Source organism: Triticum urartu, chromosome 5A, assembly GCF_056163025.1.
Source record: "Triticum urartu cultivar PI428250 chromosome 5A, HENAU_Tu73, whole genome shotgun sequence".
Classification (NCBI taxonomy): domain Eukaryota; kingdom Viridiplantae; phylum Streptophyta; class Magnoliopsida; order Poales; family Poaceae; genus Triticum; species Triticum urartu.
Window position 1 is genome coordinate 500,719,030 of NC_141877.1, and position 123,116 is coordinate 500,842,145.

The following is a 123,116-nucleotide window of genomic DNA, read 5'->3' on the forward strand; positions in this document are numbered from 1 at the left end:
GGGAATCGAAGAGGAGCTCACGGTGGCGTCGACGGTTGTCTCAGTGGGCTCAAGGACGGCTTGGTGACGACGAAACGACGTCGGTGATCCCGGGCGGCTGACGATGAAGACGACGGTGGTGGCGACGTTCCAGGCTCTCCCGGCTCGCGTGGCTCGTCGAGGACGAAGAAGACAACATGGCGGAGCTCTCCAACACGACGGGCGGTCGAGGGGACGGCGGGGAGCGCGTGGCTAGCGAACGACGGCGATGGTGACGTTCGGTTTCGGAAGAGAGAGGCGACAGAGGCGGGGATGAGGATGGAAGAGAGTGAGCGAGGGGATCAGGGGGTGCGTGGCATCTCCAGGGCATGCCGGGGAAGCGGCAAGCAGGAGCTGGCGGAGAGCGGGTGCGCGCGGGGCGACCACACGCCCAGTCCTTCTGGCAGAGGAGGAAGATGACAAGGGGGCGCTGGTGCGCTGGGCTGACCACTTAGGCGGCAGGTAAGCGCCAGGTAGGTCTTCTGCCTCTTTTTTTAAAATTGTTACTGTTTTCTATTTTTGTTCTGTTTTTTTTTGATTTAGTAGGCATACTAAACAAATTTATTTGCTTCTGTAAATTATTCTATGGACTAGAGATATTATTCTAGAGCCCCATAATAATTTCCAACATTATTGGGCATGTATTTCTTTTATAACAGAAATAAAGCCAATTCAAATATGTCATTGATTTAATTTAAAGGCCCCAAATAAATATTTCTGTGATTCCAAAAATATTGGTTTGAATTTTACCTCTTACCAATATTTTCACAGAGTAATAGGAACATTTCCTTGGACTTCTTTGAAGAGATTTTATTGTTGATTATTTCTGCAGTGATTTGTGAGGGTTTCAACTATACTCAATTCAACTTTCAGAAATTTAAACATGATGCAAGAAAGATGCAAACACTAGGCAGCACCAGAAGCTAGGGATGTGACAGGGGGAGTTTTGTTTTGCAATTATTTTTGATTTAGTTTGTATAAAGCATGGGACTGGGCATCCCGATGACCAGCCATTTTCTCGTGAGTGAGGAGCGGAGTCCACTCCTCTTGAGAATAACCTGCCTAGCATGGAAGATACAGACAGCCCTAGTTGGTACATGAGCTATTCGAACATACAAAACAGGATGATTATTTGAAGGTTTAGAGTTTGGCACATACAAATTTACTTGGAACGGCAGGTAGATACCGTATATAGGGAGGTATAGTGGACTCATCTAGAATAACTTTGGTGTTTAAGGGATTGGATGCACAATCAGTATTCCCGCTTAGTACAAGTGAAGGCTAGCAAAAGACTGGGAAGCGACCAACTAGAGAGCGACAACAGCCATGTACATGCATTAAAATTAATAAACATTGGATGCAAGCATGAGTAGTATATAATCCACCATGAACATAAATATCGTGAAGGCTATGCTGATTTGTTTCAACTACATGCGTGAACATGTGCCAAGTCCAGTCACTTAAATCATTCAAAGAAGGATACCACCCCATCATACCACATCATAACCATCTCAATAGCATGTTGGCACGCAAGGTAAACCATTATAACTCATAGCTAATCAAGCATGGCACAAGCAACTATGATCTCTAATTGTCACTGCAAACATGTTTATTCATAACAAGCTGAATCAAGAACGATGAACTCATCATATTTACAAAAACAAAAGAGGTCGAGTTCATACCAGCTTTTCTCATCTCAGTCAGTCCATCATACATCATCATAATTCCATTTCACTTGCACGACCGAATGATGTGAATAATAATAAGAGTGCACGTGCATTGGACTAAGCTGGAATCTGCAAGCATTCAATAAACAGGAGAAGACAAAGCAATATGGGCTCTTTTGTTAGATAAACAATATTGCATATAAGAGCCACTTCAACAATTTAATTATGGTCTTCTCCTATCGACCCCCAAAGAAAGAAAAGAAATAAAACTATTTACATGGGAAAGCTCCCAACAAGCAAAAGAAGAACGGAAAATATTTTTGGGTTTTCATTTTCATTATTACTACAGCTAGAAAAGTAAACTACTACTAAATTTTTTTGGTTTTTCTTAAGGTTTATTAAACACACAAGAAGACAGCATAAAAGGAAATAAACTAGCATGGATGATACAATGAAAAAGCATGAATACCGACATCTAGCAATGAGTGTGTGTGAACATAAATGTAATTTCGGTGAGAAATGCGTACTCCCCCAAGCTTAGGCTTTTTGGCCTAAGTTGGTCTATGGCCATGGCTGGCCTGGCTGATATCCATAATAATAGTTGTTGGGGTCGTACTATGATGCAGCGGCTATCGCCTCTTAAGCTGCAGTGTGGCGACGAGCGGCCTCCGCCCTCCTTTCGTACTCATCTGCCTCCTCTCTGGTAATAGTATATCCTCCTTTTGTCTGATATATAATCAAAGAAAGAAGGAGCAGGGAGAGTAATACGGACAGCACGACGTCTGTCAAAGATTAGTCGGTACTGGAGAGGTGATTCGTTCCTCTTGACATAATGGTGGTGAACCATAGCATTAAAATCTAGATAGGCAGGAGGTAATTCAATATCATCTTCGCGTACATCTATACCAAGAAAATTAGCTACGCGAGTTGCATAAATTCCACCAAAGAAATCTCCATTAAGTCTATTAAGATGCAACCTACGTGCAACAATGGCTCCCAAATTATATGATTTGTCTCCTAACACAGCACTCCTAAGAATACTGAGGTCAGGGACACAAACGTGACATGCCTCATCTTTACCATTTATGCATCTACCTATGAAGAGAGCAAAATAATGTATAGCAGGAAAGTGGATGCTCCCTATGGTAGCTTGTGTAATATCTCTAGATTCTCCCACAGTTATAATAGCAAGAAAATCTCTAAATTCAGATTTGCAAGGATCCCTTATACTAACCCATTGTGGAAGTTTGCATTAAGTGGTAAAATCATAAAGATCAAACAGGACAGTTGGAGAATTACGTGAAGTGGAAAATTCAAACCTCCTCACAAAGGAACTAGTGAGGTTATGATACTGACTGCACTTCTCTTCCTCGAAGCTCACAAGATCAACATTACGCAAATATGCGTTGAATTCTTCTTTTATTCCCGCTCGATCAATAAAATTTTCAGAAGGCCACTCACAAGGACGCACTGGAGCGTCTCTTGGTGAATCTTCGTCAGCATCACGCATTGCAAGCCTGGGTCCTTGCTTCTTTGAAGAACCACCTTGGAACATCTTCCTAAGCATTTTTTCTTCCTCTGAAAAATACTGAAATTTTTTAGTAACTTCAAAATAAAAGAAAACCAAACTCAATAATATTGATAGCAACCACTCCTACAAGTGCCTAGAGCCTATATCATCCATCAAAACTACTTTTGACCATATAAATTTGACATGCAAGCTCAAGAATAGGGTCACCTAAGAAGCAAAAATTTGCAATGAATAAAGCACTAGAACAAAACCTAATTGGACCAATGGAGGAGTCACATACCAAGGAACAATCTCCCCAAGCAGTTTTGTGAGAGGTGCTTTGAGCAAGGAGGTCGAAAATGGCAGCAAAGAGGGCTGGAAGTCGTGGTTGAGTTGGTTTTTCGTGTTTGTGGGAGGAAGAAGAAGAGGATGGGTGCAGGAAAAAGTGGAGGTGGGCCACCATGGGCCCACGAGGCAGGGGGCGTGCCCTCCACCCTCGTGGCAAGGTTGTTGGCCCCCCTGGTGTGTTCTTTGTTCCATAAATCCTCAAATATTCTAGAAAAAATCATATTTAATTTTTAGGGCATTTGGAGAACTTTTATTTTCGAGGTATTTTTGTATTGCACGGATAATCAGAAAACAGACAGAAAAATACTATTTTTACTTTATTTCAACTAAATAACAGAAAGTATAAAGAGGGTACAGAAGGTTGTGCTTCTAGTTTCATCCATCTCATGCTCGTCAAAAGGAATCCACTAACAAGGTTGATCAAGTCTTGTTAACCAACTCACTCCGATTAACATGAAACCGGAGAAATTTCGAATAACACTAAGTTACCTCAACGGGGATATGCACAGCCCCAATAATAAGTATATCATATTTCTTCTTGATAGTAGGAAGAGGAAATTCAAAACCTCCAAATATAATCGATGGATTTTTTCTGATAGAATTGATACTATGAACTTGAGGTTGTTTCCATGGAAAGTGTACAATATGCTCATTACCATTAACATGAAAAGTGACATTGCCTTTGTTGCAATCAATAACATCCCCTACAGTATTAAGAAAAGGTTTTCCAAGAATAATAGACATACTATCGTCCTCGGGAATATCAAGAATAGCAAAGTCCGTTAAAATAGTAACGTTTGCAACCACAACATGCACATCCTCACAAATGCCGACATGTATAGCAGTTGATTTATCAGCCATTTGAAAAGATATTTTAGAAGGTGTCAACTTATTCAAGTCAAGTCTACGATATAAAGAGAGAGGCATAACACTAACACCGGCTCTAAGATCACATAAAGTAGTTTTTAACATAGTTTCTTTTAATGGAGCATGGTATAGTAGGTACTCCTGGATCGCCAAGTTTCTTTGGTATTCCACCCTTAAAAGTATAATTAGCAAGCATGGTGGAAATTTCAGCTTCTGGTATCTTTCTTTTATTTGTAACAATATCTTTCATGTACATAGCATAAGGATTCATTTTGAGCATATCAGTCAATCGCATACGCAAAAAGATAGGTCTAATCATTTCAGCAAAGCGCTCAAAATCCTCATCATCCTTTTTCTTGGATGGTTTGGGAGGAAAAGGCATGGGTTTCTGAACCCAAGGTTCTCTTTCTTTACCATGTTTCCTAGCAACAAAGTCTTTCTTATCATAATGTTGATTCTTTGATTGTGTGTTATCAAGATCAACAACAGATTCAATTTCTACATCATTATCATTACTAGGTTGAGCATTATTATGAACATCATCATTAACATTTTCATTAGGTTCATGTTCATTGCCAGATTGTGTTTCAGCATCAGACATAGAGATATCATTTGGATTATCAAGTGGTTCAGCAATAGGTTCACTAGAAGTTTGCACACTTCTATCATTTTTCTTTTTCTTCCTTTTAGAAGAACTAGGTGCATCAATATTATTTCTCTGAGAATCTTGCTCAATTCTCTTAGGGTGGCCTTCAGGATACAAAGGTTCCCGAGTCATTTACCAGTTCTAGTAGCCACTTTAACAGCATAATTATTTTTCTAACTATTCATCTCATTGAGAAATTCCTTTTGAGCTTTAAGTACTTGTTCTACTTGAGTGGTAACCATAGAAGCATGTTTGCTAACAAGTTTAAGTTCACCTCTAATATTAGCCATATAATCACCCAAGTATTTAATCATATTAGCATCTTGTTTTAATAGTCTACCAAAATAAGCATTGAAGTGTTCTTGCTTAAACATAAAATTATCAAACTCATCCAAGCACTGACTAGCAATTTTAGTAGGAGGGATTTCAGCTCTATCATATCTATAGAGAGAATTTACCTTTACTACCTGTGTCGGGTTATCGAGGTCTGGAGGTTCTTCAATAGGCGGTAAATTAAGACCATGTATTTCTTCAATAGGAGGTAAATTCTTAACATCTTCAGCTTTAATACCTTTTTCTTTCATAGATTTCTTTGCCTCTTACATGTCTTCGAGATTGAGAAATAGAACATCTCTCTTCTTCGGAGTTGGTTTAGGAATAAGATCATTAATTGGAGCAGGATATGGCTCAGGAGCTGGCTCAGGAGGTGCCCAATTATTTTCATTTGTCTACATATTATTCAATAAGATTTCAACTTCATCTGGTGTTCTTTCCCTGAAAAGAGATCCAACACAATTATCCAGGTAATCTCTGGAAGCATCGGTTAGTCCATTATAAAAGATATCAAGTATTTCATTTTTCTTAAGAGGATGATCAGGCAAAGCATTAAGTAACTTGAGAAGCCTCCCCCAAGCTTGTGGGAGACTCTCTTCTTTAATTTGCACAAAGTTGTATATTTCCTTTAAAGCAGCTTGTTTCTGATGAGCAGGGAAATATTTAGCAGAGAAGTAATAAATCATATCCTGGGGACTACGCACACAACCAGGATCAAGAGAATTAAACCATATCTTAGCATCACCCTTTAATGAGAACGGAAATATTTTGAGGATATAAAAGTAGCGAGATCTCTCATCATTAGTGAATAGGGTGGCTATATCATTTAATTTAGTAAGATGTGCCACAACAGTTTTAGATTCATAGCCATGAAAAGGATCAGATTCAACTAAAGTAATTATATCAGGATCAACAGAGAATTCATAATCCTTATCAGTAACACATATAGGTGAAGTAGCAAAACCAGGGTCAGGTTTCATCCTAGCATTTAGAGATTGCTTATTCCATTTAGCTAATAACCTTTTGAGTTCATATCTATCTTTGCAAGCTAAAATAGCTAAAGAAGCTTCTTGATCAAATAAATAACCCTCAGGAATAACAAGTGATTCTTCATCATCACTTTCATCATCATAATCAGATTCATTATTTTCAATCTCTCTAGCCCTAGCAAGTCGTTCCTCAAGAAAATCACCAAGTGGCACAGTAGTATAAAAGCATAGAAGTAGTTTCATCATAAGTATCATGTATAGAAGAAGTAGCATCGTCAATAACATGCGAGATATCAGAACGAGTAGCAGAAGCAGGTTTAGGTGTAGCAAGCTTACTCATAACAGAAGGTGAATCAAGTGCAGAGCTAGATGGCAGTTCCTTACCTCCCCTCGTAGTAGAGGGATAAATTGTTGTCTTAGCGTCTTTCAAGTTCTTCATAGTGTCTAGTAGATATAAATCCCAAGTGACTCAAAGAATAGAGATATGCTCCCCGGCAACGGCGCCAGAAATTAGTCTTGATAACCCACAAGTATAGGGGATCGCAACAGCTTTCGAGGGTAGAGTATTCAACCCAAATTTATTGATTCGACACAAGGGGAGCCAAAGAATATTCTCAAGTATTAGCAGTTGAGTTGTCAATTCAACCACACCTGGAAACTTAGTATCTATAGCAAAGTGTTTAGTAGCAAAGTAATATGATAGTGATGGTAACGGTAACAAAATAGTAACGAAAGCAAAGTAATGTTTTTGGTATTTTGTAATGATTGTAACAATAGCAATGGGAAAGTAAATAAGCGCAAACCAATATATGGAAAGCTCGTAGGCATCGGATCAATGATGGATAATTATGCCGGATGCGGTTCATCATGTAACAGTCATAATATAGGGTGACACAGAACTAGCTCCAATTCGTCAATGTAATGTAGGCATTTATTCCGAATATAGTCATACGTGCTTATGGAAAAGAACTTGCATGACATCTTTTGTCCTACCCTCCCGTGGCAGCGGGGTCCTAATGGAAACTAAGGGATATTAAGGCCTCCTTTTAATAGAGAACCGTAACAAAGCATTAGCACATAGTGAATACATGAACTCCTCAAACTACGGTCATCACCGATAAGTATCCCGATTATTGTCACTTCGGGGTTAACGGATCATAACACATAGTAGGTGACTATAATGTTGCAAGATAGTATCAAGAACTCTCATATATTGATGAAAACACAATAGGTTCAGATCTGAAATCATGGTACTCGGGCCCTAGTGACAAGCATTCAGCATAGCAAAGTCATAGCAACCTCAATTTCAGAACATAGTGGATACTAGGGATCAAACCCTAACAAAACTAACTCGATTAGATGATAAATCTCATCCAACCCATCACCGTCCAGCAAGCCTACGATGGAAATACTCACGCACGACGGTGAGCATCATGAAATTGGTGATCAAGGATGGTTGATGATGACGACGGCGACGAATCCCCCTCTCCGGAGCCCCAAACGGACTCCAGATCAGTCCTCCCGAGAGGTTTTAGGGCTTGGCGGCGGCTCCGTATCGTAAAATGCGATGAAATATTCTCCCCGAAAGCAAATATATATAGTTGGAGTTGGTGTCGGGAGGTCTCCAGGGGCCCCACGAGGTAGGGGGGTGCGCCCTAGGGGGGGCGCCCCCACGCTCGTGGAAAGGGTGTGGGCCCCTGGTCTTCATATTTGGCGCGGATTTTTTATTATTTATTGTAAGACATTCCGTGGAGTTTCAGGTCATTCCGAGAACTTTTGTTTTCTGCACATAAAACAACATCATGGCAGTTCTGTTGAAAACAGCATCAGTCCGGGTTAGTTCCATTCAAATCATACAAGTTAGAGTCCAAAACAAGGGCAAACGTGTTTGGAAAAGTAGATACGACGGAGACGTATCATCTCCCGGCTCTACCCAAAGCAAGAACACCAGCAAAGGAAACAACAATCAACCATGGTGCAATGCGCAAGCAAAACGATGCAAAACATGGCATGATATGCGAGATGTGATATGCAATGCATATGCGTGCTTCGGATGGGAAATATTGAACCAGGCATCAACTTGGCAAACCAAGTGTGCCGCTGGAAAGATGAGATGATTTCGGTCGAAATCGATATGAAGATCACCGGAATCTGATGCACGGTTTGCAAATGGCAAGCAAAAGAAGAATGGCGCAATTCTGCGATTAACAGCACGATGCCATCTAGAATGCAACAAGAAACTAAGCTACTGCGCTCCAACATAGCAACAAAGCATATGACAATGATCTATTCAAGATGCTTGACAAAAGATGAACACTAAGATACGGCTAAATAACAAAAGAGCAGGTTCAAACAAGCATGGCAAAAGTGCAAAAGATATCAGCTTCACAGACTTGGTAAAAATACTAACATGCCAGGAATAACATCAGGAAGCCATGTTTAGAGCAAGCAAACAACATGCTACAGGAGCATATCCTAGCAAACAAACGAATGGCTTGAAACTACTAAATGCATACAACAAAAGTCCCTTACTAACCATGAGCCAAAAAGGCACAGAAGATATGATGGCACCCATGTAAACATAGCAAGTTTTATTAACAGTTTCAGACTTAGCAGAAAACAGAGCATGGCATAAACAGAATTATGAAGGCATCTTTGCAAGCTCGATTCACTCACCACAAGGCATTTCATGACAAGATAAGCATATCATCAGCAAGAAGACATGTTCAAGAAGCTAAACATGGCAAGAACAAGTTTATAGCATGCATGGATCAACTACAACAACCATGGTAAAATTGATTAACACGTAAACAATCTGCCAGGAACATTTTATAGCAAATGTAGAGCAAGATTAAAACATGCTAGGGCACTCCATAATTGCAAACAGGTGCATGGATGGATAGAGCACAACCATATGTCCAAATCATCTTTAATGAAGATGCTCAAAGCAAGCATGGCTCTCTGTAGCATCATGTTTACATAGCATCAAAATAACAGCAGAACATGGACTTAGCAAAATCCTAAGTCCCTGAAATTAGCAATATCACGAAGGCTACTTTGCATGCTTTTGCTAGTCACCACATAGATCACAAAAATACATAGCAAGCACCCCTGTAAAGATGGCATGACATAGACCAAAATACATGTAGAGCTCATGCCCATATGCAGCACACAACAAATGTGACAAAAATAAGAAATCCTCATAATCTGCTAAGTAACAGGAGCTCACATTGTAAACCACTCTTGCATCAATGATTTGGGCATCAAGATGGACTCAAAACAAGCATGTCACAGTGGAATTAAATGAAGAACACATCATGTTGAACATTTTGATATATTATGCGCATGAAACGGAGCTACGGTGATGAAGTTGTGCTGTAATGAGCAGGGCCACAAAATAATGCAGAGAAGGAATTAGGGGAAAACGAGGTCAACATCTATGGATCTAGGGTTTCCAGCACGGGTCTCGAGGCGGCGGCGGATCTCGCCGGAGAGCTTGCGATGGCCGGATTTCGTCGGGGACGGCGGAGACGAGGCCGGAGAGGAGGGACGGTGAGGTGGAGGCCGTATCTTCAGGGACGGCAAGGTCCGCGGCGGGCGAGGCGACCGGAGAGGCGGCCGGCGACGGTGGTGCGGTGGCGCGCCGGCGAGGCGATGGCGCCAGCGCGCCCGCGATGGAGAAGCGGCGAGGGCTTGCGAGGCGGCGGCGCTCGGGCGCGGGGATGAGCGGGGGAGGTGCGGGGGCGCAGCGGTAGCAGAGAGGACAGCAGCTGGACACGTGGCAGGCGGAGATTGGCTGGGTGACGACGGGCGGACGTGTCCAGCCGTCGCGGATGCGTCCGGTGGCGGCGGGGGTGTTTTGGACCCGGAATTTGGACGAGGATCACATATTTATAGGTGGGAGGAGGTAGGATTGTCCAAATGGGGTGTAGTTTTAGACCACTCGATCGTGATCCGACGGCGGAGTACATGGAGAGGGTTTGGAAGGGTTATTGGGCCATTTTGGAGGGTGTTGGGCTGCAACACAAAACAGGCCTTCGTGGTACCCCGGTTAACCGTTGGAGTATCAAACGGACTCCAAATGGCACAAAATTTGACAGGTGGTCTACCAGTGGTGTACCAAGGCCGCTTGGCAAATTTCGGTCCATTCCGAGAACGTTTAACAACCGCTCATGAAAAGAGGCTTGAGGGGTGAGCCGGAGGACGTAGGAGCGTCAGATTGCAAAACGGACAACGGGGAAAATGCTCGGATGCATGAGAAGAACACGTATGCAAATGATATGCACATGATGACATGATATGAAATGCATGACAAGAACAAAATGCAAAACGAAGACAAAACCCAACCACGAAGGAAATCTCATAACTTAAAGCCAAAAATGGCAGAGTCGGAGTTACAATTTATGGCAAGATACATCCGGGGTGTTACAACAGCGCATGTTTGAGGATCACAAGAAATTGTTGTACCCAAATTGCGAAGCTGACAAGAAAAAGCTGGGCACCACACTAGAATTGTTGCAATGGAAGGTAGAGAATGGTGTATCTGACAAGGGATTTGGAAACTTGCTGATCATGTTAAAGAACATGCTTCCAAAGGACAACGAATTGCCCGTGATTACGTATGAAGCAAAGAAGGCTATCTTCCCTCTAGGATTAGAGGTGCAGAAGATATATGCATGCCCTAATGACTGCATCCTCTACCAAAGTGAGTACGAGGATTTGAACGCGTGCCCGGTATGCGGTGCATTGCGCTATAAAATCAGCTGCGGTGACCCAGGTGATGTCGAGGGCGAGCGCCCCAGGAAGAAGATTCCTGCCAAGGTGATGTGGTATGCTCCTATAATACCACGGTTGAAACTTTTGTTCCAAAACAAAAAGCATGCCAAGTTGACGCGATGGCACAGAGAGGACCGTAAGAAAGACGGGAAGTTGAGAGTACCCGCTGATGGGTCGAAGTGGAGAAAAATCAAGAGGAAGTGGGGGACTTTGCAGGTGACACAAGGAACATATGGTTTGGTCTAAGCATAGATGGCATTAATCCTTTTGGGGAGCAGAGCAGCAATCATAGCACCTAGCTTGTGACTCTATGTATGTATAACCTTCCTCCCTGGTTGTGCATGAAGCGGACATTCATTATGATGCCAGTGCTCATCCAAGGCCCTAAGGAACCTGGCAACGACATTGATGTGTACCTAAGGACATTAGTTGAAGAACTCTTACAACTGTGGAATGGAAAAGGTGTACATGCATGGGATGAGCTCTATCAGGAAGAATTTGACCTACATGTGTTGCTGTTTGTGACCATCACTGATTGGCCAACTCTCAGTAACCTTTCAAGACAAACAAAGACGGGATACCGCGCATGCACGCACTGTTTGGATGATACAGACAGTATATATTTGGATAATTGTAAGAAGAATGTGTACCTGGGACATCGTCGATTTCTTCCAAGCAGGCATCCCGTAAGAAAGAAAGGCACGCATTTCAAAGGTGAGGCAGATCACCGGACGAAGCCTCGCCACCGTACTGGTGATGATGTACCTGATATGGTCAAGAATTTGGAGGTAATCTTTGGAAATGGTCCTGGCGGACAATCTGATCCGAATGACACTGACGGACGCGCAACCACGTGGAAGAAGAAATCTATAATTTGGGACCTACCCTGTTGGAAATACCAAGAGGTCTACTCTGCCATCAACGTGATGCACGTGATGAAGATTCTTTGCGTGACCCTTCTTGGCTTCTTACGAAAGATACACCAGAGGCACGCGAGGACCAGCAACGTATGCATGGAAAAGACAACATACATCAGGGTCATGCCAGCTATGCTCTTACCAAAGAAGAGAAGGAAATCTTCATTGAATGCCTGCATAGTATGAAGGTCCCGTCTCACTTCTCGTCGAATGTAAAGGGAATAATAAATATGGAAAAGAAAAAGTTCCAGAACCTAAAGTCTCATGACTGCCACGTGATTATGACGCAACTGCTTTCGGTTGCATTAAGGGGGCTTCTAAAGGAAAATGTTCGATTAGCCATTGTGAAGCTATGTGCATTCCTCAATGCAATCTCTCAGAAGGTAATCGATCCAGAAATCATACCAAGGTTAGGGAATGATTTGGTGCAATGTCTTGTTAGTTTCGAGTTGGTGTTCCCACCATCCTTCTTCAACATCATGACACATGTCCTAATTCACCTATGCGAAGAGATTAACATTTTGGGTCCTGTATTTCTACTCAATATATTCCCCTTTGAGAGGTTCATGGGAGTCTTAAAGAAATATGTTCATAACCATGCTAGGCCAGAAGGAAGCATCTCCAAGGGGTATGAAAATGAGGAGGTCATTGAGTTTTGTATTTACTTTATTCCTGACTTTAAGGTGATTGGTGTTCCTGAATCGCGGCATAAGGGAAGACTTGGTGGAAATGGCACGCTAGGACCGGAACAAATAATATTTATGGACGGGCATTCTATCACTCAAGAACACTACATAGTTCTACAAAATTCCGCCTTCATGGCTCCGTATATGGAGGAAGACAAGAATATTCTACGCTCCAAATACCCGGAGCAGTCTGACGACTGGACTACACGTGAACAAATGGGGACTTTCTACAGTTGGTTGCAGACACGTGTCGTGCATGACGATGCTGTTGAAGATGACCTATACTTGTTGTCTCTGTTACCATCTTCAAATATAATGACTTTCAATGGGTACGAGATAAATGGGAATACATTTTACACGATCGCCCAAGATCAACAGAGCACCAACCAAAACAATGGTGTCCGCTTTGATGTAGAAACCAAGAGGGGAAAGGACACATATTATGGTTACATAGAGGAGATATGGGAACATGAGAATAGACGTGGTTTGAAGGTCCCTTTGTTTCGGTGCAAATGGGTTAATATGACACGAGGCGGGGTAACGAAAGACCTGTAGTACGGAATGACAACAGTGGATCTCAACAATCTTGCGTGCGCAGACAAACCATTCGTCTTGCACTACTCTAGGATGCTGCTAACGCGACACTACAATCAGAGACCCTTCGAGAAACTGTGTGCGATGCCATAATCGCAAACGATGGTGTATGAAAACCGTCAGAAATGTATAAAACGTTTGTGATGGAGGACGCATCAAACACGGTTTAGATGTTAGTTGTGTGTGCGATGAAGGGCATACGGTTCAGTTCAATTAACTGTTTGCGGTGAGGAGGAACAAAAGAAACAGGCAGCCAGATGAAGGCGTGTGCGATACATAGCATACGGTTCACTCAGATGATTTGTTTGTGATTAGGCAACACAAAAGAAATGGGCAGCCAGATGAAGGTGTGTGCGATATACAACATACGGTTCACTCATATGAACTCTTTTTGATTAGGCAACACAAAAGAAACGGTCAACCAGATCAAGGTGTGTGCGATATACGGCATGCGGTTCATTCGGATGAACTGTTTGCGTTGACACAAGAGAACAGAAACGGTTCAACTTAACAAGACGTGTGTGTTGTGCGATGGGATTGCATGCAGTTCACTCGGCCCTTATCGACAGTGTGTGACCTCTGTGGCAATCGTTCGCTCCCTAGGCGCCTCTTCATGTACCGTGGCAACCATCCACCGACTCTTTTCCTTTCCCTCTTGATTTGGAACTGCTATCGCATGCTAGCTCTTCCTCCCTCCTCCATTTGCCTTCACCCTTCCTTCTGCCATTGTTTGATCGTCTTCTCCATGGAGATAACAAGCCGGAAATGACCCTGTTATTGTTGCCCCAACTGAACGATGATGCGGTGGAGGAACTCACCGATCGGTGCGACGTCATCACCTCGGCTAGCATGGCAGGTTCGTTCAAGACCATTGCCGACTCAATTAATAACATCATTACAAGGAACCCAAGGGTCCATGAGCGGCTTGATCTCCCTTATCTTCTTCACCGTGACCCTGCTGACTGGCTTGGGGACGAGGGAAGCCTCGAGTTGATGCCGCTTGATAATGATACGTATGATGTTAAGATGCCATCACTTGAGGGCAAGGCTTGGGTGGGCGCAAATGGATATTGGGTTGTTTATATTGGGTACAACTATGAGTGGGAACTTGTGAATGTGTACACTCGTCATTGGGTTCCACTTCGAAAAATCTTAGACGACTGCCGAGAGGTTGAGTACACCAGTATTCTACGTGAGTTCAAATACGATCATGCTGACTGCCGTCTACGGAAGATAGCAATTTGTCGAGTTCCCAACCGCTCTTGTGGTTATAGGAATGCTTATGTTGTCGCTATCTTCGACAAGCTTGTTGCCGTCCTTCATGGTACGACTCAATGGATATTGCTCAAAAATTAGTTTGTATACACGGATGAGTACTGTGATGCAATTCAATACGAGGGTCTTATGTTTGTTGCCACCACTTGTGGCACTATTTTTTCATGGAATCCTCATTATTTCGGCACATTTGTCTTCCACCATAATTATAATTGTTTCATCCACATGCATGCGGGTTAGCTAGTTTCCCTTTACTAATTAACCTTCTTGTGTTTCCAAGGTCCTGTGAACATTCCACCACCTATACTTCAAAATTTTATTCACGAGCATGAGGAGGAGTAGGACCCATATACTCAGTGGCGCCTGGCAACTTATTCCGATGGATCACCTCTTCTTGTCTGTATATGGGGCATTGCTGATGTTACTAAGGAAAAGGTGTTGTCTCGTATGGTCGCACCCTCCGGACCTATTCCAACATCTGTTGCAGGGTATTCGGGATGCATACTAGCCCCAACACCTTCTCCCTGGTTCAGTATTCAAAGTCTTGGAGGAAACTCGCTCTTCCTTGGACAAAACTATCCAATATGGTGGAAGTCGATCCAGCTGCTGTAGACACAACGTTAGTACCATTTATGAGAAGCAACTGTATCTATACCTCCGACATTACTATGCTTCTCTACCGTCCCAATATAGGTATTGAAATAGGCCGCTTCAGCCTGGATGACCAGTCCTGCGTTGGTCTCGAGATTGATAGTAGCTGGCACTTCCCAGAGAATCACTTCTGGTTCAAAGCAAGCGTTTCCAACGCCAATGAGGGGTTGAGCTGTAGTTCACTTCATCTCTTTGTTATTTGTTGTGTGAGAAAGACTTTACTAGAATGTTTTGCTGGAAATGATATATAATCCAACGTGTATCCTCGTTGTCGTTGTGGGTTGATGACTTGTTGTATGTAATCAATGGTACATTTGCATATGCGTCCATGAACTCACGCCTGCTAGTGGTGTCCATATGAACAGTGCTAGTGATTTTAGTAGCAAAAATTAGATAGTGCTAGTGATTTGTAGCTCCATATTTTGACAAATCGCAGTGTTACAAGGTTGACAAATGGCAATGTTACTTAGATAAACAAATGTCAATCTTTCCAGTTTGAGAAACGACAACATACCCAAAATGACAGATATGCAAATCTTACCCAATTGTTTATATGTGGTTGCACACGGGTCATGTAAAATAACCGTTTACGTTGAATGGATGCAGAAATCCTGCTCGGCACATTTTCCCTTGGCTTCCTGGGGAAGCTGTCGGTTTGCATACGGGTGTTCTAACTAAAACGTTTGAGATGAGTGTTTTATATTTAAAAACCGTTGATGTTTTTTTAAAAAGAAAATCAGTTGATAAGTCTGTACAATAAGAGAGAAAAACACAAGTTTGCTCAAACCATTCCTTTCATTCAGTCACACTGTGAATTTATATTCATATGATCGAGAATTCGAGATAAAGTATTAAACCGCAAAAAAACTATTTCCGGTGGCGGAGGAGGCGGCGTGCCGCGCCGTCATTGTCGTTGTCGTCCTCTAGGACGCCGTTGTTAAAGTCTTCAGGCAGCACAAAAAGTTCTTCACTTGTAAATCATACATCATGTCGTCGCGCGTTCGATGGGCGGGGCATGGGAGGACGACAACTGGCGCCGCTGTGAGGTAGCGGTCGACGGCAGCATCCCATGCTGCTGACGGGGGGACGCACGAGGACGGGCGCGACGGGTGCCGCCAAACGCACGGGGGCCGGTGCCACGGTGGGTGGACGGGCACGCATGGGCGCGGGCACGGGCGCTGGCCTGGCATGTACATGAGCTCACGCAGGTTCGCGGAGACCTCGCTGACGCCCGCGACTTCCAGCTCTGCGATAGTGCTCTCCGACCAGCCCATCAATGCTACGGGGATGGTCGCTGGCGCGGGTGCGGGGATGGAGCGGGGGCAGCAACCGGCGCGGCCAGCTCGTTCTGGGCCATGTCCATGAGGCCCCATTCCTCCTTATTTTCTATCTCCTCCGGCTCGGAGTCGACTTCACCAAACTTGAAGACTAGTGGCAGATTATCATTCTGTGCCATGGCGGTGGAGCTCTATAGGGGGTGGGGAATGGGAGGCGAACAGTAAGGCCACCCGTATTAAACAGCGGCTCGGGCGCCATTAATGGAGAGGAAGGCGGGCAACCATGTAAGTCAAAGGGCTTGCTTCCCAGTGAGCCTGCGTAGCCTACAACTCACATGCTTCCCGGTGAGCCTGCGCATTGGAGGATAACTTGCACGCCTCTCGATCAGCCTGTGCATCGGACTGCGCTCGCAACCCTCCCGTTCAGTCAAGTTCAAGCAATTGTCCGCACGACACCTCCTACAACCATTAAAACCAAGACACGTGGCATCACATGAATGGTTAACGGAATGCACATGGTTTGAATTATACAAACGTTTGAGATATTAAAGTGGAAGCTATTTTTTCAAAATGCCTTTGTTGGCTGTCATTAGTCAAGTGCGCCTTCTCTCAAAATGGACACGAAAAATACCACATCATGTCGGGTGCCATTCCAGGATAGCATGCCAAGTTTCTTGAATTTCATACGAGTTTTGGATTTACTATAATTTAAAAACCAGGGATCTCAATGTTTTGTCGGCAATCAACGGTGCCCCGGTGTTTGAAATTCATTTCCATTTCTTGCATGGGACCTAAGCATGCACCCAAGGAGACAAATTTGATTTTTAACCAATTTATATGCATTGGAGCATGTGCATGTAGTTCAAATTTTAATTATGCACATAAATGCATTGAAAACTCAGTTAATGCATAAAAATGTCCAAAAGAACCCCCAAAAATTTACAAAAATTGACACAACACTCATGTTGTTCTATGTTGACACAAGAATTTTTTTGAAGCAATAAGAGGCAGTGGATATCGTTTCGTCCCCAAAGGTGGGACGTTCCCTACCGAAAACATGATGCTTGTTGTGAGAAGCTCTGGTTTGTGAGAAGCATATACCCAAAGCTGCCCTAAATTTGATTTTTGAACCAATTTATATGCATTGGAGCATGTGCATGTAGTTCAAATTTGAATTATGCACATAAATGCATTGAAAAGCCAGTTAATGCATAAAAATGTCCAAAAGAACCCCAAAAAATTACAAAAATTGACACAACGCTCCTGTTGTTCTATGTTGATACGAGAAATTTTTCGGAAGCATGTAGCGACCCGACCTCAGGCGGTCAAGTCTCTGTGTTCAGTGTCATCCCTGGATCGGTAATGCTGGCACACAGTACTCAAAGGATGTATAACAGAGTAGCAATCACACACTTATTACAACGAATGTCTCAAAAGAGAACTTATTACAATAACTATGGCTTAGGGCCATCTAAAAGCGATAACAGCGGAAGGCTTGGAAGATAAGTGAGTCCATCAACTCCGAAAACATAGATGAGTGCATGACAAACGACCTATCGCATCTTACTCGTCTGAAAAGTCTGCAACAAAATATGTTGTAGCCCAAAAATGGGTCAACACATGGAATATGCTGGCAATATAACACGGTAGAGCAATAAAAAGTTAAATGCTATCACTACATGCATATTTGGCTGGTGGAGGCTCTATGGTTATAATATTTTTGCGAAAAGCCATTTTCCCCCTACAACAACGGAATATACTTTATTTAGGTATCATAATGGTTGAAACATTGCGAATGGTACCCCCATCTCAGTCCCAATTAAAAGTAATTATCAACCCAACAATAAATTCAGAGTAATGAGATCCATATGATAATCTAAGAATCAGATACTCAAGTTGTCCATAACCGGGGACACGGCTAACCATGATTAGTGTGTACACTCTGCAGAGGTTTGTGCACTTTTCCCCACAAGACTCGATCTCCTCCGTTGGCACTAGTGCAGAACCGAACAATAGCACCGGTTTGTAAGGCCCTTTAGTGCCGGTTTGGTAACCGGCGCTAAAGTGTAGGCACTAAAGCCACCCCCCCTTTAGTACCAGTTCAGCACGAACCGGTGCTAAAGGGCAACCACGTGGCACGAGCCAGCTTCGGGGGCAGGGAGCCCTTTAGTACCGGTTGGTGTCACCAACCGGTATTAAAAGATTGGGGGGGTTTGGGTTTATTATTTGTTTTTCATTTAATTTTGTGTTTTCCATTTAATTCTTTTTCGTTTGCTGGTATTTTACGATACTACATATTGTACACGTTATGCACATATATGTAAATAGAATTTCTAGTAGAACCGATCATAATATATATATATATCATCGAATGTCTCACAACCACCATTAATTAATTCACACATATATACACACATGTATATATAGATATATACAATTTCTCCTAATTGGTGCCTTCGGAGCCAGTGGCATTAGCCTAATTGGTGCCTTCAGAGCACGATAACAATTGGAAGTGGTTCATGGGGGCGGTAGCGGGTAATAGTATTCTCCTTTGGGATCTATGACCTGGTCGAGCAAAAATCCTGCTATTTACTCTTGAATTGCTTGTATGCGCTCCGTTGGTAGGAGCTGCTCCCGCACCTCTTTGAACTGTTAAGAAGGAGATCAATATGCATGTGTATTAGTTGTGTGACTAGATATCGATAATGGTGTATAAATTGTGAATAGTGTTCTTACAAACGTACCCACTCCTGTCTTTGAGATTTGCTCCTTTCGGACGCCATCATGCGAATGTTCTCGCAAACGTAGTACTATGCACACAGATTATTCCCCGGCGCCTGCTTCAGGACCTTTACGAGAATGGAATTTGATCAGATAATAATTAATCAAGCATGATAATTGAAGAGATGGCAGCTAGATAGTTCTACTGAATTACTTACCTAGGGTCAATACCATTTCCTATCTTGTTTCCATGGGCCTGGAGTGGCCCTGATGAACTTTGCCCAACCCCTGCCCGCCGACAAAGAAAATGAATAAATGGGTTATTAAATATTTGTTATCAGGAAATGATGAACTAATTAAATAGGCCGAGATATAGTTAATAATGATTGAAATTACCTGTTGACTATCCCCTTCATGATGGTGTAGTCACTTGCTTTCTTAAGTAGTGAGTCTAGTACTTCAACTGTTCCTTCATCAACTTTAATGATTAACAAGATCTAGTGAAATCTGCATGCACACACGTTTTCATGTCTTAATTAAGCGGGCATGTGTAAGCAAAAACATGTAGCTAGCTAGTAGGCAAAAACAGAATTTGTACTACAAGACAGTGTGACTCACTCGAAGTTGTAAGGAAGTAGTATATCTTCATTGTATTTGAGGCGCTTGAAGAACTCTAGCATGCTTTCCTCTACACTTTTTTCGTAATATGGATCTAATTTCCATGTGTATTCATTAATGGTATTTGGGTCAACGAACCCAATGCCATAGCGTCCACCTTTTTTCATTTCTTAAATCTTCATCCTGCATAATACCACAGAAAAGAATATAGTGAGGATAATTACAGGTAATGATTGATCAAAATGATCACTACAGCTAGCTTGACACTTAAATTATAGAAAGAAATCACTTACAGACAATAGCAACTGATGATAGATTTGTCGAGTGCGTCTTGATTGTATAACTGAAACAGTTCTGAATACTCAACGGCCAGAGCTTTCTCATGGTAGTAATGCTCCTCCTTGACATTCACCATGAGGGACTCTCGATTGGAAATCTTGGTAATGTCCATGTACCACCGATGCAATTCATACATTCTCGTTGGGAGGTTCTTGACCTTGTCTGGCTTGACCAAAGGTTGGCCCCAGACATATTTCCGTTTTATTTCCTCCTCTCTAGTCAGAGACATGGGCTCGATATCGAGGAGTTGTCCAATAGTGATCCCGATCGTTTCGGCCTACGCAATATGCTCCTCGGTTATTACCACATCGCCCACCCCGGGAACGTTAACGGTTTGCCCACAATAATATTGGGCGCGCCTACTCTCATGTGTTGTTGGCACAACAAGCGGGGGGATTGATTGCGTCGCCTGTTCTCCCAGTTGGGGAACGGTTTTACCGCTCCTTTTGCCAGCTGATTTGCTCGAGCTCGAGCTCGCCTCTTTCTGTAGACGTGCTCGATTTAACTTCTTGATGTGGCGCTCATAGTCTGTGTCAACAGGCTTGGGAGCTGGTGCTCTAGCCATACGAATGAAGTGGTCAATCTTTTCCACAGGCACTTTCTCCCTTGGCGGCGATGGCAATTTCGATGCAAAATGGGCTTCCACCTCGGCCTTCGATATGGCTACGTTTTCCTCCTCGGACTTGTCGTAAGGCCTCTACGGAAGAGGCGTGAGGCTTGGACCATATTGAAATCGCTTGCCTCCGCCTGTACCTCCAGTACTACCTCGACTTGTACCGCTACGCACCATAGCTGAGGCGGCTCTCTTCCGTGATTGCTGAGGCGGCGAAGACGGCTGATGTGGCTGAGTTGGAGGAGGAGGAGTGGCCTGAAGCTGTGCCGAACCTGGAGGAGGAGTGGCCTGACGCTTTGCCGGACTTGGAGGAGGAGGAGTGGCCTGATGCTGTGCCGGACTTGGAGGAGTGGCCTGACGCGTTGGTGGACTTCGACGAGGAGTCGGATGACGCGGTGTCGGTGGCCTTCGAAAGATGATGCAATCCTTTCTCCATAGGATGATACGATGGTTGGCCTCTCCCAGTGTGTGCTCATCGTCACCTCCAGGAATGTCAAGCTCTAGCCCCGAATATATGTCCACCACCTCATCAACCAAGACACAAGCATAGCCCGATGGAATCGGGTTGCAATGGAAGGTTGCCTCGGGGGTATTTGTAAAAGCAAGGGCGTCCACCACCTTCATGGATATGTTCTTCATTTTGAAGTGTAGCTCGCAGTTAGTGTTCTCCATGATGTCATCCACTAGGTAGCTATCCAGCAATGCGTCGCCCGGGGCGGAACCCATGCTGCTTCTCGGCATGGATGGGACAGTGCTATCCAATGGTGGATCATCTGCTAGCTGCTGAGACCCCCTTTGCTGGCTATGTGAGTCGATCTGCTCCTGCTACCGCTGGAAATTGACTGCCAAGTCCGCGTGCGCTGATTCTAGGCCTTGAAGGCGTTCATAGTCTAGCTTCCTCTGCTCCTCCTCCATCTTACTCTTCTTCTCCTCCGCAATCTTCTTTCTCACACGGGTTCTGTAGTCGGCGTTCCAGTCCGAAAACCCCTCATACCACGGCATAGCGCCCATGCCTCGTGTTCTTCCCGGGTGTTCAGGATTTCCCAGGGCACGCGTAAGCTCGTCGTTCTCTCTGTTGGGCTCGAACACCCCCGATCGAGCCTCTTCTATTGCAACAAGTAGCTTATCTTCGGCTCCGTCCAAACATGCCTTCTTCGAAACTTTGCCTGTCTTCGGGTCCAACTCCCCCCATGCGCATAGAACCATGCCCTGCACCTGGGGGGCCAGCTCAATGTTTCTGGAGTGACACCTGCATCCTGCATCTCTTTCTCAGACTTATCCCACTTAGGCATTCCCACCGCATAGCCACCTGGCCCCAGCTTATGCAACTTATCCTTTTTTGCGGCATTGGCCTTGTTTATTCTCGACCATTCCTTAGATAATTCCGAATCCTTGAATTTCACGAAATCTTCCCAATGAGCACTTTGCTTCTCTAGTTTTCCCTCGAATACTGGAGTCTTCCTTCCTCCCTTGACGTACTTGGCCCATTCACGAATCTTGTGGTTCTTGAATGCAACCGCCATCTTCCTAAGAGTAGCGTCCTTGACTTTCTCCACATCTACATCTGTAAAATGATCTGGTAGGGCGAAATGTTCCATGAGTATTTCCCAAAGCAGAAGTTTTTGTCTATCGTCGACAAAAGTAACTCCTAGACATGGCTTTGCTGGCTCTCTCCATTCTTGAAGGGAGATTGGGAGTTGGTCCTTCACAAGAACTCCGCACTGACGAATGAACTTGTCCGCAATCTTCTTAGGAGCTAATGGTTCGCCATTAGGTTTGATGGCCTCGATATTGTACTTTACGCCCTCCTTCAACTTTTTGTCCGGGCCTCGTTTCCTGTTGCCTGAAGATTTGCTCGATCCGGATGGATGAAAGAAGAAAGATCGATTCGTTAATATATCTTCAAGTCATTTAAAACATGTGATGATCACCAGATGCCTGCTTATATAAATATATATACCTCGGCGGTCTTTGTTGTTTCAAGATCAACATTTTCTTCGTCATGTTCATAGTTCATGACTTCATCAATTTGGTCGTCGTGATCGAATATCATATCACCCTCCCCGGTGTTGTTTAGATATTCGGAGCCGTCATAATCTTCTTCATTCTGATCATCATCTGGCCCGCAAAAATTGCGTATGATATTGAACAGGGCCTCTTCTCCCTCTCTACCAGTATTGTCCGCCATAGGTTTTGTTTAACTAATCCAAAAGAAATATATTCAAATTACAATGCGTGGATGCAATCAATTAATAAGGAAAAATTGAATCAATCATAGTAGATAATAAACATCATCGAATATAATCTCGAATACGTCGTCTCGAATAATAGATACAATCTCGAATACATCATCTCGAATAATAGATATAATCTCGAATACATCGTCTCGAATAATAGATAAAATATCGAATACATCACTAGCTAGATAGCTAGCAAGCTAATAAAGATCGAATACTACAGAGTAATCTAGGCCACTCGCGGTTCCTAAGGTGTGGGCGGTGGACACCCAAAGAGAAGGAACCATCACTGGATCATAGCTCGGGTGATCTCCCAAAAGAACCTACCAGGTATTGGAGAACCTGACGTCCATAGCAGCCATGTAGAGATGAACGTGCTTGTCCTCCTCCCTGACACGGCGACGTACCACCTCCTGCGGGGCCGGCTCCCTCCGCACCGAAAGTGGCCCACGCGAACGCGACCAAAGGAGATGAGTGTCGACGACGGGACCCGAGGCCGGGTTCCTCACCAGGTGTCGCGCCCCTGAAGGTAGCACCTCCCAGTGCCAGCCCGGCGGAGCCCAGTCCCCGACATGGGTCCTCTGAAGCAGGACGTCCTCGCGAACGGGTCGACGGCGAGGATGCGAGCCAGGCATCGTCGACAACCAATACTATATGCCGCAAAAGTATATGCAAATTCTAAATTTTATAACTAAACTAACATTTCTAATATTTCTATAACTAAAACTAACATTTCTAATATTTCTATAACCAAAAAACATTTCTATATAACTAACATTTCTATATAACTAACATTTCTAATATAACTAACATTTCTATATAACTAACATTTCTAATATTTCTATATAACTAACATTTCTATATAACTAACATTTCTATATAACTAAAACTAACATTTCTAATAATTCATTTGTGTGTGTGTGTGGTTGGCGGCCGGGGCAGGAGCTCACCGGCGAGGCGCGACGATGGTGGGCGGCGACGGGGACGGAGATGGAGACGGGGCGGTGACGACGGGGACGGGGCTGCGACGACGGGGACGGGGACGGGCCGGGCGGGGACGACGGGAGGACGGGGCGGCGCGCGGCGACGGGGACGATGGGGACGGGGACGGGGACGCCGACGGCGACGGACAGCGACGGGGACGGCGACGGACGGGGGCGGCGACGAGGGGCGGCGGCGTCGGGGCAGAGGAGAAAGAAGCAGGGAGAGATGAGAAACTGACAATTTTTTTGAAGTGTTTTCTTATATAGAACCCACCTTTAGTACCGGTTGCATCCACCAACCGGTACTAAAGGTCTGTTTTGGCCAGGCGAAGTGGCGGGAACCGCACCCCCTTTAGTACCGGGTCGTGGCACCAACCGGTAGTAAAGGCCCCCCTTTAGTACCAGTTGGAGCCACGACCTGGTACTAAAAATTTGAATAGTTTCTGTTAGTACCGGTACTAAAAATTCAAACTTTCTGTTAGTACCCGGTACTAAAAATTCAAAGGGTGTGAATATTTTTGCTTTAGGTACAAAAAATTACAAACTTTCTGTTAGTACCGGTAGTTTACAAATTTGAATAGTTTAAATTTTGAATTACTTGAAATTTGTGTGAATCACTACTTTGTGAATAACTTAACTTTGAAAATAGATTTTTCAGTGATTCTTTTTTCTAATGTTTTAATATTAGTGTGTTTTATCATTATATTCAATTTGGTAATGCTTAGGTTATTTAAAAAAATGAAATGCCTTTGTAACGGATGAGTTTTTGTCCAAAACCCTGATATTTCAAAAGATATTGTCCATTTTGTACACGAAGTGCATCCAGTTTTTGCGGTAACCCTCTCCACTTTTCTGCACATGCTATGTGGGTGAAATTATGATACCATGCCAACTTTCAACCTTTTCTGAGTTCATTTGACATGCTTTTCAATTTCAGGGTCATTTAGCTGAAAAAATCAGTAAATGCATGAAAGAATTTGCTTGCACATAAAATTTCTTCGCGTTTCAAATGCCAAAACACATTACTAGCTACCCTAACTATTACAGAGATTCCCTCCTGGGTGTGAAACACAGAAGAAAGTGATGATAGTGAAGCCGATCACATCCCAGACCTTTGGGTGTGAAACTTTTTCTTCGCGTGTGTCCCTTTGCGCCGTAGCCATGGAAAATCTTCATCATTTAACTGGATGCTCGGGTCAATATTCACTGTGAATGGAGCAATTTCATCAAACTTTTCATAATCTTCTGACGTGTCTGTCTTGTCATCCACTCCCACGATGTTTCTCTTCCCAGAAAGAACTATGTGCCGCTTTGGCTCATCGTACGATGCATTCGCTTCCTTATCTTTTCTTTTTCTCGGCTTGGTAGACATGTCCTTCACATAGAAAACCTGTGCCACATCATTGGCTAGGACGAATGGTTCGTCTGCATACGCAAGATTGTTGAGATCCACTATTGTCATTCCGTACTGCGGGGTTTCCGTTACCCCGCCTCGTGTCATATTGACCCATTTGCACCGAAACAAAGGGACCTTCAAACCACGTCGATAGTCAAGTTCCCATATGTCCTGTATATAACCATAATATGTTTCCTTTCCCGTCTTGGTTTCTGCATCAAAGCGGACACCACTGTTTTGGTTGGTGCTCTTCTTATCTTGGGCGATCGTGTAAAATGTATTACCATTTATCTCGTACCCTTTGAAAGTCATTATATTCGAAGATGGTAACTAGGACAGCAAGTAAAGGTCATCTTCAATAGAGGCGTCATGCATGGTACGTGTCTGCAACCAGCTGGCGAAACTCCTAGTTTGTTCACGTGTAATCCAGTCATCAGACCGCTCCGGGTGTTTGGAGCGTAGCAAATTCTTGTGTTCATCCATATATGGAGCCACCAAGGCGGAATTCTGTAGAACTGTGTAGTGTGCTTCAGTGAGAGAATGTCCGTCTATACATATTATTTGTTCCCATCCTAGCGTGCCTTTTCCATCCAGTCTGCCCTTATGCCGTGATTCAGGAACACCAATCGGCTTAAAGTCAGGAATAAAGTCAAAACAAAACTCAATGACCTCCTCATTTTCATGGCCCTTGAAGATGCTTCCTTCTGGCCTAGCACGGTTATGACATATTTCTTTAAGACTCCCATGAACCTCTCAAAGGGGAACATATTGTGTAGAAATACAGGACCCAAAACGTTAATCTCTTCACATAGATGAACTATGACGTGCGTCATGATGTTGAAGAAGGATGGTGGGAACACCAACTCGAAACTGGAAAGACATTGCACCAAATCATTCTCTAACCTTGGTATGATTTCTGGATCGATTACCTTCTGAGAGATTGCATTGAGGAATGCACATAGCTTCACAATGGCTAATCGAACGTTTTCCTGTAGAAGCCCCCTCAATGCAACCGGAAGCAGTTGCATCATAATCACATGGCAGTCATGTGACTTTAGGTTCTGGAACTTTTTCTCTGCCATGTTTGTTGTTCCCTTTATATTCGACGAGAAGCCAGATGGTACCTTAATACTGAGCAGGCATTCAAAGAAGATTTCCTTCTCTTCTTTGGTAAGAGCATAGCTTGCATGACCCTGATGTATGCCGTATTTTCCATGCATACGTTGCTGGTCCTCCCGTGCCTCAGGTGTATCTTTTGTCTTCCCATACACGCCCAAGAAGCCAAGCAGGGTCACACAAAGATTCTTCGTCACGTGCATCACATCGATTGCGGAGCGGACCTTTAGGTCTTTCCAATAGGGAAGGTCCCAAAATATAGATTTCTTCTTCCACATGGGTGCGCGTCCGTCAGCGTCATTCGGAACACATTGTCCACCAGGACCCTTTCCAAAGACCACCTTCAAATCCTTGAGCATATCATGTACATCAGCACTAGTACGGTGGCGAGGCTTCGTCCGGTGATCCGCCTCACCTTTGAAATGCTTGCCTTTCTTTCTTACGGGATGCCTGCTCGGAAGAAATCGATGATGTCCCAGGTACACATTCTTCTTACAATTATCCAAATATATACTGTCGGTATCGTCCAAATAGTGCGTGCATGCACGGTATGCCTTGTTTGTCTGCCCTAAAAGGCTAATGAGAACAGACCAATCATTGATGGTCACGAACAGCAATGCATTTAGGTCAAATTCTTCCCCCATGTGCTCATCCCACACACGTACACCTGTTCCATTCCACAGTTGTAAGAGTTCTTCAACTAATGGCCTTAGGTACACATCAATGTCGTTGCCGGGTTGCTTAGGGACTTGGATGAGCACTGGCATCATAATGAGCTTCCGCTTCATGGACAACCAAGGAGGAAGGTTATACAAACATAGAGTCACGGGCCAGGTGCTATGGTTGCTGCTCTGCTCCCCAAAAGGATTAATGCCATCTGCGCTTAGACCAAACCATACGTTCCTTGTGTCATCTGCAAACTCCTTCCTGTACTTTCTTTCGATTCTTCTCCACTGCGACCCGTCAGCGGATACTCTCAACTTTCCGTCTTTCTTATGGTCTTTTTTGTGCCATCACATCGCCTTGGCATGCTCTTTGGTTTGGAACAAACGTTTCAACCGTTGTATTATAGGACCATACCACATCACCTTGGCAGGAATCTTCTTCCTGGGGCGCTCGCGCTCGACATCACCAGGGTCATCGCGGCTGATCTTATAGCGCAATGCACCGCATACTGGGCAAGCGTTCAAATCCTCGTACTCATCGCGGTAGAGGATGCAATCATTAGGGCATGCATGTATCTTCTGCACCTCTAACCCTAAAGGGCAGACAACCTTCTTTGCTTCGTACGTACTCTCGGGAAATTCGTTGTCCTTTGGAAGCAACATTCCAAATCTCTTGTCAGATACACCATTCTATGCCTTCCATTGTAGCAATTCCAGTGTGGTGCCCTGCTTTTTATTGTCACCTACGCAAATTGGGTACAACAATTTTTTGTGATCCTCTAACATGCGCTGCAACTTCTTCTTCTCCAAATCACTTGCGCAGTTTCTCTTTGCATCGGCAATGGCCCGACCTAGATCATCAACGGGCTCATCCGATGCCTCTTCTTCAGCTTCTTCCCGCATTGCCGGCTCAGCTTCTTCCCGCATTACCGGCTCAACTTCTTCCCTCATTGTTGTATCATAGTATTCAGGGAACCAATGGCCAGGATAGCTATCGCCGTCCTCTTCTTCTTCATTGTCTTCCATCATAACCCCTCTTTCTCCATGCTTGGTCCAAACATTATAGTGGGGCAGGAAACCGGACTCAAACAGGTGGACGTGAATGGTTCTTGACGTAGAGTAATTGTGACCATTCTTACAGCCAGCACATGGACAAGGCATAAAACCATCCGCCCGCTTGTTTGCCTCAGCCGCAAGCAGAAAAGTACGAACACCATTAATGAACTAGGGAGAGCATCGGTCATCGTACATCCATTGCCGGCTCATCTTCAATACACAGCACCGAAAACACCAAATTGATACAATACATAAAGTTCATACATAAAGATCATACAACTCTTAAATGCAACAAACAAATAACTCTCTAGCTAAAGAATTTAAATGCAACAACAAATGCGATCAAGATCGCAACGAAGGTAACAATTGATCCAACAACATAATGATACCAAGCCTCACTATGAATGGGATATTTTCTAATCTTTCTAATCTTCAAGCGCATTTTCTCCATCTTAATCTTGTGATCATCGACGACATCGGCGACATGCAACTCCAATTCCATCTTCTCCCCCTCAATTCTTTTTAATTTTTCCTTCAAATCCTCGTTTTCTCTTTCAACTAAATTTAACCTCTCGACAATAGGGTCGGTTGGAATTTCCGGTTCAACTACCTCCTACATACAAATATCTATGTCAACTTGATGGGCATAATTTGTCATAAACACGAAATGCGATGAATAGTTTTAAAAGAGAATATACCACATCCGAATCATAACCCGGACAAGGGCCGAGGGGGACGGATATCAAAACCATGGCACTATGTATAACAAACAACGTATGGGTAAGATAATTATACGAGTAACTATATATCCAAATCACACAAACATCAATTTTTTATATAAAACTTCATGAACAAGAGGCTCACCACAAGGTGGTGCCAGCGACCGGAACGGATATCAAAACCATGGCACTATGTATAACAAACAACGTATGGGTAAGATAATTATACGAGTAACTATATATCCAAATCACACAAACATCAATTTTTTATATAAAACTTCATGAAGAAGAGGCTCACCACAAGGTGGTGCCGGCGACAGGACGTTGCGAGCGATCGGTTACGACGGAGATTTAGAAGGTACTAAGTAAACCACGCCTACATATGCAAACTAAGTGTTATTTTTGACCTCAAATTGCATATAAATCAAATACTAACACATATATATAATTCCTCCCAAATTACTAAACTCAAAAATCAATCACTATATAAAGCATTGCACGAGCTAATGTAGCAAGGAGAGATGAAAGGACAAAGTTGCTAACCTTTGTGATCATTTGAATGGATGGGGGACTTCAAATCTTGACAAATTTTGGGCAAAATGTGTGATGAGCTTGAGAGGAAGAGGGAAAAGAATAGAGAGGAGAGGGGAAAGGGGAAGAACAGAGCGTGCTCGGGTGGACGAAGGGTCTATGTAGGATGACCTTTAGTACCGGTTCGTGATACGACCCGGTACTAAAGGTGCTGGAGGGGCCCCGGACTGACAACATCCTTCCACCACTCACTTTAGTACCAGTTCGTGGCACGAACCAGTGCTAAAGGTTCGCCATGAACTGGTACTAATGAGAGCGGCCGGCTAGCCGTTGGAACCGGCACTAATGCACACATTAGTGCCGGCTCAAATTCAAACCGGCACTAATGTGCTTCACGTTTGACCCTTTTTCTACTATGGATTTCTCGCACTACATGGTGTTTGAGAAACGAATGACCGAGATGCAGTCTTTCAGAAGCATTATCTCTAACCCCGGGTAGACAGTACCAACCGACATCCCCTACATCTGCTAGCCTACCACTTGAAGAGGTCATGCAACCTACTAAACAATGCTAGAGCCCATAATAGCTTGTGGCTGCACACGGAAGTTTCTAGCATGAATAATCTTATGATCCCTTTCTTCCTGGGTGGCGGACCATAGGAGGATCACACAGTATAACCCCGGAATCTCCTAGGACAACACTGGTGTAACCACAGGTGCCCAAAACCAACAATCCACCCAGATGTGTATTAAAGTTGACACCTTAGAAATGAACCATTAATTAACAAACTCACATCTGTCATGGATACACTCAAACCCATTCCACGTCTACTAGCATAGCATAACAATATAAGCATAACGTAGAAGTAACTCCCAAGGGTTTGATAATGAAACAGGTAATAGGTTCTACCTCATCAACTACTTCCCAATACTCACATGTTAAGCACATCGTAATCATGCAGTGTTTGAGGATTGTAACTAATGCATAAAAACTGGGTATGAAAGAGTATGATCAATGTGTTACTTGCCTTGCTGACGATCTGCAAAACCTAGTGACTTGTAGTAGCACGCTTCGCACTCCAGGTGTTCTACCGCAAACAAACAATAGCATACATAAGCAATCAAGCAAAGATGCACGGGGAAAACTCAAATAAGAAGATCTAACCAGAAAGTTCAACTAAAGAACTCCGGTTTGCAAAAAGAATAACGATCTAGGCACTTGTTTCACCTGATTTGGATAAACGAGCGAAATATATACTAGATCGAAGATTAGGGCAGAAATCGTGATCAGAAATAATCGCGGAAAAACTCTGGAAAAAGAAAGCTGACAAACAGGCTAACAAATGAACGTTCGTTGTCTGCTACTAACCGACGAACAACGTTCGTTAAAACGAACGTACGGATGAACGTCCGCTAAATAAATAAACTGACGGAAAACCGAATGAACCTATCTATTTAAAAAAACTAGATCTAGGGTTTTCTAAAAAAACCAACGGTTTTCCCGAGAAAATAGGATGGCAGCGGTGGCTACCTCGAGGTCGGCGGGATCGGCGGCTCCGATGGCGGGCGGGGTTGACGGCGGCGGGAGGCGGCGCAGCGGGAAGCGGTGCGGCGGGCGGCGGTGTCGCGGCGAGAGGCGCTGGCGGTGGGAGGCAGCACGGCGGGAAGCGGCGTGGTAGGCGGCGGCTTCACGGTGCAGGGGCGTCGGTGTGGGAGGTGCTGGTGGCAGGAGGCGGCGCTAGGGTTCAGGCGGGGCGGGCGGCGTCGCGGGCCTTGGGCCTCACCTTAAAAAGCCGGTCGGGCGATGTCCTAGTCGGTTAGGTCGGTGCTCTTTTTTTTTAAACCTGAATGTCGGTGGGAACGACACCTATGGGATCACTGGGATCCCATCTACGGTCGGCGGGCGCGGGGTCGTGAGGAGAGCAGGTTTAGGAGCTAGCACACAGATCGTTTACCCAGGTTCGGGCCGCGAGGATGCGTAAAACCCTAGTCCTGCTTTGGTGGTTGTATTGAGTGTTCTTGAGCTTTTTGAACTAGCTACGGTGGTTGTGTCATTCCAAAAAGCCGAATCCCTCTCCTGGTCGCCTCAGACCTCCTTTTATAAGAAAAAGGGGTTGCCACAGTGGCACACAGGAGGTGGAAAGGCCTATAGTGTGCGAGCTTATCGCACGACATTATGAGACAAAGTGCATTAAATGCGCTACGTAGGTGTCCATTAGCTTTATCGGGGGCGGGAACGAGGGGCGTCCTGTCCGTCGCTGCTCCGCCTCGCTTCGACACGCGCCCAGGCTAGCGATGCTGTCAGGACCACGATTCCAAGTCACATCGATCTAGCCAGTAACACCTCTAATCACATTGCGGCCTCACGCACGGTATTCCCCGGGTGTTGCCTTACCATGGCCCGGGACCGTTTGCGCCTTTTGGCTCACTTATATGATAGTGTCGCTAGCATCCATATGACAGAGAACCCGGGCCGACATGGCTAGTCGTGAACCCAAAGCGGCACAGACCTATGGAGACAGGCATACATGAATCACATCGAACATGTCGGTCATCAGCGAGTGAATCCGGGTTGTAGCACTGGGCTAACAGGACTCCGGATGTCACCGCGTGACATTTCCCCGAAAGGACAGACATAGGAACGAAGTGAAACATATGCCGGCCAGTCAAGTGTCCAAAGCAGTAGTGCTGGGCTAGCAGGACTCCGGTGAACAGGGCTGTAGTGGACTACTATCGCTCAGGAAGCACTAGACTACATTTCCCCATATGAGAGGCTGCCAAGGATAAGCCACTAGATTGTCGGATCCCGCTCATACCGAGCATTTCAATCATACACACAATATGCCCGATATGAGTCATACAACAGGGCATCACAACAAAACTCTACAACTCAAGTACTTTAATTAAAAGCTCCAGAGAGCCATACATAACATGTTCATACAGGTAGGGGTCACATGACCCGACACTCAAGTCATACTAGCATACAAGCACATTCAGAAGCAAATAGTCTGAGTACAGACACTAGAAAGCAAGAAGGCTTCTCAAAGCCTGTCTATCTACATAGGGCCCTTCATGGCCAGGATTACCACCTGGGTGGCTAGTCACTCGTCGACATCAAGGTCTACGTAGAACCCATCGGAGGGGGCGGCGTTGTCGTCTAAAAACAGTAATTAAGCAATCATGAGTACAGAGGTACTCAGCAAGTCTTACAACAGAACCTACTATACATGCTCATTCTCAAGAAGGTGGTGGGGTTATTGCAACAAGCCAGCTTTGACTCTTGGCTAAGCTACCCTATGAGACTCCACTAGTAAAATAGTTTCCGCACACGATTCCACTACTCACCAACACAATACCCCACCGGGGATCCTCCCTCGTCATCCTACGAGAGGGCCATCCTCGGTACTCACACATATCTTGAGTCTTTTAGTAGTAACCATTAACTTGTCTATGAACTGTATAGGCAACCAAGTAGTCCTTTACCGCGGGCGTGACTATTCGAATAGTTTTATACCCTGCAGGGGTGTACTTCGTCATACACGCTGTCACCACTTACCGCCGTTTACACGACATGTACTCGGCAACCTTCAAGCGGAAGCCCAACGAGGGTGTCGGCCGCGGCCTACCTAAACACTCAAGTCTCTAGTCCAGGTTTATCGCCTATCTAGGTTCCATCCGCAGGGAGTCCGGCCGAGGTATCCACATACGGCCCCGAACGATGTGAACAGGGTTCTCGAGACACCAAACAGGTGACTCGGTACACCGTGCCACGGTGTATCTACCGCAACATAGCCCACCCCTAGGGTCAGCGCTACGCACGGCCTCCAACACATAACCTACAAACACCAGAAACTAAGTGCAACTCCTGGACAGAGTACTATGGTGATTAACAAGCCGAGAGGGTCAATTAAGGATCACAATGCATGGTAGTAGCTTATTCTTAAAATCACACATACAGATCTTAGTTCTAAAGGATGGCCTCAATGAAACAACCCACCATGTACTCCTACATGGCCTCTCATCGATACCTTTACCAAATCATGTTCAACACATCCCTCGCATTAATGACATAATCATTTCACTCTAGCCCATCGCCCAGATGAACCAGGCCTGACACAACTCTAAGCATAGCAGGCATAGCAAGGTAGCAAACACATACATGCCTCAATCAACTCCTACACATGATAGTGGGTTTCATCTAGTTACTGTGGCAATGACAGGTCATGCAGAGGATAAGGGTTCAACTACCGTAGCATACAGCAGTTTGAATCGCGTTGTCTTAATGCAGTAAACAAGAGCAGAAGCGAGAACATGGGTTTGTATTGGAATGATCAATGGGTTGCTTGCCTGATATAGTGGTAGTAGGGTACTGCCCTTCAAACGGTTACTCGGGGTTATCCTCGGAGGCAGAACCTACCACGAAAGACACACAGAAACATAATCAACACATGACAATATGCAACAATATGATGCATGCTATGACATGGCAAAATGAATGTGTCTTGGCCTAATGCAAGCTAAAACAGGAAGGAATGAACTCATTTGAATCAAAGATTCAAATGTTAGCTCATTTAACATAGCCTTATTAGTGCATTATCTTATTTTGCTTAAACAGCAAGGTTAACTTGTTTTGTCATGCATGAAACAATTACAGATGGATAGATTGAATTTTTCTGATCATTTCTCATATATAAATTGTTTGATTTGGAGCTATGGTTGATTTTCTATGATTTTTAGAAGTTTTGGCAATTTTCTGGAATTTCCTATATAAGAATAATTCCAGTAATTGAATTAATGCATCAGCATGACATAGGTGTGACGTCAGCGGTCAACTGGGTCGGCCAGGTCAAACCGTGGCGAGCTCAGGCATGCCGGCGTGACCTCCCTACCTGCCTGGCGGGGAAGAAGCAGCTGGCTGGCGCGGGCCAGCATAGTGTTAGGCCGCCAGGTGGGCCGGCTGGTGGGCTAGGTGGGCTGCGCCAGGTAAGTTCCTCTCTCTCTCTCTTTCTTTCTTTCTGTTCTTATCAGGTGGGCCGACCTGGGTGGGCCCTGTCTATAAGTGACTCAGCTAACTAATAGGATTTAATTAACACTAATTAACTGTCAGTGAGGCCTGGGCCCACATGTCAGAGACTAAACTAATTAGAATTAGTTAGTATTAATCCTAAACTAATTAACAGGCCGGCCCCACCTGTCATAGGCTCAGGGGGAGGTCAACCTGGGCCCCCACGGCATCAAACAGGATCAACTCGCCGGTGTTTAGCCGCCGGCGAGCCAGACGCGGCGGAGCAGCGCGGGTTTTGCACTCTGGCAACCAAATTACGGCGGAGACCATCTATGTGATGCAGGGAGGGAGCCGCGTCGAGTGGTGGCAGTGGGTGGAGCTGGGGCTGCCGGAAACGTCACCGGCGACGAGTTTGGCGGCGGCCGGAGCTCGGGTAAGGTTGAACTAGTCACTAGGGTGCACGGGGAGGCGTGTGGTTTGGTGCATTGAGCTCCTGGGGTGCGGTACGGCTAGTGGACAGGGTGGCACGACCATTGGGTGGCCGGAGCCTCGTCGGCGACGAGCTCTGCGGCGGTGCGTGCGGGTGAGCTACGTGCGGTCGCTACGGGGCTCGAGAGAGGGAACGGAGAGGGTGGGGAGGTGGCTGAGCTCACGGGGGTCACGTCAAGGTAGTCGGCGAGGTCGGGGATGAGCTGATGCGGCGGGGATGGCGAAGGGGATCTCCGTAGCCGGAGTTGAAGATGAGCTCGGTGCAGCGTCTCCGGGGCGAGCGAGCGCTCGGAGCTCGGCCTACTCAATGTAATCGACAAAGGCGGAGCTCGTGGACACGATGGCGAGGCGCGAGGACGATGGAGGGCGCGGCTACGACGACGGTGCGGCGACAGGGGTGTCGGCCATGGTGGGGGAACGACGAGGGAGAGAGACAGGGGGGAATGGCGTGTCCAGGGGCTTCGGTGCGCGACGTGGAGGCGTCCAGACGTCCAGGGGAGCGGGCGGCAAGCAGGTGGCGCCGTGGCGAGCTCAGGCACGCCGGCGTCACCTCCCTGCCTTCCTGGCGGGGAAGAAGCAGCTGGTTGGCGCGGGCCAGCACAGTGCTAGGCCGCCAGGTGGGCTGGCTGGTGGGCTAGGTGGGCTGCGCGAGGTAAGTTCCTCTCTCTCTCTCTCTCTTTCTTTCTTTTTTTTATATTTATTCTATTATTTCAGTAACTTCAGGGCTTTATTAAGAATGCCATGGCATTTCCAAAAATCATAAAATTAATCATGGCTACTGCTTAGAATATATCCAATAGCAAACATTTTAGTTTATGATTATTTGAGCATTTAAAATATTTTATAGCATTTAAATGCCCAAATGCAAATACTATAAGAATTAATCCAATGACCTTAAAATGTCCTAGAAAAATGTGCACCATTTTTGTCAAAGGTTTTAACCCAAAACAAAAAGGGTGGGCTTTTTAGAAGGGCATTTCAGGTTCATTAAAAAAGTTTTTAGTAAACCCTAGTTGTTCCAGGGGGGTGCTGGGGGTTCTGTCATCCCCATTTTAGTTTTCTGGGAATTTAATCATGATGCACATGTTCAACCAATCCTAATGCATGAGTAACACAGGGATGTGACAGATGCATGCAGCGCCATGTAGGTAGGCAGGCAGCTGAGGTGGTGTGGTGGTAGGGCCTTCATGAAGACCTGCATGCTGCCAAGCAGGTGCTTGCTGATTTGGCCTGGAAGCTGTACGTTGCCACACAAGTGCCTTCCTAGCTGGTTGGGCTGGCAGTTGCATGCGAACAGCGGCGCAGTCTTGGCTGGTGCGGGCCTGGCAGTGGCCCTGCTGGTGTCCTCGGCAATGGCCTTGCCTGGGGCCCGGCAAGGGTCTTGCCGTGGTGTCGTAGTTGTCCCCGCACTACTAGAAAAAGGGTTGCTAGTGGCGCACCTGTTTTCGCAACAGGTGCGCCACTAGCACCACGCCATTAGATTTTTTTACTAATGGCGCACCACCGGTGAGCCATTAGTATACGGTATACTAATGGGGCACCACAGGTGCGCCATTAGTATAGCCCACGGTGCGCCATTAGTTTGTGGTATACTAATGGCGCACCACGTAGGAGTGCACCATTAGTAGCAATTTTTTTCAAATTTATTTCGAAAAAAATCAATTTTTTTATTTTTTTCTTAATCTCGGGTCAGTATGGCTTAATCTCGGGTCAATATGCTTAATCTCAGGTCAAATCACACTTTGTTGTCAAACTTCTCGAAAGGTCACCCATCCTCACACTACTCCAGCCCGAGCACGCTTAACTTCATAGTTCTATCCAACCCAGCACCACCTCACTTCACAGGCACTTGTTGATATATCTACCATATCAATCCTATTAAACCTTGCTGATGTCTAGGAGTTAGTTCATGAGTATGATGAAATTTTGAAAAAATATTTCAAACTTCCCGGTCATATTACGTATCATATTTTGAAAAATATTTCAAACTTCCCGGTCATATTACTTATCATATTACGTAGCATACGGTGCGCCACTAGTAAGTTTGAATTTTTTTGAATTTTTTTGCCTCTGTATCTTAAAAGCCCTGTAACTTTTTTCTGTTAGGTTTTTGGGGATTTTGAAAATGTTCAATGTGGTTCCCCGAATTAAATTTGGATGTAACTTTTCGAGTAGATGATTTTTCATATAGAAAACTTTCTAATACGAGTTCGTATGCAAAAGTTATGCCCACTTTACAAATTCCACAGAGATTTTGCAAATAAAGTCAAAATTCATATTTGTAAATTTTCCCAACAACTAGACCACATATCACATGGGAAACTTATTTTCTTTTATTTTTTTTGACATTTCCATCAATTTTTTTATTTTTTTAAACTAAAAAGGCGGTCCACGTGGGGGGGGGTGCATTCGGTGGAAGTTTTGGGCCAAGTTAGTAATGGCGCACCGTGGGAGTGGTGCGCCATTACTAGTTTTGAAAAAAAAACAAATCCTGAATTTTTTTTTGAAAAAAACTTAGTAATGGCGCACCAGTTGACAGTGCGCCATTACTAGTTTTAACTAGTAATGGCGCACTGTCCACTGGTGCGCCATTACTAGTTTTGAAAAAAAAATTGAAAAAAAAATTGCTAGTGGCGCACCGTGGATGTGGTGCGCCATTACTAGTTTAAATAGTAATGGCGCACTATCCACTGGTGCGCCATTACTAGTTTTGAAAAAAATGAAAAAAAATTGTTACTAATGGCGCACCATGGATGTGATGCGCCATTAGTATTTGGACACTAATGGCGCACCTACACATGGTGCGCCATTAGTATATACTAATGGCGCACCACATGTCTGGTGCGCCATTAGTGGCCATATCATCTATATCCCTTTTCCTAGTAGTGTCGGCAAGACCCTTGCCGGGGGTCATGTGGATTCCCTTGGCGAGGATCCCGCCGAGGGTCGTCGTCTTCTAATCCTCATCTGATCTTATGTGTTTATGATGTTCACAAAGATCTGCATGCCACAACGGAGGTGCCTCCCGAGCCCTGGTCCCGATGTAGTTGATTGGGTCGGAGCCTGTGCGCTCAAGGGTGGCTCGCTCTGCTGGTGTTGAGCTATTTGCCCCACCAAGGCTCTTGCCGGGGCTGCGGGGGGTCGCCTTGGCAAGGATCTTGCCGAGGGAGTCCACCTCGCCCTCTTGCCCTCCTGCGCTTCTGGTCTTTAGCGTCGCCTTGGTTGTCTTGTGCTTCGGCTTCTCTCCGGCTTCCCTCCTCTGCCCTGCTAAGTGTGGCCGTGGCGCGTGGCTCTGACTGCCCGTGTACAAGTAAAGGGGTCAAAAGGAGAGCCCCTACTTTTGTACACCGACAGGATCCCCCAGGCCTGGGCCACACATAAGCGTGACGGGTTGTTGGGCTAGGCCCAGAACGGTGCGCAGGCAGGTGGGGCAAATTTTACCGTAGTAACTTCTCGTCCACTGCGCTTCCCCACGACCCACGTTGAACGCGCAACATGGAGGGTCGTGTGTGACGTGGGGGTCATGCATGGGGCGGTTCCCGCATGCACGCATCACATCGTGGTAAAGAGGAGGCTCGCGCCTTCCCCATAAAAGGAGGGAGGCATAGAGGCACGGCCCATTTACTTGGGTGGACTCGGTTCATGGTCTTCAAGGCGCCCGCTCCCCACGATCACGGGGTGGGGAGCGGCTTCTTCGCCCATCCCTTTAATGCTGCTCACTCGCCACGTGTCCCTCATGTAGGTGGCAGGAGGTGGAGGCTGGAAACCGGGCCGTCGCTTATTGGGGCAGCGAGCCGGTCCTGATTCCCTGCGCCCCCGATTACCGGATTGGTCGAGTGGGGCGGTCGAGCCCTGACTCCGCCCCTTTATAAGAAGGGGAGGGGGAGGCATTCCACATTCTTCCATCATCCATCTCCTGCCACCTCCGCTTCTTTATTCCATCCGCCATGGCGAGAGGAAGCGTTGGCCCTTCGACGGTGGCGGTGAGGGTTGCTGCTCGTCGGCGCGTTCCTCCTCCCCAAGATCTCATGGCAGCGGAACCGACCACGAGAGGAAGGGGGAGGGGGCGAGGCCGAGGTCCTCGCGGTGCTTGGGAGAGAGGAGGACGGGGCGGCGCACCGGCCTCGCCTCTACCACTGACGCCTCCCCCGACGGAGCGCCACGTCGGGGACCAGGCCCGCGAGTTCTTCATCAGGCTGCGCCGGCCACCGCGTCGCCGCCTCCGTCTCCCCACTGTATTTTCTCGGGAGATGGAGCTCGATCCACCCCAGACCCTCTGGTTGCACATGAGGGGCTGCGGGAACGGCGGCACGCAGGTCGACATCGACTTCCCCGCTCCTCACGTCATGTACCTCCACCACGGATGGAATACGTTCACACGCAACCACAGCTTGACGGCGGGGCTTGTCCTCTACTTCAAGTTAATGGAGGGCGGCCTGCTTTCCACCAAGGTCTTTCGAGACCTCGGGACTCGCTTGAAGTGCTGCGTGGAGAGCTCCTCCGGCGATGAAGATTCCTCCTCAAGCGGGAGTGACGAGGAGGACAACGACAGCGACGACGACGGAGTCGAGCGGCAGGATGCCGACTTCGACTGACCGCGCCGCCCCTCCCTCGTCCATGCACCCTGCCGAGGGCCATCCTCGCCAAGCTCTCCATCAGGGTGCTCCTCGTCGTCTCCTTGGGCGGCTGGTGTAGGAGGGTCGGAGAAGGTGAAGAAGGTGGGTGGCGGCCGTAAAATTGGAGTACGTGGGCACCGACGCCTTCGTCGCGTATTGCCGGCCCGCTGCCTCGTCTTCCAGCTCCTTTCCCGGCACCAAGATGTTCTCTTGGTGCCTTCTACTCCTAGTACCTAGCCTAGGCGCTCTTTTCGCCCTCCCTCTGCCTGGTTCCACCTTCTGTGGAGAGGGGCAAGAAAGGGATTACGGGAACCTTATCTCTTTTTAGTTTGTAAGCCTGCGGGCACTTATTAATTCTAAGACTTGTATTCCCCTTGCTCATGTTTTTAATTCCGTATGAACTGTACCTGTATGGGATGTTTTTAATGAAAAAGGGTGCTTGCGGGTTCTTTGTGCGTGAGCGAGGCCCATGCCAAAGATGAATCCTTGTTATTTCTAAGATAAACATTATCGCGCGGCAACAGGCCTTGCCGTCTCCCCACTTTGATCGACCATTCTCGCGCTCTTGGCGGAGGCAGGGGCGAAGTTGAGTTAGGCCCCTCGTTCATCTACTCGCCACCGCGACTACTACCAAATTCCGACCCAGGAGGTAGCTCTTGGGTACAGGAAAGGGGGAGCACAGTGATTTTAAGGACATAAACGAGGTTTCACACATCCCAGTTCTATACGGAAACGCATAACATGGGGATGAAAGACTTATCTGAATCCGCAGCCCCCATAAACCTTGGCTTGCCGTGGTTGGATCCTTGTACCTTCAGCCCCCAGCATACTTGGCCTGTTGGGGCCGGAGCGCCGGTTCGTCCTCTTTTTCCCAAGCGGCTCAGCATAAGTTTCCGCGTGCCCTGCGAACCAAAGAGAATAGAAAGATGCACACTCGACCTCTAGGCTAGGGGTTAGTCGCCGTTAAGAAATATCAACCCTAACCGAGGGAGAGACTTAACCTAGCATGCATGCTATAACTTAGGGCACCAGCGCTTTGTTTATTTATGCTCAGGGTCTGCGCCTGGCTTTGTACAGAGGGTTATATGCCTTGCCGGCAAGGCTTGTACAAAAGGTGGTTTGCCGGGAGGCCCAGCAACCGCGCCCTATTGGTAAAACATGCGAAGAAGTTCAATGTTCCAGGAATTGCTCACTGGGCCAGCATCTTCGGTCTCTAGGCGGACTGCGCCGGGCCTGGTGACTCATATTACCCGATAAGGGCCTTCCCACTTTGGCGTCAACTTGTTGGAATTCTTGGCCGACTGAACGCGCCGAAGAACAAGGTTGCCTTCCTCAAAGCTTCAGGCATGAACCTTGCGGCTATGATAGCGGCGCAACGCTTGCTGGTAGCGTGCTGCTCTCACAGCGGCGTGAAGACGATCTTCCTCAAGGAGCGTTGTGTCATCTTGGTGCAATTGCTCTTGCTCAAGCTCGTCATTAGCGAGCACTCGAGGTGACCCGTATATGAGTTCCATGGGGAGAACTGCTTCTGCCCCATATACTAGGGCAAAGGGTGTCTGGCCGGTGTCTCGATTTGGCGTCGTCCTGGTCAGCCAAAGAACCGTCGGCAACTCATCAATCGATTGCCTTCAGCTTTTGTGCAGCTTGTCAAAGTCTTTGTTCTCAGGCCTTGCAGTACTTCAGCATTTGCACTCTCCGCCTGGCCATTGCTCCGTGGGTGTGCCACGGAAGCGAAACAGACCTTGCTGCCGAGGTCCTGGGTGTACTGCATGAAGGTGTGGCTTCTAAACTGAATGCCGTTGTCGGTGATGACTTTGTTTGGCACACCAAAACGGCAGACTAGTCCCTTGAAGAACTCGACGGCTGACTGTGTTGTCACCTTCCTCACTGCTTCCACCTCTGGCCACTTTGTGAACTTGTCGATTATAACGTACAAGTACTCAAAGCCCCTGACAGCGTGATGGAAAGGGCCCAGTATGTCGAGTCCCCAGACCAAAAACGGATAGGAGAGAGGGATTCTTTAAAGGGCTTGAGCTGGTTGATGAAGCTTCTTCGAATGGAACTGGAACGCTTCACACCTGGTTACTAATTCCGTCGCATCCTGGAGGGTGGTGGGCCATAAGAAGCCTTGCCGGAATGCCTTGTCGGCAAGGGCCCTCGACCCTATGTGGGAGCCACATATGCCTCCATGTATCTCTGCCAACAGCTCCAGTCCTTCCTCCCAGGGGATGCACTTCAAGTTCACACCGTTCGGTCTTTTTCTATACAGGACATCATCGACGAACAGGTACAAGGCAGACCGACGGGCTACTTTCTTCGCTTCTTCCTTCTCCTCAGGAAGTTCCCCTGTCCGGAGGAAACGGATGGTATGTTGTGCCCATGCCGGAGCCTGGGGCTCAACAGCAAGGACCAAAGGCATCTCTTCCGCCACGGGGGCAGCCGTCTCTACGGCCAGGTCTTGGCGCCCTGCCGGAGCCAGCTGCCCCTTAGCAGGCTCGGAATCCGCAATAACACCCTTGCTGGCGGCCCCTGGGGGCTTGGCGGGGAAATACTTGCCAGAGCCCGATTTCCTTCGCTTGTTCTGCTCCGTTGATGGTTCGACGGATGGTTGAGTTAACTGAATCAAAAAGGTACTTGGTTCCACATGTAGCTTTAATGCAGCGCGCTTTGACAAGTAGTCAGCGATGTCGTTCTCCGCTCGGGGAACGTGCTCCACTTGTATACCGTTGAAGCGCTCCTCCAGCTTCCTCACCTCATCTACGTAGGCCTCCAACAACAGACTCTGATAATATTTGTTGACTTGTCTGATGACAAGCTGTGAATCGCCCCTGACGATGAGCTTCTTCACCTCGAGGTCTTCCGCGATCCTGAGACCGGCAAGTAGCCCCTCGTACTCAACAGTGTTGTTCGTGGACATATCACTAGGAAAGTGCATCTGGATCACAAACTTGAGGTGCTCTCCGGTGCGTGCGACAAGTAGCACACTGGCACCGACACATTGCAGCGAGAAAGCCCCATCAAAGTACATGATCCAGCCACGACTTGCTTCCTTGCCAGGGAGAGCGGTCTCCTGGATTTCTTCGTCAGGCGTTCAGGTCCATTCTACAATGAACTCCGCCAAGACTCTGCTTTGGATTGTCGAAGTACTTTGAAACTTCAACCCAAAGCTTGACAACTCCAAGGCCCACTCCACAATCCTTCCGGTTACATCTCGGTTCTGAAGTATCCGTTGCAATGGGAGGTGGGTGACGACAGTGATCTCGTGGTTTGGAAGTAATGATGCAGCTTCCTCGAGGCCATAAGGAGGTCGAAGAGCAATTTCTGCACACTGGAGTACCTAGACCTGCCCCCCTGCAAGAGGGAGCTGACAAAGTAAATCGGGTGCTGCATCATCTTCTTCTTCTGCACCACTTCACTTGGCTACGATGGCGTTAGACTCTGCCAATGGCCTCGCCTTGCTGGCACCTGTCCCGATGGCGTTAGACTCTACCGGGGGCCTCGCCTTGCTAGCACCAGGCCATGCCAGGGGAATCTCTTACTTGCCATCCGCCGGTCCTGCTGTTGCCACTACCTCTTCGTCGACCTCCCTCTGTGCCACTAGTGCGACGCTGACCACTTGATTCGTTGCCGCCAGATACACCAGCAACGACTCTTGTGGTTTAGGCGCAACCAATATTGGCGTAGAGGAAAGGTATTTCTTCAGATCTTGCAATGCTTTCTCAGCCTCTGGGCCCACTCCATTGGGCCTACCTTCTTCAAGATTTTCAAAAAGGGAAGGGCACGCTCAGCGGACTTGGAGATGAATCTGCTCATGGCGGCAACGCTGCCAGTGAGCCAGCGCACATCCTTGATCCACTTGGGTGCCTCAATCTGCTCAATAGCCTTGATCTTGTCTGGGTTTGCCTCGATCCCACGCTGCGACACAAAGAACCCGAGAAGTTTTCCTGACGGGACGCCAAAGACAAACTTCTCAGGGTTCAGCTTGAGGTTGATCTTGTGTAGGTTGGAAAACTTCTCTTCTAAGTCTTGTACAAGGGTCGCCTTGTCCTTGGTTTTGACCACTATGCCATCCATATAAGCTTCCATATTTCTATGTAGCTGGGGCTGTCGAGCCAGCACTCTTCAACCCGAAAGGCATCCGTAAAAAGCAATATGTACCACATGGCGTGATAAATGTTGTCTTCTCTTCATCTTCTCTTGTCATGAAGATCTGGTGGTAGCCCGAGTAGGCGTTGAGGAATGACAACAGATCACACCCGACCGGGGAGTCAACAATCTGGTCGATGCGTGGCAACGGGAAGGGGTCCTTAGGACAAGCCTTATTGACATGTGTTGTCACAGCCCTAGCTTAGCCTTTGCTTGTCCTTGCATGATCATCATATCATCATGTTTAATTTTCTCAGAAACTTGAAATGGCGATGACAAAACCCCCCAGCACCACTCAAACCAACTAGGGTTACTAAAATACTTTTTCAATGAATCTTAAATGCCCTTCTAAAATGTTCATCATCTTTGTCTTGGTCTAGAACCTCTGACAAAAATGGTGCACACTTTTCTAGGACAACAGAGGGTCACTGAATTAAATCATATAGTATTTGCATTTAGGCATTTAAATACTATAAAATATTTTAAATGTTCAAATAATCATAAATTAAATGTTTACTGCTGGATACATTTTAAACAGTAGCCATGATTAGTTTCATGATTTTTGGAAATGCCTGGCATTTTTAATAAAGCCCTGAAGTTACAGAAAATAAAAAATAGAAAAAAATAGGAAAATAGAGAAACTTACCTGGTCTCACCTGTGCAGCCCACCAGAGAGCTTAGCCATCCGCTGTAGCACTCGGCCCAGCCCACCAGGGCCCTCCCTGTCGTCTACCTCCTCGAGACAGTAGGACAGGGGTGTGTGCTCGCCGCGCACCGGCACGCGCCGGCCACCTCCTGCCTCCCTGCCTATCTCCCCATCGCCCTGAGGATGCCACGCGACCCCATGGCGCCCACTCCCTCCCTCCCGTGTCTCTCCCTCATCTGCCCCTCTCCTCCGAGCACCACCGAGCGGAGCTCGTCACCACAGACACCGTTCGCCGCTGCCACCGACCCTCCCTCGCCAATCCAGTGTGTCCAAGAGCTCCGGGTCGTCTTCCTCATCCTCTCCACCGAGCCTTGGAACGAAGGACGCACCACAACGTCGCCAGCATTGTCGTTTCCATCGCCGGCCACTGTGGATCCTCGCCGTCGATTCGGGAGCTACCGGGCGTCCCCGACCTCGCCCTCGCGCTTGTTGGACTCGCTATGAGCCTCCGCACCGAACCTCCCTCTTCCGGATGCCGATTTCTTCCTCTAACTGCGGGCTCCGTCGAGCCCGAGATCTCATCGCCGCTGGCCACGAGATCACCGTGGCTAGAGCCCACACACGTATCATCCAAGCACGCTGTCGTCCTCAGCACGTTCCCAGGAACCCAGAGCACCTACCCACTCTTCCTCCCCTGCACCGTAGCGCTCTGTCCATATTCACCGAATTTCGGCCACTGCCGTGAGCTCCGTTCCGGCAAGCTCCGGTGCCCCCGCAGCCACCCACCTGCACCTCTGGATGTGGGAGAGCGCGGGCTACCCTCTGGTGGTCTTCGTGCGTCGAGCCGCCGTCCGTAGTGCGTCCCGAGTGTCGCTGCCGCATTCGCATGCTCGACGGCGTTCCACTCCGGCGTGCTGATGTGGCAACGTCATTAGTGGCTAATGACCCACTAACTAACCTGCTGGCTCGCTGACAGCAGGGCCCCACTAACTAATTAAACTTAGATTAGTTTCTGCTTAGTATTAACTAATCACAGTGGCCCCACGCATCAGAATTGACCATGCTGAGTGGCCTTTGACTGGGTCCACATGTCAGTGACCCTAACTAGCACCGTGACACTGACCAGTGGGCCCCACTGGTCAGGTTTGACCTGGACCGGCCTGTTGACCCTGCTGACGTCACCTAGACGCAATGCTGATGCAGTAATTGATTTTCTGGATTTAAAATAAATCAGGAAATTCCAAAAATTACCCAAAACTTCTAAAATTCATAGAAAATCAATCGTAACTCCAAATGCAAAGATTTATATATGAAAATTTTTCAGAAAAATCCAATCTATCCATCTGTACCATTTTCATGCATGTTTGAGCAAGTTAACCTCACTGTTTAGGATGAAACATGATTAGGGCAACTTTCATAATAGGTTTGGAGTTGGAATTTGATGTTGTTTTGAATTCCACTTCAATTAAGATGACTTTCTGTTGCATTAGCCCAAACACCAGCATGTTGCCATGTCATGATCATACATCATATTGTTGCATTGCATTGATTGTGCTCTCCTTCTCTGTTGCCGGTGTTTGTCCCCTCTCGATAGACGTGGTTCCGATGATGAGATCGATGACACCGATGAAGAACTATATTATCTTTAGAAGTGCCAGGCAAGCAAAACCCCCTTGGTCATTCCGATACAATCCCACTCTCTCGCTCTTGCTCTCTTTTAGTGCATTAGGACAACAACGTTTCAACTGTTACATGCTGCGGTAGCTGAACCCCTTTCCTCTGCATGACCTGTCATTGCCATAGTAAATAGATGAAACCCACTAGCATGAGTAGGAATTGTTTGAGCCCTGATGTGCCTACTCAATCATGCTTGTTGTCATGCCTGCTACTGCTTAGAGTTGAGTCAGGTCTGATTCATCGGGAATGAATTGGAACGTGGTGAACATGTCCTACCGTTGAGAGCTAAGTGTGTGAACACGATTTGGTAAAGGTAGCGGTGAGAGGCCATGTAGGAGTACATGGTGGTTTGTCTCATTGCAGCCATTCTCAGGAACTGAGTTATGTGTTTGTGATCCATGAACAGTTACTACCACACATTGGGTTCCGGTAACTCGGCCCCTCTCGGCTTATTAATCAACTCGATCTCTGTCCAGGTGTGGCAACTAGTTTCTGGTGTTTGTAGGTAGTGTTAGTAGTCTACCAAGTGGCACCCGGTACAGGTGGGCTTGGGACAGACTAGGCATAGTGGCACGGTGTACCAAGTGGCACCCGGATGGTGGGCTTGGGAACCTTGCACACATCATTTGGGGCCGTGAGAGACACCCTGGCCGGATCTCCTTGCGGATGGAACCCGAATAGGCGATAAACCTGGACGAGAGAATTGTGTTGTTATTCAGGTCGTGGCCGACACCCTCGCCCGGCTTCCGCTTGAAGGTTGCCGAGGTACATGACGTGTACAGGGCAATAAGTGGCGAGAGCGTGTGGGAAGAAGTACACACCTGGAGGGTTATCATTATCTATTAGAATATCCGGATTCCTCGGATATGGAAACTTGGACCCTGAGGGAGTCCTGGATTAGGGGGTGTCCGGATGGCTGGACTATACCTTCAGTCGGACTCCTGGAATATGAAGATACAAGAATGAAGACTTCGTCCCATGTCCGGAAGGGACTTTCCTTGGCATGGAAGGCAAGCTTGGCGATACGGATATGTAGATCTCCTACCATTGTAACCGACTTTGTGTAACCCTAACCCTCTCCGGTGTCTATATAAACCGGAGGGTTTAGTCCGTAGGACGACATACAGAACAACAATGATACCATAGGCTAGCTTCTAGGGTTTAGCCTCTCTGATCTCGTGGAAGATCTACTCTTGTACTACCCATATCCTCAATATTAATCAAGCAGGACGTAGGGTTTTACCTCCATCAAGAGGGCCCGAACCTGGGTAAAACTTCGTGTCCCTTGCCTCCTGTTACCATCCGGCCTAGACGCACAGTTCGGGACCCCCTACCCGAGATCCGCCGGTTTTGACACCGACATTGGTGCTTTCATTGAGAGTTCCTCTGTGTCATCGCCGCTAGGCTTGATGGCTCCTACGATCATCAATAGCGATGCAGTCCAGGGTGAGACCTTCCTCCCTGGACAGATCTTCGTCTTCGGTGGCTTCGCACTGCGGGCGAATTCACTTGGCCATCTGGAGCATATCGAAAGCTATGCCCTTGGACGTCAGGTCAAATTTCGAAGTTTAAACTACACGGCTGACATCCACGGGGACTTGATCCTCGACGGATTTGAGCCACCGCCAAGCGCGCCGCACTGCCACGACGAGCGTGATCTAGCTGTGCCACCGAACAGTGTCCTAGAGGCCGCACCCGCATCGGCTTCGACCCTTAATTCGGAGCCAGCTGTGCAGATCGAGGATGGGTGGCTGGACGCCGCCTCGGGGGCTGCGATCCCAACGGCGATGGAGCCAAACACCAGCCGCGCACTCCGTGAGACTCGTGACTCCAAGGAGCCGGACTCCTCTCCGGACTCCGAACCCTCCGCGCCCCTGCCGATCGAATGCGATGGGGCGCCGATCATGAAGTTTACTGCCGCGGACGTCTTTCATCACTCGCCTTTCGGCGATATTCTGAAGACACTAAAGTGTCTCTCTTTATCAGGAGAGCCCTGGCCGGACTACGGTCAGCAAGGTTGAAATACGGACGATGAAGAAATTCAAAGCCCACCCACCACCCACTTTGTAGCCACTGTCGATGATTTAACCGACATGCTCGACTTCGACTCCGAAGACATCGACGGTATGGACGCTAATGAAAGTGACAATGAAGAACCAGCGCCTATTGGGCCCGGGAAAGCCACCTCATCATATGACGTATACATGGTGGACGCACCAAAAGATGACAACGAGGAGCGGAAGGACGCACCGAAGGCTTGTTCCCTCAAGAAGCAGTCAAAGCAGCGACGCAAGCGCCGCCCCAAATCCCGCCTCGACAGAAATAACGATCACACAGACCCAGCTCTGGAGCAGGGCGAACCGCTGCCGGACAACGGCAATCCGGATAATCAAGCCGAACAAACAAATTCTATCAAGGATAATAGTCCGGACGACATAACGCCGGACAGGCGCCCGGAGCAGCAGAATGCCCGTAAAAGGCTTGTTGCCACCGCGAGGAGTCTTAAAAAGCAGAAGCAAAGGCTCAAGGCTGCGCAAGACACACTCCAAATCAGATGGAGTAAAATACTCAACACAACAGCGAGGTACGGCGACAATCGCCCCTCCAAGAGCTACCCAAAGCGGAAGCTGCTACCTGAATTCGATGAGGAGGCCTCAGACCCCCCACAACCAAATATCAAAGCAGCCACCTGGCCGGATAGACGACCCCTCTACCAACATAGAGCGGCATACAACTCCACTCAAAATACAACACGCGACCCATGTGAGGGCTCGCACCCAAAGGACGACGCAACAAGATCCATCTATGGACCACGCAAGCGCGCCCTAGCATACAATGCAACACAACAAACATCCGAACAACGCGGTACACCCAGCTACAGGGGTGCAGCACACCCCCTATGTTTCACCGATGAGGTGCTGGACCATGAATTTCCAGAGGGATTCAAACCCGTAAACATAGAGGCATACGACGGAACAACAGACCCTGGGGTCTGGATTGAGGACTACATCCTTCATATCCATATGGCTCGAGGAGATGATCTCCATGCCATCAAGTACTTACCCCTCAAACTCAAAGGGCCAGCTCGTGACTGGCTTAAAGGCCTCCCCGAAAGCTCCATTGGAAGTTGGGAAGAGCTCGAAGACGCCTTTCGGGCAAATTTTCAAGGGACTTACGTCCGACCTCCGGATGCGGACGATTTGAGTCATATAACTCAACAGTCCGGAGAGTCAGCCCGAAAGCTTTGGAACAGGTTTCTTACTAAAAAGAACCAGATTGTCGACTGTCCGGACGCCGAAGCTTTGGCAGGTTTTAAGCATAGCGTCCGTGACGAATGGCTCGCCAGACACCTCGGCCAAAATAAGCCGAGAACGATGGCCGCATTAACAAACCTCATGACCCGCTTTTGCACGGGTGAGGATAGCTGGCTAGCCAGATGCAGCACCAATGACCCCAGTACATCGGAAGTTAGAGATGGAAATGGGAAATCACGGTGCAATAGCAATAACAAACGCCGGAATAAAGAAGACAGCATGAAGGGCACGACAGTAAACGCCGGATTCAAAAGCTCTCGGCCAGGTCAGTAGAAGCCACCCTCTGAAGGCACCAGGGATGAATTGTCCAGCCTCAACAAAATTCTGGACCAAGTATGTCAGATCCATAGTACCCCTGGTAAACCGGCTAATCATACCCACAGAGAATGTTGGGTCTTCAAGCAGTCCGGCAAGCTCAACGCCGTACACAAGGGGGAGGATACACCAAGTGAAGACGAGGACGAGCCTCCCAAGCAAGACACTGGGGAACAAAAGTAATTTCCACCAGAAGTTAAAACAGTAAACGTGTTACACGTGATCAAGGGAAAAAACAACGCGGCACTCCCAGGAAAATATACCCAAGTGCCTGTCACCGCGAAGTCCTGCCACTGGTCGTCTCAACCGATCACTTTCGACCATCGCGATTACTCAGCAAGCATCCGACATGCAGGATGGGCTGCCCTGGTATTAGACCTAGTAATTGGCGGATATCACTTCACACGAGTCTTGATGGATGGTGGCAGCAGTCTAAACCTAATATATCAGGATACAATCCGTGGGATGGGGTTAGACCCAACAAAAATTCGCCATAACAATACTACCTTTAAAGGAGTAATGCCAGGCCCAGGGGCTCGTTGTACGGGCTGCCTCCTACTACAAGTTATATTCGGCTCCCCCGATAACTTCCGTCGCGGGCATTTAATCTTCCACATCGCTCCCTTCCAAAGTGGCTATCAAGCACTGCTCGGACGCGAAGCTTTCTCTCGCATTAATGCAATACCACACTACGCCTCCCTCACACTCAAGATGCCCGGTCCACGTGGCATCATTTCAGTGAAGGGAAATATCATGCGATCTCTGCGCGCCGAAGAGAGTGCGGCTGCCTTGGCAGCCGCACACTAAAGGCGCCCGGACCAGCGAAAGCATCCAATAGGTCGTTATGACCTCAGACACAACTAATCGAGTCCGGCGCCGCTATTTATACCGAATACATGGTCACACCCCTATTTGTCAATACAAGGGGCTCAATGCACGCAGATGAGTGGCAATTTCTTCTCATCTTGAATTATACATGGTTTCTTTAAAAACTATCCTTTTTGCACGACAACTTTTTCACCTAAATTCCTCTCTTTTACAGACGATCATCGTGCTACACTCGTCCAGGATACGACACAATGGAGACACAGGCGCAGACGTGCAGCAGGGACCCGCCCCAAGGATTCTTTTTAGATTAAGACCCTGCGTAAACTTTTTTTACTGTCTCTTGTTAATACATATCCACTGTTGAGAAGGATGCTGGAGCCTTGGCATGTGGCCACGCCAGAACAATGCACGTACCTGGACACAAGGGGCTTCTTACAAAGGCCATTATTTAGGCCAGGTTTATACCACAAAGACCGAATACCTTAGGGAGTGTTCGGCGTCGCGAGTTTGGCCCTATATGCATCAGCTCCGAATCATTGTCTTTGGTCAAATGTTGGGTTTGCCCGGCTCCTGTGTTTTGGTGCTTTACGTTCCGCTTTACCGGCTAAGGTAGCACCAGGAGAACTACTGTGATTGTGCCCTAGTTCATCCAGACGAGCACCTCAGTAGAGAAAGCCGAAAACTGACTGTCATGATATAGCGTGAGACTGGTCAACCACTCGATGACCTGTTGGAATGTTAGAATTCCTCTGCCTTAACGAAGGGCCATTTTCCGGCCAGGCATGTACGCACCCCGGGATCGGGAGAGTGCGGAGCCACCAGGGGCTATCTAGTAGCCCCACTGTCAAACTCCTATGGCTAAGTGAATGTGTTAAAGCATTATAGTCCGGTTGCCTCGCTCGCTCCGCTATCACCTCCTTAATAGGACCAAGACGTTGGGTTAAGTGTGAATGCCTGTTTTTTGCGAGCACCTCCACATTATATGCGTGGGGGTCGAAGCCGACGGCTGCAATCTTTCAAGTTTTACACAAGTATACATAAACGGCCGCCCAGGAGGCATCATATTACTTTCAGGCAAAAGTGTAAAAATAGCCTTATAAAAATTTATAAAAGCATTTTTCTTACAATGAGATTACATATCACTCACACATAATATTTTTTGAGCACTTGGTCTCTATCAAACGAGCACCCTCAAGAACTTCTTCAAAGTAGTGCTCAGCAGCCATTCGACCTATGGCCGAATCCCGCGTTGCAACAGTGGTAGCATCCATCTCCGCCCAGTATGCTTTAACACGGGCAAAGGCCATCCGTCAGCCCTCTATGCACGCCGACCTCTTCACCACATTAATGCACGACACCACGTCAAGGAGCTGCTGCACCAAGCTGAAAAAGCTGTTCGGTTTTGGCCTTTCCGGCCATAGCTGATCCATAACAGACATCATGGCGAGTCCGGACAACCTATTCAGTTCGGCCCATTCGGCTAATTGGTCAGTCAATGAAAGCGGACGCTCGGGAGAATGGAATTGTGTCCAAAACAGCTGGTCCACTTCACAGTCCCTCTGACCCTGGAAGTACTTGGCCGCATCGGCAGCGCTCGCCGCCAAATCCATATACACATCCACTGAACTCCACAGCCGATCCAGAGAGGCATACCGTGGATCTCCGAACTTCCTCCGCAACATCAAGGATTTCCCAACTACAATATCCCCGGCTTCCCGCAGCTCCTCCTTCTTCGCCCTCATAGCAGAGCGGATGTCTTTTCTCGTCGCAGCAGCCTTCTCAAGGTCCGATGCCTTGGCTAGGTTTTCCTTTTCAAGAACCCGGCAACAGTCGGCGGTGGCTTTTAATTCTATGGCCATCTTGGCCATCTTATCTCGGCTCTCGCCATGCGCGGACTTCTTGGTTTTCAACTCTTCCGCCGCCTTCAAAGTAGCCGCATTACTAAACATCGCTTGTTCCTTGGCTCGGGCAAGTTCTGCCCGCAAGGCTTCAACAGTGGCAGCTCCATCTGCAGTCACAACATATTAAAGATACTAGCATCATGCTGCTCTTACTATGTGGCATTTACCAGATAATGACACTTACCCTGTGCCTCGTCAAGCCTTTGGTTAACAAGCTCGATGTCGGCGTCAGCCGCATCCAACTGCCGTTTTAAATGGGCAAATTCTCTAGTCCGGCTAGCCACCGGAGCTTCCATCACCTGCACATAGAGGCAGTATGGCTATTACCTAGGAATATGATCCTCTGTTCGTCGTCATTTCCGACGACAACCAGAGTCTTAGGGGCAACTATCTACATAGGGCACACCTAGCATGTGCAAGACTATCATACATTATTTTACATACCTCAAAGCCTGTCGGTAGACTCATAAAAGCTTCATGCAATCCGCTTTTGGCGGACGAGATTCTCTCCATCACCGTATTCATCAGCACACGGTGTTCATCTGAGATAACCGCTCGCCCCACCAACTCCCTCAGAACATCCGTTCGCACACCAGACAGTGCTGGACTCTTTTTTCCGCTCTCTTCGGGAGCCGGACACTGGGAGCTTCGGGGGTCAATGGGATTATCTTCTGGCCTCACCGGACCCGGAGAGGCCCTCCGCGACGACACTTCGGGGTCGCCCGCTTCCGGAGTGGAGGAGTCCGGAGGGGGCGTTTCGCTCTCCATCATCTCTGGAAGAAGATCCCCCGAAGACGAGCTCATTTGAGAGGGGCTAAGACCCGAACAGTAAAGATATATGCGGTGGTTATTTTCTCAGAAGAAAAAGATGGTGTACCTGTACTATTAAAGTATTTCGGGTCACTTAGGACTCGCTGGAGGATTGATCCCCCCGCGGACTTTGTGCGACAAAAGCACCCCCTGAGGTAGGACCCTCTGTGGCAGACTTCTTCTCCCGTTTGGAAGCTTCGGCTTTCGAAGCCCCGGGCGCAGTCCTTTTCCTCCTCCGGTCGTCTTCCTTCATGGAGACGCTTGCTTCCTCGGTTAGAATGGGCAGCGTTGGGGGCCCGCGTCCGCCCGTATTATCCTCCCCAGTATCTTCCTTCAAGGGCTCCGGGCAAGGTGCGACCTAGAGCATCTTTTCCAATACCGGATTCTCCAAACCCTCAGGGAGGGGGGCCGAACACCGAATCAACTTCGCCTTTGTCAGCCAGTCCTAGTCAAAAAGCGAACTCTCAGAAATAACTTCGTAACAAGTAAGAGATAGTATGTTCGGCCGGAAGATTCCTTACCTGTTCGGTGGCACGGTTACTGCTCAGGCCCACGTCCTCGGTAATTTCCAGACACTCTACCCGAGGTCCGAAGAATGACTTGTACATCTCCTCGTGCGTCAGGCCGGGGAAATTTTGAATGACACGCGGCCCCTGGGGATTGAACTCCCACAAGCGAAGGGGCCGGTGTTTGCAAGGCTAGACTTGACAAACCAACATAACTTGTATTACCACAACCAAACTAAAATATCCATTGAAGATATCTCGAATGCGGCTTTGAAGTATAGGCACGTCCTTGGCTGGACCCCAGCTCAGACCTCTGCTGATCCATGACATCAGTTGCGGTGGAGGGCCCGAGCGGAAAACTAGGGCGGCCGCCCACTTGGCACTTCTAGGAGCCGTCATGTAGAACCACTCCTGTTGCCACAATTCAGACACCTCTGGAATGGAACCTTTGGGCCATGGAGCTCCCGTCATCTTGCATGTTGAGGAACCTCCACACGCTGCATGTTGCCCCTTGATCATCTCCGGCTTTACTTCAAAGGTCTTGAGCCATAGGCCAAAGTGAGGGGTAACCCAGAGGAAGGCCCCACACACGACAATAAATGTCGTGATATGAAGAAAGGAGTCCGGAGCTAGATCATGGAAATCTAGCCCGTAATAAAACATGAAACCCCTGACGAAAGGATCCAGAGCAAGGCCTAGACCTCGGAGGAAATGGGAGACGAACACGACATTGTCGTTGGGTTCGGGGGAGGGGACGGCCTGCCCTCGGGCGGGCAGCCGATGCACAGCCTCGGCGGTCAGATATCTGGCCTCCCTCAACTTTTTGATGTCTTCTTCCGTGACGGAGGAAGGCACCCATCGGCCTTGAAGGCTAGATTCGGACATGATTGAAGGTTCGGAGCACCTGACCTGAACCTTGGGTGTTTGAGCTTGAGGTGGGGGAAGGATTCGATTGAGAACGTGAGGGAAAAAAGTAAGAGCATTGTCCCTTTATAAAGAGGGTGAATATCAAGCGTCCTCTCCGTGGCCGTTTGGACTTGCCTATAGTCTAGGAGTCCTAGAAGCGGTTGGGTTACCCACGCCCGTATTGATGAGAATCCCGGAATAAGGGGACACGATCTATGCTTTAGCAAGACATGCCAAGGAAACCGATTCGAATAAAGGCTTGTCCCTTTATGACGCGCTGAGGTGGGATAATAAAACGATTTGAATAAAGGCTTGGCCGTGGTGCAATGTCGCACTACGGAATACGTTAGCGGATTAGATCTGTGTAAATATTATTCTCTCTATGGCCATATGTGGAAACTTATTTTGCAGAGCCGGACACTATCTTTGTGTTCAAAATCTTCTACGAAGTACTTGGAGGAGGAACCCGCCTTGCAATGCCGAAGACAACCTGCGCGCCGGACTCGTCGTCATTGAAGCCTGGTTCAGGGGCTGCTGAGGGAGTCCTGGAATAGGGGGTGTCCAGATGGCCGGACTATACTTTCAGTCGGACTCCTGGACTATGAAGATACAAGATTGAAGACTTCATCCTGTGTCCGAAAGGGACTTTCCTTGGCGTGGAAGGCAAGCTTGGCGGTACGGATATGTAGATCTCCTACCATTGTAACCGACTTTGTGTAACCCTAACCCTCTCCGGCGTCTATATAAACCGGAGGGTTTTAGTTCGTACGACGACATACAGAACAAGAATCATACCATAGGCTAGCTTCTCGGGTTTAGCCTCTCCGATCTCACGGTTGATCTACTCTTGTACTACCCATATCATCAATATTAATCAAGCAGGAAGTAGGGTTTTACCTCCATCAAGAGGGCCCGAACCTGGGTAAAACTTCGTGTCCCTTGCCTCCTGTTACCATCCGGCCTAGACGCACAGTTCGGGACCCCCTACCCGAGATCCGCCGGTTTTGACACCGACAAACCCCTTGCATAGTTCATAGACAAGTGAAAGTGGATACTTTAGAATGCGCAAGATAAGCGTGAGTGCTATGGATGGCGTTCTCGTAGGGAGACGGGAGCGGATCCATAGTGGTGTATTGGTATGGTGAATATGTGGACTCGTGTGCGCCACCTCAAAAGAGTTACTTGTAGTCGCAGTTCAGGATAGCCACCGAGTCAAAGCTGGCTTGCTGCAGTTAAACTCCACCACCCCTTTGTTGATACTGATGCATGTGTAGATAGTTCTGATGTATGTCTTGATGGGTACATTTGTACTCACGTTTGCTTAATTTATGTTTTGCAAAGAGACTTTAGTCTCGCTATGATGAGGACATCAATACCATTGTTACACCCACAGCCCCTACTGTTACATATACTGGACCAATTACTAGAGCTCGCGCACGCCAATTAAATTACCAGGTTCTTTCGTTTCTTGGTAATGATTCTAATGTTCATGAGATTATGATGCTGCCTAAATTGGATACATTTGTTTTGCTTTCAAATGAAGGGCCTAGCTTGGAGAAGGATGAACATTGGAGCAAGAACACGCATGGAGTTGATGGCATGCGCAAGGGGATCAAGAACGGAGTTACAAGTGATGATTTCAGGACATTGAAGCCGCCATAAGGAGTGCATGAAGTTGGGGACTAAGCTGCTTTTTAGTACTACTTGTCACCCCCAAACTCATGGACAAACTGAAGTAGTCAATAGAACATTGTCTACTATGCTTAGGGCTGTTTTGAAGAATAACAAGAAAATGTGGGAAGAATGCTTGCCTCATATTGAATTTGCTTATAATCGTTCATTGCATTCTACTACTAAGATGTGCCCTTTTGAAATTGTGTATGGTTTCCTACCTCGTGCACCTATTGATTTGTTGTCTCTTCCATCTTCGGAGAAGGTTAATTTTGATGCTAAAGAACGTTCTGAATTGATTTTAAAAATGCATGAGTTAACTAAGGAAAACATTGAGCGTATGAATGCTAAATATAAACTTGCTGGAGATAAGGGTAGAAAACATGTTGTGTTTGCACCTGGAGATCTTGTTTGGTTACATTTGCGTAAAGATAGATTTCCTAATCTGTGCAAATCAAAGCTAATGCCACGTGCTGATGGTCCTTTTAAGGTTTTAGAGAAAATAAATGATAATGCATATAAACTTGAGCTACCTGCAGATTTTGGGGTTAGTCCCACTTCTAACATTGCAGATTTGAAGCCTTATTTGGGTGAGGAAGATGAGCTTCCGTCGAGGACGACTTCATTTCAAGAAGGGGAGGATGATGAGGACATCAATACCATTGTTACACCCACAGCCCCTACTGTTACATATACTGGACCAATTACTAGAGCTCGTGCACGCCAATTAAATTACCAGGTACTTTCGTTTCTTGGTAATGATTCTAATGTTCATGAGATTATGATGCTGCCTAAATTGGATACATTTGTTTTGCTTTCAAATGAAGGGCCTAGCTTGGAGAAGGATGAACATTGGAGCAAGAACACGCATGGAGTTGATGGCATGCGCAAGGGGATCAAGAACGGAGTTACAAGTGATGATTTCAGGACTTTGAAGCCGCCATAAGGAGTGCATGAAGCCATGGACGAAATATACAAGATGCCACTTCATAATATTCGTCCATAGGCTATTCTAGGTGCTGCGTCACCTTATTAATGGGCCAGGCCCATGTAATTTCGAAATACTTAAGTATAGGCTATTTTTAGAGTCCGTATGTGTGGGGAAACAAGAGTTAGGGTTGGTTTCGGACCCCACCCTCAAGGGCCACGAAATTCCCCTCTCTTCCTCCATATATACAGCCCTTAGGGCGTCGTTTAGACTTCGGGTTTTGTTTAGATTAAAAGTTCGCCATAGCTGCAACTTCTCGTACTTCGTTTGTGTCCAACGACCAGACCAAGACGTCACAGAACCCCACCTTGATCAATAAAGCTTTCATCTTATATTCGCAATATCCAGATTGCAATCTCAGTTTCTTGCTTGTTCTTCGTTTGCTCGCAGGAAACAGGCCCTCGTGGTCAGGTTGATCGTGCTCCGGCGTGGTCAATAACCCCTCGGAAGTTGGTTTAGCGATTTCTACGGCGCGACGTCTCGCACGTTCGTAGTCGGATCGTCAAGGTCGACTCCCACAGAAAACGATAGCCACCATCTCATCGAAACATCGGGACACCTTTGCCTCTATCAAGCTAGTAGTTCCACGTGGACTTCGACATTTAGCTTGATACCTCAGCTACGATCTTGTGCCCTCGGCAGGATATGCTAGATAGTCAAGCTTCTCAGCCTTTTTCATTTGTAGATGTCTGTACTCAGACATGTTAGGCTTCCGCATGTGCTTTGACTTGTATGCTCTGAATGTTGGGTCATGAGACCCATGTTTGATATATCTTGCTCCTTGGAGCCAAATGAATAAATACTCTGAGTCGTAGAGTCTTGTTGTGATGCCATGTTGTATTGCACATATTGAGCATATTGTGTGTATGATTGAAATGCTTGGTATGTGTCGGATCCGACAACCTAGTTGTTTATCCTTGGTAGCCTCTCTTATGGGGAAATGTAGTCTTGTGCTTCCATGAGCCATAGTAGTCAGCTACAGACCAGTTCACCGGAGTCCTGCTAGCCCAGCACTACTGCTCTGGAACACTTGACTGGCCGGCATGTGATTCACTTCGTTCATGTTCTGTCACTTCAGGGAAATGTCACGCGGTGACATCCGGAGTCCTGCCTAGCCTGCTACAGCCCGGTTCACCGGAGTCCAGCCTAGCCTGCTACAGCCTGGTTGACCTGGACCGGCCTGTTGAACCTGCTGACGTCACCTAGACGCAATGCTGATGCAGTAATTGATTTTCTGGATTTAAAATAATTCAGGAAATTCCAAAAATTACCCAAAACTACTAAAATTCATAGAAAATCAACCGTAACTCCAAATGCAAAGATTTATATATGAAAAATGATCAGAAAAATCCAATCTATCCATCTATACCATTTTCATGCATGTTTGAGCAAGTTAACCTCACTGTTTAGGATGAAACATGATTAGGGCAAATTTCATAATAGGTTTGGAGTTGGAATTTGATGTTGTTTTGAATTGCACTTCAATTAAGATGACTTTCTGTTGCATTAGCCCAAACACTAGCATGTTGCCATGTCATGATCATACATCATATTGTTGCATTGCATTGATTGTGCTCTCCTTCTCTGTCACCAGTGTTTGTCCCCTCTGGATAGACGTGGTTCCGATGATGAGATCGATGACACCGATGAAGAACTATATTATCTTTAGAAGTGCTAGGCAAGCAAAACCCCCATGGTCATTCCGATACAATCCCACTCTCTCGCTCCTGCTCTCTTTTAGTGCATTAGGACAACAATGTTTCAACTGTTACATGCTGCGGTAGCTGAACCCCTTTCCTCTGCATGACCTGTCATTGCCATAGTAAATAGACGAAACCCACTAGCATGAGTAGGAATTGTTTGAGCCCTGATGTGCCTACTCAATCATGCTTGTTGTCATGCCTGCTACTGCTTAGAGTTGAGTCAGGTCTGATTCATCGGGAATGAATTGGAACGTGGTGAACATGTCCTACCGTTGAGAGCTAATTGTGTGAACATGATTTGGTAAAGGTAGCGGTGAGAGGCCATGTAGGAGTACATGGTGGGTTGTCTTATTGCAGCCATTCTCAGGAACTGAGTTATGTGTTTGTGATCCATGAACAGTTACTACCACACATTGGGTTCCGGTAACTCGGCCCCTCTCGGCTTATTAATCAACTCGATCTCTGTCCAGGAGTGGCAACTAGTGTCTAGTGTTTGTAGGTAGTGTTAGTAGTCTACCAAGTGGCACCCGGTACAGGTGGGCTTGGGACAGACTAGGCACAGTGGCACGGTGTACCAAGTGGCACCCGGACGGTGGGCTTGGGAACCATACACACATCGTTTGGGGCCTTGAGCGACACCCTGGCCGGATCTCCTTGTGGATGGAACCCGAATAGGCGATAAACCTGGACTAGAGACTAATGTGGTTAGTCAGTTCGTGGCCGACACCCTCGCCCGGCTTCCGCTGGAAGGTTGCCGAGGTACATGACCAGTACATGGCGATAAGTGGCGAGAGCGTGTGTGAGGAAGTACACCCCTGCAGGGTTATCATTATCTATTCGAATAGCCGGATTCCTCGGATATGGAAACTTGAACCCCTTGCATAGTTCATAGACAAGTGAAAGTGGATACTCTAAAATGCACAAGATAAGCGTGAGTGCTATGGATGGCGTTCTCGTAGGGAGACGGGAGCGGATCCATAGTGGTGTATTGGTATGGTGAATATGTGGACTCGTGTGCGCCACCTCAAAAGAGTTACTTGTAGTCATAGTTCAGGATAGCCACCGAGTCAAAGCTGGCTTGTTGCAGTTAAACTCCACAACCCCTTTGTTGATACTCATACATATGTAGATAGTTCTGATGTAAGTCTTGCTGGGTACATTTATACTCACGTTTTCTTAATTTATGTTTTGCAGAGAGACTTCAGTCTCGCTAGTAGTTCCACATGGACTTCGACATTTAGCTTGATACCTCAGCTACGATCTTGTGCCCTCGGCAGGATCTGGTAGATAGTCAAGCTTCTTAGCCTTTTTCATTTGTAGATGTCTGCACTCAGACATGTTAGGCTTCCGCATGTGCTTTGACTTGTATGCTCTGAATGTTGGGTCATGAGACCCATGTTTGATATATCTCGCTCCTCGGAGCCAAATGAATAAATACACTGAGTCGTAGAGTCTTGTTGTGATGCCATGTTGTATTGCACATATTGAGCATATTGTGTGTATGATTGAAATGCTTGGTATATGTCAGATCCGACAACCTAGTTGTTTATCCTTGGTAGCCTCTCTTATGGGGAAATGTAGTCTTGTGCTTCCATGAGCCATAGTAGTCAGCTACAGCCCAGTTCACCGGAGTCCTCCTAGCCTAGCACTACTGCTCCGAAACACTTGACTGGCCGGCATGTGATTCACTTCGTTCCTGTGTCTGTCCCTTCGGGGAAATGTCACGCGGTGACATCCGGAGTCCTGCCTAGCCTGCTACAGCCCGATTCACCGGAGTCCTGCCTAGCCTGCTACAGCCCGGTTGACCTGGACCGGCCTGTTGACCCTGGTGATGTCACCTAGATGCAATGCTGATGCAGTAATTGATTTTCTGGATTTAAAATAAATCAGGAAATTCAAAAAATTACCCAAAACTTCTAAAATTCATAGAAAATCAACCGTAACTCCAAATGTAAAGATTTATGTATGAAAAATGATCAGAAAAATCCAATCTATCCATCTGTACCATTTCCATGCATGTTTGAGCAAGTTAACCTCACTATTTAGGATGAAACATGATTAGGGCAAATTTCATAATAGGTTTGGAGTTGGAATTTGATGTTGTTTTGAATTCCACTTCAATTAAGATGACTTTCTGTTGCATTAGCCCAAACACCAGCATGTTGCCATGTCATGATCATACATCATATTGTTGCATTGCATTGATTGTGCTCTCCTTCTTTGTTGCCGGTGTTTGTCCCCTCTTTATAGACGTGGTTCCGATGATGAGATCGATGACACCGATGAAGAACTATATTATCTTTAGAAGTGCCAGGCAAGCAAAACCCCCTTGGTCATTCTGGTACAATCCCACTCTCTCGCTCCTGCTCTCTTTTACTGCATTAGGACAACAACGTTTCAACTGTTACATGCTGCGGTAGCTGAACCCCTTTCCTCTGCATGACATGTCATTGCCACAGTAAATAGATGAAACCCACTAGCATGAGTAGTAATTGTTTGAGCCCTGATGTGCCTACTCATTCATGCTTGTTGTCATGCCTTCTACTGCTTAGAGTTGAGTTAGGTCTGATTCATCGGGAATGAATTGGAACATGGTGAACATGTCCTACCGTTGAGAGCTAAGTGTATGAACACGATTTGGTAAAGGTAGCGGTGAGAGGCCATGTAGGAGTACATGGTGGGTTGTCACAATGCAGCCGTTCTCAGGAACTGAGTTATGTGTTTGTGATCCATGAACAGTTACTAACACATATTGGGTTCCGGTAACTCGGCCCCTCCGCTTATTAATCAACTCGATCTCTGTCCAGGAGTTGCAACTAGTTTCTGGTGTTTGTAGGTAGTGTTAGTAGTCTACCAAGTGGTACCCGGTACAGGTGGGCTTGGGACAGACTAGGCATAGTGGCAAGGTGTACCAAGTGGCACCTGGATGGTGGGCTTGGGAACCCTACACACATCATTTGGGGCCTTGAGCGACACCCCGGCTGGATCTCCTTGTGGATGGAACCCGAATAGGCGATAAACCTGGACGAGAGACTTGTGTGGTTAGTCAGTTCGTGGCCGACACCCTCGCCCGGCTTCCGCTGGAAGGTTGCCGAGGTACATGACGTGTACATGGCGATAAGTGGCGAGAGCGTGTGTGAGGAAGTACACCCCTGCAGGGTTATCATTATCTATTCGAATAGCTGGATTCCTCGGATATGGAAACTTGGACCCCTTGCATAGGTCATAGGCAAGTGAAAGTGGATACTCTAAAATGCACAAGATAAGCGTGAGTGCTATGGATGGCGTTCTCGTAGGCAGACGGGAGCGGATCCATAGTGGTGTATTGGTATGGTGAATATGTGGACTTGTGTGCGCCACCTCAAAAGAGTTACTTGTAGTCGTAGTTCAGGATAGGCACCGAGTCAAAGCTGGCTTGCTGCAGTTAAACTCAACCACCCCTATATTGATACTGATGCATATGTAGATAGTTCTTATGTAAGTCTTGCTGGGTACATTTATACTCACGTTTGCTCAATTTATGTTTTGCAGAGAGACTTCAGTGTCGCTAGTAGTTCCATGGACTTCGACGTTTAGCTTGATACCTCAGCTACGATCTAGTGCCCTCGGCAGGATCTGGTAGATAGTCAAGCTTCTCAGCCTTTTTCATTTGTAGATGTCTGTACTCAGACATGTTAGGCTTCCGCATGTGCTTTGACTTGTATGCTCTGAATGTTGGGTCATGAGACCCATGTTTGATATATCTCGCTCCTCGGAGCCAAATGAATAAATACTCTGAGTCATAGAGTCTTGTTGTGATGCCATGTTGTATTGCACATATTGAGCATATTGTGTGTATGATTGAAATGCTTGGTATGTGTCGGATCCGACAACCTAGTTGTTTATCCTTGGTAGCCTCACTTATGGGGAAATGTAGTCTTGTGCTTCCATGAGCCATAGTAGTCCGCTACAGCCCGGGTCAGCGGAGTCCTGCTAGCCCAGCACTACTGCTCCGGAATACTTGACTGGCCGGCATGTGATTCACTTTGTTCCTGTGTCTGTCCCTTTGGGGAAATGTCATGCGGTGACATCCGGAGTCCTGCCTAGCCTGCTACAGCCCGGTTCACCGGAGTCTTGTTAGCCTAGTGCTACAGCCCGGATTCGCACGCTCCTGACCGACATGCTCGATGTTGATTCATGTATGCCTGTCCCCGTAAGTTAGTGCCACTTTGGGTTCATGACTAGTCATGTCGGTCCGGGTTCTCTGTCATATGGATGCTAGCGACACTATCATATACGTGAGCCAAAAGGCGCAAACGGTCCCGGGCCATGGTAAGGCGACACCCGTGGGAATACCGTGCATGAGGCCGCAGAGTGATATGACATGTTACCAGCTAGATCAATGTGAGTTGGAATCGGGGTCCTGACATGGGGGTAGTCAATACACAACCTCCACTTCCCATTTGCCTTGCGCACCACCACCAGATTGGCCAACCACGTCGGATGGAGCACTCCTCTCACCAAACCTGCCGCTTCCAATTTCCTAATCTCCTCTATGATGAACTCTTGTCATTCCAAAGCTTGCTTCCTGACCTTCTTCTTGACGGGTCTCTCATGGGGACAGACAGCAAAGCGGTGCTCAATCACTTCCCTGGGAACGCCGGGGATGTCGGATGCTTGCCACGCAAACACATCGGGATTCGCCCGCAGGAAAGTGACGCGAGCGCGCTTTCCTATTTGCTGTCGAGGGTGGAGCTGACGGTGAAAGCCCCTCCCGTGCCATCCTCCTTGACGGACACCCTCTTGGTCTCTGGTGGTGCAGCTCTGGATTTCTTGCTCTTGCTGGTAGAGCTCTCGGGCACGTCCTCGACGGTAGCACAGCACTCCGAAGAAGTACGCTTGCCGGAGTGGGTGCGAGAGGTCTTGCCAGTCTTGTTCTTCCCTCCCGGGGCTTCAACGGCAGGAGCAAGTGCCTTGGCGGCAGCTGCTACAACTGCTTCTCGATAGAGTTGGTCGGCGCAGTTTAGCGCGTCCTTCTTGTCAGAGGGGACAGTGATGATGGTCATCGGCCCAGGAATCTTCAGCGTGTTGTAGGAATAGTGCGCCGCCGCCATGAACTTGGCTAGTGCCGGGCGGCCGAGGATCCCGTTGTAGGGCAAGGTGATCTCGGCCACATCGAAGACGATCCTTTCCATCCTGTAGTTCAACTCACCTCCAAACGTCACGGGCAATGTCACCTTCCCCTTCGGCTGGCTCCTTCCCGGATTGACCCCTTGAAACGTACCCGTTTCCTCGAGGTCTTCATCAGGAATTTGCAGCCTTTTGATCACGCCGGGTGAGATCAAGTTTAGGCCGGCCCCGCCGTCAACCAGCATCATGTTCACCTTGAGGTTGTGTATCGTTGGCGAGACCAACAACGGAAAACACCCGACCGGAGTTGTGCGGTCAGGGTGGTACTCAGCGTCAAAGATGAGGGGCATGCTGGACCAGTTCAGTGGCTTCTGAGCGTCGAACGATGGCTCTGCTGCTATAATCTCACGCGCCACTGCTTGAGCTGGCGGTGCGAAGTGTGCAGCGAGGCACCACCATCGACGCACATGGCCTGCATAGCCTTCTAAAACTCCTGCTCGTCGGACTCGTTGTCCTCGACATGATCATCGTCTTCCTATTTCTTGTCGCGGCCCCGAGCGGGCCTCTCCCGCTGGTTATCCTTGCTGCGGCGGCCTCCTTGCCCGCCACGCTTCTTGCTGCATCCTTCGGCACCATCCTGACCCTTCTCCTTGTCCTGCCTCTCATACTCGGCCTTTTGCTTTTCGGCAAGCAGCTCGACCTGTCGGCAGTTCTGGAGGTCGTGGCCCTTGGTGCGGTGGATCTTGCAATATTGCTTGTCGGAGCCTCCTGGCTTGTCGACGGCCGCCAAGGCCCGGCAAGCGGCGCACTCGGCAATCTCCTTGCCGGGGTCGTCTGCCTTCGCCTTCTTGGCGGCGCTGCTGTCGCCGGATCCCTCGATGGCAAGCACGGTCTTGTCCTTGCGTTTCCTGTTGCAACGCCAGCCCTTCTTCGTCGGGTCGACGGTCTCTTCGTCACTAGAGTTGGTTTCCGCACCGGCTTCTTCGTCAGGGTACTTCCTTCCCTCTTCAGCCTGGGCGCATCTATCGGCCAGTATGTAAAGTTCGGCCACGTCCTTGACCTTGTTCATTGCCAGCTCTTCATGCATCTTGCGGTTACGCACATTCTGATGGAATGCGCTGATCACGATGGTAGGATGAACATCTGGGATGTTGTATTGCACTCGGTTGAACCTCTGTATGTACTTGCGCAGGTTTTCACCTTCATTCTGGGGAATGATATGCAAATCACTCGCCTGGCCATGAGCTTGGTGGCCTCCAGTGAAGGCACCAACGAACTCGTGGCACAGATCTGACCAAGAAGAAATGGAATCCACCGTCAAGTGCATCAACCAAGACATGACATTGTGTTTCAGGGCCAACGGGAAGTAATTGGCAAGCACCTTGTCGTCACGAGCTCCAGCGGCCTGCATCACGATGGTGTAGATGCTGAGGAACTCTGACGGGTGGGTCTTGCCGTTGTAATTCTCACCGACGTCGAGCTTGAATGTGTGGTGGGACGGCCACTTGAACTGCCGTAGCCCACGGGTAAAGGCTGGGCAACCCACCTCGTATGGTGGGCCTCCGGAGCCTCCCGGTGCTGGGTGGTCCATAGCGGGCCCCGCCCGCTTGTCTGACTGGTGGCGCGTATCACGCCGGTGCTCGATGGTGGTTCGAGCGTCTTCATGGGCTCGCTTCCGAAGAACCTGGAGTTGGTCGCGGTGGGTTCGTGGGTCGGATGACGCTACGAAAATGTCATCACAAGCGTCATCACGACGGACCAATATCCACGGTGGTTGGCATGGAGGAGGAGATTGCACCATGGCCGCGGCGCCTCCGGCCCCTCCACCGCCAGTATGAAGTGGCTCGATGGAGTGCCGGCCTGAGGCCCCGCCGGCCGTGGCTCATCTTTGTTGGCGACACCGACGAGGCTCCGGATACTGGCTCTCCACTCGTCGAGCTTCTCCGCGGCGGGAGGGAAGTTGAGGGGCAGCTGTGCGCGTGCCAAGGCTTAAAATCCAAATAAAATTTATCATTTGATTTTAATATTTTTCCTCCAATATTTCACTTATTTTTGGAGAAGTCATATTATCTCCTCTCATATATTTTAATATGAAATATTTTCGGAGAGAGAAAATATTAAAACCAAAATGATCCTTGCCTCAATATTTGATAAAATTCAAATATGAAGAACGTGAAATCCCCAACTCTCTCCGCGGGTCCTTGAGTTGTTTAGGATTTTCGAGGATCACGAACCGAAATGCAATAAAATATGATATGCATGAATGACCTATGTATAACATCCCAAATTGAAAATTTGGGATGTTACACACCTACCCCCCTTAAGATGAATCTCGTCCTCCGGATTCGGGTTGCTAGAAAATAGGTGTGGGTGGTCCTTGCGTAGATCATCCTCTCTTTCCCAGGTGGCTTACACCTCGGTATGGTGGCTCCACTAAACTTTGGAAAACTTGATAACCTTGATGTGAGTAACTCGGCTAGCAAAATCAAAAATTTTGATAGGTTTCTCCTTATATGTCAAATTACTATCCAACTGAATTGCTTCCAGGGGCACTGTATCTCTCAGGGTAATATCGGCCATCTCTGTATGGCACTTCTTCAACTGGGAAACGTTAAACACATCATGAACTCCTGACAGTCCTTCGGGTAACTCCAACTTGTTGGCAACCTCTCCGATGCATTCCAAAACACGGTACAGTTCTACAAATCTTGGGTCTAACTTTCCCTTGACTCCAAAACGTTTAACTCCTCGCAGAGGTGACACTCGCAGATATGCTCTGTCTCCGATTTCATAGGCTACCTCCTTGCGTTTCGAGTCTGCGTAACTCTTCTGTCGGGACTGAGCTACCTTCAGTCTATCTCGAATCAGCTTAACCTTCTCTTCAGACTCCTTAATCAAATCCGGTCCAAACAACTGGCGTTCTCCAACTTCATCCCACATCAACGGTGTTCGGCATGTTCTTCCACATAGGGCTTCGAACGGTGCGATCTTCAAACTGTCCTGGTAGCTTTTGTTGTATGAGAACTCCGCGTAGGGCAGGTTTTCTTCCCAACTAGATCCATAATCTAGCGCACAAGCCCTCAACATGTCCTCCAGAATCTGATTGACTCTCTCAGTCTGTCCATTTGTCTGCGAATGCAAAGCTGTACTGAACTCTAGCCTGGTACCCAAAGTTTGGTGCAGCCGGTGCCAAAACTTTGAAGTAAACTGTGTTCCTCTAGCTGATACGATGGTCCTCGGAACTCCATGCAGACATACGATCCTGGTCATGTGTATCATGGCCGACTTCGCACTTCTATAGGTGGTCTTCACTGCGATAAAGTGAGCGACTTTGGTCAAACGATCCACTACTACCCAGATAGAATCATATCCCGATCGGGTCCTGGGTAATCCGGTGATAAAATCCAAGCCAAGTTTGTCCCACTTCCATTCAGGTATCAGCATAGGCTGCGGTAGTCTTGCTGGCTTCTGATGTTCTTCCTTCACTCTTTGACATACATCATATACGGCTACATACTTGGCAATATCCTTCTTCATTCCAGTCCACCAGAAACGCTCCTTCAAATCCAAATACATCTTGGTGTTTCCGGGGTGTATCGAGTATGGCGAGTCATGGGCCTCCTGAAGTATCAACTTCCTGACCTCTTCATTATTGGGCACATAAAGACGGTCCTCGAACCACAAGGTGTCGTGCTCATCCTCACAAAAACCTTTGGCTTTTCCTTCACTCATCTTCTCCTTTATTTCAGCAATTTCTTTGTCATCCTTCTGAGCTTCTCTAATCTTTTCCAACAATGTTGACTGAACTTCCAATGCTGCAACAAAAACTCTAGGAACTATCTCCAATCGTACCTCCCGGAGATCTTCTTCTAACTCCCTTGGCAGTCCTCCTGTTACTACGGTATTGGCATAACCCTTCCGACTCAAAGCGTCTGCTACAACATTGGCCTTGCCTGGATGATAGTGCAACTTCATATCATAATCCTTTATGAGCTCCAACCATCTCATTTTCCTGAGGTTCAGCTCCTTCTAGGTAAAATGTACTTCAAACTCTTGTGATCCGTGTACACATCACAACGGTTTCCAATAAGAAAATGTCTCTAGGTCTTGAGCGCATGCACTATGACTGCTAACTCCAAATTATGCATAGCATAGTTTAAGTAATGTGGCCGATATTGAGTTGAAGCATATGAAACAACTCTTCCGTCTTCCATAAGTACCCCTCCAAGTCATAAGCGTGAGGCGTCGCAATAAACTTGGAAATCTTTGCGTATATCTGGCAAGATTAGCACTGGGCTGTAGTCAAACGTTTCTTCAACTCCTGGAAACTTTCTTCACATTCCTCTGTCCAATGGAACTTGGTATCTTTCTTCAACAATGCCGTCATAGGCTTCGCAATCTTGGAGAAATTCTCAATGAGTCCAAGAAAACTGTGGATCTCTCCAACTGATGTGGGTGCCAACCACTCGGTGACTGACTGAACCTTGGTAGGACCCACTGCTATACCTTCTCCTGATATAACATGTCCAAGAAATCCAACTTCCTTCAAACAGAACTCACATTTGCTGAACTTAGTATATAGCCGATGTTCCATAAGCTTCTCGAGAACCAAACGCAAATGCTCCTTGTGTTCCTCTTCATTCTTCGAGTATACTAAAATATCATCAATAAACACCATGAAAAACTTATACAAGAAATTCATGAACACCTTGTTCATCATACTCATGAAATAGGTAGGGGCGTTAGTCAGTCCAAATCACATAACTGTATACTCATATAACCCGTACCTTGTGGTGAATGTTGTTTTTGGTATATGCTTTTCTCGAATCTTCAGCTGGTGATATCCTGATCGCAAATCCATCTTCGAAAACACTTTAGCTCCTTGCAGCCGGTCAAACAAATCACTGATCATCAGTAGTGGGTACTTGTTCTTGATCGTCACTTCATTCAATGCACGATAATCAACAACCATTCTCAATGATCCATCCTTCTTCTCAACCAAGAGCACTGGTGCTCCCCATGGTGATGAACTTCGTCGGATGTAACCTTTCTCCAACAACTCATTAATCTGCTTCTTGATCTCTTCCAGATCATTTGCGGGCATCTGGTATGGTCTCTTCGATATAGGTCCGGTGCCTGGCAACAGCTCTATCAAAAACTCCATATCTTGATCTGGCGGCATGTCTGGTAACTCCTCTGGAAATACATCGGGGTAATCCTTCACTACCGGCACTTCCTCCTGAATAACTCCCGAGAGGGAATTTACTCGAGTCTTCCTAGGCGCATGCCTATATACATACTTGATCCTTTTTCCCTCCGGGGTGGTGAGTTTGAATTGGTCTGCTAGCACAGTCAATGTTCCCTCCATTCTTTTATAACAAATGCATTCATATTATCACGTCCAATCCTTGTGTCTCCAAAATTACTAGGTCTGAGGGGAAAACATGGCTACCAATGGCTAAGGGTATCTGATCGCACCATCGGCTGGCCATATACTCTGCACCGGGTGAGCTCACTAGCAATTGTGTCCTAAGGGCTAAGGTGGGTAACTTAAACTTGTCCACAAATCCCCTTGAAATGTATGAATATGATGCACCAGTATCAAATAAAACAAGGGCGGTAAATGACTTAACCAAAAACTTACGGATAACTGCATCAGGCTGCTCTTCAACCTCCTCCACGTTCACATGTTTCACTTGTTGAGGGAGTCCTGGGCTAAGGGGTCCTCGGGCGTCCGGCCTATTATCTATGGGCCGGACTGATGGGTTGTGAAGATATGAAGACCGAAGACTGTACCCGTGTCCGGATAAGACTCTCCTTGGCATGGAAGGCAAGCTTGCCGAACAACTATGAATATTCCATCTTATGTAGCCGACTCTATGTAACCCTAGATCCCCCCGGTGTCTATACAAATCGGAGGGTGTAGTCCGGAAAGGAGATACTCAATACCGTAGTCATACATGCTAGACATCTAGGGTTTATCCATTATGATCTCATGGTAGATCAACTCTTGTAATACTCATATTCATCAAGATCAATCAAGCAGGAAGTATGGTATTACCTCCATAGAGAGGGCCCAAACCTGGGTAAACATCGTGTCCCTGTCTCCTGTTACCATCAACCTTAGACGCACAGTTCGGGACCCCCTACCCGAGATCCGCCGGTTTTGACGCTGGCATTGGTGCTTTCATTGAGAGATCCTATGTGCTGTCGCTGAAAGGTTCAATGGCCCCCTTAATCCTAAATAATGACGCTATCTGCGGAGAAACTTTCCTCACTGGCCGGATCTTCGTGTTCGGTGGCTTCGCACTACGGGCCAACTCATTTGGACATCTGTAGCAGATCGAAAGCTACGCCCCTGGCCATTAGGTCAGATTCAGGAGGTTGAACTACGTTGTAGACATCCGTGGAGACTTGATCTTCGCCGCATTCGATACCGAGCGGCCGCTCCCGGTCACCCAGATGACCATAACCTAAATATGTCATCGGGCCGTGTCGGTGTCAAAACCGGCGGATCTCTGGTAGGGGGTCCCGAACTGTGCGTCTAGGCGGATGGTAATAGGAGGCAGGGGGCACGAAGTTTTACCCAGGTTCGGGCCTTCTTGATGGAGGTAAAACCCTACGTCCTGTTTGATTAATATTGATGATATGGGTAGTACAAGAGTAGATCTACCACGAGATCAGAGAGGCTAAACCCTATAAGCTAGCCTATGGTATGATTGTCTGTCGTCCAATGGACTAAAACCCTCCGGTTTATATAGACACCAGAGAGGGCTAGGGTTACACAAGGTCGGTTACAAAGGAGGAGATATACATATCCGTATTGCCAAGCTTGCCTTCCACGCCAAGGAGAGTCCCATCCGGACATGGGACAAAGTCTTCAATCTTGTATCTTCATAGTCCAACAGTCCGGCCAAAGGATATAGTCCGGCTGTCCGGAGACCCCCTAATCCAGGATTCCCACATTAGCCCCTGAACCAGGCTTCAATGACGATGAGTCCGGCGCGTAGTATTGTCTTCGGCATTGCGAGGCGGGGTCTTCCTCCGAATACACCACGGAAGAATTTGAATACAAGGATAGTGTCCGGCCCTGCAAAGTAAGTTCCACATACCACCGTAGAGCGAATAATATTTCCACAAATATAATCTACTGACACATTTTGGCAACACGACATTGTGCCACGGCCCGGTAATTATTCGAACCGTTTCCTTTAACTAGCCCCGCACATAATGCGAGGCGGTTCTTTGACACGTCTTATCAAAGCAGAGATCGTGTTCCCCTAATTACGGGATTATCATCAATACAGTTGTGGGTAACCAAACCGTGTCTAGGACTCCTAGATTATAGGCAAGTCCCAAACGGCTATGGAGAGGACGCTTGATATTCACCCTCTTTATAAAGGGACAAGGCTTTTACTTTTTTTCCTCCCGTGCTCAATCGAATCCTTCCCCTGCCTCGAGTTCTAACTCCCAAAGCCCAGGTCAGGTGGACCGGACCTTCAATCATGTCTGGATCTAGCCTTCAAGGCCGGTGGATGCCCTCCTCCGTTACGGAAGAAGACATCAAGAAGTTGAGGGAAGCCAGATACCTGACCGCCGAGGTTTCGCATCGGCTGCCTGCCCGAGGGCAAGTCGTCCCTACTCCTGAACCCAACGAAGACGTCATGTTCATCTCCCACTTCCTCCAAGGTCTTGGCCTCACTCTGGATCCCTTCGTTAGGGGGTTGATGTTTTATTATGGGCTATATTTCCATGATCTAGCCCCGGACACCTTTCTCCATATCTCGGCATTTATTGTCGTATGTCAGGCCTTCCGCCGCATTACCCCTCACTTCGGCCTGTGGCTCAAGACCTTTGATGTGAAGCCGAAGATGGTCGAGGGGCAGCATGTAGCATGCGGAGGCGCATTAATAAGCAAGATCACTGGAGCTCCATGGCCAAAGGATTCCATTCCAGAGGTGTCCAGATTATGGCAATGGGAGTGGTTTTACATCACAGCTCCCAGAAGTGCCAAGTGGGCGGCTGCCCCTGCTTTCCGCTCAGGCCCTCCACCACAACTGATGTCATGGATTAGCAAAGGGTTGAGCTGGGGTCCAGCCAAGGACGTGCCTGTACTGCAGAGCCGCATTCGAGATCTCTTCGAAGGACATTTTAGTTTGATTATGGTAATGCAAGTCATGTTGGTTCGATGAATCCAGCCATGCAAACGCCGGCCCGTCCGCATGTGGGAGTTCAACCCATAAGGACCGCGCGCTGTTCGGAATTTCCTCGGCCTGACAAATGGGGAGATGTATAAATCATTCTTTGGACCATAGATAGAGTGTTCGGACACTACCGAGGACGTGGGCCTAACCAGCAACCGCAGCGCCGACCAAGTAAGTTATCCTCTAGCCGAACACACCGTCTTTCATTTTTCATGACTTCATTATGAGAAATCGCTCTTTGACCAGGACTAGATAACAAAGGCGAAGATGATCTTGTGTTCGGCCCCCTTCCGGAAGGCTTGGAGAATCCGGTGCTGGAAAATATGCTCAAGCTAGCACCTTGCCCGGATCCCTCACAGGAAGATAAAGGGGGAATAAAGGGGGCGATAGCGGGCCTCCGCCGCTACCCATTCCGACCGAGGGAATGGGCGCCTCCGTGAGGGAGGATAACCTAGGGGAGGAATCTAGCATCCTCTCACCCCGGGGAAGGAAGAGGACTACCCCTGAAGATCTGAAAACCAAGGTTTCCAAACGGGAGAAGAAGTCTCCACTAGAGGGTCCTGCCTCGGGGGGTGCTCTTACCGCACAAAGTCCGCGCAGGGATCTGCCCTCTAACGAGCTGTAAGTAATCAAAAAGTACTTTAATAGTGAAGATATACTACTTTACTTCTGAGGAAAATAACCGAAGCATTTATCTTGTAGTTCGGATCTTAGCCCTTCTCAACAGAGCTTGTCTTCGGGGGATCTTCTTCCGGAAATGATGGAGAGCGAAACGCCTCCCCCGGACTCCCCCGCTCAAGAAGCGGGCGACCTTGAAGTGTCATCACGGAGGGCCTCTCCGGATACGGTGAGGCCAGAAGATAATCCTATAGTCACCTGAAGTCCTCAGCGTCCGGCTCTTGAAGAGAGCAAACAAAAGAGTCTGGCACCGTTTGGTATGTGGTCAGACGTACTGAGGGAGCTGTTGGAGCGAGCGGCCATCTCAGAAGAACACTGTACGTTAATGGGTATGGTGATGGAAAGAATTTCGTCTGCCGAAAGCGGATTGCATGAAGCCTTTATGAGTCTACTGACAGGCTTAAGCTTTGAGGTACGTGATACTTTTTGATAGTACCGCACATTTTTAGGTGTGCCCTGTGTAGATAGTAGCCCCTGAGACTCTGGTTGTCGTCGAGAACGGCGGCGAACAGAGGATCGTAGTCCTAGGTAGTAACCAAACCGCCTTTATGTGCAGGTGGTGGAAGCTCCGGTGGCTAGCCGGACTAATGAGTTTGCCGAACTAGAGCGGCAACTGGATGCGGAAAATGCCGACATCGAGCTTGTTAACAAGCGGCCTTACGAGGCACAGGGTAAGTGATGCTTTTTGGTGAATGTCACATAGTAAGAGCGGTATGATGCTAGTATCTTTAATATGTTGTGACTGCAGATGGAGCTGCTGTTGGGGAACGTTGCAGAAAACAAAAATTTTCCTACGGTTTCACCAAGATCCATCTATGAGTTCATCTAGCAACGAGTGATCGATTCATCTACATACCTTTGTAGATCTCAAGCGGAAGCTTTCAAAGAACAGGGATGATGCAGTCGAACACGACGTGATCCAAATCACCGGAGATCCTAGCACCGAACGGACGGCACCTCCGCGTTCAACACACGTACGGTCAGTGTAACGTCTCCTTCTTCTTGATCCAGCAAGGGGAAAGGAGAGGTTGAGGAAGATGGCTCCAGCAGCAGCACGACGGTGTGGTGGTGATGGAGCTGCAGTACTCCGTCAGGGCTTCGCCAAGCACTATGGAGGAGGAGGAGGTGTTGGAGAGGAAGAAGGAGGCAACCAAAGGCGTGTCTCAAGAGCTCTCCTTCCCCCACTATGTACAGGAGGGCCTAGGGGGGGGGGCGCCGGCCTAGGAGATCCAATCTCCTAGGGGGCGGCGGCCAAGGGGAGGTTTCCCTCCCCCCCAAGGCACCTAGGGGTGCCTTCCACTAGTGGGAGTCCTCCCCTATGGAAACCCTAGGCGCATGGGCCTATTGGGGCTGGTGCCCTTGGCCCATGTAGGCCAAGGCGCACCCCCTATAGCCCATGTGGCCCCTGGGCTGGTGGCCCCACCCGGTGGGCCCCCGGGACCCTTCCGGTGGTCCCGTTACAATACCGGTAACCCCGAAACTTGTCCCGATGGACGAAACAGCACTTCCTATATATAATTCTTTACCTCCAGACCATTCTGGAACTCCTCGTGACGTCCGGGATCTCATCCGGGACTCCGAACAACATTCGGGTTACTGCATATACATATCCCTACAACCCTGGCGTCTCCTAACCTTAAGTGTGTAGACCCTACGGGTTCGGGAGACAGGCAGACATGACCGAGACGACTCTCCGGTCAATAACCAAGAGCGGGATCTAGATACCCATGTTGGCTCCCACATGCTCCACGATGATCTCACTAGTAGAAAAAGGGTCAAACGTGAAGCACATTAGTGCCGGTTTGTATTTGAGCCGGTACTAATGTTACCATTAGTGCCGGTTCGAACGGATTTGCATTAATGCCGGTTCGTGTTGAACCTTTAGTACCGGTTCGTGGCACGAACCGGCACTAAAGGGGTGGTGGCAGGCTGGCGTCAGGCCGGGGCCCGACGATCACCTTTAGTACCGGTTCATGCCACGAACCGGTACTAAAGGGGTCTAACCTATAGTACCAGTTCGTGCCACGAACCGGTACTAAAGGTCCCATTTTCAAACTCTACCCCCCCCCCCTCGTGGATCGCCTTTTCAGTTTTAAAAAAAATAAAAGAAAATAATGGAAATGTCAAAAAATAAAAGAAAATAAGTTTCTCATGTGATATGTGGTCTAGTTGTTGGGAAAATTTGCAAATGTGAATTTTGACTTTATTTGCAAAATCTCTCTGAAATTTGTAAAAATGGGCATAACTTTTGCATACTAACTCGGATGAAAAAGTTTTTTATATGAAAAATCATCTACTCGAATTTAACAGGGGGATCCCCGTTAAACATTTGCAAAATCCTCAAAAACCTAATAGAAAAAAAGTTACGGGGCTTTTAAGATCTAGAGTGGAAAAAATTGAAAAATATTCAAACAGTGGGCAAACTGTGGTCAAACAATGGTCAAACTAATTATTCTAGAATATTAGTGTTACTAAATAATTATTTTAGTTATTTCAATTTTGGTCAAATCTGGTCAAACTGTGGTCAAAATGTGGTCAAACAATGGTCAAACTAATTATTCAAGAAATATTTTTGTTACTAAATAATTATTGTTTTTAAAACAATAGTTTCAAACTCAAACAGTGAAATGTGTCACTTCATGCTCAAGCAAAATTCCTGAAGGTTAATAGGATTGACATCTTACTATTGTCAGGAAAACAACAAGTGCACTCGAAAACGAAGGAGAATAGAACCTGAAAGTTAAGCGTGCTCGGGCTGGAGTAGTGAGAGGGATGGGTGACCGGTCGGGAAGTTAGATGATTTGGAATGAGTGATCCACACTTGAGCAGTTAAGAGAGGTGATTAGAGACTAAATCATCAAATAATTCAGAAAAATTAATAATTAAAAAAAATCAAAAAAAAATTCCAAAATTTAAAAAAAAAATTCAAAAAAAAAACCTTTAGTACCGGTTGGTAACACCAACCGGTACTAAAGGTCCCCCGTACCAGGGCGCGAGCTCACGCCATGTGGTGGCACTTTAGCGCTGGTTCGTGCCGAACCGGTACTAAAGGGGGGGCCTTTAGTGCCGAAATGTTAGTGCCGGTTGCATAACCGGCACTAAAGGCCCTTAAAAACCGGTACTAATGGTCCGTTTTCTAATAGTGTCTCATTGGATGAACCACGATGTCGAGGATTCAATCATCCCCGTATACAATTCCCTTTGTCAATCGGTATGTTACTTGCCCGAGATTCGATCGTCGGTATCCCAATACCTCGTTCAATCTCGTTACCGGCAAGTCACTTTACTCGTACCGCAATGCATGATCCCGTGACCAGACACTTGGTCACTTTGAGCTCATTTTGATGATGCATTACCGAGTGGGCCCAGTGATACCTCTCCATCATACGGAGTGACAAATCCCAGTCTTGATCCGTGTCAACCCAACAGACACTTTCGGAGATACCTGTAGTGCACCTTTATAGTCACCCAGTTACGTTGTGACGTTTGGTACACCCAAAGCACTCCTACGGTATCAGGGAGTTACACGATCTCATGGTTAAAGGAAAAGATACTTGACATTGGAAAAGCTCTAGCAAACAAACTACACGATCTTGTGCTATGCTTAGGATTGGGTCTTGTCCATCACATCATTCTCCTAATGATGTGATCCCGTTATCAATGACATCCCATGTCCATAGCTAGGAAACCATGACTATCTGTTGATCAACGAGCTAGTCAACTAGAGGCTTACTAGGGACATATTATGGTCTATGTATTCACACGTGTATTACGATTTCCGGATAATACAGGTATAGCATGAATAAAGACAATTACATTAACACAGAAATATAATAATAATACTTTATTATTGCCTCTAGGGCATATTTCCAACAGTCTCCCACTTGCACTAGAGTCAATAATCTAGTTACATTGTGATGAATCGAACACCCATGGAATTCTGGTGTTCATCATGTTTTGCCCTAGGGAGAGGTTTAGTCAACGGATCTGCTACATTCAGGTCCGTATGTACTTTACAAATATCTATGTCTCCATCTTGAACATTTTCATGAATGGAGTTGAAGCGACGCTTGATGTGCCTTGTCTTCTTGTGAAACCTGGGCTCCTTGGCAAGTGCAATAGCTCTAGTGTTATCACAGAAGAGTTTGATTGGCCCCGACGCATTGGGTATGACTCCTAGGTTGGTGATGAACTCCTTCACCCATATTGCTTCATGTGCTGCCTCCGAGGCTGCCATGTACTCCGCTTCACATGTAGATCCCACCATGATGCTCTGCTTGGAGCTGCACCAGCTCACTGCTCCACCATTCAACATATACACGTATCCGGTTTGTGACTTAGAGTCATCCAAATCTGTGTTGAAGCTAGCGTCGACGTAACCCTTTACGACGAGCTCTTCGTCACCTCCATAAACGAGAAACATGTCCTTTGTCCTTTTCAGGTACTTCAGGATATTCTTGACCGCTGTCCAGTGTTCCTTGCAGGGATTACTTTGGTACCTTCCTACCAAACTTACGACAAGGTTTATATCAGGTCTGGTACACAGCATGGCATACATAATAGATCCTATGGCTGAAGCATCGGGGATGACACTCATCTCTTCTTTATCTTTTGCCGTGGTCGGGCATTGAGCCGAGCTCAATCTCACACCTTGCAAAACAGGCAAGAACCCTTTCTTGGACTGATCCATTTTGAACTTCTTCAAAATCTTATCAAGGTATGTGCTTTGTGAAAGACCTATGAGGCGTCTCGATCTATCCCTATAGATCTTGATGCCTAATATATAAGCAGCTTCTCCAAGGTCCTTCATTGAAAAACTCTTACTCAAGTAGGCCTTGATGCTGTCCAAGAGTTCTATATCATTTCCCATGAAAAGTATGTCATCTACATATAATATGAGAAATGCTACAGAGCTCCCACACACTTTCTTGTAAACGCAGGCTTCTCCATAAGTCTGCGTAAACCCAAACGCTTTGATCATCTCATCAAAGCGAATGTTCCAACTCCGAGATGCCTGCACCAGCCCATAAATCGAGCGTTGGAGCTTGCACACCTTGTTAGCATTCTTAGGATCGACAAAACCTTCCGGCTATATCATATACAATTCTTCCTTAAGGAAACCATTAAGGAATGCCGTTTTGACGTCCATTTGCCATATCTCATAATCGTAGAATGCGGCAATTGCTAACATGATTGGGACGGACATTAGCTTCGCTACTGGTGAGAAAGTCTCATCGTAGTCAACCCCTTGAACTTGTCGATAAGCCTTAGCGACAAGTCGAGCTTTATAGATGGTTACATTACCATCCACGTCTGTCTTCTTCTTAAAGATCCATTTATTTTCTATGGCTCGCCGATCATCGGGCAAGTAAGTCAAAGTCCATACTTCGTTTTCATACATGGATCCTATCTCGGATTTCATGGCTTCTAGCCAGTTGTCGGAATCTGGGCCTGCCATCGCTTCTTCATAGTTCGAAGGTTCACCGTTGTCTAACAACATGATTTCCAAGACAGGGTTGCCGTACCACTCTGGTGCGGAACGTGTCCTTGTGGACCTTCGAATTTCAGTAGGAGCTTGATCAGAAGTATCTTGATCATCATCAATAACTTCCTCTCTAGTCGGTGCAGGCACCTCAGGAATATTTTCTTGAGTTGCGCCATTTTCTGGTTCAAGAGGTAATACTTCATCAAGTTCTACTTTCCTCCCACTTACTTCTTTCGAGAGAAACTCCTTCTCTAGAAAGAATCCATTCTTGGCAACAAAGATCTTGCCTTCGGATCTGAGGTAGAAGGTATACCCAACAGTTTCTTTAGGGTATCCTATGGAGACGCATTTTTCCGACTTGGGTTCGAGCTTTTCAGGTTGAAGTTTCTTGACATAAGCATCGCATCCCCAAACTTTTAGAAATGACAGCTTAGGTTTCTTCCCAAACCATAATTCATACGGTGTCGTCTCAACGGATTTCGATGGAGCCCTATTTAAAGTGAATGCGGCAGTCTCTAAAGCATAGCCCCAAAAAGATAGCGGTAAATCGGTAAGAGACATCATAGATCGCACCATATCTAATAGAGTGCGATTATGACGTTCGGACACACCATTACGCTGAGGTGTTCCAGGCGGCGTGAGTTGTGAAACGATTCCACATTTCCTTAAGTGTGTACCAAATTCGTGACTTAAGTATTCTCCCCACGATCTGATCGCAGGAACTTTATCTTTCGGTCACGTTGATTCTCTACCTCATTCTGAAATTCCTTGAACTTTTCAAAGGTCTCAGACTTGTGTTTCATTAAGTAGACATACCCATATCTACTCAAGTCATCAGTGAGAGTGAGAACATAACGATATCCTCCGCGAGGCTCAACGCTCATTGGACCGCACACATCAGTATGTATGATTTCCAACAAGTTGGTCGCTCGCTCCATTGTTCCGGAGAATGGAGTCTTGGTCATCTTGCCCATGAGGCATGGCTCGCATGTGTCAAACGATTCATAATCTAGAGACTCTAAAAGTCCATCAACATGGAGCTTCTTCATGCGCTTGACACCAATGTGACCAAGGCGGCAGTGCCACAAGTATGTGGGACTATCATTATCAACTTTACATCTTTTGGTATTCACACTATGAATATGTGTAATATTACGTTCGAGATTCATTAAGAATAAACCATTGACCACCGGAGCATGACCATAAAACATATCTCTCATATAAATAGAATAACCATTTTTCTCGGATTTAAATGAGTGCCATCTCGTATTAAACGAGATCCTGATACAATGTTCATGCTCAAACTTGGCACTAAATAACAATTATTGAGGTTGATAACTAATCCCGTAGGTAAACGTAGAGGTAGCGTGCCGATGGCGATCACATCGACCTTGGAACCGCTCCCGACGCGCATCGTCACCTCGTCCTTCGCCAGTCTCCGTTTATTCCGCAGCTCCTGCTGTGAGTTACAAATATGAGCAACGGCACCGGTATCAAATACCCAGGAGTTACTACGAGTACTGGTAAGGTACACATCAATTACATGTATATCAAATATACCTTTGGTGTTGCCGGCCTTCTTGTTCACTAAGTATTTGGGGCAATTCCGTTTCCAGTGACCCTTCCCTTTGCAATAAAAGCACTCCGTCTCAGGCTTGGGTCCATTCTTTGACTTCTTCCCGGCAGCTTGCTTGCCGGGCGTGGCAACTTCCTTGCCATCCTTCTTGAAGTTCTTTTTACCCTTGCCCTTCTTGAACTTAGTGGTTTTATTCACCATCAACACTTGATGTTCCTTCTTGACTTCTACCTCTGCTGATTTCAGCATAGCAAATACCTCAGGAAAGGTCTTTTCCATCCCCTGCATATTGAATTTCATCACAATGCTCTTGTAGCTTGGTGGAAGCGACTGGAGGATTCTGTCAATGACCGCGTCATCCGGGAGATTAACTCCCAGCTCAGTCAAGCGGTTATGTAACCCAGACATAGTGAGTATGTGCTCACTGACAGAACTATTTTCCTCCATCTTACAGCTGAAGAATTTGTCGGAGAATTCATATCTCTCGATCCGGGCATGAGCTTGAAAAACCATTTTCAGCTCTTCGAACATCTCATATGCTCCATGTCTCTCAAAACGCTTTTGGAGCCCCGGCTCTAAGCTGTAAAGCATGCCGCACTGAACGAGGGAGTAGTCATCAGCACGTGTCTGCCAAGCGTTCATAACGTCTTGGTTCTGTGGGACGGGTGGATCACCTAGCGGTGCTTGTAGGACATAATCTTTCTTGGCAGCTATGAGGATGATCCTCAGGTTCCGGACCCAGTCCGTATAGTTGCTGACATCGTCTTTCAGCTTGGTTTTCTCTAGGAACGCGTTGAAATTGAAGACAATGTTGGCCATTTGATCTACAAGACATATTGTAAAGATTTTAGACTAAGTTCATGATAATTAAGTTCATCTAATCAAATTATTAATGAACTCCCACTCAGATTAGACATCCCTCTAGTCGTCTAAGTGTTACACGATCCGAGTCGACTAGGCCGTGTCCGATCATCACGTGAGACGGACTAGTCATCATCGGTGAACATCTTCATGTTGATCGTATCTTTCATACGACTTGTGTTCGAATTTTCGGTCTCTGTGTTCCGAGGCCATGTCTGTACATGCTAGGCTCGTCAAGTTAACCCTAAGTATTTTGCATGTGTAACACTGTCTTACACCCATTGTATGTGAACGTAAGGATCTATCACACCCGATCATCACGTGGTGCTTCGAAATGACGAACTTTAGTAACGGTGCACAGTTAGGGGAGAACACTTCTTGAAATTGTTGTAAGGGATCATCTTAATTACTACCGTCGTTCTAAGTAAACAAGATGCAAAACATGATAAACATCACATGCAATCAAATAATAAACATGACATGATATGGCCAATATCACATAGCTCCTTTGATCTCCATCTTGGGGCTCCATGATCATCTTGTCACCGGCTTGACACCATGATCTCCATCATCATGATCTCCATCATCGTGTCTCCATGAAGTTGCTCGCCAACTATTACTTCTACTACTGTGGCTAACGTGTTTAGCAATAAAGTAAAGTAATTTACATGGCGTTTCTCAATGATACGCAGGTCATACAAAAATAAAGACAACTCCTATGGCTCCTGCCGGTTGTCATACTCATCGACATGCAAGTCGTGATTCCTATTACAATAGCATGAACAACTCATACATCATATATAGATCATTCATCATTCATCACAACTTTGGCCATATCATATCACAAAGCACTTGCTGCAAAAACAAGTTAGACGTCCTCTAATTGTTGTTGCAAGTTTTACATGGCTGAATTAGGGTTCTAGCAAGAATGTTTTCTTACCTACATTAAAGCCACAACGTGATTTGTCAACTTCTATTTACCCTTCATAAGGACCCTTTTCATCGAATCCGCTCCAACTAAAGTAGGAGAGACAGACACCCGCCAGCCACCTTATGCAACTAGTGCATGTTAGTCGGTGGAACCGGTCTCACGTAAGCGTACGTGTAAGGTTGCTCCGGGCCGCTTCATCCCACAATACCGTTGAAGCAAGATAAGACTAGTAGCGGCAAGAAAGTTGACAACATCTACGCCCACAACAAATTGTGTTCTACTCGCGCAAGAAGAACTACGCATAGACCTAGCTCATGATGCCACTGTTGGGGAACGTTGCAGAAAACAAAAATTTTCCTACGGTTTCACCAAGATCCATCTATGAGTTCATCTAGCAACGAGTGATCGGATGCATCTACATACCTTTGTAGATCGCGAGCGGAAGCTTTCAAAGAACGGGGATGATGTAGTCGAACACGACGTGATCCAAATCACCGGAGATCCTAGCACCGAATGGACGGCACCTCCACATTCAACACACGTACGGTCAGCGTAACTTCTCCTTCTTGATCCAGCAAGGGGAAAGGAGAGGTTGAGGAAGATGGCTCCAGCAGCAGCACGACGGCGTGGTGGTGATGGAGCTGCAGTACTCCATCAGGGCTTCGCCAAGCACTATGGAGGAGGAGGAGGTGTTGGAGAGGGAGAAGGAGGCAACCAAAGGCGTGTCTCAAGAGCTATCGTTCCCCCACTATATATAGGAGGGCCTAGGGGGGCGCCGGCCTAGGAGATCCAATCTCCTAGGGGGCGGCGGCCAAGGGGAGGTTTCCCTCCCCCCAAGGCACCTAGGGGTGCCTTCCACTAGTGGGACTCCTCCCCTATGGAAACCCTAGGCGCATGGGCCTATTGGGGCTGGTGCCCTTGGCCCATGTAGGCCAAGGCGCACCCCCTACAGCCCATGTGGCCCCCGGGGCAGGTGGCCCCACCCGGTGGGCCCCCGGGACCCTTCCGGTGGTCCCGGTACAATACCGGTGACCCCGAAAATTGTCCCAATGGCCGAAACAGCACTTCCTATATATAATTCTTTACCTCCAGACCATTCCGGAACTCCTCGTGACGTCCGGGATCTCATCCGGGACTCCGAACAACATTCGGGTTACTGCATATACATATCCCTACAACCCTAGCGTCACCTAACCTTAAGTGTGTAGACCCTATGGGTTCGGGAGACAGGCAGACATGACCGAGACGACTCTCCAGTCAATAACCAACAGCGGGATCTGGATACCCATGTTGGCTCCCACATGCTCCACGATGATCTCATCGGATGAACCACGATATCGAGGATTCAGTCATCCCCGTATACAATTCCCTTTGTTAATCGGTATGTTACTTGCCCGAGATTCGATCGTCGGTATCCCAATACCTCGTTCAATCTCGTTACCGGCAAGTCACTTTACTCGTACCGCAATGCATGATCCCGTGACCAGACACTTGGTCACTTTGAGCTCATTTTGATGATGCATTACCGAGTGGGCCCAGTGATACCTCTCCGTCATACGGAGTGACAAATCCCAGTCTTGATCCGTGTCAACCCAACAGACACTTTCGGAGATACCTGTAGTGCACCTTTATAGTCACCCAGTTACGTTGTGACGTTTGGTACACCCAAAGCACTCCTACGGTATCCGGGAGTTACATGATCTCATGGTCAAAGGAAAAGATACTTGACATTGGAAAAGCTCTAGCAAACGAACTACACGATCTTGTGCTATGCTTAGGATTGGGTCTTGTCCATCACATCATTCTCCTAATGATGTGATCCCATTATCAATGACATCCCATGTCCATAGCCAGGAAACCATGACTATCTGTTGATCAACGAGCTAGTCAACTAGAGGCTTACTAGGGACATATTATGGTCTATGTATTCACACGTGTATTACGATTTCCGGATAATACAGTTATAGCATGAATAAAGACAATTATCATGAACACAGAAATATAATAATAATACTTTTATTATTGCCTCTAGGGCATATTTCCAATAGTCTCCCACTTGCACTAGAGTCAATAATCTAGTTACATTGTGATGAATCGAACACCCATGGAATTCTGGTGTTCATCATGTTTTGCCCTAGGGAGAGGTTTAGTCAACGGATCTGCTACATTCAGGTCCGTATGTACTTTACAAATATCTATGTCTCCATCTTGATCATTTTCACGAATGGAGTTGAAGCGACGCTTGATGTGCCTTGTCTTCTTGTGAAACCTGGGCTCCTTGGCAAGTGCAATAGCTCCAGTGTTATCACAGAAGAGTTTGATTGGCCCCGACGCATTGGGTATGACTCCTAGGTCGGTGATGAACTCCTTCACCCATATTGCTTCATGTGCTGCTTCCGAGGCTGCCATGTACTCCGCTTCACATGTAGATCCCGCCACGACGCTCTGCTTGCAGCTGCACCAGCTCACTGCTCCACCATTCAACATATACACGTATCCGGTTTGTGACTTAGAGTCATCCAGATCTGTGTCGAAGCTAGCGTCGACGTAACCCTTTACGACGAGCTCTTCGTCACCTCCATAAACGAGAAACATGTCCTTTGTCCTTTTCAGGTACTTCAGGATATTCTTGACCGCTGTCCAGTGTTCCTTGCCGGGATTACTTTGGTACCTTCCTACCAAACTTACGGCAAGGTTTACATCAGGTCTGGTACACAGCATGGCATACATAATAGATCCTATGGCTGAAGCATAGGGGATGACACTCATCTCTTCTTTATCTTTTGCCGTGGTCGGGCATTGAGCCGAGCTCAATCTCACACCTTGCAAAACAGGCAAGAACCCTTTCTTGGACTGATCCATTTTGAACTTCTTCAAAATCTTATCAAGGTATGTGCTTTGTGAAAGACCTATGAGGCATCTCGATCTATCCCTATAGATCTTGATGCCTAACATATAAGCAGCTTCTCCAAGGTCCTTCATTGAAAAACTCTTATTCAAGTAGGCCTTGATGCTGTCTAAGAGTTCTATATCATTTCCCATCAAAAGTATGTCATCTACATATAATATGAGAAATGCTACAGAGCTCCCACTCACTTTCTTGTAAACGCAGGCTTCTCCATAAGTCTGCGTAAACCCAAACGCTTTGATCATCTCATCAAAGCGAATGTTCCAACTCCAAGATGCATGCACCAGCCCATAAATCGAGCGTTGGAGCTTGCACACCTTGTTAGCATTCTTAGGATCGACAAAACCTTCCGGCTGCATCATATACAATTCTTCCTTATGGAAACCATTGAGGAATGTCGTTTTGACGTCCATTTGCCATATCTCATAATCGTAGAATGCGGCAATTGCTAACATGATTCGGACGGACTTTAGCTTCGCTACTGGTGAGAAAGTCTCATTGTAGTCAACCCCTTGAACTTGTCGATAACCCTTAGCGACAAGTCGGGCTTTATAGATGGTTACATTACCATCCGCGTCTGTCTTCTTCTTAAAGATCCATTTATTTTCTATGGCTCGCCGATCATCGGGCAAGTCAGTCAAAGTCCATACTTCGTTTTCATACATGGATCCTATCTCGGATTTCATGGCTTCTAGCCATTTGTCGGAATCCGGGCCCACCATCGCTTCTTCATAGTTCGAAGGTTCACCGTGGTCTAACAACATGATTTCCAAGACAGGGTTGCCGTACCACTCTGGTGCGGAACGTGTCCTTGTGGACCTTCAAATTTCAGTAGGAGCTTGATCAGAAGTATCTTGATCATCATCAATAACTTCCTCTCTAGTCGGTGCAGGCACCTCAGGAATATTTTCTTGAGTTGCGCCATTTTCTGGTTCAAGAAGTAATACTTCATCAAGTTCTACTTTCCTCCCACTTACTTCTTTCGAGAGAAACTCCTTCTCTAGAAAGAATCCATTCTTGGCAACAAAGATCTTGCCTTCGGATCTGTGGTAGAAGGTATACCCAACAGTTTCTTTAGGGTATCCTATGAAGACGCATTTTTCCGACTTGGGTTCGAGCTTTTCAGGTTGAAGTTTCTTGACATAAGCATCGCATCCCCAAACTTTTAGAAACGACAGCTTAGGTTTCTTCCCAAACCATAATTCATACGGTGTCGTCTCAACGGATTTCGACGGAGCCCTATTTAAAGTGAACGCGGCAGTCTCTAAAGCATAGCCCCAAAAAGATAGCGGTAAATCGGTAAGAGACATCATAGATCGCACTATATCTAATAGAGTGCGATTACGATGTTCTGACACACCATTACGCTGAGGTGTTCCAGGCGGCGTGAGTTGTGAAACGATTCCACATTTCCTTAAGTGTGTACCAAATTCGTGACTTAAGTATTCTCCCCACGATCTGATCGCAGGAACTTTATCTTTCGGTCACGTTGATTCTCTACCTCATTCTGAAATTCCTTGAACTTTTCAAAGGTCTCAGACTTGTGTTTCATTAAGTAGACATACCCATATCTACTCAAGTCATCAGTGTGAGTGAGAACATAACAATATCCTCCGCGAGCCTCAACGCTCATTGGACCGCACACATCAGTATGTATGATTTCCAACAAGTTGGTCGCTCGCTCCATTGTTCCGGAGAATGGAGTCTTGGTCATCTTGCCCATGAGGCATGGCTCGCATGTGTCAAACGATTCATAATCTAGAGACTCTAAAAGTCCATCAACATGGAGCTTCTTCATGCGCTTGACACCAATGTGACCAAGGCGGCAGTGCCACAAGTATGTGGGACTATCATTATCAACTTTACATCTTTTGGTATTCACACTATGAATATGTGTAATATTACGTTCGAGATTCATTAAGAATAAACCATTGACCATCGGAGCATGACCATAAAACATATCTCTCATATAAATAGAACAACCATTATTCTCGGATTTAAATGAGTAGCCATCTCGTATTAAACGAGATCCTGATACAATGTTCATGCTCAAACTTGGCACTAAATAACAATTATTGAGGTTGATAACTAATCCCGTAGGTAAATGTAGAGGTAGCGTGCGACGGCGATCACATCGACCTTGGAACCATTCCCGACGCGCATCGTCACCTCGTCCTTTGCCAGTCTCCGTTTATTCCGCAGCTCCTGCTGTGAGTTACAAATATGAGCAACGGCACCGGTATCAAATACCCAGGAGTTACTACGAGTACTGGTAAGGTACACATCAATTACATGTATATCAAATATACCTTTGATGTTGGCGGCCTTCTTGTCCGCTAAGTATTTGGGGCAATTCCGTTTCCAGTGACCCTTCCCTTTGCAATAAAAGCACTCCATCTCAGGCTTGGGTCCATTCTTTGACTTCTTCCCGGCAGCTTGCTTGCCGGGCGCGGCAACTTCCTTGCCATCCTTCTTGAAGTTCTTTTTACCCTTGCCCTTCTTGAACTTAGTGGTTTTATTCACCATCAACACTTGATGTTCCTTCTTGACTTCTACCTCTGCTGATTTCAGCATAGCAAATACCTCAGGAATGGTCTTTTCCATCCCCTGCATATTGAATTTCATCACAAAGCTCTTGTAGCTTGGTGGAAGCGACTGGAGGATTCTGTCAATGACCCCGTCATCCGGGAGATTAACTCCCAGCTGAGTCAAGCGGTTATGTAACCCAGACATAGTGAGTATGTGCTCACTGACAGAACTATTTTCCTCCATCTTACAGCTGAAGAATTTGTCGGAGACTTCATATCTCTCGATCCGGGCATGAGCTTGAAAAACCATTTTCAGCTCTTCGAACATCTCATATGCTCCATGTCTCTCAAAACGCTTTTGGAGCCCCGGCTCTAAGCTGTAAAGCATGCCGCACTGAACGAGGGAGTAGTCATCAGCACGTGTCTGCCAAGCGTTCATAACGTCTTGGTTCTGTGGGACGGGTGGATCACCTAGCGGTGCTTGTAGGACATAATCTTTCTTGGCAGCTATGAGGATGATCCTCAGGTTCCGGACCCAGTCCGTATAGTTGCTGACATCGTCTTTCAGCTTGGTTTTCTCTAGGAACGCGTTGAAATTGAAGACAATGTTGGCCATTTGATCTACAAGACATATTGTAAAGATTTTAGACTAAGTTCATGATAATTAAGTTCATCTAATCAAATTATTAATGAACTCCCACTCAGATTAGACATCCCTCTAGTCGTCTAAGTGTTACACGATCCGAGTCGACTAGGCCGTGTCCGATCATCACGTGAGACGGACTAGTCATCGTCGGTGAACATCTTCATGTTGATCGTATCTTCCATACGACTTGTGTTCGACCTTTCGGTCTCTGTGTTCCGAGGCCATGTCTGTACATGCTAGGCTCGTCAAGTTAACCCTAAGTATTTTGCATGTGTAACACTGTCTTACACCCATTGTATGTGAACGTAAGGATCTATCACACCCGATCATCACGTGGTGCTTCGAAACGACGAACTTTAGTAACGGTGCACAGTTAGGGGAGAACACTTCTTGAAATTGTTGTAAGGGATCATCTTAATTACTACCGTCGTTCTAAGTAAACAAGATGCAAAACATGATAAACATCACATGCAATCAAATAATAAACATGACATGATATGGCCAATATCACATAGCTCCTTTGATCTCCATCTTGGGGCTCCATGATCATCTTGTCACCGGCTTGACACCATGATCTCCATCATCATGATCTCCATCATCGTGTCTCCATGAAGTTGCTCGCCAACTATTACTTCTACTACTGTGGCTAACGTGTTTAGCAATAAAGTAAAGTAATTTACATGGCGTTTCTCAATGATACGCAGGTCATACAAAAATAAAGACAACTCCTATGGCTCCTGCCGGTTGTCATACTCATCGACATGCAAGTCGTGATTCCTATTACAATAGCATGAACAACTCATACATCATATATAGATCATTCATCATTCATCACAACTTTGGCCATATCATATCACAAAGCACTTGCTGCAAAAACAAGTTAGACGTCCTCTAATTGTTGTTGCAAGTTTTACATGGCTGAATTAGGGTTCTAGCAAGAATGTTTTCTTACCTACGTTAAAGCCACAACGTGATTTGTCAACTTCTATTTACCCTTCATAAGGACCCTTTTCATCGAATCCGCTCCAACTAAAGTAGGAGAGACAGACACCCGCCAGCCACCTTATGCATCTAGTGCATGTTAGTCGGTGGAACCGGTCTCACGTAAGCGTACGTGTAAGATTGGTCCGGGCCGCTTCATCCCACAATACCGTTGAAGCAAGATAAGACTAGTAGCGGCAAGAAAGTTGACAACATCTACGCCCACAACAAATTGTGTTCTACTCGCGCAAGAAGAACTACGCATAGACCTAGCTCATGATGCCACTGTTGGGGAACGTTGCAGAAAACAAAAATTTTCCTACGGTTTCACCAAGATCCATCTATGAGTTCATCTAGCAACGAGTGATCGGATGCATCTACATACCTTTGTAGATCGCGAGCGGAAGCTTTCAAAGAACGGGGATGATGTAGTCGAACACGACGTGATCCAAATCACCGGACGTCCTAGCACCGAATGGACGGCACCTCCACATTCAACACACGTACGGTCAGCGTAACTTCTCCTTCTTGATCCAGCAAGGGGAAAGGAGAGGTTGAGGAAGATGGCTCCAGCAGCAGCACGACGGCGTGGTGGTGATGGAGCTGCAGTACTCCATCAGGGCTTCGCCAAGCACTATGGAGGAGGAGGTGGTGTTGGAGAGGGAGAAGGAGGCAACCAAAGGCGTGTCTTAAGAGCTCTGCTTCCCCCACTATATATAGGAGGGCCTAGGGGGGCGCCGGCCTAGGAGATCCAATCTCCTAGGGGGCGGCGGCCAAGGGGAGGTTTCCCTCCCCCCAAGGCACCTAGGGGTGCCTTCCACTAGTGGGACTCCTCCCCTATGGAAACCCTAGGCGCATGGGCCTATTGGGGCTGGTGCCCTTGGCCCATGTAGGCCAAGGCGCACCCCCTACAGCCCATGTGGCCCCCGGGGCAGGTGGCCCCACCCGGTGGGCCCCCGGGACCCTTCCGGTGGTCCCGGTACAATACCGGTGACCCCGAAAATTGTCCCGATGGCCGAAACAGCACTTCCTATATATAATTCTTTACCTCTAGACCATTCCGGAACTCCTCGTGACGTCCGGGATCTCATCCGGGACTCCGAACAACATTCGGGTTACTGCATATACATATCCCTACAACCCTAGCGTCACCTAACCTTAAGTGTGTAGACCCTACGGGTTCGGGAGACAGGCAGACATGACCGAGACGACTCTCTAGTCAATAACCAACAGCGGGATCTGGATACCCATGTTGGCTCCCACATGCTCCACGATGATCTCATCGGATGAACCACGATGTCGAGGATTCAGTCATCCCCGTATACAATTCCCTTTGTCAATCGGTATGTTACTTGCCCGAGATTCGATCGTCGGTATCCCAATACCTCGTTCAATCTCGTTACCGGCAAGTCACTTTACTCGTACCGCAATGCATGATCCCGTGACCAGACACTTGGTCACTTTGAGCTCATTTTGATGATGCATTACCGAGTGGGCCCAGTGATACCTCTCCGTCATACGGAGTGACAAATCCCAGTCTTGATCCGTGTCAACCCAACAGACACTTTCGGAGATACCTGTAGTGCACCTTTATAGTCACCCAGTTACGTTGTGACGTTTGGTACACCCAAAGCACTCCTACGGTATCCGGGAGTTACATGATCTCATGGTCAAAGGAAAAGATACTTGACATTGGAAAAGCTCTAGCAAACGAACTACACGATCTTGTGCTATGCTTAGGATTGGGTCTTGTCCATCACATCATTCTCCTAATGATGTGATCCCATTATCAATGACATCCCATGTCCATAGCCAGGAAACCATGACTATCTGTTGATCAACGAGCTAGTCAACTAGAGGCTTACTAGGGACATATTATGGTCTATGTATTCACACGTGTATTACGATTTCCGGATAATACAGTTATAGCATGAATAAAGACAATTATCATGAACACAGAAATATAATAATAATACTTTTATTATTGCCTCTAGGGCATATTTCCAACAGTCTCCCACTTGCACTAGAGTCAATAATCTAGTTACATTGTGATGAATCGAACACCCATGGAATTCTGGTGTTCATCATGTTTTGCCCTAGGGAGAGGTTTAGTCAACGGATCTGCTACATTCAGGTCCGTATGTACTTTACAAATATCTATGTCTCCATCTTGATCATTTTCACGAATGGAGTTGAAGCGACGCTTGATGTGCCTTGTCTTCTTGTGAAACCTGGGCTGCTTGGCAAGTGCAATAGCTCCAGTGTTATCACAGAAGAGTTTGATTGGCCCCGACGCATTGGGTATGACTCCTGGGTCGGTGATGAACTCCTTCACCCATATTGCTTCATGTGCTGCTTCCGAGGCTGCCATGTACTCCGCTTCACATGTAGATCCCGCCACGACGCTCTGCTTGCAGCTGCACCAGCTCACTGCTCCACCATTCAACATATACACGTATCCGGTTTGTGACTTAGAGTCATCCAGATCTGTGTCGAAGCTAGCGTCGACGTAACCCTTTACGACGAGCTCTTCGTCACCTCCATAAACGAGAAACATGTCCTTTGTCCTTTTCAGGTACTTCAGGATATTCTTGACCGCTGTCCAGTGTTCCTTGCCGGGATTACTTTGGTACCTTCCTACCAAACTTACGGCAAGGTTTACATCAGGTCTGGTACACAGCATGGCATACATAATAGATCCTATGGCTGAAGCATAGGGGATGACACTCATCTCTTCTTTATCTTTTGCCGTGGTCGGGCATTGAGCCGAGCTCAATCTCACACCTTGCAAAACAGGCAAGAACCCTTTCTTGGACTGATCCATTTTGAACTTCTTCAAAATCTTATCAAGGTATGTGCTTTGTGAAAGACCTATGAGGCATCTCGATCTATCCCTATAGATCTTGATGCCTAACATATAAGCAGCTTCTCCAAGGTCCTTCATTGAAAAACTCTTATTCAAGTAGGCCTTGATGCTGTCTAAGAGTTCTATATCATTTCCCATCAAAAGTATGTCATCTACATATAATATGAGAAATGCTACAGAGCTCCCACTCACTTTCTTGTAAACGCAGGCTTCTCCATAAGTCTGTGTAAACCCAAACGCTTTGATCATCTCATCAAAGCGAATGTTCCAACTCCAAGATGCATGCACCAGCCCATAAATCGAGCGTTGGAGCTTGCACACCTTGTTAGCATTCTTAGGATCGACAAAACCTTCCGGCTGCATCATATACAATTTTTCCTTAAGGAAACCATTGAGGAATGCCGTTTTGACGTCCATTTGCCATATCTCATAATCGTAGAATGCGGCAATTGCTAACATGATTCGGACGGACTTTAGCTTCGCTACTGGTGAGAAAGTCTCATTGTAGTCAACCCCTTGAACTTGTCGATAACCCTTAGCGACAAGTCGGGCTTTATAGATGGTTACATTACCATCCGCGTCTGTCTTCTTCTTAAAGATCCATTTATTTTCTATGGCTCGCCGATCATCGGGCAAGGCAGTCAAAGTCCATACTTCGTTTTCATACATGGATCCTATCTCGGATTTCATGGCTTCTAGCCATTTGTCGGAATCCGGGCCCGCCATCGCTTCTTCATAGTTCGAAGGTTCACCGTTGTCTAACAACATGATTTCCAAGACAGGGTTGCCGTACCACTCTGGTGCGGAACGTGTCCTTGTGGACCTTCAAATTTCAGTAGGAGCTTGATCAGAAGTATCTTGATCATCATCAATAACTTCCTCTCTAGTCGGTGTAGGCACCTCAGGAATATTTTCTTGAGTTGCGCTATTTTCTGGTTCAAGAAGTAATACTTCATCAAGTTCTACTTTCCTCCCACTTACTTCTTTCGAGAGAAACTCCTTCTCTAGAAAGAATCCATTCTTGGCAACAAAGATCTTGCCTTCGGATCTGTGGTAGAAGGTATACCCAACAGTTTCTTTAGGGTATCCTATGAAGACGCATTTTTCCGACTTGGGTTCGAGCTTTTCAGGTTGAAGTTTCTTGACATAAGCATCGCATCCCCAAACTTTTAGAAACGACAGCTTAGGTTTCTTCCCAAACCATAATTCATACGGTGTCGTCTCGACGGATTTCGACGGAGCCCTATTTAAAGTGAACGCGGCAGTCTCTAAAGCATAGCCCCAAAAAGATAGCGGTAAATCGGTAAGAGACATCATAGATCGCACTATATCTAATAGAGTGCGATTACGACGTTCTGACACACCATTACGCTGAGGTGTTCTAGGCGGCGTGAGTTGTGAAACGATTCCACATTTCCTTAAGTGTGTACCAAATTCGTGACTTAAGTATTCTCCCCACGATCTGATCGCAGGAACTTTATCTTTCGGTCACGTTGATTCTCTACCTCATTCTGAAATTCCTTGAACTTTTCAAAGGTCTCAGACTTGTGTTTCATTAAGTAGACATACCCATATCTACTCAAGTCATCAGTGAGAGTGAGAACATAACGATATCCTCCGCGAGCCTCAACGCTCATTGGACCGCACACATCAGTATGTATGATTTCCAACAAGTTGGCCGCTCGCTCCATTGTTCCGGAGAATGGAGTCTTGGTCATCTTGCCCATGAGGCATGGCTCGCATGTGTCAAACGATTCATAATCTAGAGACTCTAAAAGTCCATCAACATGGAGCTTCTTCATGCGCTTGACACCAATGTGACCAAGGCGGCAGTGCCACAAGTATGTGGGACTATCGTTATCAACTTTACATCTTTTGGTATTCACACTATGAATATGTGTAATATTACGTTCGAGATTCATTAAGAATAAACCATTGACCATCGGAGCATGACCATAAAACATATCTCTCATATAAATAGAACAACCATTATTCTCGGATTTAAATGAGTAACCATCTCGTATTAAACGAGATCCTGATACAATGTTCATGCTCAAACTTGGCACTAAATAACAATTATTGAGGTTGATAACTAATCCCGTAGGTAAATGTAGAGGTAGCGTGCGACGGCGATCACATCGACCTTGGAACCATTCCCGACGCGCATCGTCACCTCGTCCTTCGCCAGTCTCCGTTTATTCCGCAGCTCCTCCTGTGAGTTACAAATATGAGCAACGGCACCGGTATCAAATACCCAGGAGTTACTACGAGTACTGGTAAGGTACACATCAATTACATGTATATCAAATATACCTTTGGTGTTGCCGGCCTTCTTGTCCGCTAAGTATTTGGGGCAATTCCGTTTCCAGTGACCCTTCCCTTTGCAATAAAAGCACTCCGTCTCAGGCTTGGGTCCATTCTTTGACTTCTTCCCGGCAGCTTGCTTGCCGGGCGCGGCAACTTCCTTGCCATCCTTCTTGAAGTTCTTTTTACCCTTGCCCTTCTTGAACTTAGTGGTTTTATTCACCATCAACATTTGATGTTCCTTCTTGACTTCTACCTCTGCTGATTTCAGCATAGCAAATACCTCAGGAATGGTCTTTTCCATCCCCTGCATATTGAATTTCTTCACAAAGCTCTTGTAGCTTGGTGGAAGCGACTGGAGGATTCTGTCAATGACCGCGTCATCCAGGAGATTAACTCCCAGCTGAGTCAAGCGGTTATGTAACCCAGACATAGTGAGTATGTGCTCACTGACAGAACTATTTTCCTCCATCTTACAGCTGAAGAATTTGTCGGAGACTTCATATCTCTCGATCCGGGCATGAGCTTGAAAAACCATTTTCAGCTCTTCGAACATCTCATATGCTCCATGTCTCTCAAAACGCTTTTGGAGCCCCGGCTCTAAGCTGTAAAGCATGCCGCACTGAACGAGGGAGTAGTCATCAGCACGTGTCCGCCAAGCGTTCATAACGTCTTGGTTCTGTGGGACGGGTGGATCACCTAGCGGTGCTTGTAGGACATAATCTTTCTTGGCAGCTATGAGGATGATCCTCAGGTTCCGGACCCAGTCCGTATAGTTGCTGACATCGTCTTTCAGCTTGGTTTTCTCTAGGAACGCGTTGAAATTGAAGACAATGTTGGCCATTTGATCTACAAGACATATTGTAAAGATTTTAGACTAAGTTCATGATAATTAAGTTCATCTAATCAAATTATTAATGAACTCCCACTCAGATTAGACATCCCTCTAGTCGTCTAAGTGTTACACGATCCGAGTCGACTAGGCCGTGTCCGATCATCACGTGAGACGGACTAGTCATCGTCGGTGAACATCTTCATGTTGATCGTATCTTCCATACGACTCGTGTTCGACCTTTCGGTCTCTGTGTTCCGAGGCCATGTCTGTACATGCTAGGCTCGTCAAGTTAACCCTAAGTATTTTGCATGTGTAACACTGTCTTACACCCGTTGTATGTGAACGTAAGGATCTATCACACCCGATCATCACGTGGTGCTTCGAAACGACGAACTTTAGCAACGGAGCACAGTTAGGGGAGAACACTTCTTGAAATTGTTGTAAGGGATCATCTTAATTACTACCGTCGTTCTAAGTAAACAAGATGCAAAACATGATAAACATCACATGCAATCAAATAATAAACATGACATGATATGGCCAATATCACATAGCTCCTTTGATCTCCATCTTGGGGCTCCATGATCATCTTGTCACCGGCTTGACACCATGATCTCCATCATCATGATCTCCATCATCGTGTCTCCATGAAGTTGCTCGCAAACTATTACTTCTACTACTGTGGCTAACGTGTTTAGCAATAAAGTAAAGTAATTTACATGGCGTTTCTCAATGACACGCAGGTCATACAGAAATAAAGACAACTCCTATGGCTCCTGCCGGTTGTCATACTCATCGACATGCAAGTCGTGATTCCTATTACAATAGCATGAACAACTCATACATCATATATAGATCATTCATCATTCATCACAACTTTGGCCATATCATATCACAAAGCACTTGCTGCAAAAACAAGTTAGACGTCCTCTAATTGTTGTTGCAAGTTTTACATGGCTGAATTAGGGTTCTAGCAAGAATGTTTTCTTACCTACATTAAAGCCACAACGTGATTTGTCAACTTCTATTTACCCTTCATAAGGACCCTTTTCATCGAATCCGCTCCAACTAAAGTAGGAGAGACAGACACCCGCCAGCCACCTTATGCAACTAGTGCATGTTAGTCGGTGGAACCGGTCTCACGTAAGCGTACGTGTAAGGTTGGTCCGGGCCGCTTCATCCCACAATACCATTGAAGCAAGATAAGACTAGTAGCGGCAAGAAAGTTGACAACATCTACGCCCACAACAAATTGTGTTCTACTCGCGCAAGAAGAACTACGCATAGACCTAGCTCATGATGCCACTGTTGGGGAACGTTGCAGAAAACAAAAAATTTCCTACGGTTTCACCATGATCCATCTATGAGTTCATCTAGCAACGAGTGATCGGATGCATCTAGATACCTTTGTAGATCGCGAGCGGAAGCTTTCAAAGAACGGGGATGATGTAGTCGAACACGACGTGATCCAAATCACCGGAGATCCTAGCACCAAATGGACGGCACCTCCACGTTCAACACACGTACGGTCAGCGTAACGTCTCCTTCTTCTTGATCCAGCAAGGGGAAAGGAGAGGTTGAGGAAGATGGCTCCAGCAGCAGCACGACGGCGTGGTGGTGATGGAGCTGCAGTACTCCATCAGGGCTTCGCCAAGCACTATGGAGGAGGAGGAGGTGTTGGAGAGGGAGAAGGAGGCAACCAAAGGCGTGTCTCAAGAGCTCTCCTTCCCCCACTATATATAGGAGGGCCTAGGGGGGGGGCGCCGGCCTAGGAGATCCAATCTCCTAGGGGGCGGCGGCCAAGGGGAGGTTTCCATCCCCCCCAAGGCACCTAGGGGTGCCTTCCACTAGTGGGACTCCTCCCCTATGGAAACCCTAGGCGCATGGGCCTATTGGGGCTGGTGCCCTTGGCCCATGTTGGCCAAGGCGCACCCCCTACAGCCCATGTGGCCCCCGGGGCAGGTGGCCCCACCCGGTGGGCCCCCGGGTCCCTTCCGGTGGTCCCGGTACAATATCGGTGACCCCGAAACTTGTCCCGATGGCCGAAACAGCACTTCCTATATATAATTCTTTACCTCCAGACCATTCCGGAACTCCTCGTGACGTCCGGGATCTCATCCGGGACTCCGAACAACATTCGGGTTACTGCATATACATATCCCTACAACCCTAGCGTCACCTAACCTTAAGTGTGTAGACCCTACGGGTTCGGGAGATAGGCAGACATGACCGAGACGACTCTCCGGTCAATAACCAACAGCGGGATCTGGATACCCATGTTGGCTCCCACATGCTCCACGATGATCTCATCGGATGAACCACGATGTCGAGGATTCAATCATCCCCGTATACAATTCCCTTTGTCAATCGGTATGTTACTTGCCCGAGATTCGATCGTCGGTATCCCAATACCTTGTTCAATCTCGTTACCGGCAAGTCACTTTACTCGTACTGCAATGCATGATCCCATGACCAGACACTTGGTCACTTTGCCTCATTTTGATGATGCATTACCGAGTGGGCCCAGTGATACCTCTCCGTCATACGGAGTGACAAATCCCAGTCTTGATCCGTGTCAACCCAACAGACACTTTCGGAGATACCTGTAGTGCACCTTTATAGTCACCCAGTTACGTTGTGACGTTTGGTACACCCAAAGCACTCCTACGGTATCCAGGAGTTACACGATCTCATGGTCAAAGGAAAAGATACTTGACATTGGAAAAGCTCTAGCAAACGAACTACACGATCTTGTGCTATGCTTAGGATTGGGTCTTGTCCATCACATCATTCTCCTAATGATGTGATCCCGTTATCAATGACATCCCATGTCCATAGCCAGGAAACCATGACTATCTGTTGATCAACGAGCTAGTCAACTAGAGGCTTACTAGGGACATATTATGGTCTATGTATTCACACGTGTATTACGATTTCCGGATAATACAGTTATAGCATGAATAAAGAAAATTATCATGAACACAGAAATATAATAATAATAATACTTCTATTATTGCCTCTAGGGCATATTTCCAACAGCTGCCACCGTGGAGACCCTTCGGGCGGAACTTGCCCGAGCCAAAGAACAAGCGAGGAGTAGTAGTGCGGCTGCTTTGAAGGCGGCCGAAGAGTTGAGGGCCGAGAAGGCCATGCATTGCGAGAGCAAAGAGAAAATGGCCAAGATGGCTGTAAAGTTAGAAGACACTTCCGACTGTTGCCAGTTACTTGAAGAAGAAAACCGAGGGAAGGCGACGAAACTTGAAAAGGCCATGATGACGACCAAAGAAACCCGCTCTGCTATGAGAGCGAAGAAGGAGGAGCTGCGTGAAGCCGGGGATATTGCAGCTGGGAAGCCCTTCAAGGTGCGGAGGAAGTTCGGAGATCCACGGTATGCCCCTCTGGATCGGCTGTGGAGTTCGGCAGATGCATATATGGACTTGGCGGCGAGCGCTGTCGATGCGGCCAAATACTTCTAAGATCAAATAGATCGTGAAGTGGACAAGCTGTTCTGGTCGCAATTTAACATTCCAAAGCGTCCGGTTCTATTGAATGATAAGCTAGCCAAATGGGCCGAACTCAATAGGTTGTCCGGACTCGCCATGAGGTCTGTTGTGGATCAGCTGTGGCCGGAAAAGCCGAAGCCGAACAGCTATTTCAGCTTAGTGCAGCAGTTCCTTGGTGCAGTGCCGCGCATCAATGCGATGAAGTGGTCGGCGTGCATAGAAGGCTCGCAGATGGCCCTTGCCCGTGTTAAAGCATACTGGGCGGAGATGAATGCTACCACTGTTGCGGCGCAGGGTTCGGCCATAGGCCGAGTGGCTGCCGAGCACTATTTCGAAGAGGTTCTTGAGGGTGCTCGTTTGATAGAGGCCCAGTGCTCGAAGAATATTATGTTTGAGTGACATGTATTCCCATTGTAAACACAATGTTTTTATGAATTTTTAAGGCTGTGTTTATACTTTTGCGTGAAAGTAATATGATGCCTCCTGTGTGTCCGTTTATGTATACATGTGTATAACCTGAAAGATTGCAGTCGTCGGCTTCAGCCCCCACGCATATAATGCGGAGGTGTTGGCAGAAGACGCGTGTTCACACTTAACCCAATGTCTTGGCCCTATTAAGGAGGTGATAGCGCAGCAAACGAGGCAATCGGACTATAATGCTTTAACACTTTCACTTAGCCATAGGAGTTTGATGGTGGGGCTACTATATAGCCCCTGGTGGCTCCGCACTCTCCCGAATTCGGTGCGCGTACATGCTTGGTTGGGAAACGGCCCTTCATTAAGGTGGAGGAATTCTAACATTCCGATAGGTCATCGAGTGGTTGACCAGTCTCACGCTATATCATGACAATCAGTTTTCGGCTTTCTCTACTGAGGTGCTCATCCGGATGACCCGGGGCACAATCGCTGTAGTTCTCCTAGTGCTACCTTAGCCGATAGAGCGGAACGTAAGGTACCAAAACATAGTAGCCGGGAAAACCCAACATTTGACCAAAGACATGATTCGGAGCTGATGCATATAGGACCAAACTCGCGACGCCGAACACTCCCTAAGGTATTCGGTCTTTATGGTATAAACCGGGCCTAAACAGTGCCCTTTGTAAGAAGCCCCTGGTGTCCAGGTACGTGCATTATTCTAACGTGGCCACATGCCAAGACTCCATCATCCTTCTCAATTGTATTGAGAATCCAAGGGATGTGTATCAATAACAGACAGTAAAAAAGGTTGACACAGGGTCTTAATCTAAAAGGAATCCTTGGGACGGGTCCCCGCTGCACGTATGCGCCTGTGTCTCTGTTGTGCCGTATCCTGGACGGGTGTAGCACGGTGGTCATCTGTAAAAGAGAGGAACTTAGGTGAAAAGTTGTCGTGCAAAAAGGTAGGTTTTAAAGGAACCATGTAAATTTCAAGATGAGTAAAAATTGCCACTTGTCTGCGCGCATTGAGCCCCTTGTGTTTGTGATAGGGGTGTGGCCATCAAACCTGTACGAATTACATATAGCTGCACCAGACTCGTCTAACCGTGTCCGTGGTCTTGACGACCTATCGAATACTTTAGTTGGTGAGTCCGTTTTAGTGTGCGACTGCCGAGGCGGCCGCACCCTCTTCAGCGCGCAGGGATCGCTCAATATTTCCATTTACTGTAATGATGTCACGTGGGCCGGGCATCTTAAGCGTGAGGGAAGCGTAATGCGGTATTGCATTAAAGAGAGCGAAAGCTTCGCGTCCAAGTAGTGCTTGATAGCCACTTTGGAACGGAGCAATGTGGAAGGTTAAATTTTTGCTACGGAAGTTATCGGGGAAGCCGAATATAACTTCTAGTAGCAGGCAGCCCATGCAATGAGCCCATCGGCCTGGCGTTACTCCTTTGACGGTAGTATTGCTGAGGCAAATTTTCGTTGGGTCTATCCCCATTTTGCGGATTGTGTCCTAATATATCAGGTTTAGACTGCTGCCACCATCCATCAGGACTCGTGTGAAGTGGTATCCATCAATTATTGGGTCTAATACCAAGGCAGCCCATCCTGCACGCCGGATACTTGCTGAGTAATCCCAATGGTCAAAAGTGATCGGTTGAGACGACCAGTGGTAGGACTCCGCTATGATAGTCCCTAGGGCATATTTATCTGGGAGTGCCGCTTTGTTTCTCCCCTTGAGCACGTGTACCACGTTTACTGTTTTGACTTCTGGTGGAAATTTCTTTTGTTCCCCAGTATCTTGCTTGAGAGGCTCATCCTCGTCTTCGCTTGGTGTATCCTCCCCCTTGTGTACGGCGTTGAGCTTGCCGGACTATTTGAAAACCCAACATTCTCTGTGGGTATGATTAGCGGGTTTACCCGGGGTGTTATGGATCTGATATATTTGGTCCAGAATTTTGTTGAGGCTGGACAGTTCATCTCTGGCGCCTTTAGAGGGCAGCTTTTGCTGACCTGGCAGAGAGCTCCTGAATCCAGCATTTACGGCCATGCTCTTCGGGCTATCTTCTTTATTCCGGCGCTTATTATTTTTGCTAGGTCGTGATTTCCCATTTTCATCTCTAACTTCGGATGTACTTGGGTCGCTGGTGCTGCATCTGGCTAGCCAGCTGTCCTCACCCGCGCAAAAGCGGGTCATGAGGCTTGTTAATGCTGCCATTGTTCCCGGCTTTTCTTGGCCGAGGTGTCTGGCCAGCCATTCGTCGTGGACGCTATGCTTAAAAGCTTCCAAGGCTTCGGCGTCCGGACAGTACTATTTGGTTCTTTTTAGTAAGAAACATGTTCCAAAGCTTTCGGGCTGACTCTCCGGGCTGTTGAGTTATATGACTTAAATCGTCCACATCCGGAGGTCGGACATGAGTCCCTTGAAAATTTGCCCGAAAGGCGTCTTCGAGCTCTTCCCAGCTTCCAATGGAGTTTTCGGGGAGGCTTTTAAGCCAGTGCCGAGCCGGCCCTTTGAGCTTGAGGGGTAAGTACTTTATGGTGTGGAGATCATCTCCTCGAGCCATATGGATATGGAGGTTATAGTCCTCAATCCAGACCCCAGGGTCTGTTGTTCCGTCGTATGCCTCTATGTTTATGGGTTTGAATCCCTCTAGAAATTCTTGGTCCAGTACCTCATCGGTGAAACATAGGGGGTATGCGGCACCCCTGTATCTGGGTGTACCATGTTGTTCAGATGTTTGTTGTGTTGCATCGTATGCTGGAGCGTGCTTGTGTGGTCCATAGATGGATCTGGTTGCGTCGTCCTTTTGATGCGAGCCCTCGCGTGGATCATGTATTGGCTTATGTGCGGCGTTGTTTGCCGCTCTATGTTGGCCGTGAGGACGTCTATCCGGCCAGGTGGCCGTTTTGATTTTTGGTTGCGGGGGATCTAAGGCCTCCTCATCGAATTCAGGTAGCAACTTCCGCTTCGGGTAGCTCTTGGTGGGGCGATTACCGCTGTACTTCGCTGCTGCGTTGAGTACTTTGTTCCATCTGATTCCGAGTGTGTCTTGTGCAGCCTTGAGTCTTTGCTTCTGGTTTTTTAGACTCCTCACGGTGGCAACAAGCCTTTGACGGGCATTCTGTTGCTCCAGGTGTCTGTCTGGTGTGATGTCGTCCGGACTATTGTCTTTGACAGAGTTAGGTTGTTCGGTTTGATTCTCCGTGTTGCCGTGGTTCGGCGATTGTTCACCTTGCTCTAACGCTGGGTATATATGATCGTTGTTTCTGCCGAGGAGGGATTTGGAGCGGCGCTTATGCTGCCGCTTTGACTGCTTCTCGAGGGGACAACTCTTCGTTGCGTCCTTCCATTCCTCGTCGTCGTTTTCTTTTGGTGTGTCCACCATGTATACGTCATGTGATGAAGTGGCCGTCCAGTGGCCTGTGGGCAGTGGTTCCTGTTCGTCTCCTGCATCGTCGTCCATACCGTCGATGTCTTCGGAGTCGAGGTCAAGCATGTCGGTTAAGTCATCGACAGTGGCTATTAAGTGGGTGGTGGGTGGGCAGCGAATTCCTTCGTCATCCGCATCCCAATCCTGCCGGATATAGTTCGGCCAGGATCCTCCTGACAAGGAGAGAGACCTTAATGTGTTCAGTATGTCGCCAAGGGGCGAGTGCTGAAAAATATCCGCGGAGGTAAACTCCATGATCGGCGCCCAATTGGATTCAATAGGAACGTGCGCAGGTAGTTCGGAGTCCGTGGCCGGAGAAGAATCCGGCGGTTTAGCAACACGGCTCTCGTGAAGGGTAAGGTCGATGTTCGGCTCGATCGGCGCTGAGGGTAAGGCCTCCGTGGCAGGGTCCATCCACCCGTCCATGGATGGCGTAACCGGCTCCGAATTGAGGTATGGAGCGGATGCCGGTGCGATCTCTCGGACACTGTCTGATGGTAGAGCTAAATCGTACTCATCGTGACCGTGCGACGCACAAGGAAGAGGCTCGAATCCATCGAAGATCAAGTCTCCGCAGATATCGGCTGTGTAGTTTAAGCTTCCAAACCTGACCTGGTGGCTAGGGGCGTAACTTTCAATCTGCTCCAGATGGCCAAGCGAGTTGGCCCGCAGTGTGAAGTCGCCGAACACAAAGATCTGTTCGGGGAGAAAAGTCTCACCCTGGACTGCATCTCTATCGATGATAGAAGGAGCCATCAGGTAGGGGGTCCCGAACTATGCGTCTAGGTGGATGGTACCAGGAGGCAGGGGGCACGAAGTTTTACCCAGGTTCGGGCCCTCTTGATGGAGGTAAAACCCTACGTCCTGCTTGATTAATATTGATGATATGGGTAGTACTAGAGTAGATCTACCACGAGATCAGAGAGGCTAAACCCTAGATGCTATCCTATGGTATGATTGTCTGTTGTCCTATGGACTAAAACCCTCTGGTTTATATAGACACTGGAGAGGGCTAGGGTTACACAAGGTTGGTTACAAAGGAGGAGATATACATATCCGTATTGCCAAGCTTGCCTTCCACGCCAAGGAGAGTCCCATCCGGACATGGGATGAAGTCTTCAATCTTGTATCTTCATAGTCCAACAGTCTGACCAAAGGATATAGTCCGGCTGTCCGGAGACCCCCTAATCCAGGACTCCCACAGGCCGCATCCAGGAGATCGCTCCTGTAACCGCTCAGGCCCTAGAGCCAGAGCAGGCGGCACCATCCAAAGACGTGAGGATTAACCCCACCTCGAAGGCCGCAGATTCCACGACGTTGGAGCCGCACATGGACCTAGTCTCACACGATGCGTATGCCAATGGAACGCCGGAATCACCTCCGGTCGTAGGTTCCGAACCGCGCGAGCCCGCGGACTCCGAGCTTGATCATTTATCGATCTTCAAATTTAGTGCCGTAGACATGTTCCAGCACTCACCTTTGGGTGATGTGCTAAACTCATTAAAAAACCTATCCTTGGCGGAGGACTCTCAGCCGAACTATATCCGGCTCGAACTCGGGGCTGACGATGGAGAATTTTACTTCCCACCCGCCACCCACTTTATAGTCACGATCAAGGATTTGACCGACGAACTTGATTACGACTCCGAGGACATCAATGGTATGGACGACGATGCCGGAGAAGAAGAGGCCCAGAACCCGCCGTTCACTGGATGCTGGACGGCCACTTCCTCGTATGACGTATACATGGTGGATGCACCAAAGGAGCATAGCGGCGACGATAAGGAAGACCCAGTTGAGGATAAACCTTCAGAAATATAGTCCAAGCACCGGGGTCAGTGGCTCCGCTCTAAGTCCCGCCGCAGTAAAGACAACAACACCGGCACAGGAGAAGATAACACTCCGGAAGGTGCTGAAGACAAGGAAGACCCCGTCGATAAAGCAAACAAACAAGATGAACGGGAAGATGAACAGGTTAGCCCTGTTAAATAGACCACGCACAAAGATTCGGAGGATGATAATTACCTTCCGCTCTCCGAAGATGAGCTGAGCCTCGGCACTGAAGACTTCATCGTGCCCGAGGAACCTCTTGAGCAGTAGTGCTTCAAGCACCAGCTAATAGCTACGGCAAGGAGCCTGGAAAAGAAGTAGCGGCAGCTTTAAGCCAAACAAGATTTGCTCAATGATAAATGGACTGATGTCCTAGCAGTCGAAGAATACGGCCTCAAGTGCCCAACCAAAAGCTACCCAAAGCGCAAATTGCGACCTAAGTTCAATGAGGAGGCGTCGTAGTACATACCACCATCGCACAATACGGCTGACCGACCACCACGTGGTCGGTACAAAACATCAACTCATGCCGAACACTAGCCCGCCCCGCCTCATCACTCAGGTAGAGGTAAATTAGCCCACGACCATACATATGACCTCTGGAAGAACCTGAACAATAAAGCAGGACATACCAGATCAATCTACGGATCACAAGAACGCGCCTCGACACGCGACAACGACCACCTATTCGGACGTGACAAACCCAGTCATGCGCGGGCTGAGCAATGCAGACGGACTCTATCAGAGCTGTGTCACGATACGACCCGATATAGAGGCCCCGCACACCCTCATTGCTTCACTGATAATGTCTTGGATCACGAATTCCTGGAAGGATTCAAGCCCGTGAACATAGTATCATACGAAGGAACCACGGACCCCGCGGTGTGGATCGAGGACTTCATTCTCCACATCCATATGGCCCGCGGAGATGACCTCCACGCCATAAAATACCTCCCTCTAAAACTCAAAGGGCCAGCTCGGCATTGGGTAAATAGTCTGCCTGAAAATTCCATTGGCAGCTGGGAGGACATGGAAGAGGCTTTCCTCGACAACTTCCAGGGTAGATATGTTCGACCTCCAGACGCTGATGACTTAAGCCATATAGTTCAACAGCCCGGAGAGTCCGCCATGAAATTCTGGACAAGGTTCTTAACTAAAAAGAACCAATTTGTCAACTGTCCGGACGCCGAAGCTCTAGAAGCTTTCAAGCATAGCATCCGCGACGAGTGGCTCGCTCGCCACCTCAGCCAACAAAAGCCAGAATCCATGGCGGCCCTCACGGCACTCATGACCCGCTTTGGTGCAGGCGAGGACAGTTGGTTGGCCCATAGAAAAAAACAAAGCAAGCGACGCCGGCACCACTGAAGTTAAAAGCAGCAAAGACAAGTACCTACACAATAGATACAAGCGCCGAAACAATAGTGACAACACCGAGGATACGGCGGTCAACGCCGGATCCAGTGGCTCTAAGTCCGGTCAGCGGAAGAAGCCGTTCCAAAGGAACAATTCTGACCCATCCATCTTGGACCGCATACTTGATTGTCCATGGCAATTCACGGCACCCCTGACAAGCCTCATAATCATACAAATAGAGAGTGCTGGGTTTTCAAACAGGCCGGCAAATTAAACGCCGAGAATAGGGAAAAGGGATCGCAAAGCGAGCAATGATGAAGAGCCACGACAACTGAACACAGGGGGACAAAAGAAGTTTCCCCCTCAGGTCAAAACGGTGAACATGATATATGCTACCCACATTCCCAAGAGGGAGCGCAAGTGTGCGCTCAGGGACGTATACGTGATAGAGCCAATCACCACAAAATGCAATCCATGGTCGTCAAGCCCGATCACTTTTGATCGTCGGGATCACCCGACCAGTATCCGTCACGGAGGCTCAGACGCACTGGTGTTAGACCCAATAATTGATGGGTTCCACCAGACTCGTGTCCTTATGGACGGTGGTAGGAGCCTCAATCAGCTCTATCAGGATACAGTGCAAAAAATGGGCATCAAGGATCAAGCCTACAAAGACCACCTTTAAAGGAGTCATTCTAGGTGTAGAGGCCCATTGTATGGGCTCGATCACATTAGAGGTTGTCATCGGATCTCCGGAAAACTTCCGAAGCGAGGAGGTAGTCTTCGATATCGTCCCATTCCGAAGCGGCTATCATGCACTGCTCGGACGAACTGCATTTGCTCGATTCAACGCAGTGCCACACTATGCTTATCTCAAGCTCAAGATGCCCAGCCCACGCGACGTCTTAAAAGTCAATGGAACTATGGAACGCTCTCTCCATACAGAATAGCACACAGCTGCCCTAGCAGCAGAAGTACAAAGCGGCCTTCTCAAGAAGAACCTTCATTCGGCTGCCGAGCCCTCGGACACCCTTAAGAGGGTTTGGACTACTCTGCAGCAGGAGAGATCCGCTTGTCAGGAGCTTGACTTGCAATTCGGCCTCCGTCTCAGTCCCGATCAAGCGGTGGCATGTGCTCCGCGCGTGCATAACTACGCACTCAAAATTCCTTGGGCATCGACGGAGGCATAGCTAGTTTGTGATCCACGACACAGCTCAACCGACATCGCATACACACATCATTTCACTTATGCTTGTTTTCTTGCAAGTTTTAATCCTACAGGCCCCATCGGGTGGTCTGGTTATCGGTCCTCTTGAAGGATAAATATACCAAGATGGCGAGGAGCATAGATATACGGGGACTTTTTAGGTGATTCCATTAACGATAACTCTACCTCTCTTCTAGGACCCACATGCAGCTCACCCCTGGTTTCGGCATGTTAAATAGCCTGTTTCTTATTGCACTACTTGTATCAATGCGCTTTGATGTACTAATTACATTACAATGAAAACAGTTTGTAGCTGGAGCTGTAGGACCCCAGCATTTTACCTTTACATCTTTTCTGTTTTCTTTCTCTCTTTTCTTTTTTTCAGTTTCCCCGTGGATAACCCCATCAGGTAGCATCCGTACACTTTGGTACATTTTGATGTTTGCCAAGGGCTTTATAGCACCCCACATTACGGCAACAGAAGTCCGAACACTTCTTATAAGTATAGTTCGGCACCCCAAATTTAGCATTATATGCATTGGATCCGAATCATGTATTTGGTCAATAGTTGGGTTGGCCGGCTCCTGTGCTTGCTACCCTACGTTTCGCTTCATCGGCTAGGTTAGTAAAGGGAGAACTACTGCGATTGTGCCCTGGTATAAACCGGATGAGCAGCTCAGTAGAGAAAGCAGAAAACTGACTGTCATGATGCGGCGAGAGCCGGTCAGCTGTTTAGAGGTCTCAAATCATTGGAGGTTTTTCCGAATTTGGTGAAGGATCGTACTTCCCAATCAGACGCTGACAGCACTCTGGTTCATATACCAGGGTCTGCGCCCATGTTTTATTATAAAACTCCTATGGCTAAGTCAGGGTGTTCAAGCCGTATAGTTTGGTTGCCTGGTTCGTTGCGCTAAACAACTCCTTCAAGGACCATATAATTGGATCAATATTGTTTAGATACCATCCCGAACACCTCCGTACTACCTACGTGAGGGCAAAAGCAGACGACTGGCCAACCCTCAGATTTCATACAACACGGCAGCACAGGAGGACACAATCAAAACATATGTTATATTACAAATCGGATTTGTTGTCATCATCATAGAAGACAAAATACGAGTGTATTCACTCAAAAATAATGTCCCGCCCGCACTGTGTGGCTACAATACGAGACCCTTGTAGGATATCCGCAAAATAGCGCTCGGGTCTACGGTGGTCCTTGCCCTTCGGCGGCCCCTTGGTCAGCTCGATGGCATCCATCTTCACCCACCACATCTTGCAGCGAGCAAAGGCCATCCGGCACCTTCAATACAGACCGACCGCTTTACGACCTCAAGTCGCGTGCTGGCACTAACAAGCCGCTTCACAAGCCCGAAGCAGCTATTGGGTACTGGCGCGGCAGGCCATAGCCAGACTATCAGGTCCCTCATGGCCAGCTCGGCCGCCTTGTGCAGCTCGACCAACTGTTTCAGCTGGTCGCTGAAGGATACCGGATGTTTTGGTCCAATATATTGAGACCAGAACAAGTTCTCCGTCGAACTCCCTTCCTCGGCTCGATAGAATTTAGCAGCATCGGATACGCTGCACGGCAAATCCATAAATGCCCCTGTAGAGCACCAAATTCGGGTAAGTAAAAGGAGCATTTCCTTCACATACTTGCTTTGCATAATGAAAAGCCTTACCCGCCGCAATCTTCTTAGCCGCCTGGAGTTCCTGAAGGGCCCTCTGGGCCTCGGCTCGACCCTCTTGTGCGTTGTGGCGGGCCATCACAATTTTGGACGCCTGCGTCTTAGAATCACGCTCCAGGGACTCGTACTTCTTAACGGCATCCTTGAGCTCTTGCTGAACCTCGCTGACCCGAGCCTCGTGCTTTTCGCGTACAGCGTGTTCCTTGGCCGCTTTGTCCTCGGCCTCGGCTAATGCTTTCTTGAGGGCCGCCACCTCGGTCGTGGCCCCTAGCATAGTCCATGACACTTTAGTCAGCACGAAGAATTCATCCTTCCTAACATACACGCACAAGTTACTTCATACCTTGGTTGTCCTCCAACTGCTTCTTCACAAGGCTGAGCTCTTCCTTGGCCCGCTCCAGGTTCCGCTTTAGTTCGGAGACCTCCGCAGTATGAGCGGTAGCAGCCAGTAGCAACACCTGCTTATTTACATAGACATCATATGTTAGACTCCTGCGAAATTGTTTTGATCCTCTGTTCAGCTTTTCTTTCCGAACACTGAAAAGAGCATCAGGGGCTACTGTCTACACTATGATATTCTTTCTACAAATATTATTACCTCAAAGCCTGTTAAAAGGCTAGTGCAGGCTTCGGTCTGCCCGCTTTTGGCAGGCTGAAACTTTTTGATCACCGTACCCATAAGGACACAATGTTCATCTACAATGGAAGCACCTCGAAGTGCTTCCAGCAGATCATCTGGCGCCTCTGGTCGGACAAAGGTCACCAGCGGAACAGGAACACCCCCTCCTTTTGGAGAAAGTCGTTCACTGGACTCCAGAGCCATACAGGTCTCCGGAATGATATCAGGCTAAGGGCCGAATGGAACTCGGCCCCCACCATCAGTCCCCATGGGGGATTCTTCCCCCATGTGTTCGACGGCCGTGGAGTCATCCTTGGATGCCGCCCTGACGATCTCCGGAGCCTCCCCTTGGTTGGGAAAGTCCCTTTCGGACACCACCACGTCATCGCCTTTGGGCGAGGTAGAGTGAGAAGGTGGCGGCGACATGCTAGCCATCTCCTTTGAGTCTAGTGAGCCCTCTGTCGAGGATTGCGGAGAACTGTTGCGGGCTGGACTGCAATAGCAAAAATTAGACATATTAATATGGCAAAGGGGAAGGGCCATACATTTGAATGAGCCTAAGGTCTTTGGTACTTATGAAGCGGCCCGAGGCTTGGTCCGGGGTATTCGTTCCGCACTGCTATCGTCATCCCACGCGGAGTTATCCGCGAGGGATCCCTTCCCCCTCTTGGGTGCCTTCGCCTCCAGGTTCATGGAGGCCACCCTTTTATTCCTTCCCCCTCAAGGGGGAGTTGTCCTCTTCCTCCTCCTCCTCGTCGTCTCCGGACGATAGGTCCGACGTATCCTTTCGACGAAGGCCACTCCTGGTCCATTTTGGCCACCTTCTTGGTCTTCTTCTCTGGCACGTCATAAGGCGCCGGAACAACATCTTCGTCAGGAGTGGAGTCTCTTTTTCTTCGGGTAGCGGGGCTGGACAGTTAATCCGCCTCGCTATGTCGGTCCAGACCTAAGGAAAAATTTGATAGGAGGGCTTAGACTTCTTTCTCACAATACGCTAGTAAAGATTATGCCTTGAGAGCATGAAAGAACTTACCGAATTGGCTTGGCGCTTTGAGCTAAGCCCACGATCCTCGGTTGTAGGCGGTGGCGTCTCGCCAGCCTTGAAGAGCACTTTCCAGATATCCTCGTGCGTTGTGCCGAAGAGCTCTAGCAGCGTCTGTTGCTTGGACGGATCGAATTCTCACAAATAGCAACTCCGGCGTTGGCACGGGAGGATCCGGTGGATGAGCATAAACTAGATCACATTGACAACCTTGATCTTGTTGGATATCATGTTCCGGACACACGTCTGGAGCCCTGCCAGCTCGACCAAAGAACCCTAGGTTAAGCCCTTCTCTTGCCAGGAGGTGAGACACATCGGAACTCTGGATCAAAATTCGGGGGCCGCCATCCAGTTTGTGCCGCGCGGCTCGGTGATGTAGAACCACCCTGATTGCCACCCCTTCACTGTTTCCACGAAAGAACCTTTGAGCCAGGTGACGTTGGGCATCCTACCCAACATAGCTCCTCCACACGCTAGCTATTGACCGCTCACCACCTTTGGCTTCACATTGAAGATCTTCAGCCATAGGCCGAAATGAGGTGGGATGCGGAGAAAGGCCTCGCACATGACTATAAATGCCGAGATGTTAAGGATAAAGTTGGCGGCTAGATCATGGAAGTCTAGCCCATAATAAAACATCAATCAGCGTACAAACGCGTGGAGATGGAATCCCAGCCCGTGGAGAAAATGCGTGAGGAATACCACTCTCTCATGAGGCTCGGGGGTGGGGACAATCTGTCCCTTGGTCGGAAGTCGGTGAACGATCTCCTTGGCCATGTATCCGGCCTCTCGGAGCTCCTCTATATCTTTCCTCTCAATGGAGGAGGCCATCCACTTGCCGCCAGCTCCGGATCCAGACATGGTTGGGTGTTTGTTTGAATGGGAACAAATGAGGACTTGGGCGTTGGAGGTCAAGAACGAAGAGGCAGGAAGAAAGCGTGGGAGAAGAAAGGGGAATCTTATCTCCTTATAAGGGCGGTGAATATCGAACTCCCCACCATTCGCCTTAAAATTCGCCTGCTCCCAAGGGTTGTCTAAACGGCACGATTGGGTTACCCACGCCCGTGTTGATGGGAATCCCGTAATAAGGGGACACCATCTCTGCTTTGACAAGACGTGCCAATGACAACTGTGTCACGAAAAGTGGGGCGAAAAATGGTTTGAAATTATGGCCGGACAGGCGTGACATCACATTACTAAAGATGATAGCAGATTGGACTCATTAGTTATTATATTCTTTCTGCAGTTGTGTGTGGTGTGTGTTATAGGTCCGGACACGATCAATTGGTCTGGAGACTATTTGGGAGTTCGGAAGGAGGAACCCGCCTTGCAATGCCGAAGATAGCACAACGCGTCAGATACCTTGTCATTGAAGCCAGGTTCGGGGGCTAGAGAGGGAGTCCTGGACTAGGGGGTCCTCGGGCGTCCGGCCTGTTATCTATGGGTCGGACTGATGGGCTATGAAGATATGAAGACTGAAGACTGTACCGATGTCCGGATAAGACGCTCCTTGGCGTGGAAGGCAAGCTTGGCGAACAACTATGAAGATTCCATCTTATGTAACCGACTCTATGTAATCCTAGATCCCCCCGGTGTCTATATAAACCGGAGGGTGTAGTCCGGAAAGGAGACACTCAATACCGTAGTCATACAGGCTAGACTTCTAGGGTTTAGCCATTACGATCTCGTGGTAGACCAACTCTTGTAATACTCATATTCATCAAGATCAATCAAGCAGGAATTAGGGTATTACCTCCATAGAGAGGGCCCGAACCTGGGTAAACATCGTGACCCCTGTCTCCTGTTACCATCAACCTTAGACGCACAGTTCGGGAACCCCTACCCGAGATCCGCCGGTTTGGCACTGACACTTGTGCCCTATTGAAAGGGTTGGGCTTCTTCCCAGCACTTCCATTGCCATTTCCGTTCTTCAATTCCGGACAATCATTGGCATAGTGCCCAGTCTTCCCGCACTTGAAACAGGTAATGTGACTTTGATCCTTCTTGGCGTGTGTGGCTGGGTTAGAGCAGTTCTGGTTACTGCCTGCTCCATTCCCGTTTCCATTCTTGGGGCCGCTATGGTTATGCGAACTACCTCCATTGTTAGTGTGGCCTCCATGGTTATGGGTCAATCTCCCAAGTTTGGGGTGAAACGAGGCTTCTACTGAGCTCCAGAATTATACTTTCCTTGTCCATACTTCCTCTTGCGGCTCTCAATTTGTTGTTGCTTCCCTTCAATCATAAGAGCCTTTTCTATCAGCTCCTCGTAGTTGTTAAATGTTGCCACCATCAACTGCATGCTCATCTCATCATTTAGCCCTTCCATAAACTTCTCTTGCTTCGCGGCATCTGTGGCCACATCATTCTGGGCATAACAAGATAGCTTGCTAAACTCATCTACGTACTAGGCCATAGTACGATTTCCCTGGCGCAAGTTACGAAACTCACGCTTCTTCATGCTCATAGCTCCAGTTGATACATGGGCTGTGCTGAAAGCTTTCTGAAACTGCTCCCAAGTAACATTGGCTATTGGAAAAGTGGCTGTGTAATTCTCCCACCATGCGGCTGTGGGTCCATCCAATTGGTGTGAGGCAAAACACACCTTCTCAACATCTGTGCAACTGGCAGTGGTTAACTCCCTTCCAATCCTAGGTAGCCAATCATCCGCAACTGTGGGCTCGGTGCTACTGGAAAACACCAGCGGCTGTAACCTCCGAAAGCGGGCTAAGTTGTCAACTAGAGGTGGTGGCGGTGGGTTGTTGTTGTTGTTGTTGTTGTTGTTTTTGCCCTGATTCTGAACTAGCAACTGCATCAGGATATTCTGCTGCTGGATCAACTATGTAAGCTCTAGTGGGAAAGCAAAATCGGGGTCATGTCTCGGAGGCATCTGATGGGTTTGAGAGGGGAGAGATTAGAATAGAATGAGGTCTAAGGAGAAAAGTACTACCCATATGGACATGAGGCAAACACAATCATGTCATATTACTCAATCAATCAAGCAAGGGCATACAATCGATCTAACTATCATTACAGTGCTCATTCTATTCTATATACATGGGGAAACACTACTGATCATATGGTGGTCTACTAGAAATTTTGATCGGTGGAAGACTCCATGATATCTGCTCCAGCTTCCTCTTCATAATCATCATCACTATCGTCGGGGTAGGAGTCGGTGTCATCGATGATGATGTTGCCTTCAGAACGAATTTCCTTGGGTTCGTCGTCTTCTCCTCCTGGCGCGGGGTCTCCCATGAACACTCCTAGCTTCCTTGTCATGTCGTCATTCTTCTCCACAAGTATCATCATTTCCTCCTCATATCCATCGCGTGTAGACTTAAGCTCCTCTTCTAGCTCTGTGATCCTTGTCATCGCCTTCTTCAAATATATCATGCTTGCACACATCTGGTTCTCCTGGCAACGAATATGATGGTTTAACTCCTAGATGAATGCTGCAATGGACCTGTCCTTCCTGGTGCTGATCATCTCCCATTTCTCATCTCGGTGCCCACATATTCGGTAGATAGTGTCCTTAAGCTCCTTATGGTAAACTTCACCGATGCGTCCTATGGCGATGTGGGCTGCCATGCTCTTGCTTAGACTCCAGGTTGGTGCGTCAAAGGAAAACTCTATGGGTTTAGTGATGTGACAGCCTAGTTTTTCCCCTCCTTTATTTCACTAATTTTTCATTTGGTTTGATTTTGAATTTGGAGATTTTTGAATCTTTTCATATGGACTTAAACACTTGGGTACCCTTGGCTTTCACCCAAGTGCCTCATTCCCCATATAATCATCATTCACTCTCTGGTTCTACCCAAAATAATATTTTGAATATTTTTCTTTGATGAAAAATATTCATTTTCCCCCTCCAAAACCCTAGCTCGTTCAATGAGCTCCAAAGCAACCCCAATTTTTCTTACCGACAAAAATCTGAGAAAAATCACAAATATTCTCTGAACCATAGGGCACCTTCCTGAGCAAAAATATTGTACCACTTTTTGGAATATTTTTGCTATAGAAAATATTTTCTGTTCTGGACAGAAATGGTGGTTTCTAGAGAAACTACCATTTTACTTCCTCCATTGTACCTGATTTTTCTTGTGCATCATAACCTTAGTCGATGATTGCTAGCCTCCAACTCCTAGCCATTTAACCTCAGTAACCTCTCAAAGTTACTGATCGTAAACCGACCAAACGAGTGAAATCTTTTCTACTGCATCTGGAGTCAAACCAAAGCGTGGTAATCTTCAAAACTACCACGAACAACAAGCCAAACATTATCTTTGGACGTTGGTCGGCCTGTGGGCAGAGTTCACGCAGTGACCACGCGTGTCCATGATGACAGCCTGTGTGTCGACGCGCTCTGACTGCCGTCGAGCGCTCTATTTCTTGCATGCTCACTTCCCCGACTGCCATGGAGTGCCAAACCACGCCACCACCCTCGTCTCAACTCCCTTAACTCCCTCTGGCACTCGCCGATGCCGGAGCTTTCCGCAGCGAGCACGGGCGCTGTCCGGCCAACGTAACAGTGCGGTACGAACTGTGCTCGTCGCCTTCTCCGTGATCCTGTGCTCGTCTCCGTTCGCCCACAGTCCCCGTGTGAGCTGCGTCGCCTTCTCCTTCTCTCATTGACGCTGCTCGTCGCCGGGCGCAGTGTCCAGGTGTCGCCGCCGGAGCCCGATCCACTCCTCGCCGCTCGCCTATAAATGGAGCCACCCCAGCCTCCTCAAGCACCATCCTCCACTCCCACACACTCCACAAACGTGTAGGTAGCTGTGGCCCGATCGTGCAGACCGCGGGACGCCGTCCCCAAGATCGAGCGTGCTGGCGATCCTCTCGGGTTGCCACGGTAGCTCCAGCCTCTCCCAGGCCTGGGCAACCTTTCCAGAGCCTCCGCCGCTCTTCGGTGAAGCCATTGCGTCCACTTGGAGGCCCTGGAGTCGTCGCAGTTCGCCGTCGTCTTCGTCTCCGGTGACCTCCGCTCTCTGCCTCCGCTTGCGAGGTCAAATCCGACGCCGTCCGGCCACCCCTAGCTACGCTACGGGTACGGGCAGGTGCGCCTCGATCCCCTCTCTCACTACTAGGAAAAGGGCTATAGCCAATATGGACAATAATGGCACACCATTTATGTGGTGTGCCACTGCTATATAGTAGTGGCGCACTAGATACAGGTGCGCCATTAGTGTCCTCATTACTAATGGCGCACCACACACACGGTGCGCCATTACTAGCAATTTTTTTTATTTTTCCAAAACTATTAATGGCGCACTAGCGCACAGTGCGTCATTAATAGTTTTAACTAGTAATGGCGCACCACACACACGGTGCGCCATTACTAACAATTGTTTTCCAAAACTAGTAATGGCGCACCACAATCAAGGTGCGCCACTACTAACCATTATATTTTTTTGTTTTGCAAAACTACTAATGGTATTTCTTCTGTTCTAGTCCTCATGGATATTTATTTATGTATTTATTCGGGTATTGAATTTCCAACTCAAAAAAAGTATTGAATTTGTTAATATTTTTTAAACTCATGAATATTTTTAAATTTCATGGGCACTTTTTGAATTCGTGAATATTTTTTCAAATTTGGTGATATTTTTTCACATTCATAAATGTTTGCAAATTTGATCGTCATTTTATAAAAAATTATTAGATGTAACTAAAAATAATAAAAATAAATTTAGTAATGGCGCACCAGGAGAAGGTGCGCCATTGCTATCAAGGTACTTATGGCGCACGCCTAGGAGGTGTGCCATTGGTATACCAATTTTTATGATATTTTTTCAAATATTTTCAAATAACAAATTTGATGATATTTTGAAATAACAAATTTGATGATATTTTTTATATTCATAAATATTTTCAAATAGCAAATTTGATGATATTTTTTCACATTCATAATGTTTTCAAATTTGATCTTCATTTTCTAAAAATTAGTAGATGCAACTAAAAATAATAACAAAAAAATAGTAATGGCGCACCAGGGGAAGGTGCGCCATTGCTATCATTGCGTTTATGGTGCAACACTAGATGGTGCGCCATTGCTAACCCTCCCCCTTGTAAAATCCACAATCCCCGATCGATCCCCAATCTCACACAACCCTCGATCGACCTGCTGCCCCCGACCTGCGCCGCCGCCCCTAACTGGGCCGCCCCGACCCACTGTGCCGCCGCATCTCCAACGCCTTCTTCTCCACCAAACCCCCTTCTTATCCACTGCCATCAGAGGCACCTGTGCTCCTCTCGCGCGTCAGATCCCGCGTGCCGCCTCATCTTCATCGTCGGCGAGCAGCACTTGCAGTCTCCGCCGCCTCGAGGTACACCGTAGCCACGCGCTCTAGCCGGCTCTCCTTTCCTTCATCTAATTTCCCTTGTTATCCGCTGTAGGTCGCTGCCTCACTTTCTCTTTCCCATAGGTCACCGCCGTTGTGCAACCGAGCCGCAAGACCTCCCCGCCGTCTATCCCCGCCTCCCCCAAGCTCGCCGTCTCCGCCCTCCGTCGTATCCGCTCCGGCCACCACCTCATCGTGGTCAGGTAATCTTCATTGCCCTCCTCCCTCTGCCTCTCTTCTCCTCTCTTCCTCCTCTCCTCCCTCCCGGCCATGCCCTCTTCTTCTCTCTTTTGTTGGTTTAGGTCAAATCCCTCTCGAATTTAGTTCAAATTAGGTCCAAACCCACTTTGAATGAATGTCCCTGGTGGATAGTGAGCCTGAAAAGTGGTAGTAGTTGAAATTAGAAGAAAATGTGGCATCAAGATATCTTAGACAAAAAAAATTTGTCTACTCAAATGATTGGCAAAGCATTTGGTGTTATCTATAGTCATGCTGTCAACTAAGACTACTATTTATGTGGAGCTATTTTCTTGAGTTCAGTAAGACAAAATTTGGCTATTATTGCAATTTGAATATGAACTATCATATTCAGTTGTGTTGTTTAAATGATCCAACGTGGAGAAGTAGCAGCATGTGGGTTGCAGATTTTTAAGTTTGTCTTTTAGGAATTCTAGTATCTTGGATAATTGGAAAAGCTATTGCTGTTCCTATCAGATTAGGTTTCTGGAAGTGATATATTCCCGTATACTTAAGATTGTTGATGATTCTGGCTCTAACTATCTTGGTTAATACTGTTTCCTTTGAAAATCTGTTGTCTATGCATTTCAAGCGGTGGAACTGGCTGGTTGAACTTCGGTAGCGCAAGTGGAATCAGATTGAAATCTATCTAAAAAATGCAAGCACATTTCAAGCGGTAGAACTGGCACATGTGTGAAAAGACCAAACTAAACATTCTTAGATAGTCTGGTTGAACTTTGGTGGCACAACTGGAACCAGAATACAGGAGGTATTACCGCTGTAATTAAAAAATGCATTTCTTGTTTGGTATAGTAGTATTTGGTTGAGGAAGTTGCAAAAAGGCATCACAACAGTATATCAATAAAAAACAACTCAATCATTGTGTTTCTCCCTATGATGGCCATGCCCAACTTTTGCTTGGATGAGTTGTTCAATAGCTGCCTTTGAAAATGATGGGGTTGATGATGCAGGTCATTCAATAACTGTTCCCGGAGTAACACTTGATCGACCATGAATTAATAAATCGTGCATGGTATCAAGTGAGCCATGCACAACCATGAAAACAGCTTGCTTGCTACTGTTTGAAATAGTTAGTCAAATGAATTGCTTGCTTGCTACTGTTTTTATTCAAAAATTATTGGAGTTTATATCATATATATTGCTGGCATGTATTTCATATGTTCTGTAGCATTAAGGCTACATAGCATGCCATTTTTGTGCCTTGTATTAATTGCTTTCCCTACATGTTTGCAGGTTTAAGTGAAAAAAGAGGAAGAAAGGAGAATCAGGGTAGGGTTTCATGGCTAGAAGATATATTGCTGGGTTTTGTCTCCAATCATCATGTCGTGATGATATAGGGGGGTTTTGTCTCCGACCATCGTGTCATGATGATATTGTGGGGTGTTGTTGGGTTGCAGCGGGGCGGGGTGGGATAATGATTTTGCAGGTACCCCGAGAGGCCATTGAGTTTGCTGGAATGTCGATTAACTTCTGTTCCAGCAAATTCGGGTACTCCATATGTCCTATTTTCTGCAAAGGTCATGCTGAAATTTTCCGTGAATTTTAGCATGACTTTGCTAAAAATAGGACATATGGGGTACTTGCGACTAATGCATGTGCCGGGGTATCTTAGTACTTAATTAAGTAGGATCAACTACCTCTTGTGTTATACATATAGAAGTGTGATATCAACTCATAGTCATTACTAATGTCAGTTGCTCGTCATCGATAAACCCTAATCTGGTAGGATGACCTACTAAAAAAGACCATACCACATATTCTATTTGGATGGCCCTGCTAACCCTTGACCATAAATACTTGAGATGGACGTAGCAGGCATAAAGAAAGAAATGTTTTTATGCCAACTCCACTGGGCCTGGCTGAAAATGCACAAGTGTGCATGACTTACAATATTCTATTGTAAAGCTAAACAGGAAAGAGGAACCACTCATCCTAACCATTTGCTCTCAAAATTACCACTTCACTTCTTACTACTGAAAATCTTAGACCATCTCCATTCACCAATAGCTCAAACTAGTTCGAAGGGCGTGTTTTCACCACACTGTAGATTATCTTATTGGACACAACAGATATTTGCAGAAGTAACTTCCTATTCACCTAAAGGCATGAATTATCCAAATCTTGATTCATCCTCATTAAAGCTTTCCATCTGAATGGATTCTGCTACCTATCTATCCTCTAGAAGACCCTCCACCTATGTTTCTAATTAGATACCTTTCTTTCAACTCTTAACCAGTTCCATTTCTCCATTTCTCCACCCTCCATTTCTAATTAGATACCCGTCGGGCGCTACGGTTCTAGCTGTACTAGCATGCTATATGTATCATAGTATTTGAGGTGTATTAGTGATAATATTCGACGATGTACGGACGCAAGAGATGATGTAGTTTTGAATTATGAACATAGGAAATGTCGTCATTGGACGAAAAAAGTCTCCCGGGGGAGTGCGGCTGGTGCCACGACGATCGAGGTCTGTGCGACAGGCCTCACCCGGATGATGATCGGCGCTTCAACATTAAGCTCGAGGAGACCATCGAATTTGAAATGGTACGCAACAACGACAATTGTTTCTTTCATAATTAAGCATGACTTCAACTATTTCAACATGTAATGTTCATCTTTTACAATTTGAGTATAGCTTATCCCATGCCACGCAAGACGTTATGTCTTGGAGAGGATGGATTTTGAAGACCATGAAAATTATTATGAAACAAAGAAAATTCACCTAAGGACTCATCATGATGTGGATTTTGAAGTAAAGTTGTACAATTCTGAGAGCATAACCCATTTTGGTTGCAAAAATTGGGAAGCATTTTGCAAGATGTATGGTTTTGATGAGGGTATGATTGTCACCATGGATCTTGGTGATCCTGAAATCGAGTAAGACAATATGGACATTTGGGTCCTTGTTGATACGCCTCCAATTCTACCGCTATGTGAGTTTCTCAAACATAGTTATTAGCTAATTTATATTGTTTATTTCAAAATAGTTGATAGCTTATTTACAGCTGATTTTCATTCTTCAAAGAATGTGCGGGAGATGGTAGACAAAACCCACTACACTGATGGCTCCGAATTAACTTACAAGGAGAGAAATCATCTGGTCGGATTTTGTACTGACATTGAGAATTACAATATCTACAATCAAACTCCTCAACATTATGGTCAATACGTGCCACTAGTGCGTGTGTTGAACTACGGTAACTACCATAGAGATACCCTGGTATGATTTTTTACTATTACGATATCTGTGCATCTTTTGCATACTTCTAAAACTATTACATCATTGCTAACTATGAAGTTATTACTATGTGTTTCAACAGATAATCCCAGAGAATTGTGTGCCTCTTTTGTTGTATCAGAAAGGTAGCCTTAATGTTTTGAACATACAGCCAGGTCATCCTATGAATCTTAACTGTCCATACCAGATTTCTAAAAGGAATGGAGACATGCAAATCAAAGGATGGAAAAAATGTATGGACACTCGTAAGGAGGTTCTTGGAAGAAAAAGGAAGTGAAGCGCAAGAATTGGAGACAGGATGATCTCCATTCTCCATAATGGAGAGTCAGGGTCTATATTGTTTTATGCTATTTTACCTTAAAGAGGGTATTTAGGTCCTACCTAATACTGATGATCATGTGCAAAGAACAATTAAGTAGGGTTGGTTCGATGACTATGAGGATGATGATCGTATGACTTGTTATTAATAACGAGTAGAAGTTGTATGATGATGATTAGTAGGACTTGTTATTATAATGATGCATGATGCGAGCATGAAGAGTTATTATATATCTATGGGCGAAATGAACATGGATTGGATTGAAGTGAAGGAAACATGCATGTGGTGCATGTCGAAAGTGGTACAATCCAAACTTGATAAAGTTAGGATTAGTATTACTTTCAACATGCACCACATATTGCCTCAGTTCAATATAAGTCATGTTTAGGCATAGCAGTAGCAGTAGCACGGAGATAAGAGAGGACACATCTCTCAATTATCTCCGAATGCAGTATTACTTTCGACAAACTTGCTACTCGCGGTCTCGAGACTTGTAATGTTCTAACTTTGTTCAGTATTTTGAATTCGGAGACTAATATGATGAATTGTATTCGGAGACTAATCTTCTATTTTATTTGATGAATCTGCTGTTTATATGTTGTGATGTCTATATTCTGTGCAGTAATATATTTTGTAACCTGTGCAAATATCAGAAAAGAAAAGAAAAATCCTAATATTCATACTAGTGGCGCACCATAAAGCACATTAGTGGCGCACTGCTATAAAAAATACTAGTGGCGCATTATCTGTTAGTGCGCCATTAGTAACCCAGAGCACAAGGTAAATGTGCCCCCCTGGGAGGCATACTAATGGCGCATCATGTGACTTACTAATGGCACACTGCCTGGAGCGCCACTATAGTCTGGTATACTAATGGCGCACCAGGGGTGCGCCATTAGTATATGTTACTAGTGGCGTGATGATAGTGGCGCACCTGTAGTGCGCCATTAATGGCCAAAACAGCTGCGCCACTAATAAGCCTTTTCCTAGTAGTGTCTCGATCCCTCCCTCTCGTTTTGTCCAAGGAGCCCTCGTCGCCGGCGTGAGCTCCGGCGAAGCCGCGACTCCCTCTGTTTCCTTCTCCCTCTCCACCTCACCTGACTAGTGGGGCCTGCTAGTTAGCCACTCAGTACGTGCGTGAAGCGGTACGAGTGGTGGCGCCCCGAGGCTTTATGCCTTCGATGTCACCCCCTAGTTTGTTTAATCTAAATTCAAATTCAATTAATTTCCAGAGAGCTTCAAACAGCTATAACTCCTCAACCATAAGTCCAAATGAATTGATTCTTTTTGCGTTGTATTCTTTGCAAAGAAATCTAACAGCTCACCAAAAATGAGATTTTTCTGAGTTGTCTAGAATTTCTGGTGATTTTCAGAAGGGTTCTCACTACAAAAAAATACACTTCCGTGATGATATGTGTTTGTCACAGTAGGTCGCGTTTTTTGTCATGCATGTACACCCATGACGATTTTATGATAGAATCAAGATAGTCATACCTTGGCTGTCGTAGAAGTGTTCCGTTACATTACCAAAATTATCATCATGGAATTGTGCACTTCCATGACGATAAATCGTGTGTCACAGAAGTGCTTTCGTCAAGGGTGACCGACACGTGGCATCCACCATAACGGAAACACGTGTTGGATGTTTAGGCATGCATAATAAAAAAATAGTTAGATTTTGTAAGGCCTAAAGGGTGCATGCAAAAATCAAGACTGAAGGTAGCAAACAAGTGGATGGATCCGAAACTAATGATAGCAGGTAGATTATAGCTTAAGTTTAAAAAGATAGACAATGGATCATCTATTGTTTGTTGCCCACCCAACATGAACCACATAGAAGACTCTAGATGAACCAGATAGTAGACAGATACTATTCATTGCTAGCTTGATATGAGACCCATGGGCAATTCAAAACTCAAGATTGAACGATAAAGTAGCAGATAATAATAACCTATGTATAACGTAAGCAAACACGAAAGACTGCGACCTCTCTTCCGGAACTGTGTAGTCCTCAGGTTCATCTGCTCAGTCGATGATGGTAATGCAGTTGGTGTGGCTGCCGAGAACGGGGAAGATTATCTGAGGCGGAGAAAGGAAGTCTGCACACTACTAGGGAAAAGCCTAGCAGTAGCGAGGGTTTTGGGCCTCTCAGTAGCGCGGGTGCCGGCGCTACTAATAAGGCGCTACAGCTAACGTATAGCACTAGCGCCTGTTGTCCCACGCTACTGCTATACATGAATAGCTGTAGCACTCTTTGGGAAAGGGCGCTACTGATATTATCTGCAGCGCTGTTTGCTGGGCCGCGCTACTGGTAAGGAGGTGCTACTGCTAAATTTCCCCCCTCGCTACTACTAGTTTATTTATTAAATTTTTTCCTGCATATTTGTTTTGTATTTGAATAGGCTTTATACAATAATCTTTAGCATACCATACACATATTAATGTAATCATAGCATATACATACAATTAGTCTCATCAAATCATGTCATCATCATAATCATCATCCAACACAAAGTGGTCTCTTGTCATCATCGCAAAAATAGCGATACAAGTCTCGATTACTTGCAAATACATCGTCATCCATCTAAACAATGATATACGCGAGAAGAGCTATCACTTTGAGAACATGAGTTCGTATCCCTCTCTCGCATTAGCAATAACATCGGTTGATCGTCGGTACGGCTAAAAAATTCGTCTCCCGCTCGGTAGGCATCGTCGCAATCACCAGAACCATGTCCTTCATCGTTGCTAGCCATGTTTCCTATGATTAAATCTAGTCAATTAATTCTAGACCTAATAAAATGAATAATGACATAAAAGGCCTATTGTTTTGCAGGAATGTTGACTCCGTCCTGTGCGGCAAATCATGGGCACTCGATATGTCCT

At 47.0% G+C, this 123,116-nt stretch overlaps 1 pseudogene; it reads left to right on the forward strand.

Moving 5' to 3' along the window:
- The first annotated feature begins 10,815 nt into the window (after positions 1–10,815).
- Positions 10,816–117,913, forward strand: LOC147972273 (uncharacterized; annotated as a pseudogene).
- Positions 117,914–123,116: the final 5,203 nt, after the last annotated feature.